Source organism: Fundulus heteroclitus, chromosome 18 (genome assembly GCF_011125445.2).
Source record: "Fundulus heteroclitus isolate FHET01 chromosome 18, MU-UCD_Fhet_4.1, whole genome shotgun sequence".
NCBI lineage: Eukaryota > Metazoa > Chordata > Actinopteri > Cyprinodontiformes > Fundulidae > Fundulus > Fundulus heteroclitus.
Window position 1 is genome coordinate 14,812,117 of NC_046378.1, and position 113,516 is coordinate 14,925,632.

Genomic DNA, 113,516 nt, shown 5'->3' on the forward strand with positions numbered 1-113,516 from the left:
ACCTAAAACCAGAAATTATTTCTTTAAAACTGTAGTTTTGAAAATAAAACAAAATGTTCATAAAATAAAGTGCGATTTTAGTGTTTTATCCAAAGCTAAGCCAAGCTGTGATGGTTGTCTTAATGCTTTTGTTCGTATCATGAATGCTATGTTCGTCTGCCTACTCTCAAACACGAGTCAAAAGAGCCACTTTCTTTTTTGAAAACTAGTTTCTGTTATCAAGATTTCATTGTACAACTACCTGCTGCTTGTTTTCCATGTAAATGAGGAAAAAGGTCCTACCCCTGAGGCAATTTGTTTAGCCAGTGTGCATTTTAACCTTTTCTTAATCCCACATTTCCTCTTTATCAGAGGGATGCAGGGATCATCCCTTAAATGCAAAGCAACATGCACAAGCACACAACGTGGTCACAAAGGCATCAAACACACACACAGATGGTGACGTCTACTGGAAAACGCTGATATCCTCTTTCTAGAGCTTAGCAGCACCCGGCTGGCAACATCCAGCACGCTGCCGTGCTTTCGTGCGCTCCGTTGACACTCGCACATTGAAACAAGAAATTAAGTTGGAAAGGAGCGAGATGAGCAGAGTATTTGCAGATGAGAGGGAAGTGAGGAAAGAAAAGAGGATTATGTTTCTGCGTCGAAAGTTCTGTGCGCATTAGAAAAAAATCTGCCTGGGAAGTTCGGCGTATCTAAACGAGTGTGGACTCAGCTTTCACCCATGCTTGTGTGTGTCTCTGTTACTTATTTTGAATTCCTGTAAACAGTTTATTTAAATTGAACTCCCCACCTCTGATTTATTTGACATTGTGCAGAGATTAGCCACACACACACACACACACACACACACACCCAGGAGCTTACATAATTCAGAGAGCATAACCCTGGAAAACACCGACACGAGAAAACCCTGTGGCCGCATCATCCATGGTCGCTCTGTTTTCTTTATAGTCCCCTTAACAGCTTTTCTGCTTCTTTGTGTTTACAGGACTAATTCTTACTCCAGACAGTTGAATTGTGAAGGTCTCCCCTGTCTGTGTCGCGTCCATCTTCATGATTTATGTTGCAGAGTGGCGCCTCAGCTGGTGTCATTACTATGCATGCTCAGGTGTCCATGAAGATACAGGCTAAGACGAGGGAAATAAATGCTGATTAAATAGAGAATACAAAGGAACACAACATTTGTGTCTGATCCTTTTTAAATATATTTTTATGTTTCATCCCGAGACACCCAGAGGACTCCTTGAGTAAGTCAACAAGTACTGTGTCACATAAAAAGTATTTTGCATTTGTTCTGTCAAACTGAACAGTTTCAGATCTTCAGGCCAATTTTAAAATCAGGCAAAATCAACCGGATCAAATATGAAAGGCAGTTTTCAAATTGTATTTTCGTCTGCATAACTTAACTAAATAAATGTCAATTGTGTTTGTATGTCAACATGGAGGAGTTCTAGCCAGTTTTTCTGTTTTTATTCATCCACTTTGGAGGGTTTATGATCATGCGTCACAATAAAATTTAGGTCTGGACTTTGACTAGGCCAAACCTTAGTTTTTTGTTGTTTTTTAGCAATCCAGAGGTAGGCCTACTGGTGTGCCTCAGATCACTGTCCTGCTGCATAACTTGTAGAAACGTATTCTTTTTTTGATACAGAGGACTATTTATGGTCCTATCAATTGAACTAAGGCTACGTTCACACTGCAGGCTGAAGTGACCCAGTTCCGATTTTTTTGCCCATATGTGACCTCTATCTGATCTTTTTATGACAGTCTGAACGACACAGATCAGATTTTTTCAAATGCGACCCAGGCCGCTTGGATATGTGGTCCTGAATCCGTTACGTTTCTGATCTTTTCAAATGCGACCTGTGTCTGTACGGCCGGGTCACATTTATCCGACCTGTACGTCACCGATACTCGACAAACGTCACTATTCTGCGTCCTGCTATGCAGAAGCGGGAAGAAAGACGACACCCATAGCGGACAACAATGAGGAGAGCAGTCAATGGAGGGAAAGCTCTGGTTAGAAAATAAATTAATGACCGCAAAATGCACGCCAGCATTATAATCCATGTTTACTTCCTCAAACACTGAGGACGCTTGCTACGTGTGACGTCATCGCGTCCTCCAGTGCGCATGCGGGACACTTCGGTTGAACGCATTCAGTTCACACAGGAGATCACATACATGTCGCATATATTTGGAAATGTGAACGGACGCGCAAAAAATCCGACTTCACAAAAAAATCGGAATTGAGCATCAAGACCTGCAGTGTGAACGTAGCCTAAGTCGTTCAGGTCCTGAAGAGGCTAAGCGGCCCCAGACCTTCACAAATTAGGGCTGCACATAACACGGCAAATATATTGTCAACGCAATATCAGTGTCTGCAATATTCATATCGCAAAAGGACTGTAAGGAGTGCAGTGATTGTTGAGTTATATTTTCCAATTTTCTGGCAGCAGATTCTCACCACGACCTTGCTCAAAATGCTAAAAGGTCATAGAGTGTTAGAAAGAGGAAAGAAGAATCTAGGCATTTATATCACCCCCACCCCCCAGAAGATAATAAAACACCATTTCCATCTTAGGTTTCAGATTAATTTGAAACAATCACGAACAACCATGATGGCATGATGAAACTCATCATGCCAAATAAAATTCTGTATCTCAAGGAATAAATCAATGAAAACATTAAAAATCTCATGCAATTATTCTTTCAAATATTTCTCTTGTGAAATACTGAAATCTCCTCTATAGCAGCATATTAAATGTTGAACCTCTTTTTACCTGCCCCCCCCCCTGATAATCCTCTACATATCAATATGAGTGGAGAAAATTCATTAATGAAAGACAAAAACACAGTCAACAGCCCAGAAAACTTGATTCACACAGCATTCACACAGCAGTAATTTCAAATACACCTTGAATTAGTCACTGCTCCATGATAATGTTGATTAAACTTATAATGAACCTTGATATTACTTTCTGATTCACTATTGTAGCTGCAATCCAGTAATTAACCATAAACTATGTTCATTTTTTGCTGTGGTTTCCCCTTGAATCAACCGCGGCCTTTCAGAAACGTCCATTACGCTAAAAAAAACCTGAGAGGTGTGTAAAAAGGGTGTTTAACATCTGACTAATTGTCAGAAGAGGGAAAAAAACAAAGTAAAATTAATCTTTTGTATTTAATAGGTGAATATTTCACACTTTATACCTTGTTAGATTTTTTTCTAATCAATTTATTAATAAAGAAGTTGAAGCTTAGGGATGTTATCAGTGTTAAATGTTCACAATAAATCTAGCTCCTCTGTAGTGTTTTGATTGTGGTTGCTGTCATACTAAATGGTTGATGGAGCTCCCCATCTAGCTGTGGTATAAGTGCTGATCAATACACCTCCTGGGCAATTATCAGCTCTGGATGGATTTTAGAAAACTCGTTTCAGTCCAATGCAAGCATTAGGCTATGTACTCGTACTCGGCACAAAAGGATGATCCCTACTGAGGAAATGTCTTCACCTCCACAGTTTCAGTCTTCCTATGAAGACGCAAACATATTCAGTATTTCTATCTTCTCATTAGCATCTGCAGCACCAAAAGCGTTAAAATTAAATTACTTAGGGTACTGCTTGAACAACGAGGAAATGATGAGACTGTAGTCTTGGCATGAGGCCATCTTGACCAGTTCAAAGTCTCCATGTCTGTGCATATCCTGACACACCATGAATATTCAGCTGCTTCTGGTAAAAGGCTCCTCCAGGAGCACACAGGATTCAGGTGTGCTTGTCCCTAAAATGACGAAGCACAAAGATGCGATCACAGAAAATGTTTGCATGCTTAACTGTAACGTCATGCTTAAAGGGGAGTGTGGCGCAAAACTTTTCACACACTTCTGGAAAGACTCGCAAAGAGCCACCAAAGATCATTCATAAAATTCTTTCTTTGTTTTTATATATATATATATATATATATATATATATATATATATATATATATATATATATATATATATATATATATATATATATATATATATATATACACAGGACTGTCTCAGAAAATTAGAATATTGTGATAAAGTTCTTTATTTTCTGTAATGCAATTAAAAAACATGAAATGTCATACATTCTAGATTCATTACAAATCAACTGAAATATCGCAAGCCTTTTATTGTTTTAATATCGCTGATTATGGCGTACAGCTGAAGAAAACTCAAAAGTCCTATCTCAAAATATTAGAACATTTCCTCAGACCAAGCTAAAAAAAAAATTATAACAGCAAAACAAAATCAAACATTTGAAAATGTCCATCAATGCACTCAGTACTTGGTTGGGAATCCTTTTGCACAGATTACTGCATCAATGCGGCGTGGCATGGAGGCAATCAGCCTGTGGCATTGCTGAGGTGTTATGGATGCCCAGGATGCTTCAATAGCGGCCTTTAGCACATCTGCATTGTTGGGTCTGGTGTCTTTCAGCTTCTTCTTCACAATACCCCACAAATTCTCTATGGGGTTCAGGTCAGGGGAATTGGCAGGCCAATCAAGGACAGTAATGCCATGGTCAGTACACCAGTTACTGTGAGAATCTTATGTCGTCTCTTAACCACTACCATACTTGTGATTTAGTTTACTGAACCAAGCTGAGTGTTTTTCAAGGCTCAGGAAACCCTGCAGTGTTTCGAGTTAATTAGACGATTCAAGTGATTAGTTGAATAGCCTACTAGTATACTTTTTCACGATATTCTAATAATTTGAGATAGGATATTTGGGTTTCTTAAGCTGTAAGCCATAATCAGCGATATTAAAACAATAAAAGGCTTGCGATATTTCAGTTGATTTGTAATGAATCCAGAATGTATGACATTTCATGTTTTTTAATTGCATTACAGAAAATAAAGAACTTTATCACAATATTCTAATTTTCTGAGACAGTCCTGTATATATATAAATAAACAAGAAAAAATGTAAGTAAAATCCCCATGTCAGTGTTTCAGAAAATTTTTGCTCTAGTGATGTGGTTTGACCCATATTGTACTACGGCAGTATGATTCAATCTGACACAATGACTGCCTTGGAAAACTGTGATGCTTTAACTCGATTTTAAAACACAAACACAGGCATCTGAAGGTTGTTAGCCCAGACAACATGAGTTTGTACTGACAGTTGCTTTTGCGTGATGAGGAAGGCCAATTAGCGCATGAAGACGTCAGGGCGATGGACAAATACAATGCTGTAATGTGTTGGCTGTGTCCCTGAGGAGCAGAAACAAGGAAGCTGAAGGAGTAGATCAAAACCAAAAACAAAAGAGAAAAAAAAAACAAGGAGAGACTAGAATAAAAGAGTCCCTGTCAGGGTGGTTAAATAAATATGATTTGTCAGAGAAATGTGCTGGCATCGGAATGATGTAACAGCTGCAGCTGCTGACACTAAATAGTGCCTTGACATCTTTTGCCCTGCAACAATGTGTGTTTTTGTGCAGCGCTTCATCAGCTCAGTCAGGTTTAATTAAACTGTAAAATAATTAGGTGGCACATTCCTCAGTCCATCAGCTTGAGCGCTTCCTGTCCCACTCACAGTTATAAATTTAAACGCACACAAAGCTATGCTATGACTGCAGCACTGGCCCAGAGCATGTTTAGAGTTACTAATCTACCATTAGCACTTGTCCTCCAGGCCCTCAGTTCTTTTTCCTGCAGCCGTCCCTGCATCCTTAGCAGCACTCCTTTGCTCTGCATCATCATCTCCTCCATTATCTGTTTCTGCTTGAGGGCTCATTCTGGCTGTTTAGCATCTTTTGAAAAATAACAAGATTGACAAAACCTTGACATGTGGGGTAAATTGCTTCAACTCTCATCTCATCTTGCCTCATATCTCCATATCTTTTTTTCTGTTTTAATCTTTTCACCATCACCATTTCCTCAACCATGATATCTGTTTACATCTCTTCCTGTGAGCAGTTCTTCACCGCATCCTTCATTTCAACATTCCAATCACTTTTTCCCAGTTCATTTATATTTAAACTGTTTGCATCCATCATTCCAATTCTGCGTTCTATTTTTAGGTACTTTCTTATCCCAGTATATTTCCTGTTTCTTTCCCCTCTACTTCTTTCTTTGCCTCTTCCTCCCATTTCTTCCACAATGACCAAAGCAGTCCGTCCATGGTGATTGTTTCTGTTAGAGACAACCCAGCTCTCAGTAGCGAGATCTTCCCCAATAAGAACATCTATTTTTGTGATTATGATAAATGGGCATACTGAAAGATTAAGTTAAAGAATGTCAGAGGACGTAGGAGGCTGAAAAGTGACGACACATGATTATGAGCAGCAAATGCATGCAATAAAAGAGATACATATAAATAAGAATACCCTTAATATTTAATGCTCGAGGCCATCGCATGCCCAATTTTACTGGCAAATGAAAAAAATAAGTAATTGTAAATAGCATCAAAAAGTAGCTTTTGCAGTAAGCAATATCTAGAGTAAAAAGATAACTTAGACTTAGACAACTTTATTGTCATTTTGTATGTACAGAGTGCATACAGAATTAAATTTCGTTGCATACAGCTTTCGACAGTGTAATAGGATTGCGGGTGAAATAAGTCAACATTACAATATAAAGTGCAGCATTGATCAGATGTAACAATGCAGGAGAAAAACAGTGTGCAAGAACATTGTGTGTTTATGTGCAAATATAATGCTGCAAAAAGGCATTTATATGGGAAAGTATGGTGCAGTGCAAATAATGCAGTAAACTTTGGGTTGTGTACTATTTAAATGGATAATAAAAGTTCGGCAATGTTGGTAATACTACATAAGGATGCGAATGTGATGCAGAGTCCAGTTTAGAGTTCAACAGTTCTGCAGTCTGATGGCAGTGCAGGGAAAAAGCTTTTGCAGAACCTGGTGGACCTGCAGCGGATGCTGCTGAACCTCTTCCCAGAGGGCAGCAGGGAGAACAGTCCATGGTGGGGGTGTGAGGGGTCTCTGATGATGTTACGGGCTCATGACACCCAGCGCTGGGATGAAATGTCTTTAATGGAGGGAAGAGGAGCCCCGATGATCCCTTCTGCTGTCCTCACCACTCTCCTCACGTTCTTCCAGTCGGAGGCGCTGCAGCCTCCACACCACACAGAGAGACAGCTGGTCAGAATGCTCTCTATGGTGCTTCTGTAAAAGGTCGTGAGGATGGGCGGGGTCAGGTGGGCTCTCCTCATCTTCCGCAGAAAGTACAGTCATTTCTGTGCCCTCTTCACCAGTGACGTGGTGTTCACAGACCAGGTGAGGTTGTCTGTGATGTGCACCCCAGGAACTTGGTGCTGCTGACCACCTCCACAGCAGAGCTGTTGAGCAGTGGAGCATCGTGAGGCCGGTTCTTCCTGAAGTCGACGATGAGCTCCTTCGTTTTCTCCACGTTCAGGATCAGGCTGTTGTCTCTGCACCAGTCCACCAGCTGCTCCACCTCCTCTCTATAGTCCTGGTCGTTGTCGTCTCTGATCAGGCCCACCACCGTCGTGTCGTCTGCAAACTTCACGATGTGATTGGTGGTGAACCTGGGGACGCAGTCATGTGTCATCAGGGTGAACAGCAGATGTGTTCTTTTACCAGCCTTTCAAAGCACTTCGTCATGACGGGAGTCAGTGCAACAGGCCGGTAGTCGTTAAAACAGGTGACAAGTAGCCTAGCATTAGCCAACAGTTAGGTTTGATGTCCTAAAGGTGACATATGTAAAACACTACTTGTTTGCCTGGTTAAAATATTGTTACATCTTTTTTTTAAATGCTTAAAGTACCCAACATGAAATAATGGCTAAAAGTTAATCTACTTTGTTTCCAGGTTGTTCTGGTTGTTGGTAACTGTTCTGCCCATTCCAGCTTGTACAATAACAAGAACAAGTGGGAATTCAGCTTCGGCTGTTATTTTTTATTTATGTTCCCTTTTATGGTGCTGTGTACAAACATGTGTACAAAAACAAACATGATAATCAGTGCTGCTGCTTGTGTAAAGTTATTGCTGAGTTAATGGATATTCAGTCACCACAGAGGACTGTAACCTTGGCAGACCCTAGTTCCCTTCCTAATGGAGTTTGATGGACAGCCTCACGTTTTGTTCAGTTGGATAGAACATTTCTGTTATTCTTAGAATGAGTGGCCTGATCTTTTCGGAAAAGCTGCACTGTTGTCATAATACTTTGATATTAGAACCAAGCCAGTGGAGAAGATTTTGCTTAAATGCATTGGCAATTGGAGGGACATTAACAATGACAATGTGTATTTATTACTGGGGGAGGAGTTTAAGTATTTCAGGGCCCTGTTCACAAATGAGGGAATGAGGGAAAGATGGAATGGGAGATCGACAGGCGAATTGGTGCGGCGTCTGCTGTGAAGTGGCCGCTGTACTGATCTATTGTGGTGAAGAGAGAGCTGAGCCACGGTTAAGCTCTCAATTTACTACGATCTACGTTCCTACCCTCATCTGTGGTCACGAGCTTTGGGTCATTACTGAAAGAACGAGATCCCGGATACAAGCGGCTGAAATGAGTTTTCTCTGTAGTGTGTCTGGGCTCTCCCTTAGAGATAGGGTGAGGAGCTCAGTCATCCGGGGAGGACTCAGAGTAGAGCCGCTGCTCCTCCACGTCGAGAGGAGCCAGTTGAGGTGGCTCGGGCATCTGTTCAGGATGCCTCCTGGACGCCTCCCTGGTGAGGTGTTCCGGGCACGTCCCACCAGGAGGAGGCCCAGGGGAAGACCCAGGACACGCTGGAGGGACTATGTCTCTCTGCTGGCCTGGGAACGCCTTGGGATTCCTCCGGAGGAGCTGGCCCAAGTGGCCGGGGAGAGGGACGTCTGGGCCTCCCTACTAAGGCCCTTCGGCTTATCCGACCCTGGATAAGTGGAAGATGGATGGATGGATTTATTACATATACTGTATGAGACATGCCCAGAATTAGACCTTCAAACAGACTTATACCTATAAGAAGAAATTACACAACTACAATTCTCACTAACTTCTTAAATGCAAGCCTAAATTTTACCAAGTGGAAAGAGTATTGTCCACAGAAATATCAAGCTATTGCATAATTATAACACTTCAGTGTCCAAATGTAAGTGGGGTATTTCTTCATACAGAAATTATTGATCTGGTTATTCTTCTATCAGTTTTCTTATACTATTTTGAGGTAAGATGCAAATGTAAAATGTCCAGGAGTAAAACCACAGACCTCTCCCTCTCAGGGCATCCTAGGATTTTCCTTGACCAGGAGTCATATAGATTATTTAACCAGTTCAGGGTCACACCCAGGTGTCTCTCCAATGAGATGTACTCAGAAAAAGCAGCTGGCACCCTGTTCAAACACTCAAACCACCTCACTAGAAGAGGAGCAGCAGCTCTGCTCTGGTCTCCCCCTCGGACAACAGACCTGTCTTGTGCTGAGCCTTTACATCATACAGGACAGGTTTAGGTTGCTTGCATCTGGGATCTCACTGATAGACTAAAAGAAATTCCGCTTTTTTGTCAATAAATAAAAAAAAAAAAAACACTAGACCATCCCCATAGTTCTAGATGTTCGGTGACAGATGGCAACCCAACCTGCGCTGGGGACAAAACTCCCACTTTGCTTTTGGTGGAAGCAGACTGCATGTTAAGCCAACCTCGTCACCTCCTGCCCCAACAAAATGCATCAAAACACACAATTAGAGACTAGAATGTCAACATTTACAAGAGACGCATATAATTCTATACTTTTCTAGCTGTGCTGTAGAAGTTTTCTAGATAATAATGAACACACGGCGACAGCATTTTCCAAAGAGAAGATGGATGTGACGGTCTTCGAGGGAGACTAAGAATAGCCCATAGGCCAAGCCTCCGAATGTGAGATTTCGTATCTGAACTTCTCCCCTTTAGCCAGGATGGGGCAGGACAGTCATCTGATCGATGGCTCAGAAAAAGAGATTGGGAGAGTGGTTGCCATGGGGACAAGAAGAAGGAGCTTTCGCCCCCTTTTTTTTTTATTCAAGGACCAGTAATTGGTGATAAACTTGAGGGGAGGGACCGGAGGGCAGTATAATCACACGCACAAGAGGGAAAGAGCTTTCGCAGCGCTGAGGAGGTGCAGCAAGGCTGAGGGCGTGTGGGTCTGTGTGCAAGCAGTCAGCGATGTGTATGTAGGAGTTGGTGTGTCATCCAGTCAGCTGGAGGTGACTGGAGACAAGGTGTTAATGAAATGTATAAAAAGAAACAGTTTGGATGAAGCGTATCCAGCTGAGAGCGCTGCATGTGACACTGTGGACCATCAAACCCACACAGCTCTCTCTTCATTTGCAGCCTGCAGGACGGGCGTGGAGGATCCAGGAGCAAAAAAAAATAAACAAACCCAAATCAAACGAAGGTACAAGGGTGAGACGAGGAGGAGGAATTTTTCATTTCAGGACAGATAAATGAGAATGACTGGTAATGTGTTTGAAATCTGCTTTACATGTTGTTATGAAGAGTATCAAATGACAACGTGTGCACAGGGTTAGAGGAACCGCTTGCAATGAACAACAAATGAGAATCTCTGCACTGCTCTGCATCAAACAGTGGCCTGCTGGTGAATGCAGCATTTCAAGGTTAAAAACTCCTTTTCTCCAGATATTTGTAGAAAAGAGGAAATATTTTTATTGAGAAATCCCAAACAATCCTTTCCAATAATCAGAGTTCTGCTTCACATGTGCTGGAAGTTTGAAACTGGAATTAGTCTGACAGCAAATTACAGGACTTATTGTTTTTGTATTTTATAAATGGGACTATAATGGATATTTCTATTCTATTTTTCTTTTTGTCAGGCCTGAAATAAAATTAGGTATTGTATAATTAAAGTTTTGTGTAGCTGAGTGTCTCTGTGAAAACATTTATCCCACATCTTTACCCATCTAATCAATATGTAGTGGTGTTTATATCCAGCAGTGAAGCGGGGAGAGGTAGGTTACACCTTGAGCAGACACTTTAGAGAGACCAATTAACCCACCATCCCTGTTTTAGGTGTTACAGGAGGAAACCGAAGCACCTGAAGACAGCGTGCATGCACAGGAGGAAAACAGAAAATTCACAGAGAAAAATCCTTCAAACCGAGGACCTTTTTTATGTTCCTTTTTATTTTATTTAACTTACTGTATATTGCAAGCTGGATAAACTAGAACAGTAATAATTTCTTCATTCTCCTGCATATTGCAAGCTGGATAAACTAGAACAGTAATAATTTCTTCATTCTCCTGTATATTGCAAGCTGGATAAACTAGAACAGACAACATTTCTTTATTCTAACTAATATTTCTTCTTTATTTAGGTAATAGGTTATAACTCACTTATCATCCGATCTTCTGTAACATAGCAGGTTGTCTGGAGAAGTACGTCAAGGAAATCAGTTTATATAGAAACAAGATCCAGTCTCTACAACTCAAGAAACTGCTGGTGGTGCACTCCAGACTAAATGTTGCTGGATTCAACACAACAGTAGGGATCATCCAAGAATTCACTTAATGTCCATATTATTTCTAACCAGAGACAAGAATTAGGTGTACTATCTGGTCAGCCATGTTTTGCATAAGGATGGCATGCCTGAGCCGTGATTTTGCTTGTTGTCGCACCTAAATAAAAGCTAGAATTGCATTAAATGCAATAAGCATACTAAAAAAAAACATTAGTTGACAAATGCTAAATGTGATCATGTGAAATGAGTTGGATATAAACAAGCATTGTGACCCCCTTAAGTTTGACTTCCTCCAGTAATGAAGCTATGACAGTGTGCAGAGAAAACACAGATTTTGTTTTATCTTCATCTAACGCTAACCTAACACATCTGCAGCTGGATCCAAAACAACCCAATGAAATCTACACAGCCGTCCCTGAGAACCCTGCTAATCACCAACACAAGCAGCAGGTGGAGCAAGTTCATCTCTCAGTAAGGAGGTTCAGCGTGCACCGACACACTCGGGCTTTTCAATGCTCAGCAGCACTTCCTCTCATCTCTGTGGCACATTCAAAGATTGACTGTCGAATGGGACGACTCGCTGGGCTGCGTGCTCTCACTCCGTCTAAGATACCGACATCATTAACCATTTCTGAGCTGGGTTGGTTTATTAACGGCTTACCTTTTTAAACTACATAGATAGCATCTCAATCTGAGCACTGAAGTAAAGATTGTTGAACGGTGTTTCCAAATATAGAACATTTTCAACGCTGGCATGGTGCATCTAAAATTACTGCAGCCAGCATCGCTGGAGCATAATCAGAGGTGTTGTGGCAAAAGAGTCCAGTTCTCTGCTGGTCCTCTACTTTAAGAAGAAAATACTCAGTCTTTTTCAATACATTACAATATGTGTTCTGATTAAAACCATCTTTGGAAAATAAGAACCTTATAAAACACTTTTAGTAATAACAACCTTACTAAACAGGTCCATATTTCTCCATAAAAAATGTTTTTATTGGTCTGACATAATATTCCAACCCTATGTGTCATGTGTTCATTAACTATAAGTGGAAACTCATCATTAACAGAAATAAAGGCTTAGAAACATTATTTTGTGTGTAATTAATCTATATTATGTGTTTCACTTAATGAATTGAGCTGCTGAAATAAATAAGCTGTTTCGTAATATTCTGTTTTATGGAATACGACTGTAGTTCACTGAACCAAGACCTCCAAAAGACGTCTTGGTTCGTTCATTTAAAAGGTATACAGTACAAAAGCTCACTGTGAAGATATGAAAGATATTGGTACAGTGAGGAAGCTTTAATCGTCCCATCAGTGTAGACAAGATTTCGTCTGGTCAAGGAAGGAAGGAATTAAGGAAAGAGGGGTGGAAGGAAACAAGGGAGGGTACAAGGCAGGACACACGGCGTGAATAAAACACAGGATGAAGCATACAAGAAAGGTAGAATGGGAGGCAGAATACATGGAAAGAAGGTAAAGTACAAGGAAGGAAAGGAGGGAGAGGGATGCGGAAAGAAGGGGGAAGGGAATGGGCTACAGCACTAGGAAGAAAGAAAGGAAGGAAAGGAGGGATAAGAGAGAAAGGGAAGGAAAGTAGGGAGGGAAGACAAAAGGAAGTGACTTGTACAGACCTACAAAATGCTAATGTCAAATTTCATACCTGTATATCTGAAATTTGATTTAAACAATCAAGAACTAATCACTGAAATCTACATAAACTACTTAGAGGTCCCAGAACACAGGTCATAGCAGCCTGTGGTTAGATGAAGATATAAGCTAACCTCTTAATCTTATACTGCCTGATACCTGGGATTTAAAATGCGCCGTCTCTTCAGACTCAAATTTTCCACATCCCCCTGTACCTCAGACCGTAGTGCGAAATGCTGAAGAATAATATTATCCCTGCTTTAAAAAGCCCCGGGGTATTTAGGTTTTAGGGCGCATTCAGTCGAGTGGTGTCAATAATCGAGCCTCAGGCGGGGGATTACTGCACTGCTGGAACACTGAGACCGAGATTTGGAGCTCGGGTCAAACCTTGAGCGCACAGACTCAGCCTGGACAGGAGTCAGAAATATGCTTTCTAAAAAGTGCTCTAATAATTTAAACCCAACGTCTCAAAGCTGGTTTATAAGAATTACATTTCAAGCTTTGAATTCAGTTCATTCAAATGATCATGGCTTCCAACCACTAAAACCAACAATTCAGTGTTCTAGAAAATCACATTACACAATACTAAGAAGATAAAAAACAATTTTAATAGAAAAATTTTAGCTTGCTAAAAGGGATTCCATATAATGTACGGTATTTGTAGCGAATTGCTGCGTCAATGCAACACGGCACAGAGGTAATCAGCCTGTGGCTCTGCTGAGATTTTCAGGAAGCCTGGGTTGCTTCTGCTAGTCTGCACTGTTGGCTCTGGCGTCTCTCCTTTTCCGTCTTTACAATCCTCCTTATGTTATCTGCATGTTCAGGTCAGCCTAGTTGCTGCTGGCTTATCCAGCACAGTAACACCATGCTCAATAAAAGCAGGTGCTGCCGTCTTTGTTAGTGTGGACATGCGCCAGGTCCTGCTGATAAATGACAACAACATCTCCAAAAAGCTTGTCAGTAGAAGGAAGCTCTGAAGTGCTCTGAGGTTTCCTGGTAGAAATCTGACTTTGGACTTGATGAACACAGTGGACCGATGCGGCCAGATGACACGGCTCCAGAAATCGTCACAGGCTGTGGAAACTTCCCCGCTGGACCTAGGTCAACTTGGATTCTGTGCATTTTTATTCTTTCTCCAGAAACTCCTAAAGCCTTTTGGCATCCTTCCCAGAAGAGTGCAGCTGTTGTAGCTGCTAAGGGGGGATATCTACATCCTATTAAAACCTTTGTATTAAAACGAGACGTCGTCAGTTCACGTGTGCATAAAGGCAAGTGACCCAATACTTGTACATATTGTGTATTTAGCCAAACCAATGCTGCTGTTTCATCTGCACTGAGAGGTGTACAAAAACTCCGACTCTAAGAATCTCAGAAAAGACATTTTTGAATTTCTGCTCACTTATGGATCATGTTGTCTCAGCTAATCTAAACAGTATGACTCGTAAAAATGCTTTAAGTGACAGGAAAAACACATAAAGATGCTATTCTCCTTTAACACGTCAGCTATCCTTGTTGTTTTTCCTCAACATCTTCGACTTAACCCCGGCAGAAAAGGCTCACGTCGCTTTACAAACAGACTCTTAATTCAGTGCGACACCGAGCACAGCCGCGGCGTTACCCCTGACAGTACAGTTATTTTTAGTGCTGCGGGGATCAACACCTTTGTGATGATCAGCTCTTGCTAGGCTGGTTTCCTTGGCAGCGTAGCGGCAGATCAGGATCTTCTGGAGTGAAAATGATTTTTGGCTGGAAGCAGAAGGAGCGACGGGTATTAAGAGCCTTACCTGAACAAAGAGATTTTTATCGATTTCATCCGGAAAAGTTGTCTGAAGCTCTTTGGTCACGATTTAGAGTTTAGCTGAAGTTGTTTCTGACAAAGGTGATGGAGGCCTAAAACACAGGGGATAAACGCTGAAAGGACCATGAATGACTGGGTCAAAACTGATTGCACAAAATTAACCAGAGAGAGCCTGTGTGCATAATTACAAAGGCATTGACTGTAGACAATGCAAATGCTACATTTCTGCATCCATTTTCTGTTTTGTTTACTTCAATGATCCATAATTACAACATAAAAATCTAAATTAGATGAAAATCTGACCTTTTAGGATACTAACTCTGGCGTGTTGTACAACATCCATTGGTGAAAGTCAGCAATAAACCCAAGAGAATCTGGATAAATTCACCCAAATGCTTTCAAAGGTTTTGTTGACTGAATAAATATTTCGGTGAAAAGGTATTCCTTGAGGCACATACATCAGCACCAGTATTAGACATAAGAATAAAAGCACATTCAAAGCTGCCCGTAGCCTTGGAACTGAAATGCATGAAATAATTTCCATTTCATACCAAGACCCTCTGGTGTGAATCCCCATCCTGCCCTGGGAGAAGTTAACGGTTGGAGTTAAATCAAAATGCACAGGGGTCCTTTTCTGCTGCCTGATCAAAAAATGCTTCTCAAAGCAGTTTCACAGAAAAACAGATTACCCAGCTGTGTTTCAAAAGGTGGGAATTTTGAAATATAAAACAAGAAATTGAATGAGCTTTATGTTTGCGTATGTGATGGATAATGCTGGGCAACCCGATATTCAGCCAAACAAAACAGAGTTACGTTTTAAAAAGGTTTATTGAAAGGGACAAGGAGTGGCAGGTGAGGCAGGCAAGCAGAACCATACTGACCAGAGGTTGCAGGCAGTGACAGGCCAGACCAGTGAAGAAGGCAGGGACAGATCAGAACAGGCGATGTGGACCGAGGAACCACCAGAACAGGCAGAGCGAGCAGCTGGAACTCACGGGACAAACAGGCAGACTTGTGCAGCGCTCAGACACTGGCAACTTTCATCAGAAGAGTCCAGCTGGCTGAGCACACAGGAACTGGTAGAGGTAGGGCACATCACACAAGACGTTCTGGTAGAGATGAGTTGACTGAGGCAGGTATATAGAGACGGGGAAACAGGTGAGCAGAGTTGGAAGTAATTACTGGCAGCAGGTGGAGCTGATCTGGGCTAATTGACTGGTGGCTGAGGAGACTGAGCTGATTGGATAGTGGCTGGTGGCTGAGAGGTGACAGGCTAAAACTAAAAAAAAACAAATCATGACCAGTTATTTACTGCTCCTTTGACAAGCTTGGATTAATATCAGTTAAACAAAAAATCTTAGGTCAGTAAAAGACAAGCATTTGCTCATATAGTGTACATCAATGTTTACGTGAGTTACAATGCATGAAAATGTGTTTAAGTCAGACTTATTTTGATCCTTGGATCAAAACGGCTGGCGTCCTGCAACTTTTAGACGTGTCCTTGATCCAAGAGACTTGAATCAAATGGTTACATTTTTTCTTCTCTGAGCCATCAAGTATCATAGAGTCTTGCTAATGACCTAATTATTTGATTCAGGTATTTTGGACCAGAGATACATTTAGTTGCAGGACACAGGTCCTCTGGCCCGGGACACCCCTGGTGCCTACCTCCAACGGACAATGGTTGAGAGGTGGGTCCACCCTGGACAGATCTATTTAGTTATCTTTTTGTAACATTTACTTGGAAGTATAATAATTATTACTGCCCACAGCCAAAGGGAAATTTCCAGGCTGGAGAAGCTCTGCTCAGACAGATTAAATGTGTGGTTTTTTTATACAGCAGCTCCCACAATGCCAGGAGATGACCCAGAATCAAAAAGAAACCAAAGGATAATTTTCTTATTAACAGAAATTGTCGTTGATATTACTTTCTTTATTTTGAAAAGATAACAACCTAATGGTTTGCTGAAAACACTTGGGAAAACATTAGTACAAGTGGTCTCATTTTATAGCCTGGTCCCAGTAACGACCTTTGAAAGTCCTTTAAAGGAACATGTAAGTTCTGGAAAGTACCATCTAGGTTAAAGAAAGTACCTGGTTATGCTGCCGGTCCCTAAAGGTCACCTTTAGGAAAGAAACCTAAAGGTTCCAGAGTAGCTCTCTGTGACTTCTGTAAAGTGTTAATAAATCACATTACACAGCACAATCCTCACAGTAATCTTTAAATTCAGAAAAGTAGCATGTAATTATTAATTACCAGAAAGTTCTTGAAGGTAACCAAATGAATTTTTGGCTGTAACAAACCTAGACAGCAAATAAAGTCATAATCTGAAGGTCCTGACAGCTTTGTTGCCACTGCTGCCTCAGGATCCAATAGCTCTCTACCTACCTAGATTTTTTTCTCTGGTGCCTATCTCCAGTGGTCCTGTGATGGACTGGAAACCCTGGACAGGATGCTCTTCCATCACAGAGACACGGACGACAAACAACTAGCACACGCACACACACTCACACCTAAAAGGAAAGGTAAAGACACAGTTCAACCATGCAGAAATGACCCGGCCAGGATTTGAACCCAAGACTTTCTTCTGCAGGGCAGAGATATCAACTGCACCCATAGGCATTCAGCACAGACATCAGTGATTGGATAAAACTGTGGGGGCCTTTAGATCACTGCAGCGCGCGGTGCCTTCTTCTTACTACAGGCAGATTTTTGTTTACTCTACTAATTTTGCTTAATTAACAGTACCTCCTACACCACAGCGCCATATAACATCTGCTATGTATCAGTCCTTTGATCAGAGCCTGTGGAGCTGGTGGGGGAAAATAACGTGCATGCTGTTAATTGGTACGGTAGGTTACAGCATATCCGCTCAGATCATCAGTAGTTTGCCACATTTTCTGATGGCCTGAGCAGTAATTAAAAATCTCGGGCAGTCATAAATAGCTTTTAAAACTTTAGCTAAGTTAAGCCGTAGCCTTACATACTGTATATGTGGCTCTTGACGATTAGAAAAGCATAAAATGCATTTACACAGAAAACTACGATCTAAATAACTTTGCACAGTGCATACCCATATATCAAGCTTTACTGCTGCAGCAAGCTGCAGCAAAAATGAGCTGGATATATCTTTAAATCCTCAACAACCTCAACAGGGCTCAACCTTTAAGGGCTAAAACAGAGCATGTCGCTTGGAGCTCGCGTCATAGCCTTAGTTTTCTGATTGGTTCTTACCTGTTTCCGCTGACCCTGTTAGTCTTCCCTTTGATATCAGAGTCTGACCATGTATCACCGGACCAGTTTCAAGGCACCACTAGAAAATATATATTGGTAGAGTGACAATAAATATTTATTTTATCTTATTTTAATGCATGAGGTACCCTGCAAGTTTCAGAAAAGTGCCTTTTGACTTGGTTGCTAAAGCCATAAAGTTTCCTGTGTGAAAGGTGAGAGGATATGACTGCATTTTTACTTTTCACCCAGTTTAAATTACAAAGTTAACTGGTGAAAACGCCAACGTATTTAAGATAAGCTGAACATTTATCATTCTGCATGTGCATCCTCTGCTGCTTTGGCGCAAAGGAATAGTTCAATAGGAAGGAAACAGAGCCAACAGGTGAGATCTGGGTCAGAGGATATGTTATTGGTGAATGTGCAAAGACTTAGATTGGGGCGCTGGTTACTTAATATTATGTCTACCTGAAAGATCCGAGCTGCTAAGGATGCAGGGTTGGAGAAGTAGAACAATCACAGGGCATGAATCCCTGCAGATATTCCAGTAAAGCCAGAAAATTCAGCTGTTGGTATAAGAGATTGGAAATGGGATTCCTGCAAAGCCAATAATAATGCCAGAGCTTCCTTTGTTCTCCCTCTGAGTATTCAGCCAATCTGAGCTGATGATCAGATAGGATCAGTGGGGGAAATCTAAAATCTCTTTTTTTCTCCTTTCTGACAGCCAGCCTTCGATAACATTAAAATGCAATTTTTTCCACTGCCGCAACTTTTTCTGGGCAGAAGCCGATCATTCTGCAGCAGCAGGCGCCGTACTCCCTGAAGCTGACAAACAATGTATTGATCCCCCAGTTAGTTTCTTTTCTAAGAACCTAAGCTAAGTCACCAAGTGCTGGAACAAAAAGAAGCTTTGGCATCAATCTGGGATTCACAATCTTCATTGCTTTTTTTTCCTTTTTGCTCAATACTGACTAAAGTATTTTCCAATCACACCGCTTCTCACTATATTGAGCTCTATGCAGAGGTTCATGCAACAGAACAAGTGCCATAATAAGAACTTTTAAAAAAAAGATGTCAAAAATACTCTGTCAAACCAGAGTATAAACTGTTTTTCGAAATAGACATACGTTGTCCCTTCCAAAGGTTGAACAAAAACTCTGCTGCAGCAGTTTGATCAACACAGTTACTGACACAAGGTGCAGGATGGTGCTTAGGCATTGTCAGAGCATTCACTTAATAACAACCCTCACAAGACCACCAGTGACTGAGCAGGTTTTTCTTTAAAGCAGCAAACAGAAATGTGATAAGCAGACATTTAATTTACCCATCATCGATCATTTTCCATTTCCAGCAGAAATTCAATAAGACCCTCTGAAGAATTGCTTTTTTCATTCCATACATCAAAGTCATGTTCAATCAAATGCTTAAAAGCATATGTCAAGAAAAAGGAAGTGACTTAAATCACTCCAGCCAACTCAGTGAGCTCATCAGCAAGCTGACAAATCGTCAAATTTCTGCTTCATGCTGAATTTCTTATAGGCAACCAAGTACTCCTGATTAATCGGGCTCCCAATAACTTCAGGCTGCAATTTTATAGGTAATAAAACTAGAAATAGTCATGAGGAGGAGTCTGAAGAAGACACGTTTAAGGTGGTTTTGACAAATTTATGTAGCAATATTTGCTGTTTTCATTTTTGCAAGTTGAAGTATAGAAGAGTATTAGGTTCACTTAAAAAAGTGAGAATTCCGACTTTAATCTCAGAATTCAGATGTTTTTTCTCGTAATTCTGACTTTATTCTCAGAATTCTCAGGATTCTCACCTTTCTGGGACTAAAGTCATACTTCTGAGATTAAAGTCAGCATTTTGCGGAAGGAAAGTCACAATTCTGAAATTAAAATTTGAATTATGAGGAAAAAAAGCAAAATTCTGAGATTAACATTAGAATTCTGAAATTAAAGTCAGAATTTAGAGAAAGATTTCTGAATTTTAGAAATAAAGTCAGAATTCTGAGATTAAAATCAGAATTATCAGATTAGAATGATAATTCTCTAATTAAAGTCAGAATTTTGAGAAAAAGTTACAATTCTAAGATTAAAGCCAGAATTATGAGGGTAAAAAGTAATAATTCTGAGGTTAAAATCAGAATTCTGAAATGCAAGACAGAATTTTGAGAACATCTGAGGAAACAATGTCAGGTTGTTCCTGGGGGTTCTGTGTTTCGCTATGCCTTCACTGGGGACTCATCAGCTTCATCCGGGCATCTTCCTTCCTCTGTCAACAAAAACTGGTCATGTATGTCTCTGCCTGCATCATCTGGTCATCTGCCTGCTCCTGCCAGAATCATCTGGTCAAGTCAGTCCCTGCCTGACCCTGCCTAGTAAGATTTTTTACATGAAAATCAGAATTCTGACAAGGAGTCTGAGCTCTAAGATTAAAGCCAGAATTCTGATATTAAAGTCAGGATTTTGAGAAATCCTGACTTTGGCCTTAATGTCAGAATTCTGAGATTGAAATCAGAATTTTAAGATTAAAGTCAGAATTTTGAGAAATGAAGCCGGAATTAAGAGATTAAGGCCAGAATTCTGACATTAAAGTCAAGATTTTGAGGAAAAAGTCAGAATTGTAAGACTAATTACAGAATTCTAATATCAAAGTCAGAACTTTGAGAAATAAAGTCGAAATTCTTAGATTAAAGTCGGAATTTTAAGACTAAAGTCAGAATAAAAAAAATCAAAATTCTGAGATTAAAGTCGGAATTTTAAGACTAAAGTCAGAATTTTGAGGAAAAAAGGTAAAAACAAAAATCTGGCATTAAATTCAGAATTTTGAGAAGAGAGTCATAATTCTGAGATAAAAACCAGAATTCTAAGATTAAAGTCAGACCTTTGCAATGAGGTCCGCACATGGCTCAAAGGAGTAGAGACCTTGTATTAGACAAATGAAATGTTCCTAACTTGGGACACTCATGGCACAGTTTGTTACCTAAAGAACAATTTTTTTGTCGTCCTGCTGCTTCTCTCTTCCTAAAGAGAGAAGCAGCAGGTGAATATTTCATTAATTCTCAGTCACCCACACCTTTTCAAGTAGTTTTTCCAGCCAATCACATTCCCACAGCCTTGACTGGTCTCTGTGGAAATCCTTTCAGTGGTCATTTGAATGCTGAGCGCACACTCCAGAGAGCCAGACATGCGTATCTACTACTAGCCATACATGAGCCAAGACATAACCAGATTTTTACTGAATGCCTGCCATGTCAGAAACACTCTTCTGTTTCTCCATGTAAACCAGGCCTTCTGCAGCCAATTAATGCAGAGATGTCTTTTCGGAAACCAGCTGCACACATCACAGAGACACGGGTATGTTCTTGTGCGGTGGACTATTTTACACGCTCGGTTAACCTCTTTCCACAGATAAAATCGTATTTTGAGGATTATATAAAATGGTATCAACGACCGGTCAGGGTCAGCAGCTTGAATCACGTCTCATCGAGCATCTCTGCGCCTTGTTCAAACAAAACTCACACCTCAGCGTGCCGTACCATTCCCAGTCAGATGAGACGGCTGAAAGACTGAACACAACAATGAATTATCAACTTTCCAGGTTCGTGGCAAAGGGTAGCGGTGAACAGGACCGGTACTAGCCCTGATTTGAACTAGCTCATAATTCATATATTCATTGAACCTCGGGGATTTGACCATTTTTTTTGCAGGTTCACAGCAGAGAGCCCATATTGGTGATGTAATGCTAACCTGTGGACCTTCTGTAACGACTTGCACAGCAGGTACTCCACCTCCTTGTGCCGCCTATCTGCCCACTTTTTATTACGACATGCTATCCACAATGCAATTTAAAACTCTACCACCGAAGAACACCAGAATGCTTATAAAGACTAAAAAAAAACGTTTCACCCCCATCAACCTGATGATTCTTCTGCTCCTGCACAGCGAATGATCAAGCTTGCTCCGAAATGGAGGAACCCCTTCAAGATCTGTTGACGGATGGGGAAAGACAGAAGCCATGGTGTCACATATGAGACAAGTGACCCCAAACACACCTTCTCATGTACATGGATGGTACACTATAATGGTGTAAAGCCTACAAAGAGAACTCACCTCCTAAATCCATCTTACAGACACTCCAGAGAGAGAGAGAGAGAGCGAGACAGAGAGCATTGAGTTAATGTCCCAGCATGTCTCTGTGGAGCTGCAGACAGAAGTTGGAAAGGCTCAAGCAGAGGAAGATGAAGCTGCTTCACTCATACACTCACTGACGAAGCAGAGGGGCCTTTGCAATTTGACCAAATCTAGGAATGCTCTGGAGACTTTTATAATAGCAAAATCAAACCGTTCAAAAAAAAAATATATATATAATGGATTATTAAAGCACTGTGCAATCATTTTCAAAACAAACATTTACACTTTCCAGACAAGCAGCCTGACATCCTTGCAAACTTGGAGAGCAGGATTCTTGATGAGCAACATTTTCAAGTCATATCTCTAAGAAATAGAGCAATGATCCAGCAAGGCCCTGACAAACGACCTGAAAGATAAATTGCCTTTAAGTAGCACTTTCAAGCAAATTAAGGATATCAGGTATCACTTGAGCTGTTTTTGCCTCAGGGATTCATAAGTCAGAGTTTTTTTTTTTTGGCTTAATAAAACAAAAAATAGAATAATTCCTCTGAGAATGAGCAGCTGAGCGATTAAAGTAGAATGAAAAAGCGTCCAAAAACCAAAGAGAAACGTTGAAAACATATAACCGTGGACGACTAATTGCAAATCATTTTTAACTTTTTTAGATATGCAACTGAAAAGTTTAAGTTTCACTGAGGTTTAATATATTTTTTTCAAAGAGGTAATGAGTTATTTTCACATCAAACAGTTAATTGTAAAATGGAAACAGGAGCGTACCAATTAAATATGACTGGCTAGAGTGTCATGATGCAGACGGGTTCAGTAGGTCATAAATGTTGCAAACCAGAAAAGTTTCACCGGCTATTTTGTAAATCAAGCAGGGGCGGTTCTAGACAGGGGCCAACAGGGGCCCATGCCCCTGTAGAAATAGTCCTGGCCCCTGTTATGGCCCCTGTACTAAAGACATGATATTAAACACACTTCTCATAATTATTTGCAATGGCAAAGAAACCATAACTGATTGGTCACTTTGACAAATATTGTTATTATTTTTTACCTAAACAGTTTTACTCTAAAAAGAATTTAAAACTTAAGATGTTTCACGTTTAGCTTTAGCTGTATTGATCTTGGGGAAAAGTTTTCAACTGCTAGATCAGGGGTCTGAAACCTGCAGTTCCAGAGCCACAAGTGGCTCACTTAATATTATTACACAAGTAAATATTGCCATTTTATTTATTTATTTTTTTTGTGCCCCTCTGAAAAAACACTTGCCCCACCTTGGCCCCCCTGGTAAATTTGGTCTAGAACCGCCACTGAAATCAAGCATTTAAAAAACTTTGTTGAACGGTAGACAAGCGTTTCTGTACTAGAATCAATAACTTTCCAGTTAACATTTCGGATTGGTGTAAGCTAGCCTGGCCATTCCACAGCAATGTTGACATTCATGCCTTTGGACAAGTAGAAAGTCCATGTGCCAGGAGAGAACCCAAGATATGTGAAGTATTTACTGTAACGTTTTATTGTGCTTTACAACATTCTATAAACATCGACTCAAATCATGTTGTTTATTAAGACACGTAAACGTGATGCTACAAAACCTTAAAAGCTTTTTACGGCATGCAGTCACATCAAATCTATTAGAGACACTGTGGGAAAAAGGAACAGACTCCAGGGAAAGAAATGCTTTATTCATTCAGAGAGGGGGAGCAAGTAAAGAAAAGCAAGTAACAGGTCTCTCTTGCAAAGGACATCTTGGATCTCACTGAGTTAAATCTTTGATTAGTCATAAAAAGAAAAAATAACAGATGCTATGTCTGAATTTTCTGACTACAGTTTGTAAAATCTCAAAGGAACTGGTGAACAAAACAGAAATGATAAATAATATCAAAAAGAGTTAAAACAACAATAAACAGAAAGCAACCATGTCTTGCAAAAGTATCCCCGCCACCCTTTTACTTATTTTGTTACACTCCAACCTGTAATTTAAATCTTTTTTTTTTCTTCTTATTTTATGAGATGGATCTGCACAAAATAGTCTAAGTGGGTGACGTGAAATAAGAAAAATGTATATTAAAAAACATATTTAAAAAACAAAGTTCTTTGCATGTGCACATGTATGAAACCCCTAAAACACTCTGTGCAACCAGCTACTTTGAAGAGTCACATAATGAGTGAAATGACGTCCACCTGTGTTTAACCTACATGTCACATGATCCGTCAGTGTAATGACCTTTTCTGAAAGGCCCCAGTAGATGCAGCAGCACTAAGCAAGAGGCATCACACCATGAAGACCAAGGAGCTCCCCGGACAGCTCAGGGACGAGGTTGTTTGGAGGTACAAGTCAGGGTGGGGTTGTTAAAAAAAAAAAAACTTACCTGAATCTAAACATCTAAATTTTAATCTATACAGGAATATTCTTGATCTGAGACCTAGTCAAAGTCCAGGTCTTTGGTTGGAATTGAAGATCGCTGTTCACACACAAAGACCATCCACCATGAAGGAGCTGGTGGCATGTTTTAGCATGTTCTGTAAATTAGATGGTGGAAACTGTCACATTTTCTTATTGCAGGTTGTGAGGCGACAAAACGTAAAAAAAATACCAAGGGGTGTTCAATATTTTAGCAAAGCACTGTTGATCGTCTTGTTGTGTAATATAGACAAAGAGGATGTTTTTGAACAACTTATTATCCACAGCTCCAGGCTGGCTGCTTGGAAATCTTTAAATTATAAGAGGGTCCCCCGAACTAATCGCATCCATGCCACGCCACATTGATGCAGTAATTATGGGGACATTCTAAAACGCTTAACGTGAAAAAGCTTAATGTGAAAAAGCTTAACGTGGCTTAAGGTAGGAAAACAACGAGGAATCATCACCAAATTTCGCATGGCCATATCTTGTCATGAAGACTTAAGCCTGTCAAAAAAAATAAACCAAAATCCAACGATTATAGAAGATATCTCACATTAACGTTTTCTTCTTCATTGGCGCCTATGGCGAGAAAAAGGCTTAACGTGGTTAAATGTACCTAATCAACGATCAATGATCACCAAATTTCTCTTTCATATTGCTCCTAATAAGCACATAAAACTGACAAAATGTCAAACTCAAAGTCCAATTATTATGGAAGTTTAACGCTTAACGTTCTAAAACGTTAAGCGTTTTAGAACGTTAAGCGTTTTAGAACGTCCCGTAATTATGCAAAAGGAGGCTCAGCTAACTACTGAGTGCGTATAATGCACAGTACATGCACATGCTTTTTGGTAGATCCACATTCTTTGTTTTAAAAATCCTTTTTATTTGGAGATTTAATCCATAAAACCAAACATCTGTGTTTAATGACTCATTCTCATTCATTGAGGTGCATCCTGAATTTACACTTTTAATTTTGGAAAGAATCGCTAGATCCTCACGACAGTTTTTCCACTGAACATCTCTAACGACAAAACTGAGACCCAACTACAGGTGTGCAAAGCTGTCCGCAAATTCAGATTTTAAAAGGGCAGCGCCTCTTTAGGCGTGGATTAATCTCAGCTTCAAACTGTGTGGATTCCTCGTGTGCAAAAGTGGCGCTGCGTGCAGAGAGAGGCGGATGAAGCGTTCATGGCCGGTCCTCTTCTCTGCGCGGTGTGCCTTTAAACAGTGGGATGCCCAGGTGTCTGCAGGAGGCAGGTGGCTGCTGCTGTCCTTCCAGGTGTGTGTGTGTGTGTGTGTGTGTGTGTTCAGAGCTCGCAGCGCATTATTGTGCTAATTTACATTTTTATTTTTGGGAGGACGTGTCAGGTGGGCTCGAAGGTCCTGGCGGGTCAGCTGACACACCTCCACACCACTCAGGTCCTCCCCTGAAGCTGTTTTCCAACTTTTCACTTTATCTCCCTCTCACACGATTGACCCCTCTCTCTCTCTCTCTCTCTCTCCTTCTGTTTCCATCCCCCCCGTGTGCGTTACGCAATCGCTGCCGTGACCTATATAGTAAAGGCCACTCTGCAGTGGGTACGTGTACATGTGTTTTTTCATCCCCTCCCAACGGGTTTCCTGCGGAGGCCTGTGAACAGTTTAGGAAGATCTCATGTGTGCATGTCCCTCGCGGGGCTATCCAGTGGGTGTCTCGAGGTAAACAGTGACCCTGATGTGTCAGTTCCGCTTAAAGTGAATGAAGAGCTGGTGGACCACCGTGACGCACGCACACACACCAGGAGCCATCCTGAGGGCCCCTAACTGATCACTGGAACCCGCCGCAGAGTGACAGAGCTGACGTTCTTCCTCAGGGCGCATCTATAGGCTTCTATATTTCAGGGCTTTTGCGTGACCTTGTCATGAAACATGCAGGCTGTGCAGAGGTTTGTGTCTCTGCGCGTTTGGATGGCGCACGCGGGCTGAGTTAAGAGCCAGCTCGTCTTTTTGCAGCTTGTGTTTGTGCCCGTGTATTAGTCTCACAAAGGGATGGCTGGAAAGCAGCGTTACGATGCAGCCAGAGCGCAGCGGGGAGGCGCCAACCTTTTAGTGGAGCTGAAGGATAGCAGGGACGTCATGAGTCACCACTACGCATGTTCTGGGAGAAAGAAGCCGTATGCAACCATCTGAACGCTCCCATTGTTTTCAGAGATGCCACTTATGTAAAAGATGGATGCTTTGCACCTTGCTTTAAAACAATAGGTAGGAAAAAACGTAATATAACAATCAGTGTGAAATACCAGCATTGTAAAATAGAATAAAAGCATAGAGTACTGTAAGATATCTCCTTTTCACTTACCTTTCTTTAAGGATTTGATTCATAAATACAATAAATGAATACTTTCTGAAACTCTTTCAACATTTCTTTGGCAGCTTTGTCACCCATTTTCAGTGTAGTCCTCCAACCTGATCACAATACATACAACATCCTGCAAGGGTCTGAGAGCATACAGCTCCAAAACTACAGTAAGGGTTTAGCTAAAAGTTCTTAAACAAAAAAAAGCCATTTTGGTGTTTCCCCCCAAAATATTTCTCTTGATAATTTTGATCCATTTAGTTGCACAATGTGAAAAAGTATTTTTAATAAACTGCTTGTAAAAAGAGCAAAAACCACATTTTAAACGTTTGCTTAAATGTATGCTGTGTGTAGACACTCCTCCGGTTCATCCCTTAGGACAGCGCTGTCAACCTTCAGTCCTCTGAGACGTGTCCCTGGTCCAACGCATCGGGATCAAACAGCTGAATTACCTCCATAGGGATGGGAATATGACATCTGGGGTTTAGGAGCTCACCAACCAAAAATAAAAACACAAATCTAAATGAAAAAATAAAAAACCGGCACTGACCAGAACGCCACAGCACCCTCCGCAATTACTTGCACATCTGTTCCTTTATATGTGTTCTGGGAAACGATCTGTGATGTCTTATGTAATGTCGGATACAAAGTCCCACTGAGACATGAAGTGCTCTATTTATATGAATCTTCAGAGGGAATCATTCATGACGATGATAAATATCTAGTTTCAAGCATGGCTGATGGCGGCCAAAAAGGCAGTGACAAAGAACCGGAAGAAAGGAGGCAGGCCATCCAAGAGCCAATGGACTACAATAATGGAGGACATCTACTTAATGGAAAAACTAACACACCGGTTGACATCACAAGGAGTGGAGAAAAAAAAAATTATTAATATATATACGTACATACATACATTCAATCTATATGAATTGATTTATGTGACAGATTTGGTCCCCAGGCAAAAGTCTTGAATGGTTCCTATAGCAAAAGTAAACACTGAAAACTCAAAAAGCAGCAGAAAGAGAAAAGAAAAAAAGAAGTCATGAAGTTTCCGGAGCCACAGATCGAGATTAAACAAGCTATAAAGGCTAAACTAAAAAACACTTGAGTTACATTTAGTTTGTGGGAGGTGTTATGAGTCCCAAAAGCAGTCAGCAACGATTTTTATTTCAGCTGAGTCGCTTTTTTCCCCCCCAGAATTAACGGTTTATTTTTATCCACAAACTTTCTCTGTAAGATGAAGCAGCTGTAATAGACGAGGCATAAATGCAAAGAGCTTTCACATCCAGTGCAAATATGTGAATATCTTACATACGATGCAAACTATTTATAGGAGGTGTGGGTGGTGTAACAATTACTTCTTTTTTTTTGGTAAATAACTAAAACTCAAGGACTTTAAAAAAACAGCGCCTTAAACTATAAAAACATTTTTGTCACTTTTTGTTAAAGCTGTTTTTGGGCTAACATTTTAGTTGGAAATGGTGATCGTCAGACTGAACAGACCTGACAGTGGAGCTTCTAGTGTCTTCTGCTGTCAAAATAAATCCATCTTTAAACGAAGGGAAACCTACAGGTGGCGCCGAGGCCACGGCACGACGAGGGAGCGACAAAAACATCCTGGATCCTGGGATATTAAATAAGACACTGCGGTGCATTTTAATTCGTTTTGTGTGCTGAACAGGGTTTTAGACGTTTGCCACAAACAGTAAAAACACATAAACATCCCACGTTGATCAGAATGGACAAGAAAAAAAAAGACATTTGTTAAATTAAGTGTAATACAATTGTGATCTACACCTTCAGAAATACTGCCGGTTAATGAGAAAAGTCTCATCAATGCAACACAGGCAATAGGAAGAACCAGGAGAGACGAACGAGACAGCTGACACAGAAACTAAACAACTTCTGGCTTAAATAAGTATGTTTTAGAAATAAAAATTAAGGTGCTCTAAAGTTATCCGTCTTAGAATAATATCAACAAATCAGGTACTTCTTTACTTTTCTTACGGTTTACCCAATGTTGCTAAAAACTGTTGTTTCTGCTTTTATTTTTAAGGACAGACATACCTTAGCAACCCTGAAGCTACTATGCTACAAACGATCAGTTTCAGCAGAAGAGGACAACTTCGATCAAGCTGTTGCACAGATTTCCAGCAGGGAAGCAGACGGCGGTCCGTCGGCGGACATGTTTGAGTCCCGGTGCCGGGAGAAATCCGATCGCAAACCTCCTCTGGTCTCCAGCTTTCCTTTACAGGCCACTGCTCAGCTCTCTGCTGCATAATTAAATAGCTGATTTCTAAAGCAATCATATTTAAAGTGATTTTTTTAAAAAAACTGATTCAGCTACAAAAGATTTAACTTTTAGTAAAAAAACAAAAACAAAAGAAAAGTTTAAGCACTCAGTTTTGGTGCCAAAAATAACTTTGAGCCTATAAGACTTCCTGGAACAAATCCACTGGAGGAATAAAGTCTGTGCGTTTCTGCAGTGTCTTTTTTTTTTTACTCCAGTAAATAATGCAACCTGCTGCACGACAGGCTGGAGAAGACTTTGTGGTTTTGTGGTCCTTTTATAATGCCAACACTCCATCCATCCATGCATCCATCCATGCATCCATCCAGTAAAATGCATCTGTGAGTGGACAGCGGTGCAGGATGGGATTCTCTCAGGGTCCTGCTGTTGATTTACAGGTTATTTACTTATTTCTGGTCCTGTCGGGTGGAGCTGCAAGTTCACATTTAAAAACGACGAGTCCGTGCTCTCTGAGCGTTTATCGCTCCGCTCCAGACGATCGGCGGACGCGGACGTTGGTGGAATATTCAGGTGTCGTCCGATGAGCTCCTCCGTCCTACCTTTGAACAACAAACATCCATCATGTCAGAGACTGAACATCGCATTTGCTCTCCAGCTCATCCTGTCACAAACATCAGCAAAGGTTAGTTTATGCATGCAGCCCGCTGCCCCGCAGCAAAATCGCTTTCACTGTATTTTACAAAGTCTCTCGGGAGGTCATGCTTGAAATTCTCCGTCCACACCCACTGACGTCTCGCAGCCATGGCAACCAGATATGAGGCTGCTCATGAGAGGTGGACTCAATACGCTGCGGTCAAGAGGACAGATAAACAGAGACGCAGCAGGACAGATCCATCAACCAGGCGGTTTAAACTGAGGGACGGGCCTCTCATTCTGGCACACTTCATCCTAATTCACATTACATACATTTTGACTTGTATTTTTAGACTTATTTAAGATAACTGGGATGAGAGGGAACACCGGCTTTGTTTAGACTGCCCCATGCGGAGTTCACCTTTTTCTAAATTGGGATGTATTTACTGGCTTTCTTAATTTCGTCACCATTTGAACCCAAACTTATTACTTTCTAACAGTGTTGTAGTACTCGAGTCCGAGTCATTAGCTAAATTTAGAGACTCGTGACTTGACTTGGACTTGAGCACTGATGACTCGAACTTGGACTCGGACTCCTACATTCAGATCATTCTGACTCGGAAATTGAGAAAAAGACTCAACTTTTTTTTTTTATATCCATAGGCTATAATTTTAATATGTCATTAGAATATCATTTGGTGTATGATTTTAATATCTAAATTATTAGTGCAATGTGGTGGAGTGTGGATTTTTTTTTAGTTTAAAAACATATAGGCTATGCTTACTTTAGTGCGGAACTTGGACTCGACTTGATCAATAAGGACTCAACTTGGATCAATAGTGACTCGACTCAGATTTTTTTTTAATGACTTGGACTTGACTCGGACTTGAACACTGGAGACTCGAACCTGGACTCGGACTCGAGGCATAGTGACTTGACTACAACACTGCTTTCTAATAACCTTGTTCAAGTAAAAGCTTGATACTCAGTAACTGTTATTTCTGAAATTCTCCCCCTTTAAGCTGAATTTTAAATAAAACATTAAATAAAAATGTTCTTAAAGCACTCTTAGTGTCGACCAAAACAAAAACCTTTAACCATTGAAAAAATGTAAAGTCAATTAAAAAGCTTAATCATTCATTGCCTATTCTTAAAAACTTTTCTATATGTTGCAAACATACACCTCAACATTGTTTTATTGGGTTTTATAGAGTGATACTACACAAGTTGCCTTTTTTAATTAATTATCTGAGAAGTGGAGGACGCATTTGTATTCTGCTCTCTAATGAAATCCAGCACAACCACTTCCATCCAATAGACACCTGAGTAGTAAAGCGAGTCCACCTGGTGGTAATTTACTCTCAGTATAAACCCAGTTGCACGATGACGAGAACATTTAGTGAACAAATAGCATCATGAAGACCAATGAACTCCAGGAGAAAGTTCTGGTCCAGTTTAAAATCAATCCAAAGTCTAAAAATGGAAGCAGCCAAGATGCCCAATCGACTCTGGAGGAGCTGCAGACGTCCACAGCTCAGGTGTGAGAATCTATTGACAGGAAAACTATCAGTTGCTACTCTGTTAGAACATAAGAAATCCTGTTTAAAGGTTGCCAAGAGCATGACGGAGGGGGACAAAAACATTAAATGCACCGTCTCCATGGTGAAACATGGTGGTTGCAGCATGACGCTTAAAGATATGCTTCGTTTGTCAGTTTTCACAGGGATGTTACTCAAAGTGAACCTGGAAGAAAAACCTGTGAGAGGCTGCAAAAGACTTTAGACCGTGGCAGCGGTTCACTTTCCAACAGGACAGACCCTAAACAGCGTAGAGGGGTTTACATCATAACCTGTCCATTAGTTAGAACAGCCCATACTAGCCGACTGAGCTCAGATTATTTCACAATGCAGAAATGCAAAATAGTTTTCTGTCTAGACGTGCAAAGCTGCTGGAGACATAAAATATTCACAGCTCTTCCTGCAGCAACAGGTTCCTCTGCAAAGTAATTACTCAGGTGGGAGTGAATACAAACATTAGCCGCATTTTTCTTCTCCGGTTTTTTGTATTTTCAAAATATGTTTATTTTTTCCTTCCATTTCTAAATAATGATACATTTTGTGTTTGTCTATTACATAAAATCCCAGCTACATACATTAAGGTTTGTGGTTGCAACGTCACAAAAGTTCAGGGGTAGGAATATTTTTGAAAGGCACAGCATGCCGTATCCTACATGCCAATTAAAACACATCCAGTAGAATAACTCTTTCTTGCAGTTACCCTCAAATAGAAGAAAACTCCAGTTTTCTTTCAGTATATTTAGCGCCTAACAGTGGAGCTGGCGGGGGGGCTGTGTTACAGTTGATAAAGCTCGTGTACTTTAGGAAGCACATAGTGCAGATGGTGTGAACCTAAAACTCAGTCCCTGTGTAATCTGTAGATTTTCACAGTGCGTGGGAAAGTTACCTTGCTGTTGCCATCGCTGTGAGCGTTATCGCACATCTCTAAAGAGCTGAAACATAAACAGGAGGTTTTTTTTTAAAAAAAGAAGAAAAGAAAAACTAAAGCAAATAAAACAACCAAAAACTGGACCAGTAGGAGAGAAGAGAGAAGAAGGTTACAGCTTCAAACAGAAAACAGACGTATCAGAGTTTCCATCATAGACACTGGCGGATGCAGGTCGGTGCAGCGTCGTTGCTCAGATTGAAAGCTCGACACTTTCTCAGCGAACCTTCCTCCCGCACTGATCCGCCAGCTGGTACTCCTGGACCACTCCTTGCACGCCCGTAAAAAAACTCATTCACTCCACACGCCCGGACAGGGCAAAAAAAAAAAAAACAACAACAACAATGGGAAACACCTGGAAGGGAAGGACAAACAGCACCGCCACCTTGGACGTGCGATTTTCTTTTGTTGTTAGTGGAAGTTCCAGCAGTGGTGAACTGGCAGCCAACTAATGAGCAGAGGGAGACGGCCAAACACAGCGGGAGGAGACGGCAGCAGCTTCACATGGTTTGTCGCAGCAGAGCGGGACGGGTTTGGAGCTGAAAAGTTTCGCGGAGAGTCGAGAAAAGCAGATGGGAAGGCTGACGGCCGTGGAGCAGGTCTGCTTTAATGCCGGCGTGCTTAAAACCGAGCCAAGCAAACCCTCTGTCAGACATTACGTATTCTCCTCCACAGTCTGTCCCGCAGACGTGAAATAATTTAAAATGTGCGATTTGTTTCTCTGGGCAGAACTTTGGCAGGCCTGCTCCTTCTCTAGGTCCGTTTCCTCGACTTTCCGTGAAACAGGTCCGCAGCGTGAAGGTGCTGCTGTGTCCTCCTCGTGTCGTCTGAGTTCTTAAACGTTTCAAGGCCCAGCACACAAATTAGTCTTTGAATTGGGCTATTAAAACACACCCAGATATGTTTGACACACTGCAAAAACAGATCTAAAAATAGCTAAAATGTTCCTAAAAACTAGTGTTTCTGTCCTAGATTTGAGCAGGTAACAAGATTATCTGCCAATGGAATGAGTATTTTGACCCCTAAAATAAGATAATTAGATATTCTGCTCTTGAAATAAGAAGTTGGAGATGAATTGTTCCTATTTTAAGAGCAAAAATCTAATTCCACTGGCAGATAATAATATCTACCTGCTCAAATCAAGGAAAATACCCTAATTTTAAGAAAGTTTTACTTATTTTTAGTTCCATTTTTGCAGTGCAGTAAAATGGATGTTTGTTTAAATCCCACAGTTAAAGAACCCAGATCCTGTCTTGAACACATCTAGATCACGATCAAATCACAAAGCAGAGAACATTCATCCTGCACAGGTATGACCCTCACCTCTGTTTCTCCCTTTAAGCTAAAGGATTAGAAGGGAGAGAGGAAATAAAACGCATTCGTGCTCCACTTTTTTAAGCAGAAATCAGTCCTCCAGGGGACATTACAGTCCGACTACATCAGCGCTGAGGGTCACAGCCACCTGTTCAGCATGAATATCTCTGATTAGTCGACGGCTCCGAGTCGAGCCGCCCGGTAACGTCCAAGATTAGTCCCAGTGATTGGCAGTTTTGACTCACAGCAAGCGCGTCTTGGCTGAAAGCTGCTACGCTGTTCCGCATCTCATTCTCACTGCCACGCAACGGGATCAGTGACACGTTACCGTGACGCGTGTCCGGCAGCGCGCGGCGGCTCACCCGGTTCTGCTGGAGTCCGTCCTGCGGCCACAGGTCGCCGTCGTACTGGAAGGGGGAGGACAGACGGAGAGCATCAAAGATGAGGTTAGACTCTTGTTTTGTCTCTTGTTTATACCGAACCGCCTCGACAGTGGGAGACCTTAAAGCACAATCATGAGGCGGGTTGTTTTTCAGCTATCCCTGCTGAGACCACACAGCTAGCCAGAAAATAGAAACAGGAAGAGATTCAGAAATGTTGAAGATATTACGACACATCGGCATCATGGGTAAATGTACCGAACCCCTGCACATTTGTTTACCCCTGTTGCAAAGATGTGTAAAACTTCGGTAAAATACAAATTTTCACATTTAGTCAGTGGGGATTAAAATCTACATTAAGATGTAGTTTTTTAATACAAAATAACAGGAGGCGTAATGTGTGGCACCTTTGCTGTGAATACTTTGTCCAACTCTTTCTCTCAGTAAACTTCTCCTGTGGCCTTTCGGGGTAGACAGAGACAATGATCTTTTCCAATGGGGCTTTTAATGACTTTGGTCCAAAATGCTAAACACATGAGCAATGTTTTAAAATGTGACGGTAATTAAAAAAAAATGCTGGCATTAGTGGTTTTTCCAGGGCGTTTTCACTCAGTGCATCCATAGCAGTTCAATAGAGAATGATGCCAATAGTGTAAGGAATACTCTTTTCCATTAATTACATTTTTTATTGTCCTTTGGTTGAAATCCATGTGCTTTTTGAGAGTTTTTTATATATAAAAAAAGTCTATTTAAAAAATGTATTAATTTCATGTATTTAAAATGTTGAATATTTTCTTTATATTAAAACCTGAAAACAAACAAACTGTCGTTCCGTGATTTAAAAATAAAACCACATTTCCTTTTAGTAAACACTGTAAAAGCTAATTTCTTTCATGTAGCTCTCGTGGCTCTAAACCAATTTTGCTCAGTTGGACGGAGTGCAGCAAAGGTTCGTAGGGCTCTACAGGTTGCTGACCTCCGCTAAAAGTCACCCAGGGATCTGGAGAGATGTCTGTGTTCATTTGGCCTGATAAATGTCTATCTTTATTTCACAGAAAGACGCAACAAGGACCTGTTTTCAGCTTCTGGCAAAGTCCTGTTATGTCAATTCAATTGACTCTGTCCACATGGTGCCAGTTATGAACAAATGACATCAGCAGATATCTGCTGCCATGGCTTAGGGATGGGAAAGACAGAAGCAGCCTTTTAAAGCGTTGAACGTGTCATGTACTTTTACAAGGTTCCCAGTCTGAGTAAAACAAGCTCACAACATCACAGATCTTCCCCCGTACTTAACAGCACTATTTAGGTGACTCTTTAGTCTAAGGCTCTGGCAGAGTTTAGCAAATTCCAAATGTTTACATTTAAGACGGCAGGAAAGAAAAGGCTTTTTCCCCCTGGCAGGTCCCCTGGACACCTGGTATGCATTAAAAAAAAAGAAACTAATTGATGTTTTGAGGACTTTGTGACCCCCAGGTTCCCTCTCAACGCTTCAGCTCTCCAACAATGAGCTGTGGAGATATGCTGCTCGCTGTGTGTAGCCAGCCGATAAAAATGGCTCCTCATTCAGCCTTGTTGGTCACGGCCTATTTATATCCCTATATTAATGAAATATGTCTAGATACTGTGGTCAACGCTAAAAAGCATCAGCTAAAAAAACGCTTCAGTTACGTTGGCATTTTAGGAATAATTACAAGTAAAAACACCAGTAACTGTAGTAAAATAACATGATTTATTTTTTTACCCAACTAAATAAATGTACACTTATCATTTCTAAACTTGGCACTATGAGTGTGTTTTTAGACACCTTTAGCAGGGGTGTCATTGAATGTTGCAGCGGCTGCAGGAGCGATGTGTGCATATTTTGGTTGTGAGAGAGAACCCACCTGAATACTAAGAAATGTAGCGTACCACTCCCTCATTTCCGACTGGGTTTCACAGCAGAGATACCTGCAAAAAAAAAAAAAAAAAAGGAGAGCGATAAGGTGAGCCAGACAGCGGAGTGGAACATATAAAAAAAAAATCAGGAGGCAGAGATTGTGTTCGTGTGTGTTTGTGCGAGGGAGGCAGATAAGTCCTGGGAGACTGAGGAAAATTTTTAGAAAAGGAAACAAAAGAGTTAGTCAAAGATATTAACTGATTTTGTCATGCCTGCTCCTGTAGCGGCTGCCGGTGACGTCAATGGAGCAAAAACAGATAACTAATTTGCAAGGGAAAGCTTAGGGGGGAAAAAAACCTGATTATTACTATTTATCTCTGCCTCTTTGCATGCGAGCAAAGTGTTGGTTTTAGAAATCATCGCGTGTGTTTACGCGTGTTTGATGCTCCTCTCCGGCTGGAGTCCAACATCCCTCTGAGTCATCGAATGGCGTGGTGGTGATGAATAAACAGCTTTATTTACACGGATATTACCGTTATCAGCAGAAATCTGAACTAAAATAATTATTCCTGAGCGCTCTCCGGCGAGGTGCAAGAGCGATACAAAGAGACGAAACCCAAACAGCGTGCAGCGCTCTACACGTACCACACACAAACACCTCGCACACGGACCTCCTCGCCGCGCCTTGTTGCCATCATTAGGCCTAATGGAGCTCATTAGTGCTTGTTACTGCGAATCATAAGAGGAGCAAGCATTCCTGCAGTTTATATCTGCTAAAACTGTTTTTTTACTTGTCGGTGGCTTACGGTTTACTGCCAGCCGCTCGACATCGTCAGCTGTAAACAACTGACAGCTAAATGACGGCTACGGCACACGCATTCTGCACGAGTAAGCTGGAAAAAATGGAGCAATCGAAGGATAAACTTGAGGAATTGTGAAAAAATCTGAGACAAATATGCAGCATTAGTATTTGTTTGCAACTCTCTCCCTATGGTCCTTCCACTTTTCCCTCCCCGCCTCTGTGTTTTCCTCTCAGGTGTGCTTCTGGATGGAAGAGACGTGACACTGGAGCGTAACAAAAGGATAATACGGCCCACAGCGAGACGGGAACAGGGCTCCCATTACATCTGTGAAGACGTTTACTGCTGTTGACAACGCAGGCCTCGGTGTGTGACGAGCGCACCGACATTAAAGCGCGCAGATCCCGGGGGTCTGTGCAGAGGCATACACATCAGGCATTAACGCTGGAGAAGCAACAGGGGAGAGAGAGAAAAAAAAAGTTTCCAATGTCTCCAACGTGCACATCCGATTCCATTTTAGGCGCAATTTAAATATTTACTCGTTTGTCTTGATTTGACATATGTCTGTTGGGATATTTAGTGAAACACAGTTACTTGTGTTTCTCCTCATCATCCTTTCCAAATTCAGCCGTCTGGCTCTACGCTATGGTCTTCATACCAAAAACGCTGCCATAAATATGTTTTAATGTGTTGTATTGATAGACTATTATACCCTTAAAGCCTCCTGCACTCACCAGGACCTTCAGGACTGCACGATCTTAGCTAGATTGTGTTAGATTAGGAGGAAACCTCATTAAAAGGTGAACGTAGTCATAATGCTACTGTGTGCTCTCATCCACGGAGGAGTTTCCCTGCTTCTTTCCAGTCCATCCTGGAATAACACCTCAGATATCACATCTGCATTAGGATGCTCCTTCTTCTCAGCAACGAGGGGTTTCCGCAACTCCACCAACGGTTGCAGTGTTAGTGTAAAGGAGGAAACACCATCAGTGTGTTTTTTCCCCCATCTTATTATAAGAAACATGTCATTTAGAGGGTTTTAGTACAGAACGTCTCACACTGTCAGACAGGAAATATGTACATAAGACCCTAATGGTTTATGCATGTGGCACTGAGACTTCTATAAAGCTGTATTATACACCCAGAGAGCTAAAGCTAACCTGACCCTAGCCAGACGGATGTCGTTCCGCCTAGCTTCACTAACATACATCTGGGACCTCTCCATAGGAATTGCCTTTATTGAAGGCTGGGCCTTATCAAAAATCCTTGCATATGATTGGATAAGCCACTTGTCTGTCATCTTTATGAACGTGCTATTTCAACCACTCACACCGAAGCTAACCCGTGACGCTGTGAGACCGACGCAGGAAAAAAAAGAATTTTTTTTTTTTTTTTAACGTGTTTGCGGCTCTAGAGGCACGCGTTTTATTGACAGTGAGCTGACAGGAAGAGGGGGGAAGACAGGCGGCAAAGCGCTGCGGGTCGGAGTCGATTCCGGGCCGACCGCGTTGAGGACTAAAGGCCTCCTAATATGGTTCGTGCTAACCGCTAACCGCTCTGGGGCGCGTCCGCGTCTGCAGCGGACACGCAGACGCGGACGCGCCCCGTAACACAAAACTTGCCAAATCCGGTCAGGAGAAGGGCGAAAACATCGTTTCCACCAACAAAAGCCTTCAGAGGCGTTCTCTGATGTTCTTTTAATGAAACAATATTAGGTAGATTGGACAACACGGAAGAAATAGCAGCACAAACGTTAACGCTTGCTTCCTCCATGCGAGCCGCTATTGCTATCAAAACAGTCTCACGTCACGGTGGCTTCTCCACTACGTCACATCTATGAAACTCCAGCCCTGCGTCCTGATTGGCCAGACCATAAAATTGGTTGGAGAAATCACTTTCAATGGGCGATGTCCCAGATGGATGTGACTGGAGCTAGGCGGAGCAGCATACGTCTGGCATGAGTCAGGTTAAGCTAAAGCTGCTTGATAAATACAATGTCAGGGCTTCCCTTTAACAAACACATGTTGCATTTGGGCAGCAAAGGTTGATAAAACGTTGTCTCTGAGAACTGGCAGGCCTTTTTTTTGGCCGTTACGAGTAATTGATAGGATTTCATTGCTGCTCCTAGACCCCGATATACTGCAACCAGGAAAATCAACCACCACAATCTGCACAAAACTTCCAAATAGGGGAGAAAAAGTCTAGAATAATCGGTCTAACACACAATCACTTGTAATATGGAGAATACTGCCTTTAAGAAAAACCAAGACCCTGCAGAGAACATCAGTGTTCTGGCTGATTTTAATGTGCAGCCTCAATCCAGTGCAAAGGGGGACAAATACACACGTTGCACTGATGCACAAACACCTAGAGAGGAACAGGGATGTGAAGAGACCCGGGGCCGAGCTCAGCCATGGTTATAGGTATACCGGCGCGTTTCCCCCCTCTAGGTGGAGCCGACCTTTCATACGCCTCCCTCTCCAAACTCTCATGCAGGGATCTGACCTGCTTTCTGCGAGTAAAGAAAAGCCTGCAGCTTCTTCTGATGTTTGTCATGTTTACATGCATATCATGAATATGATCGAGTTACCACTAAAGCAGAAAATACCACAGCGTTCTAAATATAAAAGAAAGCGCATACATCAGCACGACCGAGCCTGAACCAAAGACGGCAAGTTCCTGCGGAGAACATGTTAAACTCTTATTGGCGCTAGTTTTTGGTGCCTTCTGACTAAATGAAGTTCCCATATTTATCTTTATTTTGGGAACAGAATTAGTAGCTATGGTCAGAAGCTGTTAGATTAATTAAGTTGTTGCAAATCTCTTCATTTTCACAGTAAAATAGAAATGTTGAATGCACATTATTGGAGGGACTAACAGAAACTGTATAAAACTCCTACGTCAGCCTTAATTTCTTCATATTTAGCTTTAAAGGGCCAGACTTTATCTAACATTTGACAGTCTTGGCTCCTGTTCCTTGACCTTCCATGGGGTCAACAGAAAGAGCTTCTGAATGATGTCCTGATTTCGGACACACTTATTGTCATTACGCAACAGAAAGGCACATGGAGGATGCTAGTCAAAGGCCTACAGCCTTCTGAAAAAGGACTACAAAACAAATGTAGTGAAGAGCTGAGTCCCTCTGGATATATTTGTTAATTTCCGTGTAGTTGTCTGTGCTTATACGTCACATCACGCAGATGATTGTGAGATTGCTTATGGCTTCTTAGCGCCAGTGAGGGACATTGCAAGCTCCCTATGCTAAAGGGGCAATGATAGGAAGCATACTGGCTCCTTTTCCTACTTTCTTCCTTACTGACTGCATTATTTGGACAGCACTTATGGCGAATGCTGACACACTTCCGCTTTGGCTAAAAACTACCAATAAAACCTTTTCGGACACAGCCATCATGCTTTTCAGTTCTTCCTTTCCACACTGAAATCATTCAGTTGTGATCTTTATAAAGTGGAACTGCACTTCGGTCTGAATTCTTCGTTAATTTACCGCCACGTTTCCCCTTTTGTCCCTGTTCTAAGGTGGATCTGAGAGCACCTTGTTTTGGTGCCGTCTCTTAAATCCAAAGGAAGCGCTTCACACCCGGCCCCTCCAGGTGGCAGAGCGTTACACTCCACCTCGTTCCGCCATTGCAGTATGCTGGGGGGACGGCGTAACCAGCAGCTGAACATTTTCACGTATCCACTTCCAGCTTCGGCATCCTTTTACTTTGGACTTCAATATCTCTCAGAGAAATCAAAATGAAGGATTTGCATAACTGGTTAGCCGGAAGACCACAACCTTGTTTAGCTGCTAAACAGCAAATACTGTGATGTAATTGTTTTAAAAAAGAAACATAATAGAAAACAGATAACTGAACGGCATGAAAAACATGACCCAAGCAGATTATAAAGATACCTACGCAGCACATGGACAGACGACATTCAACTTTTCTACCCGCCTACAGACTTCAAGTACACAGCAAAATGAATTTAAAGGATAAAAAGCAGGTTTTACATCATATATTCCCTTTTAAAAGGGGACAACTTTTGATACCAGGTTCTTACCCGGAGGGCACTTATGTAGGAGGTGTGTGTGATGTGTTGTTTTGTGACATCATGATCTGATCAGTTGCTACAGTTCAAGAAGAAGCTAACAAATCCAAGAGAAAAACTGTGAAGAATCGATCTGAGCTGAGGTAACTCTGAGCTAGCTGCTGTGCAACATGCTGCAAATCTTGGATCACTTATTGACAGTAACTCACCACTGGTGCCTCTCTGGCTTCTCTTGTTTCTTGCTCTCATACACAACCGTCAGACCCCAACTACACACAGAGGGAGACAGATGAGACAGATGAGACCATGTTCAGATGTTACTCCTGGGCTTAGTCTGCCCTCTAGTGGCGGCTAAGAATGTCTACAAGCTTTACTGGGCTAGCCAAAGAAGGAATTATGAACAATAATTTAAAAAAAATTGGTTCAACCAATAAAAATTATAATTAGTAGCAGTAGTAGAATTCATTACTTCAGACCTGACTAATCTTTAACCTTTATCATTTCAGTATGGGGAAATTAGCTACATTAAGAAATAACTGTTTTTGTTTTGCTTTCTGAAACCACCTGTTGGCAATGCCGGCAGTAAAACTGAATGCTGAGCGGGTACCAAAAGAAGGTCGTACAGTGTTCTCCTAACACATTCTCACTAGACACAGGGATCCTTGTCCATCCCTCTCATCACAATCTCTATGGCAGTAAACTGCATGTTTTAGATGTTTCCCTGGTCAAGCACAACTTAATGTGTTTTGGTGGAACAATTATAAAACATGCATGAGAAAAAAGCCTCGTGCTTTAGATCCTCCACAGTAAAGGACTTTTCTTCTGCGCTGCTCCCTTCTCAGGTTTTCTGGAAGATCTCAGTTTGGGGACTGAGAGTGTCACAAAATAGGGTTGATTTTTTGTCTGGTGAAGTATGTCTGTGTAGACATAGTCTTATGTTTTGGATCGTTATCCTTTTAAATGAACTAATGATGTAACATTTTAAATTTTTTTTTTGGCAAAGACAACCCCATTTTTATTCAGAAAGTCCTTCAAATGCAAAAGGTTCATGATGCTTTGCTATATAACATCATTTCAGAGGCCTTTGGAAGAGAAACATGGCCCCAGCATCAAAGATCCTCCAGTGTACTTAACAGAGAATCCAGCGCGTTCCACATGTTAATCATTTGTTTTATGCAAAACAAACCTGAAAAATGTGTTATCAATAGCTCCCCCTTACTCTAGTTTCAGTGCTGCAGCAGTGTCGTACTATTACTTTAGAAATATCAAAACTATTCAGTTTTTTTCAGTTTAAAATAGTATATCAAAAGTATCCAGAAGGCATTGGGAATATGAAAATTTAATGTATAGCAGGGATAAACTTGCTTCAGAACATGTTTGTCCTCAATGATTCATAATTTAAGATCCCTCTCCTTTCCCCACAACATTAAAGCTTTTTTTCTACATGAGCACACATTTTATTTTTTTAGTTCCTGATCCTAATTCTGCTCACCATGTAGGAGGACGGGGCTTTTTCTTGATTCCCAAGTAAATCTTCAAGTTTTTCACCGGCCATTCCCGATCTGAACGGTGACTCTGTCGGATAAAAGCAAAAAAAAAAAAAAAAACAGCTTGTTAGCCTGTGAAGGAATGAATGTGCCGAGTGAAATGATCCATTTAAAGATAAAGTTAGTTCATATCTTGGGCGTGGACTGCAACTCTTACTCTAACATCCTTGTACATTCTGAGAGAAGTGACGTTGAGAATGAAAAACCGGTCGTGGAAACTTCCAGTGGGCAGCCCCAAACCCAGGATGCTTCGCTCTTCTCTGAACTTCATCATCCCGTGCTTGGAGACGTCCAGTTTAGTGGCTGAGGGGAAGAGGCGATGATTTCTGACCATGCACGAGTAACAGTTGGGAGATTTACGGCGAGACGTTTTGTTTGTTTTTGTGTGTTTACCAAGGTAGATCCTCATGGTCTCCATAGCAGGATGTTTCTTGATGAGCAGATGGGAATCGTTGCCAGCAGAGTGAATGATGGGTAAGACCCGCTCCTGGTAATGCAGCGGACGTTCTGAGAAAGCAGATGTCAAAAGAAAATGTAAGGCCAAATTATCACAGTGAATGATGTAAGAAATTCTTTCACTGTGACAGCAACGAGATGAGGAACAGGAAGGATGAGATTTAAAAACGGGTTTTCTGACCCGTGCAGGGATATGTGTCAAATCAGAGTAGGTTTTACTGGCATTTGGTAGGCCATCAACAGGCTTCCTGGCAGAGGCCCAGGCAGCCCTACATACCAGTCAAAACAAAAAATCCCCACAGTCACGCTGCTTGAAAAGGCTCTCTCTTTCTAAAGGCTTTGTTTCTCAAGCTGAGAGGAAGCGTACTTTACAGACTTTTTGTCGTTGTTGTTTTTCTGTGGGTCCTTTCATCCGTCACTGCTTGCGTTTAAGGCGCATACATTCTTGCAGGTTTTCAAACTAAAAACGTCACTTGGCTAGAAATGGTTTCTGGTTGACAAAAACTAGCATTAACGGAACAATAAGTAATAATGACACCTAGTGGTACAACACACGCACAATGCCTTTCACGAAGACGCACCATTTACGCAACGGTCCGCTGTTGCTGTGAAACTCCACTGAATTTTTACTTCCACAGGATATGTATGTAATATTGTATCTTGTTCCATTTCTGGTCTGCTTCTCTTACTGGCTTCCATGTTTGCAGGCTGCTGCTCTTTTGCAAAGATAAAACACCAAATGCTGCGCTCTGTTTTGGGAACCCTCATATGATTGGCTTAGGAACCAGGAAGTAAACACGAGTTACACTCTGAACTGAAGTAGTTCTGTACTGTACCTCTAGGTTTGAAAGGAGATAAACTTGACTAAATCATTGTTGATGGAGAGGATCGATTGTTTATAGGGAATGTTGATTCCATCCCAGGTGACAAGTGACAATGATTTTGGTTGATTTTACGGTAAATATCTTTCTTATGTCTCCTTTAACCTGAACCCGTTGAAGCTTTGAACGTTGTATCGATGCTGTAAAATCTTAACTTTGTTATGATGTTTTGATTATAGTTTTAATCCATCTTTTATTTCACCTGCAATGATAATGGTGTTATTGTATTTTAGCTTGCAACAGTCAGATCCTTATCTTATGTGGCTCCAATAAAAACTACTGTTTTACAGACTTGGTGCCAGCGTCATGAGAGGCTGCTGAGGCGGCCGCCTGCTTCAAATAAACAATGCTGCCCCCTAAAGGAATAAATAAATATGCACTTTCATTATTAAATGATTATTCTAGAGCAGGGGTGTAAAACTCATTTCTATATGGGGCCACTTTCGCGTCATGAAGTCATTAAAAGGGCCGGTTGCACGTGTATAGACGATACTTTTCATTACATAATTTCATTCCAGTTCACATAGAAGTCTAAAAAATGCACAGTAACATAAAAGTAGCAACCTTAGGCCCAGTTTATACAGTTTACCTGCAAAAAAAGTTGATTTTCAGGTGAGTTACACTTACAGGAGGCACAGTTTTAGCCACTTTATACACTTTAAAAGGATATATGCCTCTACTTTATGACATGATATGCCCTTTTTTTTTGGCTCTTGAGGGCCGGATAATTTACCTTGACAGGCCGGATTCGGCCCGCGGGCCTTGAGTTTGACACCTGTGTTCTAGAGTATTCAACACTGTTCAGCATGGACGTGTCATTTTAACTGCATTTCTTTGTCTTGCGAAGTGCTTTAAAAGGCTGATCATGGTCCACATCAAACTGGTGCTTATCCACCTGCTATGGTGGATAAGCACCAGTTTGCCAACAGAACCAAAAGGTCACCAGGAGGAACCGTACACCGATGTCAGGCTGCTCTTCCTGGACCTCAGCTTAGCCTTTAACACGGCCGTTTTGTTTCAGCTGAAGTCATCATTTGTTCCACCTGCTCCCCTTTCTCTTCACCCCTCACAATTATCTCACCCATTTCCTCCTTGTCGCAGACCTCCCAGCAGCTCCAGTAATCCCTGTCTTTGACTGGAATGTTGCGCCGGTCCAAAACCTCGCACGCCAGCTCCGCTGCCGTCATTGAACCTGGAACCTGAGAGAAGAGCAGAACAGGAAACCCAGGTTCCCAGCATAATCAGCACAGCAAAGAGCAGAATGCTCATCCATATAGTTATTGCAGTAAAAAGAACAAAGTGGGCAGATAAACCACAGAGTTGTTGAAGTCCAGTTTACCTTTACGTGCTGCTCTGCTGCGGGGTTCACCTCTTCCAGAAAGACGGTGCAGATGAAGTGGCCGTCGTGTTCCGTTCTTTGATGTGACTAAAACAGAGAAGTGTGCAGAAATCGTCAGACAGACAGCAACAGCGTGCAAAGACATTAGCTTTATAAGCACATAGCGCACAGGACGTATAAACGCTGCCAACGTGTGAAGCAAATGATGCAATCAAGATGTGATCAAAGTGAATCTAGCTTTAGTTTAATAGCTTAATATAACATGGTGCATTAACCGTTTAGGAATCACAGACATTATTTATAAAGCCCCCTTAATAACATGCTTAAAGCAAAAAGAGAGTTACAAAATGCAACACTTGGAATAATCTGCTAATCTTCATTCGTCTAAAGCGGCATAAAACCATAAGGAAGCAGGTCACGATTAAACTTTAAACTTCAGATTCATCAGCTGCAGTTATGCCTGAGCTTGTGGAAATAGCTGAGCAAACACCGTGACGCCCACGCACATGTAATGGGTCACGTGAGATCTAACGTCTGTGATGCAGACCTTTTTCCTGGAGAAAAACAGTAAAACAGTAAGCACTGGAAACAAACATGAGTGGAGCCTCACAGGAAACTTGATGCCGAATTTTTCACGCATTTGAATGATGGCCTTGATCTCCTCCAGCTGCTTGTTCAGCTGCTGCTCGTCCACCTGCAAAACCCACACAAACACATCAATTCAGTCGCGAACGCACAAGCGGATCAATCGGCATCTTAAAAACATTATGATATCGGCATTTTGGAAAGCTTAACATCTTTATCTGACATCCAAACCTAAACCAACCAAGAACCTGTAGCAGGTCTTGAAAACTTGGATACTGGAAAGAAGGGGAAAAAGCTGAGTCTCTGGTTTTTCAGAGTCACCTCAAATATGAGTGTGTAGTGCTGTATGAGGTCCTCTACGGCCCGGCCGGCCGTGTAGTCCTTCCCATCGGTTTGGAACAGCGTGGGACCGAACACTATGGCCAGGTTGTGGAGGTTCATCTGGTTTAGTTCAGAGAAACGCTGCACGCTGGAACACAAACAAGTGGAAATAAGACACAGGCCGCCCCCCCCCCCCCCCCCCCCCCGCCCCCCGTCGGCTCCCGTTTACCCCGTCTCTCACCAGTAGAGGTGGTTGATGAGGGCTTGTAGTGTAGCCTTGTTGACGCGAGGGAGCCTGTCCAACAGGACCTTGTACTTGGAGATTTTCTCGTCTTCATCCTGAACGGCTGGAGAACGTGACAGGTGGGGGGAAGGTACGGAGAGAAGGGGAAGGATAAAAAAAAAACATGGCCTGTCAGACATGTTAGCTGAGGTTGAGCACATTTAGAAAAAGCGTTTATAGAGAGAACATTCCAGGTCTACGCAGAAAGGCCTCAGCAGAGCAAACGGCATTTCTACCACGTCTTGAATTGCTCGTGTGGCCTAATGATATCCCCACTCAGGTACGAGGCCGTGTCCCACTTACCGGCGGCGCTGAGCCAGTTGCCTGCATCCTCCGACGTAAACAGCCCCTCCTTTAACTCCCTGAAGAAGCGCTTGAGAGTGTTGGAGACGTCGTCCACTTGGTGCTCCCCCTCCTTCAGGCGAAGGCTGCGAGCGTCTTGGCGGAACCTGTCGCACAAGGCCGCCACGCGGGAGTTCACGCCGCTTTTCCGGTAGATTCCCTCCGACGTCAAACCTGGAAGGAAAAAAAAAACAAAAAAACTCGTTAGCACCAACGTGGAGATTAAAGAATATTAGCCTGGCATGCACAACATATGAGTACATGTTCCTCTGACGGTCGGTTTTATGTTTAAGTCACACATGAGAGACCAAAACCTGCGAGCAAACACAGCAAATAAGACAAGGAGGCACAGAAGGCATCCATTTGTCTTTGAAGGATGCAAAAACCTTGAGAGGAAATTAAACGGAAACAGCAAACTTCAGCTGTTTTTTTTTTATTTTTATCTAGTCAGTCTGAAAATCTCTGCTCCACCCCCTGAATAACATCTGAACATAAAGCCTCCACATGTGCATCCCTGAGCTTATAGTTCCCAAAAGAGCAGTAACTTAAATATGTGACGGCTGACATGATGGTAATCATGGCCAAGATGGCGGTTCGGAGGGAGTGGGTCTAAAAAAAAAACCCTGGGTTAGACCAACTCTTTCTGGGAAATTCCTGATTTAATTAGCAAGTTTGGAAATAAAAATAAACTTTTCACATTTTTAATGTCCATTCTTTATACTTATCCAGACCTGGATAATATTGAGATCAAATGCCATGCTTCCAAACTTTAAGGGGTAAAAATGGTTGAGCACAGATTAAGAAAAGTCCATTTATCTGTCAGAACTGCATAAAACTGTAACATCCAACCAGAATATGAACGCATCGAAGCTCAGTAGGTTTAACTATTGATCAAATTAGTATATCTAAAAGCAAATTTCTGTAAACGAAGCCTCAATCATTATTGATCAATAAGCACCGTATTACCTTATTGTCTGAACTCTAAAAAAAATTAAAATGTAACCCTTGTTCATTGCCTGTTTGTCAGTTTTTTGCCTTCTTTATGTAAAATGTAAATCGGATTAACCAAAGAGAAGTTTCGCTGCGGTGACAATTAAATATTCTGATTAAAAATAGTTTATTCTTAGTCAGCTGGATGTTATTTTCCAAGCTAAGAAAATTGACAAAAAATAAAAATAAAAAAATAAAAATCAATGTGAAAAACATGTGCAACTACTAGATCTACAACAAAGCACCGCTAAATTTAAAAATACATTCCAGTCCTCGTGCTTGGTCTTTGGTTTAGTAAAAGCAGCTGACATCAAATGTCTCTTTCCACCAAATCTGTGTTTAACTGTGTGGAAACAAATTCCCGTGCGGCATGAAGGAGCATGGCTTTATTCCCTTTCATATAACCAGAAACAGAGCGTGTGTGTGTGTGTGTGGGAAAACGGGAACAAACACACGGCACTCCATCACGTTTGTAATGGATTCGGTGGTTCGGCACATGAATGAGGAAACGGGATCCGCTTTCTCTTGTCGAGGGGGGGGTTACAGATGAGAGATAAAGTGGCGAACACAAAACACAAGGAAAGAAAAGTTTAGAGGGGGGGACAGGCTGAAATGGAGGTGGAACAGAGCTTCTTTGTTGTCGTGTGCTCCGTTGATCTCTCCCACAGCCTGAACCTTTGTCACAGTCACATGGCTGGACAGACACAGGTGGGGCTCTGACTGCACTGTGGAGCGGGACGACAGGACGTTCGTGTAGACCGGGAATAAACCTGAGAGAATATGGCGCCTTGCATTGGGATTTTACGTGACAGACCAACACAATGTAGCTCATATTAGTGAAGCGCAGGGGAAAGTCACCTGGGCTTTTTAAGGCTTGGTATAAACAACAGTTTGGAAAGTATGACGCGTGTTTGCATTCAAACCCGTTTACTCTGCGACCCCTAAATAAAAATCCCTTGTGACTAATTTCCTCCGGAAATCAATTAAGGAAATTAATAGAAGCAATCAAGAAAACTAGATGGCTGCAGCTCATCCAGAATTAAGATACACCTTAGGCAAAAGTTTGTTACAAGTTAATCGTCGCATCAGTTCAACAAGCATACAGCCAGAGTTATAATGGGTATGAATATTACCATCTCCAGATGTGCAAAGCATTTGCATAAATAAAACATTTTGAAAGCTGTGCATTGTTTTTATTTCACTTCACATCTATGTACTATTTTACGTCTATAACTAAAACCCCAGTAAAATACATAAAAATGTGTGGCTGCGATGTGACAAAATGTAAAAAGGATCACTAAGAGAGGGACTAGCGTTTATACTAAAGTTTACTTCTGACATTGTTAAGAGTGTCAATATTGTGTTTTCCAAACATAAACTTTCAGATTGATATTTCTGTGACAGCTTTTAGATAAATTGTTAACAGTATAAAACCAAAAGTTCATGAAAAAATGATGGCAGAAACTGACAAAACATACCACATGTATGTATAAGTACCAGAGACCAGTTCTTAAAAAGAAAAGTTTAAAGGTCTAAGCAGAAGTTTTCCACCACCAACGCCTTTTTTTCCCCCTGAACAACAGCTAACAAAATATACTTTGAAGATGAGTACCAGTGTTTTTATCAGGGATGGGCTGATGTGAGATCCTCACAGAAAAAATACATTATGTCCACGGTATGATTATATTTAGTTTATAAAACTTCTTTGCAGCACTGCTTTACTCTATTCTTCACACAGCTGGAAAAATCTGACTCCCCTCTTAAGGACCACAGAAATGACTTGAGTGGAAATTTTTGCAGCTTTGAAACCCTGATACCACTAACAGCCCCCCCCCTCACTTTGCTGTCATTGCTAGGTCAAAATCCCCCCAAAAAAGCCAGCTTGAAGTTTTCAAAAATGACATTTTTGGAGCAGCTTATTCTTGGAAATCTGAATTTCTAGGGGAACAAATATGTGAAAGGATAATATTTATCTATACTCTAATTGTTTACCAAATTTTAAAAGCTCTTAATGCGTCTTACCGCACTGCGTTATGTAGTCGATGCAGCTGAGTACTATAACGGGGATGTCGGTGTCTGTGAGCTGCTGCTGGCTCAGCGTGTCTCCTCCGCTCCCTGCAGCAGCCTGGATGGCTCCACACCAGCCGGAGAAGTCCAGCTTCCTTTCTCCCTCGATATACAGCGTCCTTAACGAAGACAGGGAAGAAGAAAACAGCAGTGTGTAAACAGAAACACACTTGTTTCTCTATCGAACGCATGTTGTGCGCTATAAGCTCCTGAAGTTGTTTACGGTATCTTACAGAATGTATTTTCAGTTTCCAAACATCGTAACAGATCTTTGTTTTCATAAAGCAAAACGTCACTTAAAGGCTATAAACTACTAAATGACTTAAAGGTTAGTACTAGAACCAGGAACTGACCCCATCACTTGACCTCACCTGCCTTTCTCCACAAGAACTAACACCTCACTGTCCTGTTGAATTGCTGCAAGTGAAAGAGAAAGAGTTGGTGTTAAACACGAGTTTGTCGGCAGCCTTGTTCTGCACACCTTCAGTCTGCGTTTAGGAAAGAAGGGCCTTCAGTGGGTTTGTCTTCTCACGTCTCACTTACAGAGTTCGTTGAGTTTACGCAGGTGGATCTCCTCTCCCTTGCTGTTCTCCAGGTAGACGTGAAGAGTGGAGCCGATCAGAGCGAACCAGCCGACCTTGGACTTCTGTAAATTCAGGCCGTCTTTGCACCTCAGCCGTCCAATCCGCTCAAAGCTGAGTCTCAGCAAAGGCTCTGCTGTGGCTGGGATAAAGCTCTGCAGACAGCAAAGTTGAAGAATTAGCAAGAAGCGACAACAACAAAGCGCCTCTTCTTTTCACACCTTATTCTATTTAAAAAAACACAACACACTTTACATGTTATCGGTGCTAGAAATACACAGCGAGCATGGTGGCCGCTCGTAAAGCGGACCGTCACGGCTGAACTTCTCAGCATTGTTTCGGCTCTGCCTGATTTAGTCTGACGCATCCAATTTTCCGGCAGTAACTCGATTCATATTGCATCACTTTGCTGGTTGGATTTCAGCATGAAACATTTACTGGCTTTCAGCAGCTAACAGCAGGAAGTCAGAGTAAAAGGGCTTTATTTCACACCGTCAGGATAAAACAACAACAGCTGAAAACTGAGAAGGAAAAGAAAGCATGAAATAAACATCTTTTTTTTTCTACAGTCTTTTTTATGTCTTTATAAATCTTCTATTTAAAGCTGTGATGTTTCAGGTGAATTCATGGGGGGTTGGGAGGGGGGGGGGGCACAGACTGGAGGTGTTTGTTGATGCTGCAGAGACGTTACCTTGGCGATACACTTGACCCACTCTTTATGGCTGTCTGGATCGTCGGTGCCGAACAGATAAATGCGCTCGGACTCCGAGTAGAGCTCAAAGGTAAAGTCAAACCTGGAAGTTACAAAGAGATAACAGAGGAGCATGGGTGCAGGCTTCCTACACAGTTTTCATTTTAAATTTATATGCTTTCCAGACTCACATTTCAGATTTTTGTACAGAACAAATTTTTTCCCCCCCAGTTCTATATATCGTGAAACAGCACGAAGTTCAGGTGAGCTCCTGATCAGCTTGAATCAGATATGTAATTTTTGGCCGAAGGTTCCTTTTTTTGTTTTGTTTTTTGCTGCATTTTAATATTGCAAGATCTTGTTGCAACACTTGTTGCAACACTTCTAAACAATACGATGTATTTATGTGATATCTACTAATACATGTACATTTGAAACCAGATATCCACATACACTGCACAGAAAGACACATAACCTTTTCTTCCTCACTGACATCAAATCAGACTAAAGGTTTTAGGTCAGTTAGGAGAACCAAATTGGTTTCTATCAACTAAATGACAATAATATGCATTTTACAATCTTTGAATTCTTACACTTCCATACATTTCTTTAGCACTTGGTGGAATTGCCTCTAGCTGGTATGACTTGGGTCAAACATTTCACGTATCCTTCCAAACGAGAGTGATGGCCCACTCCTCCTGACAGAACTGCTGTAACTGAGTCAGGACCGGAGGCCAACTTACTCACTCACAACTTTTCAGGTCTGCAGACAAGCTTTCTATGGGACTGAGATCAAGGCTTTGTGAGGGCCACTCCAGAACACTGACTTTGCTTCCCTAAATTAACTTTGCAGCTAATCTGGTGCTATGATCAGGGTCACTGTCCATTTGGAAGCTTTATACTTCTGGCTGATGTATTGAGATCTCACTTTATTATTTCCACATAATTAAATGTCTTCCTGATTCCTTTTGTCTGATGTGTGCCGGTCCCTCCTGCGAAACCCCCACAGAGCATGATGCTGCCCCCTCCATACTTCACATTTAGGATAATGTTCTCAGGACTGCAAGCTTCCCCATTTTCCCTCCAAACACAACGATGCCTGAACACTTTAATTTCACCAGACCACGGGACACGTCTACAGATATCTTGGTCTTTGTCCTTTAGAGCATTTTCAAACTATAATCGGGGCTTTTATATTAACCTCAGAGTAATGGCTTCTTCCTCGCTGAGTGGCCCTTCAGCCCATGTCGGTACACTACTTGTTTCACTATGGACTCTCTCTTACCAGCTTCAGTCAGCGTCTTTAAGGTCTTTTCCTTTTGTTCTGAGGTTAATTCACACATCTCACACCAAAACACAAAATCTATCACCATATTGAACAGTATGATGGTCGTGCTCTTTATTCTCGCATTTATCCGTTTTAACAGAGGAACGTGGCACATGAATCAGGAAAATGTAGCCAAGGATGAACGGGAATTATGCAGGTCTAAAATCCTCCTCCTGGTATCTTGGCTGTTTTCATTATGTCACACAAGGAAGCAGCGTGTTTGAGCTGTTGACTTGCATACTGTACATCCACAGGTGTGCCTCTGTTTCACTCAAACGTTGTGAATTAACCAGAAGCTCACAAAGCTATGACGGCATCATCTGGGCTTCCCGAATTGTTTAAAGGCAACATAGTCTTAGTTTGTGTAAACTTTAAATTTGAAGAAAATAATAATTCACAAAATATCTCCCTACTCTATCATTTAGGAAATAGACATAAATGTAGTTTAGTCTGATTTGCTAAAAAAAAAAAACAAGCGTTATGTGTCATTTTATACAGAATGATGTAAAAATCTGGTTTGAGCTGTATTTGCAACAGTCAGTGAATGATATGAAAGGAACATGTGAGCTTGTGTGGCTACCTACCCGTGTTTCTCAGGCGCGTCCACGGCCAAACAGACGATCTCTGACCCCTTCAGCGTCCCGTTAGGAGTGGCGTTCTTGTCACTTTCGTAGTAGCTAAATGTGCCGTCGTTTAGCGTGCACCAACGACGACTGAACTCTAAAGAGATGCGCAGAGACACATTTTTTAGGATGACATTATTTTTTTTCCACTTTTCCACTTTTTGTTCATAAAGGTTCTGCTTTAATCAGCTCAATATCTTTACCAAGCAAAAATACAACTTATTACATGGGAAAAGCGTTATTGGATAACAGATGTTCACACGCACCCTCCTTCACTTTGCGCTCGGTGACCGCCCGCGCCATGGACCCGGTTTTGTACAGGAAGCCATTGTAAGACACACAAGGCGGTGGCTGGTAATGTTCCAGGTTCATGTCCCCCTCCAGCTGTAACTGAGGCAGCTCTAAAAAATGACACACAACAAAAATGTAAAGGCACAGAGTGAGAAAGGATACAGATAATTATAAAAGTGAGAAAATGTTGACGATACGTGTCAAAGTCCGCATCTTATCGCAGATAACCATCTTTGCTCATAGCATACCTATAGTTGTTGACACAAATGACACGGAGGTTTAAGATGCTGATATGAATACGAGTTATTTAAACAACTTCATAGAGCGTAGAGGATTGTTTACGCAGGTTTATCTTCATCTCTTATCTCATCCACTGGAACATTGGATGAAGTGGTTCAGTAAAAACTTCCGCCTCTTCATGTGAAGCTACTGTGACAGTAGTTTCGTTTTTATTTCGTTTTTTACGCACCACTCACATTTTGCCCAGGTTTGTGATGCCCCCCCCCCCAGAGAGAGGGAAAAGGTCGTACCTGTGTTGAGGTTGTGTCTGATTATCTCGGCCTGCAGGGGTTGGGAGTGTGCGCTGGCCAGGGACTCAGGCGACGGACAACTTGCCATGCCGGTTGAACAATTCACATCTGCGCCGCAGAAAATCAGGCTCAGCGTCTCCAGCAAATCACTGCACTGCACATTTATGCAGAGGGCCTGGAGAGGGAGCGAGGCACATTGGCGAAGGCGCAGTTAGATCAAGACATCGGGCGGATAGACAGTGACAGCCATCAGCATTTCTTTATAAATTAAGTTTGGCCGTGAACACATAAAGAGCGCAAAACTTGGGATTCGTTTCTAGCGCAGGGAGAGAAAAGATGAAGTGTAATAAGAAATGCAGTCTGACTGGAATCTAAGGCATGACATATCAGAGCAAAAACAACACGCTCGATACCAGCTTTATCACACCATGTCAAATAACTTGCATACAAAGTTCTGCAGAGATGGCTGAGGATCTAAATCAGTATCGGGAGAGTGTAGAGACATGAAAAGAGAACAAATGAAACACAGATAATTTTGCCCCCTATGTAAACGGAGTGATGCGTGTTTTATACGTGGGTGGGCGTGCTTTCAATCTCCTTATGACCGTTTTACCTGGTAAAGCTGATCCATTTACCACCAGACTATACAGTCCCTGAGACCTTCACAACAAATTCATCTAGACTGAGGCTAAATGGTCCACAGAGATATTTACTAACTGGATGACTCCTGAAGCCCTTTCATTTAGGAGTGTTAGAGTAAAAGGGGCTGAATACTAATGTCATACCATGAATACACAGTGTCCTCTGCACAACTACGCCCCTCTTTGTGTTTGTCTACCACATAAAATTAAGTTTATGGATCTAATGAGCAGGATAAATGTTCAAGGCGCCTGCAAACATTTGCCAGGCGCTGCATTTAGCCCTCCTCCAGAGTGGAGGTTTTCTTATTTTTACTTTAAGAACTAGAGAGCTTCTAATCTGAACCCTTTAAATGGTTTTGGATCTCCTTGGCCAGTGACCCACCTAAAAACAAAAAGTTGTTTTTAGGTGGTGTGGCTGCGTTCGGCTCCGTTCTCACACAGAACCACAATAAGCCATGTTTAGTAAAAACGTCAAAGGCCCTGCTTTCTCACTGACATCATTTTAAAAGAAATAGCAATGCCCTGTCTCTGTTTCAAAATATGTGTACTATAGTGACAAAGGAAAATAAAAATTAATATAGGGTTTATTTCAGGATTTCTTACACCTTTGGAACAAGAAATCCAAATTGTTTTAAGGACATTAACACTTGGAATCTCCCTAATTTCACTGAATGGACTGAGAGCCATTGCTGAAGCATTGATTAAGAGAATATTGCTTAAGAAATAAAAGTTTTAGCAGCTCTTGTGTATAGAGGAAACTGTGTTTAACAATAACTACTGCAGACATATCAGGAGGAGGAAGGTTTTTCCACATTTTAACTGTAAGCGCTGTTTTAGCTGCTATCCTGGCTAATCGTGAAGCTTTGTTTAAAATTATGACGGCAAAGAAAAACAGGTAACGCGCTTGCAGCTTTGGTTACAGTAGAAGAGACGATGCAGAGTTGCTGCTTTTATTAATATCTCAGGAAGTTACCTCTGATTCATGCAATTGCAGAAAAAGACACACACACACACACACACACACACACAAGCGTCTGTCTCGGTTTAAACCCAATAAGCTGTTTTGGAGCTGACTGAGAAATTCCACAGGTCTCCGTCACACACAGCAACACCACAGACTGTGCCTCTCCTATGTTTAAGCACTTCTAAAATCCTGCACACACATCCAGACAAACAAACCAATTAACACAGATTACAATTGCACAAGAAAACCACACACACACACACACACACACACACACACACACAAAAACAAACAGACTCACACCCAGGAGACACAAGGAGAAGCGGCGACTCTAAACAAAAGCTGCGGTCAGGCATCTGGAGACGAACACATCCTCGTGAGGCTCAGAATGCTACGCGCCACGTTAGTGCAACAATAAAACTGACAAACAGTGTGTGTAAATCAGGCTTTCTTCGCAGATCCTTCCTGGTTTTACAGCCCCTTACATTAGTCATTTATCTCTCAATGGGTAGAAGACTGGTTCTGTTTATATACGGAGCCAATCAAAGACTGTTTAGAGGCACATATTCTGGCTAAAGTTCTCTAGAAGTAATAAAAGAGGAAGATATAAGTCAAAACAGAGAAAAACGAATCAGGAACGACAGATACAGTTTATTAGGGACAATATTGATCACTTCAACAAGAGTGGAGGGGAAACAGTGAAGAGATAAGATTAAAAGATTTCATCAGACCTGGCTTGAATACCGATGAATCAGAACAGTACACAAAAACACGCACAGAACCATCTGGATCAATAGCAATCCATTACCAAGTGCTGATCAGTGGGGAGGGAGGGTTACTCCATCCCTTCTCTTACTAAATTGTCCCATTATATGCTAAATAAGATGTTTCTTTGAACCCAACAGTCATGGTGAGTATGAGAACAAAGCTCTGTGATTTATGGAAAACAACTTCCCAATTCAAGAAAACTACAAATTGAAGCCTAAACACAAAGATCAAAGAGAGGAAGACAAGGGTTTGAGATTTTAATTGGGATGATTCATTTCAGGTCTGTTCCTTGTTTTTGATAATCAAGAAAACAGATATTTTTTTGATCATAAGAATAAGATTAAAACCATGCTAGATTAATTGCAAAATTGCAATCCAGGACCAGGAAGTAACAGAGTCCTGAGTAGGGCTGCACAATTAATCGCATTTTTAATATAATCGTGATTAAAAAAAAAAAACAATTTCCAAATTGCAGAGGTCAGCAATTTTTGGCTATGTAACAATTAGGGAATCAGATGCGTCCTTTAGGTGTCAGTAAAATGTTTAAAGTGGGTTTGCCTCCACATGGAAGGGAAGACAGTTGCAGAAGTGACATAATCTAATTTTATTACTTGTTTTAGAGTTTATATAATAACACTGTTTTACCAGGAACCTTCAGGAATCTCACCGTAGCATTAAGTAGCGGTCAATCAGTTTAACACATAGACTTGCTTATTGGTTGCACTTTATGTTCAACATGGCAACTAATCCGCATGGCGAGGAAACAAATTGACTTGTTGTTTGTATATGTTTAAAAAGACATGATAAATTAAACTGGGGGGGGGGGGGTCGCATTAAATCGCAATATTAAGATAAAAAAATCGCAATTAGATTATTTTTCAAAATCGTTCAGCCCTAGTCCTGAGTTTAAACACCCGGCGTGGGTTCTGTGTGCGCGTAGTTTGCATGTTCCGCTCATGCAGGCCATGGTTTTCTCCAGGTACTACGCTTTCCTCCCAAAGTCCAAAAACATGCTTGTTAGGTAAATTGGTCTCTCTAAACTGCCCTTAGACGTTTGTGTGCGCGCATCTGCCCAGAGTGTATCCTCACCAAATGATCGCTGGAGAAAGGCTCCAGCCCCTGTGGCCCTGGAAGGATAAGAAGCTAAAGACGATAGACGGACAGATGGATAGACGAGTGGATGGGTGGAGTTCGTAATGACTCAAACTCTAGATGGTCTGGCAAGTTTTAAAAGAATCCAAGCTAATAAAAAGAGTTAAGCCCCCAACCCCCATTTTGAGGACTCTTCCAATTTGGTCTTTACCGTTACCAGATTGTAATGCAGCGCTGGGTGAGGCTGGATTTAGCTTCACCCATTCACAAATGGAGCCATCGAGTATAGACTAGTGCGGCGTAATGGCAGATTGCCATCCAACTGACCGTGAATAGTGTAAACTACACGAAAACGGTGTGCTGTTCCATGTGCAAGCTCGTGTGAGAAGAGAGCATGTGGGTCAGTGTGCTGCTCAGATAAAGCCGAGCAAGTTCCCTTTGACCGAGTGACATGGACCAATTGGAGCAAAGTACAATGAGGAAATGGGTTGTTTGAGTATTTAAGACCTCACCCTTCAACATCTGCTGCCTATGAGCAAAGTAATAACACACACACACACACACACAGATGAGAGGAGAAGGGAATAGAAGAATCCTACTCAATATCCCCAGAGAGAAAAGAAAGAAAGAGAGAGGGAGATTTTTATCTGGGTGTGTCTTTAAAATCACAGACCTCCATCTGGCCTTCGCAGTTTCATTGGACGGCCAGGGAGGAAAACAAAGAGACGAGTGGAAACAGAAGAAAGGGAAAAAAATTATGAAAAGAAGATGAAAGGATTTGAGTCTCCATGTTTAATCCAAGGGCGATTATACTTTGCTGGAAACTCAACATATAGAGAGAAACACAAGCACATGCAGAGACACAACAAGGCCCGAACTACGCCCACCGCTGCCACACATGTACTGTATGTGCGCTTGTATATTAAATCCAGATGAGAATAACACAGGCATGCTCCAGCATTATGTCACCAGGAACAATTTGCAAATCCAGACACATTAAAGCGAAAAAGAACAGAAAGTTTAGAGACGCACAAGAACAGAAAAGGGAGAGAGGGAAAAAAATGGGGAAATAAACAAAAAGGCAGAATTCTTCCCAGGCCACCTCCGTGCAGAGAAGAAGGGATTTATTGTCTGAGATTCTGCAGTGTGAATGGGGAACTAAGGCACTCGGCTGAAAGAGACAGCAAAAATGTAACGAGTGAATTAGCAACCGTAAATGAACGGAAAAACTGACTTTCCTCCAAGAACTTTACGTTAGAAACTCAAAAAGTAATAGAAAAAAAAGGGTAATTAAAGCCCATGTGTCACAACCTCTACGCTTAGTTTGCTTTAACAGGTAAAATAAATGCTCAGAATACAACCAGCACTAGTCATCATACTGTAGATAGTAATACCTCGACACAATGTTGCCTATCTGCTTCTAGCATTGCCTTTCAAGAGACATTCAAAGGTGTGTAGACCAAGACGTGAGTCAAAATAATCTTATGAGCAATTTAAGAGGTGATGGAAATTCTACATAAAAACAATCGGGATTAGTCGACCAACTGAAAGAAAAATAATCGGTAGATTAGTTGACTCTTAAAATAATTGCTGGCTTCAGCCCTACAGTGTAGAATAGAGCTTAATGCAGCATTGCCCCTCCCCCACCCGTTGCTGCTTTCATTGCCATCCAGCTGGCTGAACAAAAAGAAAGAAGGCTGCTACAAGTCTTCTTTTGGATTAAAAGAAAGACTAATTTGGCTGTTGGCAAGTAGTTACAACAGTGAAAAACTCAGAGTTATGGTCTGGAGAGTAAAAGATGAGTCAACCGTCATTCTTATTAAAGTAAACCTGTTTTAAGACCATAGCCAGCCAGAGACATTTCTGTAACAGCATCTTGCTCCATTTAATTTGTCCAGTCAAATGGACTGGGACCCTTTGACAAATGATCTCACAAGCTAATCTTCAAGTCATAGTTTTACAGAACAAAACACTGATAATGTTGCTCTGCACAATCAACTGGAACACTGCTAATGCATCTAGCCGGTGTGCATTTCGTAACTTGCTTAAATTTAAGCATCAAAATCAAATTCAAATAAAGAAATGTCATAGCAGTACATCTAATATTCAGTGCATTTAGAACAAACAGCTGCTAAACATTTTTTGAGTGCATAGATGTGAATAAATGTGCATAACTCAATGGATACGCGGTACTTTCACACAAAATGAGCATACTGTGTAAATCTCATGCCAACCCATGCCTTGCCATAGTTTAATCTGAAAATGGTAAGTATGCTTTTGGCAAGTTAGTGCAATAAATCAATCATGCCCCCCCCCCCCCCCCCCCTCCCTCTGTGTCCTAATTATCAGGACAGAGCTCTAATCAACTTCCCATCGATCTGATTGTAAATAATGCAGAAACGTTTCAACAACAACTACAAAGCGAAACCACACTTTGCCTGCTTTAGTTTCTTTCTTCTTGTTGGCTTCCTATTTAATCCAGAATTAAATTAAATCCTTCTACTCGCACACTGATAAAGACCCTTAATCAGTTTTAAACATGAACTGTCTCCTAGCTTTGGACAGCCTAAAACGTAGCAGTCCACCAAAAGCCAAACCCACAGCTTCCTGCTCCGTCCTCGGCGGGTTTAAACGTGTACTGCAGTGGATATCTGCAAATACAAGTGGACACAGCACTCCCACTGGACATCTTGTGGACACTGTCCGGTCAGCTCGACCCAACATGTTGTAAAGAAAACAGCAGCGATTTCCTGCCTCCTGGGCGCTTTGGACAGACATCCCCCCCCAGCATCAGACCTCCAGCTGTGTGTGAGAGCATCTCCAAAAGAAAGCCCCACGCTGTGCAGGAGCATATGGAACCAGTGGCAGTGGGGGGGAAACAAGAAAAAAAAAATCTGGACCCAATTGTCCACACATTCTCCTGCACACCTCCACTCTTTCCTGTTTCTGCTTCTGTTGGCTCGGGCTACCCCTCATTAACTTCACAGTTTGACCTTTTAACTTTCTTTCCACCTTCCGCAGCTAGCTCTGGCTGTATCTGTCAAAGCATCTAGAACTTGCCAGGCCGAACTGGACAAAACGTGCTCCTGTGCGTCCCCTTTTATTTCTATTTTTGCCCATTCCTCCTCTAAGGTTTCCCAACACCCAACCAGCCGAGGAATCTGGTTCTGCAAGAGATAAAGTACAGTTCAAACAGAGTCATTGCTTCCTTGTACAGAGCGTGTAGAGTGATATGACGATTAGTGGTGAATCACTGAAGCGTGAATTATTAATTGAACTAGGAATCAATAGTTGGCCGCGTGCCCCGAGAGAGAGCGAATGACAGCGAAACGGTGGTAACTTATTAGTAGGCATGAACAAAAACAAAAAAGAGGCACACAAGCGTGCCCACACATGCACATTAATATGCATGTTAACATATGCCAGCCCACTCCAGTGAGGAAAATACACACAATCCCTTCAGTGTGCCGTCTCAAGCACAGATCCACATTAGTCTTTTCTACAACCTCTAAACTATGCATGGAAGCACGCCGTCACATGCATTTGCACCGTTTCACAGAGATAACATTCAGAGACTCAAAGTCCACCAACGCACTGCTGACCCCTGTGTAAAAAAAGGCACATTTTCCACTGGTAACAAAAAAAAAAAAAAAAAAAAAAAAAACACACCCTGTGGAAAAACAGATGTAGGCACACTGAATATTTTCACTACCCTCTCCCGCAAACGCACAAATTTTACCTCCAGGTTTTCAGTTCCCTTGAAACGCAGCTCGGCTTTAGTGGCAGCTCACAAGCAAAAAGAAATCACAACAGGCTCACAATGTAACACTTTTACAAAGCTTTAAGTCAGACACAGAGTTCACAGACAACTTACGAATCAGACAAGAAGCCAAGAGGGAGCAGATCAACTTTCTTGAGCGGTTCCCGGCCAAACAATGAGGACAGGAGAAGGGCAAGGAGAAGTGGAGGGAGGAGGAGGCGGAGTTAGAGCACATTCCAGTTAAATCAGTGAAAAGTGATGTCACATTCAGGAAACAAAACAAAAAAAACCCACAGAAAACTGTAAAATAGGTCAGGAATTCATCCATACGCTTGAATTTAGCACATTTTCCCCAAATATTCAAATCAAACAACACCTAATGTTCAACACGCTGTTTGCCTTCTTTATCTTTTCAGGTGCTACAACAAAAGTTGCCAAAAACCAATGTGTTTAAGACGCACCCAATGGGGAACAGAAACGGCGATACACTGAAGAATTTCAAGTATTTTACCCGTAGACGGCAACAAAACAGGTAGAGCAGCTGCCGGCAATCTCCTGCCGCAAATCGGTCCAGCTGTTACACTTGAAATGCAGAAGGGCAACAGAAAAAAAAAAAAAAGGAGTAGCACCAGCAACCTAAAAAAAGATGTTTGTGACTTCCTTCATCTCCTGCACATCACAAACACGCTGACTCACACACACACACACACACACACACACACACACACGCACACACACACACACACACACACACACAGCGGGGAGGAGAAACAGTAACTCATAATCAGGTGTTAAATGTGACTCAACCACACACTGTGTGTCTGTGAGCTGTACACATTGTTGTTGAATGTGGGTTAAGCGGCGATTAAGTGGCCCAGCTTCAACTGAGACACTAAAACTTTTAACCACAAGCAATGAGCCTCAGCAAAAAGCACTACAAAAATGGATCTTAGGCAGTTCCTCGACGTTCTACAGCGGACTGTAGGAGCAGAGAGGAAAACCGGCTCGCAGCTCCAGAGGGGGTGACAGACATGCCGTACCAGAGCTGCAACATTTTCTCTGAGGTAAAAAGGTGAGTCGGTGATTCTCAGGAGCAACAAGACCACGTCCACTGCTATTTAGGCATTTGTTTTACACTAAATTATAAATATTTTTTATTAGGGTTAGGGTCTTTTTTTGTTGTTCTGTGATCTCTGGTGCCCCTCAATGGATGGCAATTACTGCTGCAAGAGACGTACGCCACCTTATGGAGAACAAAATAATAAATAAAAAAACACACATGCACGACCAGAATTTTGAGGCCAAGTTCCAATCTCCAATTTTTGTAAATCTTTGACCTGCCAAAGATTTCTTGCCTCAGGTGGAAGAGTTTCAGTATCACGGGGATTTGTTAACAAGAGGAGGGTAGAATGGAGCAGGAGACGGATCGGTGCAGCCGCTGCAGTAATGCGTACTGAACCTTTCAGCTCACACTGCAAAAACAGAACTAGAAATAAGTAAAATGTTCTTAAAATTAGTGTATTTGTCCTCGATTTGAGCAGGTAAACAAGATGATTTGCCAATGGAATAAGATTTTTGCACTTAAAATAGGAACAATTCATCTCAATCATCTTATTTCAAGTGCAGGATGTCTAAATATCTTATTTCAGGGGTCAAAATACTCATTCCATTGGCAGATAATCTTATTTACCTGCTCAAATCAAGGATAAATACACTAACTTTAAGAACATTTTACTTATTTTTAGATTCGTTTTTGCAGTGCAGCTCTCAAGGTCTACCCTCATATGGTCATGAAAAACCAGATATGAGCTTCAGCCGCAGGGTGGCAGGGCACTCCCTTAGATATATGGTGAGGAACTCAGCCATCCAGGAGCGGCTGGGAGAAGAGCCCCTGCTCCTCCACATTGAGAGGAGTCAACTGAGGTGTCTCGGGCATTTGTTCTGAATTCCCCCTGGACGCCTCCACCAGGAGGAGGCCCAGGCGCCTCCCCAGGACACGCTGAAGAGACCATCTCTCTGAGGGTCTGGGAACATCTTGGGGATCCCCCAGAGGAGCTGGAGGAGGCGTCTGGGGGAGAGGGAAATCTGGGTGTCCTTGCCGAATCTGCTGCCCCGCAACCCAGTCCCAGGTCAGCGGAAGACGACGAGTACAAATGGGACTGTGGGAGATGGAGTACCAACAGAGAACCCATGCATGCACAAGAAGAACATGCAAACTCCAGGCAGACAGATTCATAGCATTCATATCCAGAACATTCATGCTGCAAGTCAAAAGTGCTATAAACTACTCAGCTGTGCAATCTAAGTCATTTACTCTTTAAGCACTATAATAGAAGAACATAATTCAGATTTCTGTCCTTCTTTCAATAATCAGCCATCATTTTTTCAACATGAAGCATGTTTAATAATTAAAAAAAAGATTAAAAAGAAAAAAAAGACCCTCCTGACATTCAACTTTGCTCCAGATCTTATATTAGCGAGCAGTTAGACAGCTAGCTTCACAAACAAGGCAGACTGCCTGTGTGCTTTCTAGAAAATGTAGATCCTCAACAGTGAGATTTTCAAATGGCTGCTAACATTTCAATATCTCCTTGACAGGCAAACACTGAAAGCTCAAAAGAGTAAGACAGCAACGTTGGTTTAATGGCAATAGAGGTTCAAGAATCTCTATTGCCGTTATGTGTGAGAAGCCTTCCTACTGGAAATAAACAGAAATGAAGTAACAATGTCCACTTACGTTGTTGAGCTCTCTCTGGTTGCCATACAGCGGATGGTATTTCCTGTATTTGCCCTGCCGATACTTGTTAGTGATGAAGCGCCGTCTGTCTTCGCTGCAACTAGAGGGCGATAGAGCTTCACTTGGTGGGATGTTGGCGGCCCAGAAACTGTTCACCCGCTCGTTCCCGAGCCCGAGGAAAACCTGGGTCATAGATGAATAGAACAATTTCAATTTGAGAGTGAGATCAGAACATATACAACTTAGGGTGATCGTGGGTTTAACAGTTTTAGTGCCAATCCTCCAGAACTACGATACTGCAGCTCTAAGATGCATCTCTTCTCCCATACACATGAATCGAATGCAGGGCTATTTTTTCCAGGCCTTTGCAGAGCTGACTGACATGCTGATGGGGGATTTCAGCCATTGGATTCAGGTGTGTTGGAGCCACGATGAATCCAACAACAGCAGAATAGCAGATCTTGGAGACTGGAGTTTGGCACGCCTATTCTAAAATAGTTTTGGCTGGTAAATTTTCAGTTTATCTGAAGATTTATAGCTTTAATTACCAGCTTTTATTACAGAGCAATAAACCTCTTACCAAGAAAGACAATATGTAATAGTTTTTTCCATCTAGAATGCAACTAAATAATTGGATTCTCCCTTTAAATAATCATCCACAGTGAGTCTCAACTAATAATGCTGGAATTTCTTTTTCTGATCGTTTACCTGGATAAGCTCTTCTGTCCACACCTTCTTATCCATCTTCAGACTTCGAACTTTAGAGATACTTGGACCCAGTCCTCGGTGTTCTCCTAAAATAATCCACAAACCAAATTAGATCCTGATCATATATGATTCATTTTAAATACTCTAACTGTGCCACAAGCACAATTAGAGCCTTTACAGGCTTGTAAAGTTAGGTTAACAGTTGTAAAAAAAAAAAAAAAACTAAGTGCACATTCTCTTTCATTTCTAGGATTTTCAAGTTTTTTTTTTTTTTTATGTAAGCACAAATTTACAGAAAGGAAAAAAAAAACACACCAAAGGTTCAACATTATGATGTTTGATTAAACAAAAATGAAACAAAATGGAAAATCTGTATATAGGAAAACTAAGTGTGGCCTTGCTGCTTCTATAGCATTACGGAAGTAGCAGCCATTTGCTTCAAACAGATTACAAATGATTAAACGTTATCAGCGTACAACCAACCCTATAAAAACAGGAATTCAAGCAGGTTGCTGCTGTGCATGTTATGTGTGGGTGGCAGCACTACTCTGAAGTCAGCAATGAAGTTGGAGAAACGTTTGGCGCTGTTCAACTACCTTGGCAGCGCTTATCAGACCATTATTCAAAACAAGGCCGTAGGTGGGGGGAGAGGGGGGAGGGGGTTGTAGGTCCAGGTAAAGCTCAGACATCCCTCTCCCCAGTGATATATATTCCCTCCAACGAGTCCTGGGTCTTCCCCAGGGACTCCTCCCAGTGGGATGTACCCAGAATTCCCCCAAATGGAGGCACTCGGGGGGGGGGGGGGGGGGGGGGGGGGGCTCCTGATCAGATGCCCAGGTGACCTCAACTGACTCCTTTCAATGCGGACAAGCAGGGGCTCTACTTTGAGCTCCGCCCAGATGATGGAGGTCCTCACCCTATCTGTAAGGCTAAGCCCAGACACCATCCCCAGGAAGCTCATTTTGGCCACCTGTATCCCGGATCTTCGTTCTTTCGCCGGAACGCATAAGACCCATAAATCAGGCTTTGCTTTTGGACACTCCCACCCAACACTGGACACGGTCACGTAAATCATCTGTCCAGCTCTAGTCCATCCTACATCACTATGAAAAACTAACACTCGCTTGAGCACGATATTCGCTGGAACACATTCAAGACATTCGCTAGGTGAAACCATGCCATGCTCAGAGAATTAGCAAAAACCAAACCTAAAGACTCAGGCTCCATGGTATTGACATGAACAGTAATGACCTTAATAGAAAAATAAGACTTAGCTATGCATGGGATTGTTCAGTCTGGTTACTAGAGTAAAATCTTTATTGCCTAAGGTACGATCTACTTTTCTGGAACCATAAGAATGATCTAAAGAATAAGTTCACCACACGCAAGTACATTGGTGAAAACCAAACCAAACATAGTAGTAATAACAACAGTAATAAAACTAAGAGCTGACAAGCATGGGGGTGGAATGATGATGATTTGGGCTTGTTTAGCAGCCACAGTACCTGGGCGCCTCGCTGTCACTGACTGAACCATGAACTCATCTGTAAACCAAATGTAAGACTTGTTGTTTGACAACAAGTCTTACATGTCAGAAACAGTGATCATCCAGACACCTCAGCAAATCTAAAGCAGAAAGTTTGAAATATTGAAGAATTGAGGTGTTTCAATGATCCGGTCAAAGTCCAGAACCTGACCTGACAGAAACTGATGCTGGACCTCAAGAGAGCTGTGAGCAGACAAGTTCCTGCAAAACCTCGATGAACTGAAGCAGTGTTGTTAACATTTCCTCCACAGCAATGAGAGAGACCGATAAGGTCATACAGAAAACAAACACTTTAGCTTTTTACAGATTCCATTCAGTTTCCCACCCAGCTTCTCTCTTTGGGCTTCATTGGTTTATTAAATACTGACAGTGTGGAATGCGTTGTGTGACTTTGGACACTTGCAGTAGAATTAAAACAGACAACATGTGAACAATCCTGAACACGGCTGTGGACATGTAAGCAATAAGTACGCCGGAAGCACATCCAGATGCACTCACACCAACCTGCACATCGCTTGCAGATCACCACACACAAGTTGACGGCCGCCCACTCTGGCTTGGGCGCGTAGCAGTCGGCGCACAAACTGTTGCTTGGCTCCGCCCAGATCCGCTCCACCACCTCGCTGTTGGACAGCGCCTCTCCTATGGCGTCCCTCATGGCTTTCACCCACTGCTCCCTCGCCGCCTCCGACTCCGCTATAAAACTGTGGGAAACAGGTAATCAGAGGCCATGGGATGTATTTTTGCTTTCAAGACAGACAACTTAAATCTACAGTAAGGCTCAAATGAACAGCAGCTCAACATCAATCACAAAGTACTAGTAGGTGTAGTAGAGTCGAAGAAAACCAGCAGCCCTCAACCGCAAGCTGCTGATTATGTTTACAAATCAACAATCGAAGGACATGTATCAATGAATATAATAAATGAACCATGTCACGCAAACGGCGTACCGTAGTTTGAATTTCAATTCAAAGTTTAACAAATGGGAGAAGCATATCAAAAAGTGTATAAAGTGAGGAGCTGCTCAACTGAAATGATCCCAAACCCTTTTAAACGGAGACCAAAACCAGAAAGAGGTGGAAGAAAACTGAAACTAGGACATACGTTTCTGATGTGATCCGACTTTCTGACCACACTGCAAATTAATGACACAAAGAGCCACACGGATGCAGTCACAACACACACACACGCACACACACAGCAGTCTATAGAAAAACGCAGGGCTTTTCACAGTTTCCCATCCTGTCAGGCTGTGCACTGTCAGACAAAAATAAATAGACCACACACACACACACACACACACACACACAACAGACATATGTGCTGGTGCACATGCGTTATCCCCCCACATCAAAACAGCTTTTCTCATTCTTGACAGACACCCAGCTGAGTGCTCAGAGGAAAGATTAGAGAAGGCTGACAGAAAAAAACAACAACATTTAAACTCATTTCTATAAGCACCCCAGCAACACAACTCAGCGATTCAGACACAGATTTAGAAATGAAGACTATACAGCATTCAAGTCACTGCTTGCTTTTAAAAAAAAAAAAAAAAAAAAAAAAAAGAATCAACCAAATCGATGAGTAAATTGCAACTTGGAACAATTGCTCCTTACTAAAATGTGTAATGTGAAACCTTTTGCTTGGTCAGAGATAATAAAAAACCCACTATCCTTCCTTTCCAGACACATTTTTATACTGCTTTAACATAAAAACCTCCGTATGAAGTTTACACACAGCAAACTAAAGTGGCTTAGCTCTGCTTATCAAGTTACCGATGAAAATCTCAATAGATTATGCGTGCTGCACAATAAAAAAAAAAGACAGAAAGACAGACCATGGACAGTGGGAGACAGTTGCACAGCAGGCTTTAAAAAAAATCCTTTTGCATGTATCTCAATAAACTGGAACATCAAAAACCTAAAGACCCACAGAGAACCTAGCATTGCCAAGAGAAAGATGTAGACGAGCTGAAGGCGGCCATTAAAGCAACCTCAGCTCCCTGAACACCTCAGCAGAGCAACAAGCTGGTCACCGCTACGCGTCTCTGCACTGACGCAGTAATGTGTGCAAACCAAGGCATGAGCGCACATCCTGTACAATACGTGGACTTGCTTTCAGTAGCCTGACAATTATTTATTAAAATTTACATGTCTCATATTGGTCTGAGTAAGTGAATTTGAGGCTTTTGTTAGCCGTTATAATCATCAAAATTACTAAAATAAAAAGATAAAATACTACCATATAACAAATCTATGTGGTAAACAAGTTTCACTTCTCGAACTGACCGGTTGAGATCAAGGGACCTTTCAGTTCATTGTAATTAATTTACATTTACCTGCACACTGTAGTGACTTAAAGAGCGTCATAGGCTATGAGTTTTTCATTTTGTTTGGCTTTCTTCAACCAGGTTACCTGAATATGCGGTAAGGTGTGGTGAGATCAAAGCTACGACGTTCCGAGTCTTTCACATTGCCAACGTTCATGTCAATGGATGTGATTCCCACTCCGATACGATAATCCTGGAAGGAAAATGAAGACAGTCGTTTTTCCCCCATCAACCAAGAAAACAATATTGATTCACCTAAGTTCAAGATAAGGAAAAATGAATAGCTTATTAACTTCTCTTGATAAGGGATCTCTGATCACATTATATATATATATATATATATATATATATATATATATATATATATATATATATATATATATATAGATATATATATATATATATATATATATATATATATATATATATATATATATATATATATATATATATATATATATTAGGGCTGGGCAACGATTAAAATATTTAATCGCGATTAATCGCACTGATTAATCGCACTGATTAATCGCGATTAATCGCGATTAATCGCATTGTATTTACAAACTCCAAGAATGAATTCAAAAGTAGTGTAAAGAGCACTTTTATTTTAATGTTCTGCTGCCATATGAACAAAAGTGTTGTAACATTTGTAGCACTTATCAGTAACACATATTTAGTGTAAAGCTCAACTTAAACATGTAAAACAAAAAATAGCAATAATAATAAATTAAAGCTTATTGCCACTGACAGGGAATTCTCTTTATGGGGAAAAAATCTACCAAAAACAGGCAATTTCTGAGGTAACAGCAGGGAGCAGCATTACCATTTTATGTTCAATACCAAAGTTTAACTTGGCAGTGGTTCCAACTAACTTGTTTCTGTCATATTCGATGCTGGAAGAACTTTAAACTGAAATGCTTGCTAACTCGATATGCTTGCGTTTATTTGACGTTGACACGCGGTTTTTTGTTGTTGCTTTCTCGCGCGCATATAGTGAATGGCAGGGGGAAAACAGGCAAAAATACATGGATACTTTGAAACGAGAAGCGACTTCACCGACGGCGTCGATGCAGACCCCCCCCCGCTCCGCTCCGCACAAAACTTGTTCCGGCCGCCAACTCACCGCCTCGCCTCGCCCCGCCTAAGCTCGCTCGCGGTACCTGCGGGAAACACCGCCTTCCGCATGTCAGCTGTGTTTTTTTCCGGCCAGCACCTTTCTTCCTCTTTGAATCTGAGGCTGGGCTGACAGCGAGGTTATTGGCGCATTATCGCCACCTATTGTTCTGATTCAAACCCCTACACCGCAGCAACAGACCTTCACAAAATAAAAGCATGTGACCAACATGCGTTAACGCGCGTTAAAGAAAATATCGCCGTTAATAGTCTAATGAGTTAACGCGAAATTAACGCGTTAACTTGCCCAGCCCTAATATATATATATATATATATATATAGATATATATATATATATATATATATATATATATATATATATATATATATATATATATATATATATATATATATATATATATATATATATATACACACACACTCTCTATGACTCTCTTACATCTGCGTTTTTATAGAGGAAAACTTTATCTGAAGCAACGACAGTGTAAAGTTTGGATCGCAGTCCTCTGAGCTCCAGGTAGCCTTGGTATTCCGGGGCCAACGGTGAACCTGGGCCCAAGGCGCTTTGGCGATTGCGCCCCCTGGTGCAGTCCGACAGTACAGTCACCCATTCGTTTCTTTCGTCTGCAGTAGACGAGCAAAGACGCTTTTGGTAAAACTAAAATGGACAGCTGGGAACTTGTGCACAGTGAACTGCATTGGTGAAAACATATGTAACAAAGCAAGAAAAAAAATAAATAAATGTAAACAAACTTTCGCTTTCCGCCCTGAAGATAAACGTTCGGTTGTCCGTGGCAACCTCAAACTTCAGCTCCCCGACGGCGGACACATTAGTGATAAACGCCGTTGAGATGAACCCCTTGGAATACACCTCCTACAACATGACACCACTGATTGGTTAAACACATCCATAACGCTCACGCCTTGCTTTGAAAGATTTAAAAGTGACGCTGTGTTGTTGTTTCTTACCTTTTCGTTATCAAAGTATCTTAGATAGTCAACTTCCAGCTTAACCCATCGTCTCTGATAGTACAGAGCCCTGCATGTCAGGAAACAGAACACAAATTTCACTAAACATCCAGCAATTTTAACATAATACTAGTAGAGCCGAAGGAATTCTGATGTGGGTATCTTTTTTTTTTCCCCAATAGTTGGTTGTCATTATTAATGAAGAGTTTCATACTCCATGGTACGCTTTTTAAAGTTGTGTAGGGAGTGATTTATACCCCTGTGGTGGATTCTTGTCCAGCCATCCCATCTTGATGACAGTAGAAAGTTGGGAACCGTCCTCCTTAATGGGTGTGGACAGTCTGCCGGTGTGAGGCAGACAGAAGCTGCCAGGCTTGCCGCTGATGCTATCATCCTGCCAAGGGGGGGAGCTTTGGCTGCACAGAAATGACCAAACAAGCACATTCCGGTTGTTGGAAGGCAAAGTTCGACCGAGAACGCAATAAAGTGGGTTAGGCTAAAAAGAAACATTTATAATTGTTTGAGATGCTTAAATCAATCAAGTGTTCATAAATATGTAGCATGTAATGCTTAATGAATGTTGAGAAATATTTGATTCAAGTGTGTTGGACCAGGGACACATCTAGAAGTTGCAGATGCAGAACTCTGGCCCTGGAAGACTTAATTTTGACAACCCTGAGGTTAAGTTAAAACCCAAAGCAGTTTGTAAAATCAGGATTTAACTGTAATCTGCTACATTTTCTGAGTTCAACTATACCCAGGCCTGATTAAGCAAATGCCTCAACTAAAACTTGCTTAAATAGAGCAAGTCTGGAAACAAAGTAAGCAAAAGGAGCTCAAAAAGCAACACAAGAAGAAATTCAAAGTCATTTCTGAGGCTTTGGTTCTGCAGTGAATCACAGCAGACCTATTATCCACAAATGGTGGAAAACAAGGAACTGCAGTCAACCTTTCTAGTAGTGGCCGGCCTACCAAAGTAACTCCAGAGAGCACATTGACGACACATCATGGAGGTTAAAAAAAAGGCCTCACTTGCCTCAGTATAGGTCAGCTGTAAACATGCAATAATAACTAAGAAAGACTTGGCAAAGATGACATCCATGGGAGAGTTGGCTGATCAATGAGAGCACAGTAACTGCTCTCATAGTTGCAAAATAAACACATGAATAAAATTGGAGTTATATTGTGTGATCTGAGAAGACAAAAGTGGAACTTTGTGGAAGGTACGTGTCCCAACATATCTGGCCTAAAACTACCAGCAGAGAGAAAACATCCATACTGACAGTCGAACATGAAAGTGACAGTACGATGATTTGGGGCTGCTCTGCTGCTTCGGCATCTGGACTAAACGCTGTAACTCATGGAGCCATGAAAATCCTGAAGGACGATACCCGACCATCAGCTCAAGGACACATGGGTTGTTCAGCAGGACATTGATCCAAAGCACACCAGCAAGCCTCCCTCTGAAAGGCTCAAGCTGCTGTAATCTCACCCTAAACAAGCCGTTCAAGTTCAAAAGACCTCCAATGAAGCTGAAGTAGAACAAGGAGAGTGGACCAGAACTCCTCCACTTTGATTTAAGACTCATTTCAAGTTATTGCAAACGCTCAATGGCATATCAACTATTGGTGGACGATATAGAAAAAAAACAACATATCGATAAAATAGAGATCAAATTGATTAACATCGAAAACAATACAAAAATAATAATAATCAAAACACATAATTTAAGAGTAGCCCTGGCCATGCTATGTGTTGTTGCTTGATAACCTATTTTTAGATACAGAACACACAAATACTGAATTCAAACTCAACCGTATTTTTACCAAAACTGCAAGTTTTTAAAAAAGAAAAAAAAAGAACATGTGGTCTCTTAACCCTTGAAGGGGGCGGAGCTTGGTGACGGAGCGTTTCTGGGTCTGCGTTTGTGATTGGTAGGGAGGATTAATGACTGTAGTATTAACCTACATGATAGGCTAAAATGCAAAAGGAAGTAAAACTGTTCTATTGAACTTTTTATTAACCATATTTTTTCTATCGCCCCACATGTCTATCGATCGATATATATTGTTATTGAATTATCATCTGGCCCTACTACCCACTGTCAACCATGGTGGTGGAGAGCTAATAATCTGGGTTTCTTTTGAGGCCAAGAGAGCTGGACGCTTTATAGCAATGAAATATTTTTTCCACACATATCTGCACTGTTATCCGTATGAAGTTTACACACAGCAAACTAAAGTGGCTCAGCTCTGCTTATCAAGCTACCACTGGGTGATCACAGTGCAGTGTGTTGCATGCGTCACCCACCTCTTCACACTTACATACTGTATGTCTCACTGTTCAGGTATGATGCCACCTCAGTTCCTTTCCCAGAAAGTTGTCAATGCTGGGGGAATTTTAACCCCCGTACTGGCTAGGTACTAACATACATGGCACTGGTGACATTTATGAAGTGTATCTGTGTACCAAAATAGTCTAGCGTAAAATATGAAACAACCCCTCACATCGCTGAAGTGTGGCTCGACTTGGACCATTAAGCTGCTAGTGATATAGAGAAAACAGAAAATCTATAACAGAACAGCTAAACAAGAAAAGAAGTAAAGAACAAACTGCTGTATAACAGATTAAATGTTCCTCTGATCGGTGGATACAGTAGAGCTGTGTTAAAAAAAAACCTTATTTTCCAATTCTGAATCAATTCTCATATTAATTCCCAAAGACTGATTCATAAAACCAAAGATCAATTTAAAAAAAAAATGCATTTTCGACTATCCTTACAGCCACCATTAACTACTATTACTTAATTAATTTGTTGTTGAATGTTAATATAATACTATTATCAATAAGTTGCATAACACACAGTCATGTAATTCAGGTAACAGCTAAAAAAAATGTTTTTGACACCACTAATTTGCGATCGGATCAGAAATAATCGATTGTAGATCTTAATAATCGGAATTGAATTGATTCTTGAAATATAAATCCATATCCAGTCCTACAATACAGGTCAGCAAAGCTGCAACCACTAGGATGAGCTTTAAAATTTAAATTTAATGTTTCCTCTAGTGATTCTTTTCTGATATTGAAAACTATTAGATGATATGGTAAAAAAAAAAAAAAAAAAGCAGACAAAATCTGTAAGGTAACAAATACTGCAGGTCAGATGTTTTTGTTCACCAGAAGATGTATTAAGCCACAGCTAAGACCTGGTGAAAATCAGATGCATGAAACTAAACAACGATGTACTGTTTTTTTTTTTCTAAATAATTTACAAAGACTTTACTGAAACGGTCATAAGACTTAAGCAGCATCACTCACTCGTCCTCTAACAGCTCGTCATCACTGTAAAAAGAACAGACCCGCTCCTTTTTGTGATTAGGCACCTGCAGGGACATGTCCTGTTGGAAGAGAGGATCACTGGTCACAATAGAGCAGGAAAACAGTCAGAGGGACGGTCATACCATGTTACACATGCCCTTACCCTGTCTGCCACCTTCCTTTGCTGAACACTGCCTTCAAACAGGAATGCTTCCATGTAGTCATCAGAGCTATCATCGACTGAAACAAAGACTAGAAAAAGAAGGAAATGAAAGGAGATTACAAAGTTTAGGTTAGCCTGTGTTTTTACCAATGTCCATTATTCTAGGAAACGCAGAAATACCTGCTGAACTTGAGATTAACCCAGCTCACAACCTCAAGTTGCCAGCATTTACTTGAGTATTTAATCTGCTACATACTGTATTTCATACGGTTTACCAATCTGATTTCTGGCGCAATTAGGACCTTTTTGAGTTTTCCAATCAGTTGGATGTTTCTATAACAGAAAAGTTGACCTGCCGGCTCATACACAATAAACGTCCCACCTGTCCCCGCCTCTCTCATCTTTAGCTTAAACCAAACATGTCCTCCCACCTGAACCACTGTGTGTCTTTGCATAGACTGGCGTGCACTCACGACGAGTCAGCGTGCGTGTTCCTGCGTCGAGCCCGTTTTAAAACTACGACAGACTGACTGACAGCCCACAGACAGGAGCAAGGAAGCAACATAACCAGATTGACAGCTCAAGTTGTTCCTTAGCTTAATGTTGCTAATTTTATCCGCTACGGTGGTGCCGGAGGCGACTTTCGCAAGATGCGGTACTGTATATGTGGTTAAGCAAGTTTTGTTAACATAACCCCGAACATCTAAAGTAAACAGTGGAGATCGTGTTGTTGTATATCGGCATACGTAAAAAGATGCAAATTGCAGATCTTGTTATTTTCTGGGTGGTAGCGGTTTTTGCATGACAGGCACCCTGGGTGAGATTCTCTTTCTGCCCCAAAATACAATCAAATGAAAGGAAATCATTAACATCATGAAAAACAAAAAACTTGTTTATGGAGCAGCTGGCAGATAATACTATATAAAATTCTGGCCCTTATAAAAACTGCCATTGAATCAGACTTTAAAGCGTAAAAAAAAAAACTTAACATGGCTGTTTTTTAAATATGTTGAACTTGAAATGAGCACAGCTCGCGTGCAATTTTGGCGCTTCATTTTAATGGTTATTTTATTGCTTTTCTCAACAGCACTTTGCAATGGTTTTGTCTGTGAAAGGCACTTAACAAATAAAGTTTATTTACTTTTAAACTGCCCTCTTTTTGATAGCGAGAAAAATAATAACTTGCTCCCTCAACATATAAAGCTTAATAGATTCTGTGTAGATACGTGTCTGTGGCGTTTCAGGACGTTTGCACACATTTATGCATGTGTGAGGACCCTTTATTGATATTATGACGTTGTCTTTAATTTACAGCCGTTAGACTAGAGCATCCAAACCCTGCTCCCAACGAACCAACTAAAAGAGCAGTTTGCACATCTGCAGTTGTTCTTTAAATATCCCAGCTACAAAACAGAACAATATAGTTTAGGTACAATGTAGGAATATCCACTTGTATATTGTAGGCCACATGTGGCTACGACTCAAGGACCGTGGGCTGAATCCGGACCTCAAGAGCCAAAAAAAAAGGCATATCACGTAAAGTAGAGGCATATATCCTTTTAAATTGTATAAAGTGGCTAAAACTGTGCGTCCTGTAGCGAATCTTGATTTTTTTTAACTGTGGAGAAAGAGCATCCTGGCACTAGATGTCAGTTTTCCCCCAACACATTAAACAACCCAGAAATGTCCAAAAAGTGATGCAGAATGATGAGAGTTTAAAGTCTAACTCACCCCGACATCAATTTTCTTCCAGATAAACTGTATAAACTGGGCCTAAAATGCTATTTTTGTGATTGAAAAACTGATTTTACAGCAACAAAAAAAAACACACCATTCTATTTAAAAGATTAAGGATGTACGCAAGTCGTGATGAGGTAGAAAAACTAACAATGCATGTGAGAGATTTGATGTTCATGCCCGAGTGTTTTCTTTTTCAACTCTGCAGGATGTAGTGAACACATCCTGCAGATGGACACACGGCTAAAAGTACAGTCTGAAGCTTTGATCTTACAGGATAGACAGGAAATAAAAAAAAAAATGTGTTAGTTCCTGTTAAAAAGCTTCTCAGAACCAATGTACCACAACTCAAGGGGAGTTTTTTTTTTTTTTTAAACTAAATCCTTTTGATGCGAGCCGTGACAACCGTGTTCTATCAGGATGGGCATCTCTCATGTGCTGAAAGGATATAGTTTCACAGACTGTAAGTGTAGCAGGAAGTTTAATTGCCAGTAAAATGCAGGAATTAGAGACGAAAAGCAGTAAATACTCTAGAGATGTCATAAACAAAAGCTCTTTCTGTATAGTAGGACACAAGTAAACCTAGAATATCTGCTTTTCAGGTCAGATATTGACCAGATTGCCTTGTTACACTACCCGACTTAAATCCTACAGATCTGCGTCATCAAAATAGGTCCCTTGAGCCTTAGTAACTGATTTATTGTGTAAATAGTTTTAAAATATTCTAGATAAATGTTTCACCTCTTCATTTCCACCACAACGAGTTGCATTGGTTTCATTTCATTAATTCAACTAATGACATTCAGAATGTAAAGGAAATGCAACTTTCACTTTGAGGCTGCACCGAAATACTTTCGGCGATTCTTGCTGATCATATTTGTTGCTGAACTCACGAGGAGGGTTGGAGATCCTCTTCGCAGACAGAGCTTCAGGCTGAGCAGACGGTTGGCTGTTCTCCTGCATTTGCGGCGTCTTGCTGCGAGGTGGCACCTGTGGAGTGGGGGGGTCTTTCTCCGTCAGCTCGTCAGTTCCTGTCCCGGCTGGAGGTGGGCTGGGGGGTAAAGTCGAACAGGACAGGTCAGCAGAGCAACGGAGAGAAGAAGAGGAGTCCTCGGACACCATGGTGCCGTCAGATCGGGTGAAAAATCCACGCAGAACAGCGAGTCTAAACATCCCGTTTGGCAGTTCTCCTTTTGACACCTTCCTCCTCCCGTGTTGAAGCTACAGAAATCACTGCATGAGAGACTGAGTACTTTAAAAAAAAAAAAACATATGACAGCTACATCTTGTTCTACCAGAAGTCCGTCAAAAAACGTGGATCCAAGAACTGAAGCTGGACTTTTCTACAGCTGCACACAAACTGATCCAGGAGGAAAACGCAGATCCCTTTTCTCTCCTGACATTCTGGTTTTCCGTCTTTGCTTCCTGGTCTGGCTGCAGGTCCCGACCTGCTCCAACTGTGGGACACAGTCTCAGTATAAATAAACCATACCTGCAACACCACCGGTAACACACACAGACACACACACACACACACACACACACAAACAATGGCCTGGAAATGTATGCTGGTGGTACCAGATCAGCATTAGTCATGATCCGAACGCCAATCATTTCCAGCACTGTCATAGTTTTACCATTTTCAGAGGACATAGTGTGCACGGCTTTATTATCTTTAGCAGTACTTCGATATTAAAAAGTCTTAAGATTATCCAAAGAAAACACAAGTTTCCACAGGCTTCAGCAAGTTAACATGAAAATATTGTCATACCGGTTTAGGTCTTAAGGATTTAAATTTAGGACTCCCACAAACCATGAAAAAAAACTAAATGTAATATCGTTACGAAACGACTCATTTATTTCATTTGATAACGTTTTAAAGCCCGATACACGAAATACTGTCTGATTTTTTTTTTTGCTTATTGGATGGTTTGAACAAATCAAAGAAAAAAGAATTTTGTTTTTTCTCCTGGTTCGCTCGATTTTTTTGTATCAGGAATGATACATTAGGCATTTGGGGTAAAGTTCCCATAATGGTAAAAAAAATGCCAATTTGTTTCATGCATGTTGTATTTCTAGAAAGCATGTGTAAGATATTCACTCGATAGAGCATGTTTACAAGAAAAAAGGAGGTCACAGAAATACAGTGAAAACATATTTGCCTCATTTTACTAGGCCTGTTTTTACTTTTACATGTTACAGACCATATAAAATGTTTTTAATATCAGACAAAAATAACCCAAATTAATAAAGAATCCACTTTTGCTCTGATGCAACTGAATTACAAGAATTCTGGAAAACACTGGACCAAAGGTTTGAACAAAGTATGAAGTAAAGACTATTTGTCAGTCATTAAGGGGTTAGGGTTAATGGCAGCTGATGCTTATATGGTTTTAGGGGGCGAGTAAGTTTTCACATAAGGTCTGGTTGGTTTAGGAGAGGTCTTTTCCTCAAAAAATAAAATAAAAAAATCACAATTCATGCTTCCATCAGAATAAGCTTCTGATGATAACATTCATCATTAGCATTATTCATTTTTAAACATATTACAAAACAGATACAAAAAGGAAGAGATCCATACAGAGACAATTAAGCTTACTTTTCCCCAGTATGATAGTTGTATAAAATTATGCTTTATAGGTTGTTAGACATTAAACAAACTAAATTTGCCAACTTAAACTGGGGTCTTTTGCATGTTACTCGAGTGGCTCTACACCAATGTTAGCTGAATTTGGTGCCTACATTAATAAATTGTATACGCTAGAGACGATGATATAAGTACTAATTATTTGCTGTATTATTGAGCATTTATTTTATGCTGAAGTATTTATTGAGCATGTGTTTATTAGTATATTTATTTTTGAATATGTCAGAGTCAGTCCTCCATACCTGCAGGGTTTATTGCTTCACCCCATCATTGGGTTTGCAGCGTTGTCCCGACATAATAACCACTGAAGCCTTCAGCCAAAACCACAAACCCCAAAACAAACAAGTGTGCAGAGAAAACAAAGCAAAAAAACTAAATATTCCCCTTATAGCCCCACAGAGGGGACATTTGTCCCTGTCTTTAACCCATCCCTTAGGGAGCAGTGTTCTGCCAACCCTGAGTGGCACACAGGGAAGAATCTCTGTTCAAGGGTCTTGCTCAGAGACACAGAGTGACAGACTGAGGTTCGAACCGACGACCTTTGGGGCCTCTCCAAGAAACAAACGCCCAGCTCTCCAACCACTTGGCCAACGGCAATAAATGAAAAAGACCTACAGTAAGGCCCAAGCTTATTCATATACCTTTATCGTGGATAAAAGTTATTTTTCATTCAACCATCAAGGTTGAAATAAGACAACTCTAAAAACATAAAACAATATCAGCGGAAATACTAATTTTGGACTTATCTTTAATCTTACATATCTTTATTTTATCTTATACCTAGCACTTAGAATCTGGGCGTAGAACTTTGGATTATTTACTTATTTTTTTACACATTTTTAAGATTGTGCAGAAACCTTGAAACATAACAGTGAGAAACAGAGAAAAAGTGGTTTTATAACACCTTGTACCACCCTGAGGAAAAAAAAGCTTTTAGTGCAAATCCCTCTAAATGGAGGTTAGTTCAACAGAGCAAATACCCAAAAGAACAAGTTCCTAAAAAACATAACCCATCAGTGACAACATAAGCTTTCACGAGAGTGGACCTCGCCCATAGCTATGGTATTTTTTTCTGTATGTTATGAACCTATGTTATTTCCAAGTTATTTTAATATATGTTTTCTATTAATATTGGTCAATTTTCCTAGAGTCACCCCACGGGATCCGGTGCTGAAGCTACGGTAACACATTTTTCTGCCTCATTAAAAAAAAAAAAAAACAAAAAAAAAAAACAAAGGAAGCCACCTTTAAGACTGGACTGGTGCAGAGAGCAGACAACAACATAACCAAAAACGTCTACTGTCTAGTTTCCACAACGTTATGTACGGTCACCTCCCAGAGCAGTAGCCACACCATTGCAACGGCTTCATCTTCAGCCTGCACTCGCTGACGTGTGAACCACACCAGGGGACAGTTTACTTCCTTTAATTTGGCAGACCAGTTTGAAATAATCAACAGGCTTTACACCGGGTGATAAACATAAGAAAAAGAGGATTTTGCACTGAAAATGAATGGCAGACACACAAAGTTAAGTAGACTTAATAGAACAGAAAACAGGCATTATTGCTTATTCACACACCCAAAAAAGAAAAGAAGCTACACATCTTTACGTCTAAAATGTGACAAAATCCATAACCGGGCCTACTATGGGGCTTTTTTTTTTTTGTCCACCCATTCATTGCTTCCCTCTCCTGGGAGCAATAACATTGCAACATTCTTGTTTCTTGTGCTTTAAGGCTTTTGTAGAAAACTGCTAAATTAAAATCTGCCTTTAAACAAATAAGTCTATTAATCAGACCCTCGTGAACACTTATATTTACTCATCAACCCACTTCCAATAAAGCCAGACAAGACCCATCTAACATGACTTACAAACATCCACACGTCACTAACAAAACCAGCTTTGGTCAGGAGGTTAAGTCCATTTCCTAACAATATGAAATGTGTCATCTTAGTTTTAAGGTCTTAGGTCAGACGGCGGATATGATTAAACCGTTTGCAAGCTGACCCCTCAAGCGTTTACCTCGAAAATCTATCGCAACCTTCCTGACATAGAACATTTAGAGGGGGATGGTGGCCTAGTGGTTAGAGCAGCGTGCTTACGCTCTGAGAAGGATGCAAGTACCCGGTTCAATCCCCACTGCCTGCACTCTGGGTCCCTGAGCAAGACCCTTAACCCCTGATTGCTCCCTGGGCGCTCTGCAGTGGCAGCCCACTGCTCCCCAAAGAGGATGGGTTAAAAGTACAAGTGAATTTCTCCATTGAATAAAGTATCTATTAAAAATAAAATAAAATAGAAGGAGGGCAAGACATGTATGGCGAAAATGTATAGAGACAAGGGAGATAAAGACGTACGCAGCCTGTGCAGTGCCTTGTAACCAAACTGTCTCGTTTCCCTTGGAGAAAAATAAAATAATAATGAACTGACTTGAATAAGTAGTACTTTGTCATTTTTTAAACCACAAACTTCAATCTATTTCATCAATGTTTTTATGTGACAAACCAACACAAAGTAGTTCCCAACTTTGAAGTGGAGGGAAAGGAATATTAAACGGACTGAATTTACATAAGTTAGCGCTGTTCCAGCCAAACACGACTGACAGGCCAGACAAAGTTTTTAAAACTGATTTAGGAAATGTAACTATTCAAGTGATCAGTAAGGATTCACTGAGTCTGCTTTATTACCCAATATCTAGCAAGAAATGAGATCACATCAGATTGCAACATGTTATCATGACAGAAAGTCAGTCGTTTTATCATAAATGTCCAGAACCTTTTCCAACCCAGTCCCAGTTTCAATACAACATGACAACATGGTGACTTTTCTGAACTCTCATCTCTCCCTTCTTCAAACACCTGTAATTTATGATTTTAGTTGTAACCAGAAACGCATCTTTTTTGTTCTTTTTTTTATATATCTACATTTCATTCCTACTTGCTTTTATTCTGTTTTATTTTGCCATATTTTAATCATGTAAAGCACTTTGCATTGTCTTTTTACTGAATTGTGCTATACAAATAAATTTGCCTTGCCTTGCATCCAAACTTAACCCTTCTTATAGAGTTCTCTTAAATCTCTGCCATAAACCACAGATGCACCCAACTCCTTATAACTCTGTTAAGGAAAATACTTATTTAGTTGTGTTTACATTTTCTCTCAACAGAAATCCTTTACAAACTGAAAAAATAATGGGCCTAAAGCAGAGCCTTGTGGCACACCACATGATAACTATTTTTAAATAAGTAAAGTTTGTGTCATTTATGTACACATTTAAGCCCGTCTTCTAAATGGTCTGAGTCTTTAACTCAACTATCATCAACAGAAATAGTCTTAGTTTTAACCACACCCAAATTGCACTGTGTTACTTTTGAATAATCCATCGACCAACCAGCACATAACAGGACACGTTTAAGGCTTTACGGGAAAGAACTTCCACTTGGTGTGTCATGGGGTTCATTTACTACTAATAGTTAACATCAAGGGGAGTAAACCTCTTCTTGTAAACTCCTAAAATCATACTTCTGTTTTTTTTATTATTTTATTAGTGAATCGTCCTCATAGCTTTAAACAAGAGGGTAGTGAATTGCATATTTCTGTGCAATTCTATTACAGATGATCATGGTTCTAAAGGTATCTGTTGGACTAACCCTGTTCTTTTTATTAGTAAGATCCTTCACCCCCACAAATGGACAGTCCTTTGTTTATGCTCAGATAGAAGGCATAGCACGTGTTTTTATATAAACATTTTCACCCATTTTCTGTGGCAGCAGAATGTGTTCTAGGAATGCCTAGAACCTTTAAGATGCCTTATCATCTTAAGGATGAAAGTTTAATTTATGCACCCAAAAGATGGGAAACTGAAAAATGGGAATAGCCATCATTCTATTTTTTCATGGTTTTCTGCAAGAGGTACATCATCACATAAAGACGCCTCTGAACTGGCTTGTTTACTATGACAACAAGTAATAACTAGTCAATAACTCAACTTCTTAAAGTCAAATAACTTAATATAACAAGCACATTTTTAACCTTTTATAAGAATTTATTTTGATTATATTCTGCCTCTCTGCACTAAAACAAAACTACCATCAAATGAAAGCACTGTTCTTGTCTTAATTGAGCAAACGGAGAAACTCAAAACGGTATAAAATACGCATTTCCTTCACTGCAAAAGCTCCAAAATTAAAAGCAGAATTGCACACAGTTTAACCGTCTGTTTACAAGCTGCCAGGAAAAAATCAGACATTTCGGTCTATCCACTATTGTGAAAGTTCCTCTTTATCCTTTTCCCTTGCCGGGTGTGAAAATCCAGCTCATAATAATAACCGTCAAAATCTTGAAAGTTCCAAAGCTAACCAATGTGCGATTCTGCAACGCGAGCATGGCAATAAAAACAATTAGTGGTTCCTTTTAGGCCGTCACATGCTGCCAAACTAGAATGTACGGGTAAAATTTACTTAATTACAAACCAAAGCCCATCTATTCAGAGCTAGAAATCTGATTCATCAGCTAGACGTCAGTGAATCATACACCACTTAGCCCACATTATCATATGTACACAAGCTGTTTATAAGTCCAGCTAAAGAAACAGCTTTGTAGCTTGGTAAATGTGGTATTTAATGGAGGTCATATCATTTTACAGTGGCCTGCGAAGGCACTGCCCCTTTTTTTCCCACATTTTGTCAGCCAATTGTAAATGGTGTAGGGTTGCTTTTCATTACTGAGGCCATCGCTTCAGTCTAGAGTTGATGAGGATATGGATGCAACTGAACAGGGAAATCCTGGAAGAAACCCTTTTAAAAAAAAAAAAAAAACTGCAAAAGAGGTGAGGGATGGAGGTTCAACTTTCTGCAGGACAGCGACCCGAAACACACACCCAGACATACAATGGGATGGTTCAGACCAAAGCATATTGGTGCGTCAGAGCTGATTTAATCTGATTCTGCATCTGGAATGCTGAAAAACTGATGTGCACAGCTGCGCTCCATGCATTCCAACTGACTTGGAGCCATCCTTCAAAGACCAGGTACATTAAGGATTCCCAATACATCAGCACTAGCATCGATATTGACCAATGTTAGTCGATTTTTAATGCATTGCCATCGGTCCCAGGGATTCCCCCACTGTATTATAAGCCGATTTGAACAGCTGCTCTATATAAACTGACCCATTCACTTCTGGCCAAATTGTTGCGCTTCCTCCCGGCAGCAGGGCGCAGACACTCCTGTCTCCTCTCTGCAGCTGCACACGCACACCTGACCCAAACAATGAGCTGCTGCTGCTGCTGGAGGTTTTTAACTCTGCCAATGTGTGAAGAACCGGCAGAATAAAACATGCAATCCTCTTTATGGAAAAGATGAACGAAAAAGCGTTGCTCTGAAGAACCTTCCCAGGCAGACGGGCAAGAAAAACCGAAACGCTGAACGAGGCTTCATGCTGAGCTAACGTCATCACCTCAAGCTAGCCTTTGCACTGCCTTTGAGCTACGCGGTGCTGCACCGCGCATCGCAAACAGCCATGTGGTCTTTTGTCTGATGCAGCGTTGAATTGTGGACTCTTTAACTGAAGCAGAGAAGCAACGCCAGCAGTGTGGACATCTTTTTATGGTGTCGAAAAGGTAGGTAAAGATATACAACAGCAATAAATCTAGGTCGATTGGCCATGCCTGCAATATTAATATTGGATATCGATATCAACTTTTCATATCGGTGCATCCCTAGGGCAGATATTTAATTTTTGACGCGTGAGCAGCTGGTAGAGACATAACCCCAGAAGATGTGCAGCTGTAAAGCGAGACTCGAGGGGGCGAGGGGGGTGATTATACTCTACTTTGCGTTAAATGCGCTGCAATTTGTGGATGCAATACGACGAAATGCCAAGATGTTTAAGCTGTACATGAGGTAAAAAATAATAATTCTTCATCAGTTTGTTGCATCTTCCCCAGAGGAGGCAGCTACAGCCTGCTTCTGTGAGCAGATTCAAGTTTTTAACCCAACTGCACTTCAGCACTAAATCAAAAACACATACTTTTCTATTTAGATTACTCATCAGACACAGTTATTGCTCAGTTGTTTTTTTCTTAAATTAAACCAAAGAACACGAAGAAAAAAATAATAATTATAAATTGGACAATGACGGGAAACAGGCCCCAGTTCCCTCTTTTTCTCAGAGGAAGAGTGCTGCGTGGGGCTTGCTAGCTTGGCTCTATATTTAACTCATACTCTTCTGAATAAGGATGACTGGTAAGCGGAGGAAACAATGATTGTTTCTTTCTTTTTTTTCCTCCCACACTGTGTATGAGGGTGTTCTTTTTTTTAGGCACTTTAGAGTCGTAACGATGGCTCAACAAGTCTTTGACAATGGTTTTTGACAAACGAGTGACATTTTATGTCAATTAGCAAGTGCATTTGCAGCAACCTTTGGTGTTAGAAGCAAACCAAATGTAGCCCACCAGCTCAACGACGAGCGCAGCTATAAATAGCAATTTGCCTTTAAAAAAAAAAAAACAATAAAAAAAAATAAAAAACGCTTCCGACAAAAACTAACAAAACTATGTTATCCATGGTGCATTTAAGGCAGCTTGACATGTTCGAGCTTTACATTGCATTAGCAGTTTGATTTATCTCCGACACGTAAAAAACGCCAATAAAAACAGTTTACCAGTGCTGGACAGGACCAGACAGGGCATCTGGTTTTACACAGAATCCTCCCCCTCCCCAAAAAAAGACTAAAACCTTCATATTGTTCAAGGTAAAAACAGCCCTCTAACTGCAAACGCGTTTCTGGTGACAAAAAAAGATACAGGGGCGCGTCAGCGTCAGCTTCAACCCCACGGCCACCCAACACATGCGAAGACATGTTTTCTATAAACATTACCTTCCACAACATGGTGACGACGGGTCCTCTTCCAAGGTGATACCATCTTAAACACAGACACATCAAAAAAGCAGGAGGAAATGACTTGGTGACCAGAAAATGGGAGGGGGCTGAAAGCCACACTGACGAGGAAGAAAAAGAAAGCACCACCGAGAGAGATCGTGTGAATGTGTGCCGATGAAGTCCGGGGGGGGGATACTTCCTGGTCACAAATCACTTTAGACTTCTCAATCTACATTTCTCACTCTCTCTTATCCCCAGGCGACGCTCTCTGAGAGGCCGATGGGGAGGAGGAAAGTTTTTTTAAACTGCTGCCGGTTGTTCTGCATTGTGACTTCCTCACGCTTTCTAAAGCTGGTTTCCCTTAAAAAAAAAAAAAAAAAAAACACAGACGTGTGCGCGTTAGTCATAATAGAAGTGGTCCGCACGTACATGCACAAGGTCTAAGCTTTTGGGTTTCCCTTACTGAGAAAGGTGACAGAGACGGGAGTGCGATCGCCTTTATCTGGAGTGCCATCACTGCCGGACGTGCAAACAAAAACAGCATTAACGCTGAATAAACTTGAACATAAAAAAAAAAAAAAAACATAACGGCACAATTTGTCTCTGCTCAACGCTGAATGTTTACTCCACGCCACCCACATACACGCACGCACGCACAATTATCAGACGAAGATCAGGTGATCAGATGGTTACACACTACAAAACTAACTCGCTAAGCTGCAGTGTGCTGCAGTTAATCAGTAATAGGAAGTGTCTAATTTTACTTTCGGGAAGTGTTTAAAACCTGCAACGCAATATTACAAAAAAAAAAAAAAAAAGTCATGCACACCCTGCAGCTGACACAAGGTGCCCTGTCTCAGTTCTGCCAGTAGGTGGCGGTGTAGCCCAAACAAAGTTAAAGACCAGCTCTCAATGTGGCCTTTATAACAGCAACTCCAACCGATTAGGATTAGTATTGTTGATTTGCTTGATGGTGCCCTTTTTGCTTTAGTGGCAATAACTTTCTAATAAGGAGCCGGTCTCACTTCAACGGCAAGTCTGTCATAGATCCTCTAGACCACAGGTGTCAAACTCAAGGTAAATTATCTGGCCCTCGAGAGCCAAAAAAAGGCATATATCCTTTTAAAGTGTATAAAGTGGCTAAAACTGTGCCTCATGTAAGTGTAACTCACCACAATATCAACTTTTTTTGCAGATAAACTGTATAAACTGGGCCTAAGGGTGCTACTTTTATGTTACTGTGCATTTTTTATACTACTGTGTGAACTGGAGTGAAATTATGAAATGAAAAGTATCGTTTCTACACATGCAAGCGGCCCTTTTAATGACTTCATGATGCCAAAGTGGCCCCATATAGAAATTAGTTTGACACCCCTGCTCTAGACGCATGCTGTAAATATAATGAGGAACATGTAAAAGGCAAAAGGCCTGAGGGATAGGAATTATTTAAAAAACGAAAATAAAAAATAAAAAATAAGGCAGTGAACAAAATTACTTCACTCTTTTTTGTTTTGTGTTTTTTTTTTCCCCCCTTAGCGCTACATTCTGACAAGCAGATACAGGAAGTGATGGAGGAAAAGGAAGGTGGTGCAGGGTTTTCAAAACAGGACAAAGGAATGTGCCAAAGATAGTAAAGTGCTTTTTCTTTACCTCATGTTCAGCCACTGGTACCTAACACACATTTTTGCTACAATTAGTCCATCGGCTAACACTTCGAATCTAAACAGGTATATTTCCTGCAAAATTCAAAAGCCAATCCTTTCTTTCCCCGTTAACTAAATGTGACATTTATTGCATGCAATCAATCAAAAAATAAATAAAAAATCTAAACATTTACGATGGCATAGCGCCTCCCCAACTCAGAGAAGGCGAAGCGAAACGTAAGGTTTGCTGCAACTTTTACTGTCAACTAATTGCAACCGTCAACATGTGAGAACCAGGGCTTTGTTTATAACAAAACAAGGGCTGTGACTGAGACCAATAGGGGTTTTAAATATGAACGAGTAATAACGAACGTGGGCCAAATATGGCAGATCGCTCAGAACAATTTAGTTTTAGGCGTGGATGAAGAAAGAGATCTTGGCCTCATCGTTCACGAGTAAATCAGGCCAGCTTTTTGTTAGCTTGAATTTTGCAGAAATCAACATCCCTTTATTCATCATCATCACCATCATCATGACCATCACCATGGCTTTATTGAGGGCACTAATCGGTCCCTATTATCTGCCACACATTCAAATAAATAAATAAATAAATAAATACGAAAAGAAACAAAATAAAAAATAAAAAACAGATAAAATCTGTATTTTATCATTTCAGAGCTTCTAGGACAGAATTGAAGAGTTATGTTTGCTTTAATTTCTTTGTTTGAGGTTTTTAGTCTCTGTTTTATTTAATTGAGCATTGCATAGAGAGGGTGGGGTGTGTGAGGGAGCTCCTGCATCATCATTAATATACTTAGAATCTCGTTGTCACCTCAGTAATTGCATCAAACCCCACCTCTAACCAACATGGAGTATTTTTATTTCCATTCTAAATAAAAAATAAAATTAAATCATGTCAGCCAACAAACTACACTCTAGGTCAGTTACTTACCATATACTATGACTACACATACACACACTATGTTACTATACTACATTATTTGTCAGTCTATAATTGTAAAATTATGATGTTTTTTAATATTACAGTTAAATAAGACAAAGGTTAGGAGCATATGCTTTGACACATAAATGGGAATAATCTTGTAAAACCTTAATCCAGTACTGGCTTGGAAAAGACTGTTTGGTGCATCTCACATTTTTGATAATTACTTGAAAATAAACCTTTGTTAAAGAAGGGCACGCCTACCTGATGAACACATACTTCACATTTCTTCCATTTCCACCTTTAGATCTTTAAATATATAATTTAATACTTAAATCACGACTCCTTAATGCTTTTAAACTTAAATATCCCCACTTGTAGCACCTAGAAGCCTCTGCTTAGTAACTACATGTAAATGGTAATGCCGCTCTTCAGACCGCAGTAACGAGTCCCTCACCTGTGAGCTTTGGGAGACGATAGAGGAACCCGCTGGGGGATCGGTGGCGGGCCCTTACATCCTACTTTCGGAGGAAGCGGTGGGACGATTTTCTCCTCGCTGGGAGAGGAGGCAGAGGGGATGGGTGATGCTTTCCTCATTACTTCCCCACCCAAAGGTTGGGTAAGCGGCTGTATGGGTAATGTCTGAGGCCTAGTTTGGGTAGACAGGACGCTGGGGGTTTGGATGGGTGCCTGTGTGGAAACAAAGGTGCTGATGGGGATGGAACTCTGGGATGAAGATCGGCACTTTATTTCTGGAGGAGCGACGGCAATCCTGTCCGAATCCAAGGAGCCAGAGTGCTGAAGAGGAGGCGAGGGGCTCAGGGACGAGGTGAAGCGCTGCGGGGGGCAGTTGAGGGTGCTGCGTGGGGGGACAGGTGGTAAACAACTGTCAGGTGGGGGAGACACAGCGGCTGTAGAGCGACAGTTCACCAGAGCACTGGAACGAAACTTGGTCCTCTCCTTTGGTACCGGCTTTGCCTTCTTCTCGTCTGACATTCCACTCCTCTCCTCCTCCTTTCCTCTTCCAGGAGCGGAGTGTCTTTGAAGAGCAACGGGCTTGCTTTCTCCATCTTCCCTGCTGTTCTCTTGTATGCTGGGCACGTGTCTCTCCGCGGGGACTGGCTTGTCTCTCTCCCTGGGTGTAGGTCTTCTGATCTCCCCGTCCGTTTTATCGCCTCCGGCTTTTCTCTGCGTAGGAACAGGCACGGGCCTCTCTTTCCTCATAACCTGCGGATGGCAAGTTTGCTCGGATCTCTCAGGCGTGACAAGGTTAGAGTACGCATCATAGCTACCGGTCATTTTGTTTAGGCTTGCCAGGATTCGTTTCTGGTGACCGGGAAGGGTGATGCCCATGCGGTCCAGCTGACCTGCCGTGAGATTCTGGCACTCCTGTAAAGTGGCCAGGCCGGCCTCTAGGAACGCCTCGCCGTACTGCTCCAGGTGAAGCGCGCTCAGCCAGTCGTACACCTTGGCACTAGATTCGGACTGAGACATGGCTGCTCGGCGTGAGTTTGCAGCATGTGTGAGGGTCAACGCGCCATGCGTGGTTGGCTTTGGTGAGGAAAAGGCAGATGTCAGCGTATCAGATCATGGCTCTGCAACCTGTGGAAGAGACAAAAACAGCAACATGTCAAAATGTGACAAAGCACATTATGTAGCTTTAGGACATGTTTCTTTTTTTCCCTTTATATATATATATATATATATATATATATATATATATATATATATATATATATATATATATATATATATATATATATATATATATATACATACACACACACATATATACACATAGATCTAGATAGATAGATAGATAGATAGATAGATAGATAGATAGATAGATAGATAGATAGATAGATAGATAGATAGATAGATAGATAGATAGATAGATAGATAGATAGATAGATAGATAAAGTGTTTGTGAACAGGATTTATTGAGGGCACTAATTAGTCCCTATTATCCGCCACACATTCAAATGTTTATAACAAAAAAAAATAATTAGAAAAGCTAATTTCCCGCTGTATTCCCAGGCAGGCTGATTTTATTACACGGAAAGAAAACTCTAAACTAAGATACAGTCCAAAACTAGCCATATACTGAATAAAAAGACAAAAAATCTTTTTTTTTTTCCCCCCATTCACTGTGTGACATTAAGTCAGACTAAATATTTCTTGTTTTAGGTAATTAAAGGGTGACTCACCCCCAAATCAACATTTTTTGCAGATACACTGTAAATATGGATGTTTTATAGTGGTGTCTACATATCCCAGTCATTATTTTTCACAAATTCCTGCATATTTGTTCTGCTTTTGTGTCTCAAACCGTCTTTGTGGCGCCCTCCTCAGGTTAACGAGCGTCTTACATTGCACTTGGTGTCAGTATTGCTATTGGTTCAAATGACAGCAATGCCACCCAGAGAAACTGATGTTGGATGCTCTTGCTATAGTCTGAAAAGTGAGTTTTGTGATTTTTCTAACAATTTTCAGGGTAGCGATTTATAGATAAATTATAGTGTTTTTTACTCTAGAGGTTTTTAGATAATTCACAAAATTTGAGCTAAATAGAGGCACACCTGTCATCTCAAACACATTGCCTCCTTGGGTGACATCAAGAAAAAAAACAAAGGAAACAGAGAGAGAAAAAATAAAACCCAAACTCTCAAGACTGAACTGTGAACGATATGAGTCTGGTGCGTCCTTGGCTACAACAGGTGTCACGTTCGTTTGTTCAAAAAAATTTGACGCAAGTAGGAAAACAACGGCAGTGTTCAACTGAAACCACCATTACACATTTGGAGGAAAAAGGGGAAAGCTTGAAAGCCTGAGATCTGTGATTACTGTCTCGACTGAGAAGTACGGCAGTGGCACCATCATTTTATGTAGATGTTTTGCTGCGGGACAGACTGGTGTGCATCATGAAATAAAAAGCATAATTTTGCAGCTACATATCCAAACATCAGCCAGACAGTTTAAGCTTGGGCACAGACAGGTTGTTCAAATGGACAATGATCCTCATCATACCGTCAAATGAGTTATAAATTGGCTCAAGGACAATAAAGTCAATAGTTTGGAGTGGCCAAACGCAAAGTACTGATTTCGGTCTGATAGAAAAGTTTGATGCTGAGCTGAAAGTTGAGTGTGTGCCAGGCAGCCTGACTCGGGCATAAGTGATAATGCAATAAGGTATGTCAGAGAATAGCCTTAGCAGCCAAACTTCTAAATATGTTCCTAACTGTTCAAAACTATTTAAATAAAAAATATTTATTTTAATAGTTTTAGCAACTATACGTTTTTTTACAGTCCAGTTCAACAAAAGATTGAAATTCACTATACAATATTTTGGTTACCACTTACAAAGGCATTGGACTGTGATGAAGCTGGAGCTTCCAGTTTTTTTTTGTTTTTTTTTTTACAAATGTCACACCTACAGCTGTATTTGCAGTCGGTATTTTTCGGTATTCAATATTTAAAAAGTCAGTAACGTACTTGATTCAAAGTTGATGTGACAAAAAATGTTGCTTGAAAATTTCTTTGCATGTTTCGATATCGCTGCATCATTTGCATTCATTTGCATTCATTTGGACATTCGTGTTTGTGAGCTCATAAAGCTTTCCAGATGAACTGGAAACAAGGCTGGTCCCAGAATGGAGCCTTGTAGGACACCTATAGTAAAATGTCCAAATAACTGCCACAACAAATTTTTTTACCAAAGGCAAATATGAAAATAGGTAAACTTTAAGGCTATAGTTGGTAATCCTGTTCACAAACACTTGTGAAATGGTGAAATGGTCCTTCCATCCTGACAGTAGTCAATACATTATGGATTAAGAAAAAGGAGGTTAACATTTTTTTTTATCTCCGAGAGCTGCAGGCCTGTAAAAACTCCGACCAATCCTGTCATTCAGTCTGAATGGAACGAACCAATCAGATGGATTCATGTCTCATGCTGCCCACGCCCCCCCCCCCCCCCCCCCCTCTCCCTCATGGTCCTGGGGGAATCACCTCATCTATTGGTTGTCCCACATGCCAATCATTCTGATGTAACACCAGTGTACATGCTCGCTCCTTGCTAGCTTCTAGTGTTTATGTATCCAGTTAGCTTAGCGGTTAGCTTCGGTGTTAGCCGTTCATTGTAGCTACGCTGCTCTCACCGTACACTTTGAACATGGCTGACAGGCGCAAGCATCAAACCGCGTACCAGTTCATGAGAAGAAGAGGAAGGCCTCAGTAGAAAGAAAGACCAGAGCGGACGAGCAGGTAAGAAGGTCTTACGCTGAGCAGTTATTCAAATCTTGGGCGCTTCTTACTGACATTTCCAGACAAACTCTACCTTTAAGTTGTTGAAAATACTATAACCAGACATCATAGTCTGATTTAAGGTAGTGAAAAAAAATGGAAACTGCATACAAATTGTTAGCATTCAAAATGATAATAAGTAGTGTTAATTTCATCAACACTAATGTGAATAGTAGATATTCAATATATGTAGTGTTCACACTAAATTGTTTAAAACCGTTGTGTCACAGATGTCTGAACGTAGATCTAAGACAGCTCTAACAGCTGACCTGAGCTCATTCTAGCTGGAAGTCGCAAAGCCACTGAGATTAGCTCAATTGTTCTGATGCTATAACCATTTCATACAAATGAAAATGGTTTTCTCTCCATCCCATAAAATTAAACATAGAAGAAACATTCTTGTGGATAGATTGTACAGTAATGCGTGTCATTTGTTAAATATGAACAGCACAATACAGCGAAAAATCCCAATCATCATCGCAACATCAGCATGTTCAATACCAGGACTATCAACTAGTATTATAAAAATTGCATGTTTCCTGATACTGTGGAACCCTAGTTTAACTCTTCAATTGTGCAAATTTCGATCTTTTTATCAGGGCAACAGCCCCATTGAATCTGAACACAGCGCTGTCCTGGGACTTCTGACATTTTAAGTCCAAATCTCAATTTTTTTCCCCCGATTTTTCCAAGTTGACCTCAGATGTTCCAACGTCTGTGTACAAACGAGCGACCACAAAATACAGCAATTTATTTAACACGGTCAACATGCACCTGAACACATCATTTTTAACCCCTAGACTGAATGAAAAGAGTTTCGCCTCCAGAAATATCCAACACGGGTTTTAGGATTCACAAGACTGGATCTCATTATTTGGTCTCTGCATTTAATAGAAAGCGCTACATTTTAAAGATTCTTTTCATCTTTATAGAAGGAGCAGTTTGTCCTTCCAAATAAAAAGCAGAAGTTTGACTGCTTCTGTAAACTGCCCATTTTAATCAGCTTACTTATTTTCCATTATGCTCAGTAAGATGTAAAAAAAAAAAAAAAATTAAAAATACAAGAAGGCCACAGTAAAGCAGAATTAGACTTTAAGCAGTTCTGTGTAAAATAAGACCTGGATGATGTGTATTTACCACATGCTGTATGAAAAGTAATCCGCAGACTATCAGACAGGCCCGTGACTATGAATGGGGTTTCTACAGCTATTCTGATAGGAGGTTGTGGCTGTTCTTTAAATGTCTAAATCAGCGTCCATCTCTTGATTTGAAGACATTTCCTGCGCTCAGAGAGCCGCAGAACACACCTCGATCTCCCTGAGTTTAACTCTGTGAGGAATCCACAAACTTGCATGGTGGTTTTGCTCTGCTGGTTAGGTGCTTCTAGCGGAAACGCTAGACGTGGTCCTATTAATTAATTGCGAAAATGTCCTTTCTGCAAAGCCAAACGACATCTTTAACCAAACGCGTGTGCTGAAATGGTGCGTCGGTAAACAATCTTTGCTGGAAACTTGCTGGAAAAAAAAAAACGCTGGCTCCAGAACTTCAAAATTATCCGGATAGATAACGAATGCTGTGTTTGGAGAAAAAAAAAAAAAAAACCTCTCGAAAGCGGGTCAGCTTTAAATTGAGTGCAGACTGCCTTTTTGAAAGCTAATTGTGATAAAATAGCAAGGTCTCACTTTGATGAAAGAGGAAGTCGTGTTAAAGCCTTGACAGGGGCTGTCAATTTTATCAGCGTGTCTTCAGTTGAGGAAGGCACATTGTAACGCCTACATTCCTTTCCTGTGATACAAATAAGGCCGTCAGATAAAGCTGATCTGCCCACATGTGAACTGTGTTCGCAATTTGTGATCTTACAGTATTGCTACTGATTAGCCAACACATGCTCAGTACTTTGGCATTGTCTGTAAAGAGCACCGTGTGAGGAAGTGTGAATGTCACAAGCTCTGGCGTACAAATGATGTTCTCACCGACTTAGCAACTTCTCCTTACATCTGTGTAACTCGCACTCGGTTGATTCTCAGCCGCACCAGCAGCGTCTTTTTGCCCCAGGGCTTCTTCTTTTGTGCCCTTTTCCTTTTATCTTGCCCCTCTTCCGCTTGGGTTTATATTTGTTTTTCCATGCAGTGAGTCCCGGCCTATCAACGATGCACATCATATCAAAATGTCACCTTGATTAACAAGCCTCCAGTGGCAGCTCCCAGCCTGCGTGCAGCTCAGTAGGACTTGTAAATGTATACGCTGCACCTTGCTGCTTTTAACAAGTGCGTTCATACATTTGATTTTAAAAGATGCAACAGAAAGTTGACACAAAAAACTCAAAGTCAATAATCAAACATGCATTTAGTGCGTTTCATCTTACAGCCATGTACTCTTGAACCGAGGGAAACTGCGGATTTCCTTATGCATAGCTACAGACGCTGTTTCCCCTTCCAGTGCACAGGACTATAAGACTATAAGCATGAAAGACATATGGAGGCATCTGCGATTTCATTCATGTTCTCAAAGATATTCAACTGTCACTTAGGGCTAACTAAGTGGTTTCGGTCCCTAACCAGGGCTGCTGCTAGAGCCAGTTCCTAACAGATTTAGCCAGGACTGGTTTGCTGCTCCACCATCTGTGAGCCAAGTCATCATGTCATAAATATCTTTTCCAGGTAACAGTTTCTCTCCCCTCCGTTTGTTTGTTTGTTTTTGTGTCTATATGTTTTTGAGAAGGATTGTAGTGCATGAAGACAGTTTAACTTTACACAAATTATATAATTTTTCCCAGTATACCTGCAAACAGATGCCCCAATATCACAACCTTAGTTGATTAATCAACTAAGGTTGATTATCAGTGGTGAGCTCAGCAGTAAGAGATGCATTGGTCTCTTTAAAACTAACCATGATTAAAGAAAAAAACTGCAGCAAGATACGAGACAGTACACTATTGATGCTAATCCATCGTTTTATCTTTGAAGAGTGTTTTTTAAAGGTCTTGAACATGAAACTGACTCATTTTAGTTTATAGTCGCTTATTAAACGTAACTCACAACTAATTTCCGACGATGGCCCTTCAGGAAACTGGTGCTATGTTAACAGTGGTTCTCAGGGGGCCAGACCAAGAGCTCACTTTGTGGAAACACAAAGAACTAGTAGGTAAGCATTAGCACTAATTAAGACCTGGAGCCGGATTGGTGGAAACGGTCCCAGGCTCCATCCAAATACCTCTATTGGGTAAGGAGGCTTTATCCAAAGTGGAAGTGCATCAATGGTCGCCATGATAAGTGCTGTCCGAATAGTGCAGTCAGTAAGGAAGGAGCCAGGAAAAGGAGCCTATATGCTTCCTCTCGGAGCTAATTTAGCTTCATCAGTGACCCTTACTGGCACTAATGAGCTATAAGGAGACGTATAAGCACAGCCCACCTCTCGAAAACTAACGAAAATGTCCAGAGAGAAGACGGTGCACACTTTGTATTTAATTTTTGGAAGGCCCGGATTTTATTCACATCATCCATTTGCATTTCCGTCACATAATGACGTTGAAGCTAAAGGCACAATAAGAAAAATTTCAAAATTCCCTTCAAAGCTGTCCGAAATCGGCACAGCAGACCTTTCCTCCCCACGATAGGGTTCTTACTGTTGACCTCATGAAAGGTCAAGGAACAGGAGCTAGGAGCTATATTAGTTAGATAGATTCAGATGGAGCCCCAATGAGAAAGTCAACACCTTTACAGCTCCACAGAGAAATGGAGGATTTGAAAATTCTAGACATCAAACTGTACACATGACTCAAATTGAGTTTATACTTCACATGTAAAATTGCATATCTTCGTCCTTGCAAAAATCGAGATGGAGCTGAAGGAACAGTGATAGTAAACGGTGTGTCTATGCTAAATTACACTTTGTCTTTAAAAGCAAGATCAAGAGCTGTGCGATTTTATTTTTGTAGGCGGATTTATTAAAGACGCACAGAGAAATTGAAGAAAACAGGAAATAATGAATCCACTGGCCTTTTATATAAGCACTTAGGAGTGAAATCGGCAGAATTCTGTGGATCTTTCGTTTTACTAGCCCTGAACAGTCACCAGAAACAGATGGAAGAGAAAAAAAACACTCTTCGGGTGTGGAAGTTGTTATGGAGAGAAGACAAATAAAAATTAGCCTATTTTAGTATCGGCGGGGTATTTAAAAATTAAGTCAGAGAAAACACTAAGATGTAAGAAGTTATTTACTGGGAAACTGTATTTTCTACAAAGAAATGTCTATTGTTCATTCTTGTTCTGTCGCATTCATGTGGAGCTGTAATTACCATTTAATACTTCAAGGAACTATACCTGATCCTGCACAAATTCAAACCCTGAGTGACGAGAACAGTTTAGTTTGAACTGTAAGCCCCACCCCCAACTGCTTGTCCTCTACATGCATGAGACTAAACAGGTGTCTCAGGCTTGTGCAGAACCATCTGGAGGAAATAAGACTTCCTCAAGGGACTTTTATTCATTTACTTTGATATAAATGGTCACGTCTTTGGTAAATCATATTTTCTTATGTGAATGGTCAACACTTGCATGCATGCCATGCTGTTCTGTTTACATATCCTGTCATGCACGCACGGGAGGAGCTGCTGCTTAGCAATGGCTCCACACCTCGTTGTGCCATTGGCAGAAATTGGACTGGACTCACTCAATGGTGCAATTAGTCGATTATTATTGTCAAATTACATCTTTTGACTCATAATACATTGCGTATAAAGCATTTTTCTTCACCAGACAAAAATAATTTCAGGCACAGTTCCTTTAAGACTTTATATTCCATCTTCAGGCCGTTCAGCCAAACTTCAAAAGCAAACGCTAAATTGAAAGGTAAATGACAAGGCCGTTCAGATAAAGTCCAGTCTTGCTACATAGGTTAGTTAATGAAAAGAGAAGCTTAAGACTTTGGCAAAGGAAAAATGTCACACTGGTGCATGGGAAATGGGATTTTTTTTTTCTACGAAGTATGCATTTCAAAGACTACACATAGCTAAACACCAAATAAAATGCACAAATTTTAGCCATCCACAGAATCGGGGTGGAAATCGATCGGACAGTTTTATCCAGCGTCAGAATCAACCATGTGTCAGTGTGTAATGGTGTTGAAATGAGTGCATTTCATTTCCTGTCAAATGTTTCCTCTGCTAGCGCCGAGACCACAGGGTACAGGGACAGTGTCTCTTGCTCTCAGTGATAAAACACAGTTCCTAGTTTTTGAATGAGGAACTTCAAAAGCGTTCACACAATCAATTACAGTCTGATTGGTCTTCAGCAGTCGTTGGGGAGTTACTCATAAAGCCCACAACACGCACCGTCTAAGAATGATATTTAAACACGCCAGCAGTTTCAATGAGCAGATCTCAGCATCTTTGGCCAGGAATTTTTTAATTTCACCTCAGCAGTTTGTGTGTGGGTGTCAACTGAACCACACAGAGACGTTCTTGCTTAATGTCTGAATGTTCGCAACCAGTCGATGTTTGCTTTCTGTCCTTTGAGTAACGAAAGGAGAATTCAAAACATGAAGCATTAAGCTCAAGACTTACACTTTCAGTTGCTCAAACAAATCCTTAGCCGCTGAAGGACTAAACCTATCCTCCTCCTTGCTCAATAACGGACAAGATTAATTACACTGAATGTTGTTCGTATAAAATGTTTCCGTTTGTTATCACAGAGCCTTTAAAGAGAGCTTTGCCATCTTTATTGTCAAAATGTTTTGAGGGGCTTTTACTTTCAGTCTTCCAGTGATATTCTTAGATGTCAATCAAACTCTGAGCAAACCTAGACCAACATTTTAAAACATTTACGTTCTACAGACCCATTGCGTGGCATAAGCTTGAATCCAAACATCCACACATGCCCAGTGCCACTTCAGCTCAGTTAGGTCATTCACCACTTCCTATCCCTATTTCATAGCATCATAGCGCCTTTTAATCCATTCCCACTTTCATAAACAAAACATTACGAAAGTAAGCCATTACATATCAGTTGTATTCAACGCAGTAAGGTTTTTTCATGGACGACTGAGGCAGCTATTGAAAGTTTCAAAATAGACTTCAATTTAATTGCAAATGATTTACTCAAGGTTTTTTTTTTTTTTTTTTTTAAATCAAACCTTTCCTCTCCCATTGATTGGGATTATAACCCCTATATGGGCTGGTGAATTATCATAAAATATGACAGATCTGGGACCCTGATGAAAAAAGAAATAAACACCTCCTGGTAGATGTGATTTATCGAAGCATACGACCGCGTTTGCTTTTATTAGATTACAAAATAGTTTTAAATCTGTAGTTGTCACAGCAGGTACATAGAACAGGCTGACAGGAACTCGGGGACGTTCGACATGAAACATCCCCTAGCAGACAGCTCCGCTTTGCAGAAAAATTCAAAACGGTGAAGGGACAAAATCACCAGCCATCCACTCCACCGGGTGCTAGCTGTGCAAGTTGAAAGATCTATATTACAACCTAAGTGATACAAAAAAGTGTAGCCTGCAAGTGGACCAAGGTTTTGAATCAAAAGCAGACACTTGTTTCTGACAAACTTCACCAACCATGAATGTTACATCAGAGCTCGCTGCAACTGCAAAACCAGCGTAAGTTTTGAGGATCTTCGTTTTTTTTTTTTCACTTTTGATGCAATTCACACAAGTGTTGCAGAGACTCACGTTTGCATAAAGCTAAACAGATCTACTGGACACTTTATTAGACACACATTGCTAGCACCTGGTTGCAGCTCCTTTTGCCCTATTGACTTTATAGCATCACGAATGTATTTGGCTCCACATCCATACTGCAAACGAGGCATCATTTCTTGTCTAATTCTGGTGACTTTGTGTGAATTGTAGCTTTAGTTTCCTGTGCTTGGCTGACTGGAGCGGCACCCGGAGCGGCCTTCTGTCTGCTTCAAGGCTCAACGTGTTGTGCATTCAGAGATGGTGTTCTGCATCCATTGAATGCTTGTTGGGAGCTACTTTAGCCTTTTGAATCATCTGGAGCCAGTCTGCCAGTTCTCCTCTGACTTCTAATTGGCAGACTAGCACAACTGCCACTGACTGGATGTTTCTTCTTTTTTTTAACCTTTCTTTTTCAACCCAAGAGATGTTTGTGCATAAAAATCTCATTTAAGGAGCCTCTTTCACAGGTTAAAAAAAAACACTTTATTGGGATCAGAGGAGAAACGGGAGAGTTTATGGTTTCAACGAGTAACTTAGAATCGTTCTGATTTAAAGGAAGATGATTTGAGAAATATTCCATCCTTTCAGATTTTATGAATTTTAGTGAAAACTCCCCGAAGTGGAACCTCAAGTTTAGAGGATTTCCACAGGCATACAACGTTACGACAGTCTCTTTTGGAAATCCGAATGGATTCATTTATCCATGGAGAAGCATTTTATAAGTGCTATGGAGCGGTACTCAATAAGAGGCCGATGAATGTGTAGCTTAAGCATTTTATTAAACCTTAGCCTCTGGAGCTTCCGTCTATGAATAAATAAAACAAAAGATGAACTGAGCAGGTATTTTATACACCAACTGACCAATCAACAGACATATTTTAAGGAAGACTTTTTAGGCCATGGGGGCAAAAAGCCCCGGCAGTGTGCAGCGCATGTTAAAATCTAAGTTTAGTGTTACACAACCGACACCTGCAGCACCTGGTCAACGACCGACGCTCCGAGGCCCGTTGCCCCGAGGCCACTACCATAACGAACCCTGGACCTCTTAATCTTAGCGGGTATTTATTTTCACAACAACCTGTCGAAACTTTAAGCAGAACAAACGTGTTTTCTTATTTTCGTCCGTTATTCGTTTTTTGCGAAAACACATTTTTTGAATTTTTAAACCGTCCCCCACCACCACCTCTATACATCTCCCCCTCCCTCCCGCACACTGAGAGCTGCCAATAAACAGGCTCTCTGTGCTGCCTCCACAATGGCCCATTCTGTTGCCTGGGATCGAGGACGAGACTGGAGGAGAGGGAAGGAGTCGTGGCGGAGGTCCCCTGTTCCCCTCTGCTCACATGCTCTAGAACGAGCGCCGAACTTATCGCGCTGTCTGCGCCAAAAGAGGGGATTCCTATACAATTCTGGCTGATGTCTCATTTCCTTTTTAATATTCACATGGAAAGAAGGACAACTGTGACGTTCTGTCTTACGTTTCTCCGTTTCACTTCAGATGCTGTTCGTTTTAGTCTGTTTTTACATTACAGTGACAAAGAAAACTGGGGTAAACGTTGTAAAAGAAACTAACCTCTATATTTTTTCCCCCAATTTCTGCTTCAACTCGACAATAATGTAAACCTTTGAGCCTTTTCCTGCCTCCTTTCTTTGCGTCTCAAAGCGTAACATCTCCAGACACAGTGGCAGGCTATTAGAGTAGAGGGGGTTCTCTGAGCATGTTAGTGTGGTTTCACCCAGCCACGACAACCACCGCCTCCGTTTCATTTTGGCAAACCACTGGAAATCTGTCGTCGTCGTTTCTTAGAACTTTCAAATATGTTTTCATATGACTGTGAAAGACAGATTTAGGACTGCCTTTGTTCCCCTCAGTACTTCTGCATGTATTAAAGGAAGTGCTCAGCTAAGGTATGCGTGGTGCAGTAGTCTTACTAACACAGGACTCGCCTGCCGCTACACATGCTGAGATTTAGAGGTCAGTGGGTTAACCCAAATCTTTGACTGATACTCTACTCGTTCTTTACAAAAAACCTATATACAAAACAATTACTTATTATAGGCATTATGTTTTGGAGGGACTGTTTTTGTACAAGCAGCATTTTCATCCTCAGGCTATCGCTAATCTAGTAGCAGAAGCAAACGTACAAAAAGACTCCATAATGACGCTCAGCACAATAATGGCATCATAAACACGTCAGTTAACATTAAATGTATTTCAGGTACATCAGCAACTACTTTACAATCAGGATGCAGATTTTACTCACATCTGATCGGAGCTAAAGCACAGACACGAGCATATCTAACTCTTGATGTTTTGATGTCCTATTGGGACTATACGCGACACGCCAACACAATGGACATTCGTGATGTGTTTTTTTTATTATTTTCTGCAAATTATTAATTCTTTTCTGCAAACTATTCAGCCTCCGTGAGTCAATACGGTGAAAGCTAGCATTTGTCGCCATCTTGACGGTGAGTCTTTAGGGTAGATCTCGACCCTCTATGCACATCATAGGACGTTTTTGCCCATTCTTCTTTGCAAAGTAGCTCAGGTTCCAGTCTTGACCTTGAGTCCCAGTTAGACATGGGTCCGGACTTTGACTGGGCCGTTCCAACGCTTAAACGTGATTTGATCGAAACAACTCCACTTGTATGACCAACAGCTGTCGTGAACCTACACCACAAAGCGCCGAAAGCTTTTCTGTTAGCGTTGCCCCTGAATTAAGCTCCGCCCACCTTCCCATCAGCTCTGATTTCCCAGGTGTGACCTAGGAGATGGTGTGTTTAGGTGGATGTGCAGAGGGTTTTTTTTGCCATGCGATGCATTCTGTGCAGGTCAGAGGGTTTAACAGTGGTCGTCTCTTAGCAGAGCACCTTCATCCATATGGTTAGTCTGCCTACCATGTGGCAAGCTGCAAACCGGACCTGCTGTGACTTTCCTCCAAAACTGACTTATCTTCTCACCACTCTTCCATTGCGATCAGATTCACAGAATAAATCAATAGTTTTCGTGTCAACAGATTCCCCCAGAGACACCACAGGGCTCCTGGCTGGTTCTCTGAATTAACCTTTTGTTGCCCAGCCCAGTCAGTTTAGGCGGGCGGACATGTCTCGGTAGATTTGCGGGTGTACCATGCTCCTTCCACGTCCAGACGGTGGATTGAACAGACCTCTACGAGACGTTCAGAGCTTGTTTTATAACCCGTCTCTTCTTTAAACATCCCCACAACTTTATCCCTGAGCTGTCTGCTGTGTCCCTTGGTCTTCGTGATGCCGTTTGTTTGCAAAACAAACCTTCACGGTTTAGCTGCACTAACATTGAGATTAAATTACACATAGGGTGGACCCTATTTACTAATTAGGCAACCTCTGATGGCGATTTTTAGCACAGGGTTTTATTTATGGCTACCAGAGTAAAAAGGAGCTAAATACAAATGCACGCAACACTTCTTTAATGGCGTTTTAAAACGTTTGCAAGGCCAGACAGAGAAACTTTGACCCGCTCTTGTTTGCTTTGGACACCCTTTTAGTTGAAAACCATTTTCCTTCGTGAACTCTTTGGCCATCAAACATCACAGACTGAGGTCGACACAACAAGTAGAGATTAACTTTAGCGTGAAGTTCCTCTGCAGGAGGCACTGATTCCTCAAATAAATTCGCCAGATCTCGTCAGAATTGCGGCGACTTCTCCTTCTGCATCTCAACACATGGGAGTTATGCCATAGGAAGCGAAGGGAATGCTAGATAAGAGACAAGAAGTAGAGCTTAAACTGAATCAGCTGCTGTCTGGTTTGTGAATCTTTCCTTCATAGCAAAAGAACTACTTAGTATGATTGTTATCGCAACATTAGAGTGAGCTTGCGTCTTAGTTCAGATTCCTTTTTTGATTAGTCATCTGCATCACTACTACCATTTCATCTTGGAGAATGCACATAAGCATGCTACAACGTCCCTTCTACAGGTTTCTAATAAGAACCAAAAGAATAAAAAAAAAAAACAATGCCATCAAACTTGAATGATTAAATTCTAAACAACAAAAAAGCTGAACTTGTACAGATAGACTTACAGAAAGAAGTGCCGCTTGTCTAAATCATCGTTAGCGTCATACTTAATTGCCACTTCTACAGCTTAAATATGTCAATTTTACCAAATGTGTAGCAGCGCCCGGTTCATTGTTGCAGCAGCTGTTGATCTTTATGCTGATAAAAATGAAAGCGGTTCAAACAATGCAAAAAATAAATAAATAAAACAGACTACAGGAATTGAAAGCTGTAACGTGTGCAGCTTTAAATCTCTCATAATTTGATGAAACGTGGAGACGACGCCAAGCTCCAATCCTCGTGGTTTTCTGTTTGCAGAGAAAGAAAAAACAAAACCTCGACAACCCCCAACATTCTAACACTGTGCCACTGTAGTGATGAAATAAACAGGAAATAAAAAAAAAAAGTGTCTTAAGATAAAAAGGTTGATGCCTTCTAATAGAAGCGTGCAACAGAAATTTCCAGCTAAAACGCTTTATGAAGTTCAGACAAGCAAATCAGAGTTGCGCTGTGTTAGGAACACACGTTACCCGCAACACTATTTAGCTGAAGCCACGTTTTCCCCACTCTTCCTGTGGGTTCTTGCACTCTTCTCCCCGCTGTCACTCTGACAGGCCCTGTAGACGACCCGCGGTCCCGGACGGTCCTGTTGGCAGCGCTTGGATGGAGATGTAGAAAGCATTCTTCTTAAAAATTTCTATCTTAGTCGACACGTTTTACAGTAGATTTTGTGGACAGGAAGATTTGGTCGACTATAGCTCGACTAAAATGAAAATAACTCAATTCTGACTAACATTAATTACATTTTAGTCAGAAAAAAAACTGTTAAAATGAAACATAAAATCTGCAGCCAAAGTGCCACGCTGAGGAAGACGAATGTGGATGACCAAAAGGAGAAAGAAAAAGCGACTGCAGGATGGAGTTAGTGGAACAAGGAGAGGACTAAAAGCCATCGGCTGCCTTCTGTTATCAAAGTACACCAAGCTTTTAAGAAGGTTATAGTTTTCTCTCCTTACAGGTTTAAAATCGTTTTTCAATGAGATACCAGAGAAAGTGCCAGGTTGAGCGGAGTTGTGCTCCCCCTCCCCTGCCTATTGCTTTGCACAGCCAATCGCTGCTACGCTTCTTCCTCGCTTACAAGATAGACTAAAGATGGCATGTTTGGAAGGCCCTGGCATGGAAACTACAGAAGCTTTTAAGGTGCCACTGTCTTAAAGCTCTTAAAGTTGGGTAAGCCACGAACGGCATGTCTGTTAAGCAGCTGACCGTAGCCCAACTAATTACCAAGCTAGCATCGGCTTTTTAGCATCAGCAAAGATGGAAAATATTCTTTGTTGTTTACTTAAAAGTGCTTTAAATGTATATAATATGGGGCTCCAGCTCTACTGCTACACCAGACGCCACGCTTTAGTCCTTGTTTTTTTATTACTGTGTAAATTGACATTTTAGCTGACTCTTACTTTAAATGTCACCACACTACTTTTGACTGAAATGAAATCTATCGGTGGCGATAAGCTGTCGCGGCAAAGAAAACAACTAATCACACCCCCCAGGCTCTTCATTCTCACTTCTATCAGGCTGCTGAACACGGACCGTACCCACCTTACATGGGCTTTGTGTTAAAGGAACAGACAGGCTTTGTTGGATTTCTGTGTTTTCTATCATTAACCATCAGGGTTAGGCTTGAGGATGCATGGTGGAGATAAAAGGATGAACAAGCCGCTCATTGGGACTCGTAAAGCTGAAGGTTCTCGAGCGCACGAAAGAGCTGACACTGATTTTAAACGGAGCGACCATCAACGCACAAATATTAGCCACCACAAGTACCACTGCAGCCTGAAACAATCAATCAATTAATCAATCACTTTATTTTAGTAAATTCTGCACATTAACCACAGGAAACAACAAAAGAACAACAATAACCAAACCCACAATTTACCAAAAACGGAATAGGCTGAAGCAAAGCTTATTCTTGTTTCTATACCTTACAACCTATCAGGATATCTTCACAATACATATATAAATCTACATGACATTTTACATTTTAAAGCTCTTTTAAAGTTCACCAGGAAAGGACATATAGCTTAAACTCTTCTCTTTTGCACAGTCAAATATAAACAAATTATATTTAATCTCTCTTATCTTAAATCATTTCTGAACACCAGAAGGAAGACTTTTGTTCAATGCTTTGCACATTATTTCCAGTATCTTTATTTAAACAGTATGTTTAAATTTGAATGCATTACTTTGAATAACATTGACGCCCGTACCCTGCCGTCCCTGAGAGCGCAGGGGAAGTCCTGGCCTTCACGGCTCGCCGGCGGAGCAACAGCGCCTTTCTACCTGGCCGGTTCTGCAAAACGAGCGGCTGAGCAGTTTTTGCAGATTCACCGTGCGGTCGCCGGCTCGTGTCGGCTTTTTTCGACGAACCTGTTGCGTCACTTGGTGCAGAGGCCCGACGAGTGAGAAATGCTTCGCATAGCTCGTCTCCTCCATCATCCCGGGTGCCAGTAAGCGGCCTGTCCCACGGCGTCGGGCCGCTGTCGAGCAAACGGCGAGCACGAAATGCAGGCGTGACTCATCATGCGCCCGTCGACAGAGACACTGCCGCTTTCAATCAGGAGAGAATAGTGACTCAGCCCTGCCAGTACAGCGACGCATCCCAACAATGCTCTCTATGGTGAGCAACCTTGTGTGCGGACAAATACACTCGTCCCCTCTCTTTTCCAGACGCGAGGGGAAACGTTCTCCAGTGGCAGGATAAACGCCGTATACTTCCCCCTGTGTTGGACAGGTATGTTCACGGTGGATAGGGTGATCCCGTGTCTCTTTGACGCGGCTGCTGAAACCAATCAGTTCCCGCAGAACAAGTTTGGTTGTGACGCGGGATGTCATTTTCTCTCCTGGGAGGAGACAGGGACTAATGCTCCACACCGCCTGGTTCAGTCAACAGGGTGAAGGACAACTAGGCTGGAGTTTTTACTTCCTGAGGCCGGCTTTAGCCACCTCTGCCGGCCCTGTAGGCCATATGTCGCCTCTCGCCTCATTATGAGGGGGATTTAGGAGGAAGTAAAGCTGTGGGGGACGAAAGAAGGAAGGAAGGAGGGGAAAAAAAATAGATTTAAAAAAAAAGCGGAGAAAGTGAACAACGCGTTTTGAGAAGTCAGCAGAAGTCAACGAGTCTTGAGCTCTGTCCACCCGTCATACAGCGGAGAGGATAGAGCCGTGCCCAACACTCACCTCCTGATAAACCATTACCTGCAGGCTCTTAGCTTGAGCCTGTGCAAAAAACTTCAGCTAAGTCACATAGCCTTGCTTATCAGCACTTGACAGCTGGGTAAAATAAGCGATAATTCTGTTTGGTAGTCTGCCATGAGATGATTTATTGGTTCATGTTTGGTTTTTCCTCTCAAGTGCAATGCATAAGAAAGCCTTCTAGAATAAAGCATTAGGAACCCTTTCTGGTCAGCTACATCAGAAAGTAGCATTAATAATAAGTAGTGAAAAGCTACTTTCTACATCTGCAAAGGGCGTTTTTCACAACCCTCGCGCCTTTCTTCTCCGTTCTGTCACGTCACAGCCACTAGCTTCTGTGTTTTATTGGAATGTGACAGATTAAAGTAAAGTAGGGCATAGTTGTGAAACAGCAGGGGGTGGGGGTGGGGGGTTGCTCAACCCTACCTTCTCCAGGGATTACAGTTGCTGGTCTTTTTCGGGTACGTCTCACGCTGAGATTTATCCCGCTTCTGTTTTTTTTTTTTTTTACGAAACAGCTCACGCTGTCTGGACGGAGGGCAGCATCTGCCGACTCCTGCCTCAGCTTCAGAGTCGGGTCCGAGATTCTCGGCTGGATGCAGGGTGTGGACTTTGAATAGGCCGTCCTGTCGCATGCGCGTCCTTGGCTATCAACCAAACGGTTTTCAGTCCCGGTCCTCAAGGCCGGCTGTTCTGTGCGTTTTTAGGCGCTTCCCGCTGCCATGCACCTTGCCTTAAATGGTGACTAAAAGGCAGTGTTGTAGTCAAGTCACTATGCCTCGAGTCCGAGTCCAGGTTCGAGTCTCCAGTGTTCAAGTCCGAGTCAAGTCCAAGTCATTAAAAAAAAGTCAGAGTCGAGTCACTATTGATCCAAGTTGAGTCCAAGTTCTCCAGTAAAATAAGCATAGCCTACATATTTTTAAACTAAAAAAAACATCCACACTCCACCACATTGCACTAATAATTTAGATATTAAAATCATACACCAAATAATATTCTAATGACATATTAAAATTATAGCCTAATGATATAAAAAAAAGTCAAGTCTTTTTCTCAATTTCCGAGTCAAAATGATCTGAATGTAGGAGTCCGAGTCCAAGTTCGAGTCATCAGTGCTCAAGTCCAAGTCAAGTCACGAGTCTCTAAATTTAGCTAATGACTCGGACTCGAGTTCGAGTCTCGGACTCGAGTACTACAACACTGCTAAAAGGCCTGTGCGCCCTACGTTACTTGCAGCAAACTGCAAAAAGGGAGAGTTTTAAACACCTTGTTTCTACAAAGGTCGTCTACTTGCCAGAAGAGTAAGATTTCTGCAGCGCTTCGCCAACAGTTTCCCTACTGACAGCTTCTCCAACCTGAGTGGTGGATCTCTGCAGCTCCTCCCGGGTAACCATGGGGCCGCTTACTAAGATAAGATAGGCTTTATTGATCTCCCATTGGAGAAATTCACACTACTTCCCTGATAAAGGTTCACCTCGAGCAGCTGCATTTATATTAAGTAGTTTATCACGCGTTATCAGGCGACCCCCCCTGAAGGCAACTGCGGTTGCACTAGATTTTATTTTGGGGTTATCAAAGTAAAGGGGGCTCGCTCTCTATATATTTCTTTCAGACTTTAATTTGCATTCTTTTTGAAAACCGTTCATCATTTCCTACTGTTTGACAACCACGACGATGCCGTGTTGGTCTGACTCTGGCCCATAAAAGCTTCTAAAGCACGGTGGTTGCAATGTCCCAAAAACACGGCACACTTGACAGACTGCACGATGCATTTGCGTAGCACTGTGCATGCATGACTGGCTGGCTCGTTAGATACTCAATTGAGCAAAGCACGCCATGCAAAAATGTCTATTCTAAACCCAGGAGGGTTTATAGAGAGAGTCAGCCTTTTTGAGGCAAAAATCGCAAAGAAACAGGATCCAAAACAACCTCAAAGTTACACCTGCTGACATTTTTACACAGTTTTTTTTTTTTTTTCCCCTTCTCTTGATCGTTGCTAATTAACTCTATACGTATAACCTCGGGCTATGTGTCGCGCTGGTGTGACAACAAAAAGCAGAAACGACCTGATGGAGGAGAGATCTTCTTCAGCCCTGTCAATCGGTGGCCAGGGCTGGTTGTGTGTATGTGTGTGTGTTCATGATTCAGAACTGCACACGAAAGCTTGGAAAACAACAATCCATCTGCTTACACAAAAGTCGTGAATCACTGTGCGTAATCTCCCCCGCCCTCCGCCGGAGAGCTTTCTAACAGTAAAAAGCAGCCAGCCCAGAATCCGGGAAGGATGCGTTCTCCCCCCCCCCCCCCCCCCCCTGGGGAATAAAGCAGCCCGGTCACACGGGCAGCCCGTCGCATCCAGCGGCCAAAAAAACGTGCCTCGCCAGTCACCAGCGAGGTCAATAAAAAGCTTATTATTGTTTCCTGTTCTTACTTTATCAAGAGACGCCTAAAAAAAAAAAAAAAAGCAGAACTGGAGCGGATGAAATGATTTGTGTGCGCTTTCTTGTCCAGCTAACCCCGGCGTAAAGTTCACAGCTAGCGGGTCAAAACAACGGGGTAACCTTGACAACCAGTTTATTTTTTTTAACTGGGAACTACTCCGCGGTTAACCGGACCTGTGGAAGCTGTTTTAAAAAAAATCACAAAACTTTTTTTTATGTGACTAAAACAACGGGAGAAAAAAAGAAACAAATACAGCGTAACTAACTTACCTTTCTCCGGTATTACCAGGTGTTCCACTCAGCGGGTTTATTCTGTTCTTTTGTCCTCCAAGCGGACTCGGCGGCCACGACTGCAGCCCCGAACGGCTCCTAACATTTTTCTCACGGCGGAGCGGCAGCTCAGGCGACACAGCTCTGCTCTAAGGCTGTCCGACGACGGCAAGCTGCCGATGCGGAAGCGCTCCACTTCCGGGTGAGGCCTTTCAAAATAAACGACTTCCCTTTTGTTTGAATGTTTTCTGACTTTTACTTTTTCGACTTTTCCAGCTCAGTCGCTGCTCACGACCGAGGACTTTATGCGGCAAAACGGTACAAAACTTCCGTAAAATCCATCATGTGACTGCTAGGGAGGAATGAACGGCCCAGTGTTTGTTGTTAGACTTATCACCAACTTTTTATACAGCATTTCTGGATTCAAACAAGCAAATAAAGACATATAATAAAGAAATAAAATCGACCATAGAATGCTGTAGGTGTATTTTAATTTGCCCGGGTCTAAACAACGAGTCCATCCAGTTATCCACATAGGTTACACTGTCTAAAAAGATAAAACTTTATCCCTCACTGACTGACACTGTATCAGACTGAATTTACCCAATTTCAAGTCATTACCAAAATGATTTATTTTAACTAATTTGCCAGATTATTGAAAGAGATTTTTTTTTTTTTGTTTACGTTTTGCGTTCTTCAAATTTAGAAGCTTAAATATATTTTCTGAAAAACAGTATTTGATAGAAATGCCTTTTAACATATGCACCTAGGATCAAATGTTTTGGCTGTCCTTCCACATGCGTTTCTCAATAGCTTGCTTGAATTTTCGGTTCAATCCTCCCGACAAGTATGAAATGTATAAATGATGGAGCTTTGTTATTCGTTTTGACTACAGGGAACAGGCTACACCGAATCACAACATAAAGTCCCCTATGTCCTCTTTTCGTAAATGAAAGAAACTGACAAACATAAATGCCGTCCCACGTGCCCCATTGAATGCAAATTGTAGACCGACTGTAATCCAACAACACAAACTCACAGTTTATTATTTTAGTATACATTTTTTACATATAGTTTTTCCTGTGGTTACCAGTCAAGCCAATTGTTGTCATCATCTTCCATTTAACGCAGTCTGAATCTCTTTGAGGCGCAATTTGGTGTTGCATTTTTTAACTTTTAGTTCTGTATTTTGTGTGCTAAGTAAATTCTATTACGAGGTCCATTATGATTTATATTCAAGAAAGGTGCTATATACAGGCAACATTTTTATTTATATTGATGTTCAGTTCCTTTGCAACAGTCGTAATGAAATCTATCCCAGATTTTTATTGTAATACAGTGTGATTGAACCCTAAAGTGCATGTAGTTCATTCAGTAACCAATCTAACCTGATTTAACCTTGATTACTTTTTACACCGGGTTTAGAAATGGTTAATTTTATATTAGTATAACAATAAAAAATTTATTTTAAAATAAAATGCAGTATTTAACACAATCGTCATCAATTTAAGGACTCCTTGCTCTAAAACAACCTGTATCTTGTTTCCCTGAACCCTTTTTCAAGCGCCCAGCATGTGAGCACACCGTCAAACCATTAAAGATATATGCTGGGAAAAAGTGTGCGGTTGATTTACAGGTACACGGTGAAAATTAAATGCAGATTTAATCAGAGCTACAACAAAGCACCTTTTACAGTTTTTCATGTAAAACCTAAAACATTCTATGTCTTTTGTGAAGTGATAGACCAAAACCAAGTAGTTCAGGAAGTGGAATAAAAATGTTGATGCTTGTTGATTTTTTTTTTAATCAAAAAAATAAAAAGTGCAAGTGTAGCTTCTGAGCACCATGGAGGCAGTCTGCTTGTGTCAGTGGCCCCGTATTTATACTAAGCTTATCTATACTTTTTTTTTTTATCTTTCTGTATTTACTTCTAGCTGTTTATGCTCGTGTTTTTTCACATTTCTGTTCATTAGATGGATCTAATTTTTTTCCCTCCATATCCCATATTATACGTATTTGTACAATATTTACCCTGGTATTTATCTTTAAGTTCTCTTTTGGCGTTTCTGATAAAGCTCATCCTTGGTTTCTTTGGAATTGACTTTAGCTTTTTTTTCCTCATTGTTATAAACTGTGTTTATCTTTGTGACTTTGGCACCTTTATGCTCAAATTTCCCCATTGTGGGAAGATAAAAGAATTTCTCTTATATTTGTCGATAGTCCCCTTTACCCCTACACAAAATCCAATGTGACACGTTACCCTCAGAAGTCATATTTTTAGCAAAGAGAGTCCGTGCATAATTTAAACTAAGTATTAATACACCGGAGGCTCTAGAGCAGGGGTGTCAACCTTTTTGAAACTGAGAGCTATTTCATCAGTACTGTGTCACACAAAGGGCTACCTGTACTGACCTTTGAACTAGAAGTCAGTGCTCACCAATAAATATATTTGCAATGTTTTTTTCTTTTTTTTTTCTTTTAGATATTATTTTTAAATCTATATAAATGCAAGTGAGATTACAAAAGTAGAGCAACAGACTAAAATAACATTTTAGATGCAGCTCACTGGAGGCTTGTGCTAGTTTTAGAACGGGCTTGATGGCACCACATGGGGTCCTTGGGGGTAACCTGGTGCCCGTGGGTCCCATGTTGGTGACCCCTGTCCTAGAGGTTTGTAGGAGAACAATAAATAAGCCCATGAAGACAAAGGGACACAGCCCACTGATCAGGGACAAAGTTGTGGAGAAGTTTAAGTAGAATCAGATTAAAAAACAATATCCCAACCTTTTGACATCTCACAGAGCTTTGCTCAATCCATCAACTGAAAATGGAAAAAGGGTGTCAGAGCTGGAAATCTACCTACAGAGATATAGCTGCATAGCTAAACTGACACATCAGGCTATAGAGCTTCAACTTGGGTTGGAGAATCTGTAGACAGGACCACTGTTACTCATGCACCAGACAAATCTGTTTAAAAAAAAAAAGTCATTAGAAGCCTCATTACCATCCACCATGCCCACTATGAAACACGGTGGTGGCAGCATCATACTGTGGGGATGCTTTTACTCATCTGGGAGAAGAAATGTTATGAACTGCAATAGACTTAAGGCCACTGCAGATGTTCACCTCCCAGCTGGTCAACGACCCTAAACATACAACCAGAGCAACAACAGAGTGGTTTAGAACCAAGCCAATTTATGGATCAGGAAGGCTCATTCTAGGTCCAATCCTGAATCCAATTAAGAAACTGGATTACCCTGCAAATGCAGGCCAAACTCTGAATATTTATTTGTAAGGATATTTTTTTTTTTTTTTTTTTTTTTTTTTGCCAAGGACACCAACTGAGTCAGGCAGCCAGCTAGCTTCCTACTTGTAGTGTCCCACTGTAACCAGAAGAGGGCAACTACTTACCACCTAGAGGGAAGAGGCTTGTGCATACTTAGAAAAAAAAACTGCACACAATGCTTTTTGAGAACCACAGGGAATTTTTGCATTAAAGGCTTCAATGAATTATTGAAGAGGATTCCTTTTATTTCATTAAGTAGGAGGACCGTGTACAAGAAGTTAAAAACCTTTTGGGGAAAAGTAAGACTGGCACACAATTACTTTCATTACTGTGAAGAAATGTGACAAATTCTTCACCTATAGTTTTGAATTGTAGTTTCTGAGTTTTTTTTGTTTTGTTTTTTTGCTCCCCACATGTCACAATACTCTGAGTCAGGAGACGCGCAAGTAAAAGAGGTCCTCCCTCAGGCTGAATAAACTACACATTTACTCTGCGACAAGCCCTTGACTTGTCAGAGTGTTCAACTCATCATCTGTGATCTACGGCGAAAAAGACAGAGGTGGAGCTGGAGCAGGAGCTGAAGATGGCAAGGATGGAAGGAAGGAAAGAAGGAAGGAAGAGGACAGGTGCAGCATGGAGAGGGTGATGCAGGATGGCTGAGGATACATAAAGGAAGGGTGAAAAAAAAAGACAAGTACAAAGATGCAATTACAGACTGAGAGTCTTAATGGAGCCAAGATAGGACAGGAGGAGAATAAATGAGGGGGAACAAATAGCTGAGATTAGGAAATAAAGACAAAATCAAGCAGAGTGGGAGAGGAGACGAATGAGAGCACGAAGGGATGGAAGAAGAAGGAGACGAGGAGGAGCAGAGTGAGGCTGGGGGGGGGGGGGGGGGGGGGGTGAACACGAGAGATGTCAGGAGAGGCAGTGGGAGAAAGACGAAGAGGAGGTGGGGAGGGGATGAGTCATCAGCAGGCTACCATCCCCGGTGGGCCGCGGAGCTGTGGGGGTGGCAGCGCGCCACATGCAGGCTTTTCTGGCCGTCACGCTGCTTCCACGTCTCCTCCCGCTGCGGAGGCGGCTGGGCCACAGCGCGGGGAAACCACTGGGACGCGCTGTGGCCGCCCTCCTGACTCAAACATGGACATGACAACAATACCAGAGCAAGTGGGAGGAGGGGGGGGGGTCGATCACACTGTGAGCAGCTTCACATCTGTTTGCATCTCTTACATGCACTCTTCATCTTTTATTCGTTATAAAGCGGCGTCTGTGCGCAGGGGAAAGGCGCGCAGGAAAACAACTTGTCGCCACATGAACGTGAAGGTGCTGCTGTGTTGTCCTTTACTTCGTTTATTTTTTTAGGGGTGAACCCAGAAGCTGAGCCGCTGATGTTCAGAGCTGCTGCAGCAGGCGTTGCTCCGCGTCCAGCGGAGCGCCCAAGGAACATCCCAGGCGCAGATCACACAAGATCTAGTCATCATGTGTTGCTCTTTGGTGCCATCTCCCAGAGTTGCTATGCCAACAGATTGAGGAGGGATGGGAGGGAGGAGG

At 41.4% G+C, this 113,516-nt stretch overlaps 1 protein-coding gene across 5 annotated transcripts; it reads right to left on the reverse strand.

Annotated features, from left to right (window-relative positions):
- Positions 1-28,656: 28,656 nt before the first annotated feature.
- LOC105923403 (arf-GAP with Rho-GAP domain, ANK repeat and PH domain-containing protein 1) lies at positions 28,657-108,782 on the reverse strand. Of its 5 annotated transcripts, none has more exons than XM_036149565.1 (34): positions 108,677-108,782; positions 88,130-89,274; positions 76,453-76,610; positions 73,823-73,911; positions 73,660-73,739; positions 70,596-70,754; positions 70,339-70,408; positions 70,123-70,243; positions 69,809-69,993; positions 68,322-68,428; positions 66,411-66,610; positions 64,361-64,446; positions 63,653-63,835; positions 53,691-53,865; positions 53,136-53,270; positions 52,831-52,966; positions 50,920-51,022; positions 50,191-50,383; positions 50,019-50,064; positions 49,603-49,766; positions 46,552-46,764; positions 46,207-46,312; positions 45,966-46,113; positions 45,670-45,753; positions 45,060-45,146; positions 44,802-44,919; positions 42,777-42,890; positions 42,541-42,686; positions 42,329-42,411; positions 41,046-41,105; positions 35,994-36,057; positions 34,090-34,134; positions 32,375-32,420; positions 28,657-29,876 (listed from the first exon to the last, which is right to left on the reverse strand). In XM_036149565.1, the coding sequence occupies exons 2-33, from the start codon at positions 89,164-89,166 to the stop codon at positions 32,400-32,402; spliced, it is 4,716 nt and encodes a 1,571-aa protein (XP_036005458.1). In that variant the 5' UTR covers positions 89,167-89,274; positions 108,677-108,782; the 3' UTR covers positions 28,657-29,876; positions 32,375-32,399. The 5 variants fall into 5 exon arrangements, with proteins under 5 accessions (XP_036005458.1, XP_036005457.1, XP_036005456.1 ...); XM_036149564.1 differs by having other exon boundaries at positions 34,056-34,134; XM_036149563.1 differs by having other exon boundaries at positions 33,973-34,134; positions 108,677-108,781.
- Between the last annotated feature and the right edge of the window lie 4,734 nt (positions 108,783-113,516).

Bases quoted from the DNA above. Each gene is read 5' to 3' on its own strand.
- LOC105923403 (XM_036149562.1), bottom strand. From the start codon at position 89,166: ATGTCTCAGTCCGAATCTAGTGCCAAGGTGTACGACTGGCTGAGCGCG. The intron at 73,740-73,822 runs GTAAGGGCATGT...CTCTTCCAACAG, and splicing joins AAAGGAAGGTGGCAGACAGG to GACATGTCCCTGCAGGTGCC. The intron at 52,967-53,135 runs GTGCGTGTGAAC...GCATCTCTTTAG, and splicing joins CGAGCGCAAAGTGAAGGAGG to AGTTCAGTCGTCGTTGGTGC.